At 43.0% G+C, this 113441-nt stretch overlaps 2 protein-coding genes and 1 long non-coding RNA gene across 5 annotated transcripts; 2 read left to right on the top strand and 1 right to left on the bottom strand.

Annotated features, from left to right (window-relative positions):
- The first annotated feature begins 2531 nt into the window (after nucleotides 1–2531).
- Nucleotides 2532–32466, top strand: LOC308677523 (PIH1 domain-containing protein 1-like). Of its 3 annotated transcripts, XR_014028510.1 has the most exons (12): nucleotides 2532–2676; nucleotides 5257–5399; nucleotides 6476–6585; nucleotides 11550–11616; nucleotides 12758–12943; nucleotides 16393–16454; nucleotides 20798–20882; nucleotides 21036–21132; nucleotides 26702–26792; nucleotides 26923–27066; nucleotides 27725–27883; nucleotides 32192–32466. XR_014028510.1 is itself a non-coding variant. In XM_081343998.1 (11 exons), the coding sequence occupies exons 3-11, from the start codon at nucleotides 6502–6504 to the stop codon at nucleotides 32237–32239; spliced, it is 864 nt and encodes a 287-aa protein (XP_081200124.1). In that variant the 5' UTR covers nucleotides 2533–2676; nucleotides 5348–5399; nucleotides 6476–6501; the 3' UTR covers nucleotides 32240–32466. The 3 variants fall into 3 exon arrangements, 2 of the variants coding, with proteins under 2 accessions (XP_081200124.1, XP_081200123.1); XM_081343998.1 differs by lacking the exon at nucleotides 27725–27883 and having other exon boundaries at nucleotides 2533–2676; nucleotides 5348–5399; XM_081343997.1 differs by lacking the exon at nucleotides 27725–27883 and having other exon boundaries at nucleotides 2534–2676.
- Nucleotides 32467–54149: 21683 nt separating this feature from the next.
- On the top strand, nucleotides 54150–112163 carry LOC308677518 (vesicular glutamate transporter 1; the record flags this gene model as incomplete). Its single annotated transcript, XM_081343990.1, has 12 exons — nucleotides 54150–54211; nucleotides 90691–90943; nucleotides 91765–91883; nucleotides 92616–92730; nucleotides 95607–95694; nucleotides 96679–96765; nucleotides 98287–98429; nucleotides 102383–102532; nucleotides 103596–103728; nucleotides 105683–105793; nucleotides 109085–109212; nucleotides 111816–112163. The coding sequence occupies 12 exons, from the start codon at nucleotides 54150–54152 to the stop codon at nucleotides 112161–112163; spliced, it is 1737 nt and encodes a 578-aa protein (XP_081200116.1).
- On the bottom strand, nucleotides 98559–103633 carry LOC308677527. Its single transcript, XR_014028511.1, has 3 exons — nucleotides 103547–103633; nucleotides 102074–102112; nucleotides 98559–99643 (listed from the first exon to the last, which is right to left on the bottom strand). It is a non-coding gene; the product is annotated as an uncharacterized lncRNA (long non-coding RNA).
- Nucleotides 112164–113441: the final 1278 nt, after the last annotated feature.

Raw genomic sequence — 113441 nt, 5'->3', positions numbered from 1 at the left:
ATAGAGTTCGGTTACTTGCAAAGAAGGGTCGAGACGTAAGGCTATAGACTGAGGGCGGAACATACCGACTATAGAGATAGAAAATAACTCTACAAATCATTGAGGTCCGTAGCATAGTGAAACAGCGCACGCATTCCTCTCCCAATTGATACTAGATGGCTTGGTAATTTTTCAAAATGATGTGCTCCGAATAAAAGCAAACATACGCCGTCGAAACCTGAAGGTCCAGTTTAGGGATCATGAATAAAATCCATCTATGTGGTCACTAAGGCGTCGACAGCGTCTTAATAATAATGATGATGATGATAATAAATTGGAAGGGACCTTGGAGGTCATCTAGTCCAACCCCCTGCTAAGGCAGGAAACCCTATACCATTTCAGACAAATGGCTGTCCAGTCTCTTCTTAAAAACTTCCAGTGTTGGAGCATTCACCACTTCTGGAGGCAGGTTGTTCCACTGGTTAGTTGTTCTAACTGTCAGGAAGTTTCTCCTTAGTTCTAGGTTGCTTCTCTCCTTGACTAGTTTCCATCCATTGCTTCTTGTCCTGCTTTCAGGTGCTTGGGAGAATAGCTTGGCTCCCTCTTCTTTGTGGCAGCCCCTGAGATATTGGAACACTGCTATCATGTCACCCCTCACCCTTCCCTTCGTTAAACTACACATACCCAATTCCAGCAACCGTTCCCTATATGTTTTAGCCTCCAGTCCCCCAATCATCTTTGTTGCTCTTCTCTGTACTCTTTCTAGAGTCTCGACATCTTTTTTACATCGTGGTGACCAAAACTGGATGCAGTATTCCAAGGCATTGTAAAGTGGTATTAGTACTTCACGTGATCTTGATTCTATCCCTCTGTTAATGCAGCCTAGCAGTGTGTTGGCTTTTTTGGCAGCTGCACCTTAATGGCACCTTAATGGCACCTAACCGATCAACCAAAAAACAAGAAGCAGAGAAAACAGTATTTTACAAATCTGCGACAGTGTGTACAAGCCAAGTATATTCTGCATCTTGAAACATCCATCCTCTTTCTAGTTAATCCTTTATACCAGTGTTTTTCAAAGTCGGAAGAATTTCCTGGTTTGTTTCCAGCTGGGGAAAGCCAACGATGAAGAAATTTGAGGACAGCAGCTAAGGCAAAAAAAAAAAAAAATGACAGAGAAGTGACTTCAGCGTTCCTGCCTTGCAAGGTGGTCTCCCAGTCCTGAGTTGTGATTTTTATATGCTTTTTCTGCCCTAGGGCTATGGGTTTGCTGGTTCCTTCTTTTGTGTTTTAATGGTTGTCCAATGTTCCCTTTCTTATCTTAAGTGATATTGTCAGGGAAAATAAATTAATACTTCCCTATCAGAGGGCGATGAACCGTGGTTCATTTGACGCATGGTAAACATCAGGTAAAAATAAACAAAACCGAGGCATATTCTACTGTATATAAAACTTTAATTGGAAAGCAAAAGAAAACTCCTAACTGACTACATCCTCTCATCAGACAGAATACAGAGAGAAGAGAAAAAGTAAAAAAGTAAAGTGAGAAAACTTTTGTAGACATGCGCACTTAATAGCAGTTCTAGGCATGAAACCATAACATGGCTGGACATGTGACAATCACCTTGGTTGCATTGATAAGATTACTATGCAGCTGGCAGAGAAACAGAGTGAGACGTGCACAGCTGACAAACAGAAAAGAAACGCAGTGACAGATATTTCTTTTGTCCAGTTTCTATTTTGGGAGTTAATCCCATCAGGGGCAGGGCAAGGAGTTCTTGGCTTTGCTATCTGATTTTCCCAATTGCTGGTTTGCCTCAGGCAAGCGTGGGTTTGGCAACATTTTATGAGGTGTCACAGAAGTTCAACAAAAGGCTTTTACAGAAAATAAAAGTGTGTCTGCATGTTTTTCTAATTTTTATTTTTATTTTATTTTAATTCCATTTATATCCCGCCCTTCTCCGAAGACTCAGGGCAGCTTACAAGCTTAGCAGTAGCCTTCATTCTATGTATATGCCTGCTTATTAGGGCTTTCACACACACCCCAAGTGGCATTATTACAAAGTCAGCTTAATTGCCCCCAACAATCTGGGTCCTCATTTTACCTACCTCGGAAGGATGGAAGGCTGAGTCAACCTTGATGAGAATATGGGAGTTTTGTCAGGGTGAATCTTCCAACATCAACATTGGCAACTTGAAGATATGTGCACTTCAGCTCCCAGAATTACCCAGCCAACAGAGTTGGAATCGCTGGGGAATTCGGTTAGCTGAAGTCTAGACTTCTTAAAGTTAAGACTTCTTAAATTTGCCAAGGTTAAAAACCACTGCTTTATATTATAATTAAGCCAATTCGTTTCCTAAACAAATAGCGCTTTAAAGTGCTACCCTGGTCAGGTAATACGGAGGCAAGGGCTATCAGATATTGAGATAAAATCCAAGGCCAAAGCAATGCCAGGTGAACATATAGACGTTGAAATATCGATCCTTTTCAAATCAAGGAGTTTTGTCTTGCCATTGTTTGTACAGGCTCACTTCTCTAAGTTTCTACGTCTATGCTCCTCTTGAAGTCTATAAAAACAACTCCCTGCTGCGCGCAACGTAACGAACGGGGAGTTTCTCCCAGTTGGGAGGTGCGTCTTTCCGTCCCGGCTCTCCGTGACCAGAGAGGGTGAAATTCGTTGGTCAGAGCCCCGTACCAAGGTGTGAGTGCGCGCGTTATAATTTAATAACCCCCCCAAAACCTCGAAAGCAGAGGAAATTTCTCTCCACGGCATATTTTTTGCTGTACAGCGTGTGAGTAAAAAAATGGAGCCCCGGCGCATTTTTTTAAAAAATGTTATTTTTGCTCTTCTCGATTGGGATTATTTTTCCTTATCCCATATCTGTAAAGGATACCGCAAAGATTAGAGAGTGGAGCCATGGCTTACTTCTCCATTAAATGTGGGCTGGAAAGCAATGTTGTCCTTAAGAGTTAACAATTTCAAAGTGATAAAATTACAAGGGTGTGTGTGTGTGTGTCAACTGTACAAGTAGCTCTTGGTTAGTGTGAGTTCCAATAGTGCAAAATTTGACCTAATAGTAATGTGATTTATATGTGGATAGCAGGTCACACTTTATAAAAGACTGGAAAACTTTCATGGACTTTTTGGGGAAAATGGACCAAAATGAACTGGTAATATATAATTTGGAAAGGCAAAAGTGGTGATAATTATGTTTGTAACCACCAAATTATGTTTGTAAAGAAAATCAGAAGTCACTTCTTTAGATATTTTTACTTCCCTGGTCTAGTTTTCTACTCTTTGTCACTTTTTCTTTGATCTTTTAAAATCTTTTTCTTTTTTCTGATTCCTTATGTAATTTTTTAATCCATATTTTTTTTTCCTTAATAAAGACTATATTTAAATAATTGATACCAGGTCCTGTTTGCTGTCTGCCAATATATTAACATTAACACAATATATGAATATGTTGGGGGTACTGTGAGTATAGTAGTAAAAAGGTAAAAATGTCCTAGAAAACCACTTGGGTGAGAGCTTATGAATGTAAATTTTTTGAATATTTTTCATTCTGCCTTTATATCTAATACTCCTCCTTCCCCTTATTTTCTCTATAACAACAATCCTGTGAGGGTTGGGCTGAGAGAGTGATTGGCTCACACAGGCAATTTTCATGCCTAAGAAAGATCTAGAACTCAATGAAATGAAATGAAATGAACCTTTATTGTCAAAGTACAACTATGTGTACATTGCGATTAGCTGAGCCTCCCTTTGTGCTCCCACCCCCCAACACACAGTGACAACAAACCATCTTACTACACCATGTGAACCAAGTACACAACCAATCTCCTCTAGGCCAACACTAACCACTCTAGACCAAAGACACTATATTTTCTTACCTGTTTTAACATTATTTGGGGATAAATGAGAATCTTAAGATTTCCTATTTTCCAGAGAAATATCATTCAAATAGTGCAAATTTGAACAATTCAGCCATTTTGTGGGATGAATTAAGTGCACTAATTGAGACTTGCCTATATTCATTTCCATAGGATGTCAGTTGCTCTAAGCCAGAGGGGTCAAATTGCCGACCCGTGGGCTGAATGCATCATGACAAAACCGTGCCCACCCCATTGCTGGCAATGAAAAAAAAAGTCACGATATGTCACAACACTTGACGTCGCAAGCTTGACACCCCTATTCTAAGCTCAATGAGGATTGTAAGATTTGACTGCTTTAGTCTCAGCACTCATTTGAGGTCAAAGGTGGGTTGGTAAAAGCCAAACTAAGAATGGAGTTGTAGTAAAAGGGGTAGTCGCAGCAAAAGGAAGAAATTTCAAATAGGAGTAATCTATTATAGCCAGATTATAATGTAGTTTTTCTTCTATTTATTTAGGTTGCTAGGCAATTATTGGCTAATTGTTTATTCTAGTCTACACTGCTTGGATATTATAAGACTGAAGAAAGAAAACAGATTTTTCTGATTTTCTTGGAGGGAAGGGGGAGGTTGATGCCATAAATAATGGACTTAAAAAACAAGGCCAATGGAATCAGAACAATTGTGGTGGTACAGTAGTTAGAATGGAGTATTGCAGGCTAATTCTGCCCACTCCCAGGAGTTCAATCCTGACTAGCTGAAGGTTGACTCATGAGGACCCAGATTGTTGGGGGCAATATGCTGACTCTGTAAACTGCTTAGAGAGGGCTGTAAAGCACTATGAAATGGTATATAATGCTATTGCTATTGCTATCAGTTGAAGCCTGGTTTGGGTGGTACAAGGAGTCTACCAGTTTAATATGCCGGGATCTTCTATGGCTTTCTTATATGGACTGCAATTGCAGTTATAATATTAATTTGGTAACTTTTCTATGAGGTGGCTGCATTGGTCTTCAGTAGCAGAAGTAAAAAAGGGCCTTGTACTATGTTAAAAACAAAAATATATCATTTATTCTTTTATTCTTCTTTAAGAGGCTCTAAACCTCTTTGTTATCTTCCATAAAGGTAAAGGTAAAGGTTCCCCCGCACATGCGTGCTAGTCGTTTCCGACTCTAGGGGCCAGTGCTCATCTCCGTTTCAAAGCTGAAGAGCCAGCGCTTGTCCGAGGACGTCTCCGTGGTCATGTGGCCGGCATGACTAGACGCCAAAGGCGCATGGAACGCTGTTGCCTTCCCACCGGAGTGGTCCCTATTTTTCTACTTGCATTTTTATGTGCTTTCGAAGTTATCTTCCATAGTGGTTATCAAAACTTTCAGCATTTCTGCCTTTTTTCCCCCCCCCTTTCAGTTTGTCCAGTTCTCGGAGACTGCCTGGACAAGTCCCTGGAGTTTTCTTGGCAAAGTTTTGCAAAAGTAGTTTGCCATTGCTTCTTTCGTAGGGCTGAGAGAAAGTGAGTGGCCCAACATCGCCCAGCTGGCTTCGTGCCCAAGGTAAGATTAGATCTCTCCGCCTTTGGGTTTCTAGCCTGATATCTTAATCATTCCACTAGACCAGGGGTCGGCAACCGGAAAAAGGAAAAGAGCCACTCGGAACCGGTTCCATTACACAAACAAAAAAGTGGGAGCCACAAAAAGTGCGCATGTGTGTGTCTACGCATGTGCATGCGCAAAAAACATTTTGTGCATGCGCAAAATGGCAGGCACCTGCGCGGCGACGGGTCTCCCCTTTGGAGAGGTGCGCACACACCTCCGCCCGAACGGGCAGTGGCGCCGCTCGTTTGGAAAGCTGCTGCAGCCCGTTTGCAGGCTGCCGCGCGGCAGCTTTCCAAATGGACGGCGCCACTGCCTGTTCGGGCGGAGGTGCACGTGCACCTCTCCAAAGGTTTGGAGAGCTGCGCGCGCACCTCTCGGTACGGGCGGTGGCGCCGTCCATTTGGAAAGCTGCCGCGGTAGCTTTGCAAACGGGCCGCGGCAGCTTTCCAAACGAGCGGCGCCACTGCCCGTTCGGTCGGAGGTGCGCGCGAACCTCTCCAAAGGTTTGGAGAGGTGCACGTGCACCACTGCCCGTTCGGAGAGGTGCGCGCGCACCGGGTGACTGGGAGCCGCAGGAGACGGCTCAAAGAGCCGCATGCGGCTCCGGAGCCGCGGGTTGCCGACCCGTGCACTAGACTGACTCTGCCTTGTTGTTCTGCTGCTATTCCATGGAAAAAACATGGCGGCTGTGTTCTAGACCTCTCAGTTCATGAGAAGGGAAGGATGGATAAGCAATGGCTTTTTCTTGGGAGTCCACCCTAATAGACTTGCCTCTGCTGCACCTTTCGAAGGTTTGAGCAACATGCATAAGCACCGTACATAATTGTCTTTCAGCCTAGGCCTCAATGCAGTTTTCCCCCCCAATCTGATACCGTTTGAGTGGCCTATTAAATTTGGATAGCAACACCACTAGTTTTGCACTGCTATGGTTATAATAGTCCAACACATCTTGAAAGATCCCAAATGGGAAAATCTGGTATAATCGGTCTCTTTTCTTCTCAATTTTGGTTCTTAACCCTTGCTTCATTTTGCAGACTCTATTGGACCCACCAGTTTCAGCATGACATCCGTTACAGATAAGTCCTTGTTATCGGCTGAGCTACAAGGAGAAGAGGAAGAGGAATTCAATCGCCTTCTACTTCAGGTGCGTTGAGGGCAGTTTCTCTCAAATTTAAGATACATGTTGGGTTGTTTTGGGTTTTTTTGCAACAGAAGCAGTACTCCTGCCATAAGATAGCAGAATGAGGTTATAGAAGGAGTGTCCGATCCAGAAGGGAGCAGGAACAAGGCAGAGTTCATGCTAGAACAAAAAAAGCCGCCCCCCCGTCTTGATTTAATAAAATATTTAATATTCCCGTAAACTAAATCCATCCAGTTTAATATGCTCCCTCCTTATGTATCCAGTTATTTCTCCCCTCTTGTCACATTAAATTGAAAGAGTGACTTCTTAATTTGATGTTTTTGGGCGGCTGAAGGCTGAAGAGTGGGTGTGGCTGGCATATTGTAGGAAGTTGAGGCTTTTTGGCTTTGACGTTCCTATTTTATAGTTCATCTGACATTTTTTAATTTTTTCCCCCTCTTCAAAAGAAGAGCATACCATCATTTTTTCAACAACCTAAGTCAGAGGAGATTAGGAGCTGCAAAAAGTGATTATGGAAGCCATAGGTGGTCTCCCGGGCCATAAATATTGCAACTATCCACTTCTTTTGACGGACAGCCAATGGGGGAGGGGCTGCCTCTGAACCATCTCTGCCGGTATATAGATAAGGCTGTGCGGCTCTGTCAGAAATAATTTTGGGAAAGATGTCTTTATTTCTTGTTCAAGGCTATTGCTTTCAGTGCTGTGCTGTCAGAAATTTGATAGAACTATGGTTTTAAATATTATACATCCATAGTTTTTTTTTTAAATCCCATTTATATCCCGCCCTTCTCCGAAGACTCAGGGCGGCTTACAATCTAAAGCACAAATCAATGTGCTTAGCAATAGCCTTCATTCTATGTATATGCCTGCTTATTAGGGCTTTCAGGCCCCCCCAAGCGACATTATTACAAAGTCAGCTTAATTGCCCCCAACAATCTGGGTCCTCATTTTACCTACCTCGGAAGGATGGAAGGCTGAGTCAACCTTGAGCCTGGTGGGATGCGAACCTGCACTAATTGCAGGCAGCTGGTGTTACTTAAGGAGGCATTAGCCCACTGCGCCACCAAGGCAGTGGAGCCAGACACATAGCAGTAAAGCCATCATGATCCTATAAATGTATGTTGTTACTCTGAGTTGGTTTTCATAAAAGCAATTTAAACTTGTTAGTTAATCAGAGATAATAGACAGATCTCTCTCATGAACAAGACACTGCATTTTTATGAAGGGGCTAAAATGTGCTTAAATGTCATTCCTAATTCTAGTTTTTATTAAGGTTACTTTTCTCAGTAGTAATCGCTGTACATTGTATTTATTACACTTTTTTTTGCCTATACCTAGGTGATGTTGATATCAATTTAGCATATGTATGCAGTTTTACAAATAGTTGGTAATGTTGGGAGGAAGCTGGAACTCCACTGTAATTGGTATCAGAGCCCTTGTGTGATGTCTAATGACACTGCTCATTTATTATGATGCACAATGATAGCTTTTCTACACATGGCACATACCAAAAGTGTTGATCTACACCAGGCACGTCAAACTCACGACGTCACATGACGTCGCGCGATGTATCAGGACTTTTTCCCCATTGCCAGCAATGGGGTGGGCACAGTTTCGATGTGATACATCTGGCCCGTGGGCCGGCAACTTGACATGCCTGATCTACACTTTCCAAAATTCCAGGTTAAAGTGGCTTTGTCCTCTTTTTGTCTTTTTTTCCACGTTGCCCTTGCAGGTGTGACTGAATTAGTCTGTCAGATCACTCCTAGAGAATGAGATGAATAATAACAACAACAACTACTATTATTATTATTATTATTATTGATCATCGCATAGTCAGCCAGATGTTCAGACTGGATTTGGCATTTTTGTCTACCTATCGAGTCCTTACCAAGGACCTGGGATAGGCAGATGTGGATGTTTGATGGTATTACAGATATTGTCGCAGGATGGAAGCAGTTCCTAGTAAGGCCGCCTTTTGCAATTGACTAATGGCGAATTTGTCAATGCCAATGGTGTTCAAGTGGTGCTCCAGTTGTTTTGGGATTGCACCCAAGGCGCCTATTACTATTGGTACTACCCTTGCTTGCCTTTGCCACAGTCTTTCTATTTGTAGGTCTTTGTATTTTGTTATCTTCTCTAGTTCTTTCTCGTCTATTCTGCTTTCTCCAGGCACTGCCACGTCGACTATCCAGACTTTTTTGACTTTCTTATCGACAATTGTTAAGACCGGGGTGTTATGTTGCAGGTGCTTGTCTGTTTGAATTCTGAAGTCCCAGAGCAGTTTAACTTTATCATTTTCTATGACTTTCTCTATTTTATGATCCCACCAGTTCTTGCTTGCAGGCAAATGATATTTCTTGCAGATCTTCCAATGCTGCATTGTTGCTACTTTGTCATGCCTCTGCTTGTAGTCAGTCTGTGCGATCTTCTTGCAGCAGCTTACCAGGTGGTCCACTGTTTCTTCAGCTTCTTTGCATCGGCGGCATTTACTGTCTGTTGCTGTCTTCTCAATTTTGACTTGGTATGCATTTGTCCTTAAGGCTTTGTCTTGTGCAGCCAGAATTAGTCCCTCGGTCTCTTTCTTCAATTTTCCTGCTCTTAACCATTGCCAGGTCTTGTTATTATCTGCTATCTCAGCTATTTTTTAATGTACCAGCCATGTAGTGCTTTGTCTTCCCATGCTTCTATTCTGTTCTAAATTTGGTCTTTTTTGTAGGCCAGTTTGGTCTCCAGTAGTCAGTAAGCCTTCCTGATATACTAATTTCAGTGCATCTTCATCATTGTCCTTCAGATATTCTTCCAAAGCCATTTTTTCTTCTTCAACCATCTGACGTACTTGCAGCATTCCACACCCACCTATTTGCCTTGGTGGATAGAGTCTGTCAATGTCACTGTGTGGCTGAAGGGCATGATTCATTGTCATTATTTTTCTGGTCTTCCTATCCATTGCTTTTAGTTCTGCTTGAGTCCAGTCCACTATTCCAGCTGTGCATCTAATAACTGGAATTGCCCAGGTGTTGATTGCCTTCATGGTATTTCCTCCATTGAGTTTGGACTTTAAAATCTTCTTCAATCTCTTGATGAAGATCTGCTTCCAGAACTGCACTGTTTCTTCCTTGTCAGCTACTGACTCATTGCAGTTTCTCCATTGATGGATTGGTAGAAACGTTTCTGATTGGATTGAAATTGGAGGTTCTGTCTAAAATTTGCAATTCGAGCTTTGTATCTACTGATTTTCCTGGCTATAGCTGTTATTTGCTGCTTTATTATTTCCAGTGCTTCCTTGATCTTCCTTGTTTCTAAGTGGTATTTCTTGATTAGGTATTCTTTGGTCTTCTTGTTCTTCAGCTTCTTTTCTTTCATCTGTTTTAGCTTGCTTGCATGTGATCTTAACTTGCTGGTCTTATTTTCTAGACTAACCTCCCATTTTTGTGGTGCACTGCTTGTTTGTTTTTCTTTGTCGATTTTGCTTCCCAGGTATTCAGTTATAACTGCAGCGGTGGTTTGTTGGTTTGTTTCTTGCAGTGAATTGATATTACAGTATTTGCATCTTTTAATGCTTGTGCTAGCTGTTTCTTTGGAACAAGCTTCAATGCAGCCTTATTCTGTTGTTTTTGGGCTGTTCTGGATGCTCAGTTATTCTTTGTTTCAATTCTTTTATTTCTTTAGTTAGAGGGTTTTGTTCTTCCTGAGGAAGAGGTGCCTGGTTTCCAAATGAGAACAGTTGTATATCTCTGCTGGATTCCTTCACTGCCAACTCCCTCTGGTTTGCCTCTACATTCTGAATTACTTCTGGCAAGGCTTTGATTTCTTTGCCCTGGGTAAACCTTTGCCGTTCGTCCAATTCTGTTTCTGTGAATGCTTTATTTTGTATTATAAATCGGCGTTGATCTGCTAGTCTCTGTTCTGTTATTTCTGATTCTGGATGTTGTTCTTTCCAGAACTGGTGCATTCGTTTTAGATATCCTCTTCTTGTTGGACTTGATCTGTAATAACAGATCATTATTTCTTTGTTTTCAATCACTGTGTATTTGCAACGGGTAAAAACCTTCCAGTAGTTCTGCAGCTGCTGGCCCTGGTTGCTCATCCAACAGTCCTGAGTCCTGTAACCCATTTTTCCACCAGATAATCCAGGAACTCCAATATCTAGAGCGGACCTTGTTAACCCAGGTGACATCCAAGCCACTATGGTTTTCTGAAATTTACATCTCATCATATTTTTCATGGGAAAGACACTCTTTGTCTGACTCCTCTGATGAGACCTGTCCAGTATGGTTGAACCTCTGGCATAGCTCTCATCTTCCTCAGAGTACACGAGCCCCACAACCACATCAAGATGGTGCCTCACTGGGCGATGATGATGGTGATGATTATCTCTCTATCTTGCAATGGGGCTACTCTAGGTGGCTCACAACTATAAATAAAAAGAAAGAAGGATGTTTAAACAAGAGCCTTGGTGGAGCAGTGGGCTAATGCCTCCTTAAGTAACACCAGCTGCCTGCAATTAGTGCAGGTTCGAGTCCCACCAGGCTCAAGGTTGACTCAGCCTTCCATCCTTCCGAGGTAGGTAAAATGAGGACCCAGATTGTTGGGGGCAATTAAGCTGACTTTGTAATAATGCTGCTTGGGGGGCCCCCCGAAAGCCCTAATAAGCAGGCATATACATAGAATGAAGGCTATTGCTAAGCACATTGATTTGTGCTTTATATTGTAAGCCGCCCTGAGTCTTCGGAGAAGGGCGGGATATAAATGGGATTTTTAAAAAAAACAACAATAGTAAATAATAGAACAATAAAACAAGGGAAAAGAACACAAAAAAATACATTGATATGACTAAAAAAAAAAAGATGGGCTAGTGGGGCACAGACGGGTGGTGGGGAGCTGGAGTGTGGTTGCTGAGTGTGGTTGCTGACAGATTGAGGTATGCAGGATTTATAAACACATCCCACCATTGTCTCCCCTAGGCAGCCCAGAATATCCAGGGTTCTGTGCCTTCTCCAGCAGAATCCAAGCCCATCCGCCCCCTTCCAGGTAAAAAAAAAAAATACTGCCGCAAAAGGTGACCTGCTTAATGAAACAAAAGGAATGTGAAAAAGGTCTAAGATATTGGAGAAGATTTCTCAGACCTAGATGGAAATGAGAAACTCTTCGCCTTTCTTATCTTATTGCACATGTTTCCTCATTTCCCCAACAATTTGCTTCTTTCTCTGCTTGTTTCTCCCATCCTTCCTTTATTGATTTCCAAGGGAGATGTGTGAGGTAATAGGGATGTTAGGACCTGAAAGAGAATAGGAAAAGCTTATGGATAAGGGAACGATCCAGTTAGGCCTTGACCTATGGCCATAATTAAGCCCAGAGTTCTGGTCATAATTTGAGGCATCATGTGACCTGATCTGATATTTTTTTTTGCAGTTTTGCAGCGATTGTTAAATGCTATATGGTCTTTATGTGAATGCATTTTTCCCAGTGGGGAAACAAAAACGCAACAAATTGCTGTCATGTGACTGGGACGCTCTAAAGGGCCATAAAAATGAGCTGATAGCCAAGTGCCCAAAATGCGATCATGTGTCTGTGGGGAGGGGATGCAACCATTGTAACTTTGAAAAGGGGCTGTCAGTAGCTCTGGAAAGGTCCATTGTAACTTCAAAGACAACCAGTCATAAACGTTTATATTTTACACTATTTCAAAAAGGGTAGACTATTACAAAAATAACTACATTATATTCCTGTCATGTAAAAAAAAATTAATATCAAAACGGAGAAGATTTTTAAACGCAACAAAAGAAGTTTTTGCAGGTGAATTTGGAAAGCTAGAAAAAAATGTCAGTTGCAGTTGCTATGCTGCTGTGGGTGGGACAGAGGTAGAGTAAAAAGGGTAGGGTAGGGTTGGGATTGTTCAAATAAGCCCGATCTAGCCTGATCTGCAAGATTTTATAGGGTTTACAGAGTTTTATTGATCCTGGACAACCTGGATTTGGACGTTGCTTTATTTCCGTAGAATTAATTAGCAGTGGATGGGCTCAATTTCCACTTGCATCCCACCACATTTGAATCCTACAATAAGACAGGAAGAAATTTGGTCTGCCAAATTGCAGGAAAGATATTATCACTTTTAGTTTTGGCTGTGTGTGTGAGACATCTTCATTTGGCACCTTTTTCCCCCCCCGCCTAGGATTCTGCCTTAAAACCCACACAAGTTCTGGTGAGAAGATTTTTGTCAATGTCTGCAGATCCCAGCACCTCCCTTCGCCACCCGACCTAACCAACGAAGAGCTGGCTTGCCTCATTGAGTCAGAGAATGCCTCTACCTTCCGGATCCCCATGAGTCTGGGAGAACCCCATGCAGAAGTGGACAAGAGTGAGTGGTCAACTCATTAGAAAATTGGTTGCTGCTGAGATGAATGGTACAAACTAGGAATTTTTTTTTATTATTAAACAAATTTATATACAGTAGCTGCCCAATTCACACATAGGTGACACCCGGTGTCTTGTAACATTTATAAGCTAGGAACTGTGGTGGCAACAGTGGTTAGAATGCAGTATTGTAGCTGACTCTGCACACTGCCAGGAGTTTGATCCCAACCAGCTCAAGGTCATCCGAGGTCCAAATGGGGACCCAGATTGTTGGGGGCAATTTGCTGACTTTGTAAACCACTTAGAGAGCGCGGTAAAGCACTATGAAGCAATATATAAGTCTAAGTGCTATTGCTAGTGCTATTTAAAAACCCACCAAATAATAAAAACACTATAAAAAAAGCACTCCCCATAGCAGCAACAACACCATCAAAACAGCCACTTGATCGGCTTCATCTCCATTAGTATTCTCCAGGTCCCCTGACAAAACCATGTTTTAGGGCCCTATCTTAGGGAGAATGTTGTTCTGTAGAGAAGGCGCCATCACCGAGAAGGTCCCTTTTCATGGTCCCACCAGATGTTCATCTCTAATCAATGGGGCCTATAATAAACTCTGCCTTCCCACACTGGTGTGCTAGGTGGATGTAAAATGAATCCATATTATAGTTGTTTCCCATCTACCTAATTGAATGCCCTATTGCTCCTCAGGTCGTATCATCTGGCTGGAGCAACAAAACCATCTTTGGCAATAGTGAGGATGGCACTAACAGGTAGCAAAAGTCACTCAGAATTACTTCTAAGTTGCTCCCAGACTTCTCAGTTCAGGCACTTCACAAGGGTGCAGTTGGAAATCGCAGAGAACGACAGCACCGTTGCCTAATTTTGATTGTTGTGTGGATTACTCTGCATCCTATACTCTGCAGAAAATCTGCTACAGAATACAAATACAATATTATACACGTTTCTAATCATCCTAACGGAAGAGGAAATAGTGTTTAAAAAACATAGATATACAGGTGAAACTCAAAAAATTAGAATATCGTGCAAAAGTTCATTTATTTCAGTAATGCAACTTAAAAGGGGAAACTAATATATGAGATAGACTCATTACATGCAAAGCAAGATAGTTCAAGCCGTGATTTGTCATAATGTGATGATTATGGCGTACAGCTCATAAAAACCCCAAATCCACAATCTCAGAAAATTAGAATATTACATGCAATCAATAAAACAAGGAGTGTACATAGAACAATATCGGACCTCTGAAAAGTATAAGCATGCATATGTACTCAGTACTTGGTTTGGGCCCCTTACTGCCTCAATGCGGCGTGGCATGGAAGCTATCAGCCTGTGGCACTGCTGAGGTGTTATGGAAGACCAGGATGCTTCAATAGCGGCCTTCAGCTCTTCTGCATTGTTCGGTCTCATGTCTTTCATCTTTCTCTTGGCAATGCCCCATAGATTCTCTATGGGGTTCAGGTCAGGCGAGTTTGCTGGCCAATCAAGCACAGTAATCCCACGGTCATTGAACCAGGTTTTGGTGCTTTTGGCAGTGTGGGCAGGTGCCATGTCCTGCTGGAAAATGAAGTCAGCATCCCCATAAAGCTCGTCTGCGGAAGGAAGCATGAAGTGCTCCAAAATCTCCTGGTAGATGGCTGCGTTGACCCTGGACTTAATGAAGCACAGTGGACCAACACCAGCAGATGACATGGCTCCCCAAATCAACACAGACTGTGGAAACTTCACACTGGACTTCAAGCATCTTGCAGTGTGTGCCTCTCCATTCTTCCTCCAGACTCTGGGTCCTTGGTTTCCAAATGAGATGCAAAAGTTGCTCTCATCAGAAAAGAGGACTTTGGACCACTGAGCAACAGACCAGGTCTGTTTTTCTTTAGCCCAGGTAAGACGCTTCTGACGTTGTTTGTTGTTCAGGAGCGGCTTGACAAGAGGAATACGACATTTGAAGCCCATGTCCAGGATCCGTCTGTGTGTGGTGGCTCTTGATGCACTGACTCCAGCCTCAATCCACTCCTTGTGAAAGTCCCCAACACTTTTGAATGGCCTTTTCCTGACAATCCTCTCCAGGCTGTGGTCATCCCTGCTGCTTGTGCACCTTTTTCTTCCACACACTTCTCTTCCACATAACTTTCTATTAATGTGCTTTGATACAGCACTTGGGGAACATCCAACTTCTTTTGCAATTACCTTTTGAGGCTTTCCCTCCTTATGGAGGGTGTCAGTGATGGTTTTCTACACAACTGTCAGGTCAGCAGTCTTCCCCATGATTGTGATTCCTACTGAAGCAGACTGAGAGACCATTTAAAGGCTCAGGAACCCTTTGCAGGTGTTATGGCTTAATTAGCTGATTAGAGTGGGACACTTTGAGCCTAGAATATTGCACCTTTTCACAATATTCTAATTTTCTGAGATTGTGGATTTGGGGTTTTCATGAGCTGTATGCCATAATCATCACAATTATGACAAATCACGGCTTGAACTATCTTGCTTTGCATGTAACGAGTCTATCTCATATATTAGTTTCCCCTTTTAAGTTGCATTACTGAAATAAATGAACTTTTGCACGATATTCTAATTTTTCGAGTTTCACCTGTACTTTTTTTCTGTTATTTCTGTTCTATTATTCTATTATATGTATTTGTATCTTCAAGAACAACTAGGAACACAGAGCCAGAATAATAATAATAATAATAATAATAATAATAATAATAATAATAATAATAATAATAATAATAATAATAATGAAGAAGAAGAAGAAGAAGAAGAAGAAGAAGAAGAAGAAGAAGAAGAAGAAGAAGAAGAAGAAGAAGAAGAAGAAGTTGGAAGGGACCTTGGAGGTCATCTAGTCCAACCCCCTGCTCAGGCAGGAAACCCTATACCATTTCAGGCAAATGGCTGTTCAGTCTCTTCTTAAAAACCTCCAGTGTTGGAGCATTCACCACCTCTGGAGGCAGGTTGTTCCACTGGTTAATTGTTCTAACTGTCAGGAAGTTTCTCCTTAGTTCTAGGTTGCTTCTCTCCTTGACTAGTTTCCATCCATTGCTTCTTGTCCTGCTTTCAGGTGCTTTGGAGAATAGCTTGACTCCCTCTTCTTTGTGGCAGCCCCTGAGATATTGGAACACTGCTATCATGTCACCCCTCACTCTTCTCTTCGTTAAACTACACATACCCAATTCCAGCAACCGTTCCCTATATGTTTTAGCCTCCAGTCCCCCAATCATCTTTGTTGCTCTTCTCTGTACTCTTTCTAGAGTCTCGACATCTTTTTTACGTTGTGGTCACCAAAACTGGATGCAGTATTCCAGGTGTGGCCTTACCAAAGCATTGTAAAGTGGTATTAGTACTTCACTTGATCTTGATTTTATATGCATTGTAGACCTAAGGAAGAATCGTTCTCCATTAGGAATCAGCTTAACGTTCCCTTTGTCCTTTCAGGTGGTAATGGTTGCACAGCCTACGATGTTACCATCAACACCAACTTTTTTAATAAAATAGAGGTGAGTCTTTCCTTTTTTTTAACGGGGGTTTGGGATCTGGAAACTCCAAAGTGAATGGAGTTTTCCCTTCCTGTGCTCATCTGGTTGCCTTTTTCAGCTCAACGGGAAGCTGAATGCATGACCTCCAATGGCATCAGAGATGGCATTTGCATTTTATACTCTTGATCCTTTTATATTATGCCTGATTTATCTCTTCTTTTTCTTCCCAATCTCTGAATCAAAAATAATCTAGGACTTTACTGCGATGTAATTTCATATACCACCACTGGAACATGTTTGTGAATTACATGCATTTGAGGGCCCTGAGTCTTTTCTATCCCTTTTTATTTTATTTTATTTTTTGCACCCACTCAGTATGGTGCATAATATGTATGCCTTGTTTACTATAAGTTGTTGTTGTTGTTAGTTGCGAACTCGTGTCCGACCCATTGCGACCCTATGGACAATGTTCCTCCAGGCTTTCCTGTCCTCTACCATCTTCTGGAGTCCATTTAAGCTCACGCCTACTGCTTCAGTGACTCCATTCAGCCACCTCATTCTCTGTCGTCCCCTTCTTCTATTGCCCTCAATCTTTCCCAGCATTAGGCTCTTCTCCAGTGAGTCCTTCCTCCTCATTAGGTGGCCAAAGTATTTGAGTTTTAGCTTCAGGATCTGGCCTTCTAAAGAGCAGTCAGGGTTGATCTCTAGGACTGACCGGTTTGATCGCCTTGCAGTCCAAGGGACTCGCAGGAGTCTTCTCCAGCACCAGAGTTCAAAGGCCTCAATTCTTTTGCGCTCAGCCTTTCTTATGGTCCAACTTTCACTGCCATACATTGCAACTGGGAAGACCATAGCCTTGACTATACGCACTTTTGTTGACAGGGTGATGTCTCTGCTTTTTAGTGTGCTGTCTAGATTTGCCATGGCTTTCCTCCCGAGGAGCAAGCGTCTTTTAATTTCTTGACTACAGTCCCCATCTGCAGTGATCTTGGAGCCCAGGAAAATAAAATCTGTCACTACCTCCATTTCTTCCCCATCTATTTGCCAGGAATTGAGAGGGCCGGATGCCATGATCTTGGTTTTCTTAATGTTTAGTTTCAACCCAACTTTTGCACTCTCCTTCTTCACTCACAACAAGAGACTCTTCAGTTCCTCTTCACTTTCTGCCATTAGAGTGGTATCATCTGCATATCTTAGGTTGTTGATATTTCTTCCAGCAATCTTAATTCCAACTTTTGACTCCTCTAGCCCTGCCTTTCTCATGATGTGCTCTGCATATAAGTTAAATAGGCAAGGCGACAGTATACAGCCTTGCCGGACACCTTTCCCAATTTGGAACCAATCAGTGGTTCCGTGTCCAGTTCTCACTGTTGCTTCTTGGCCTGCATATAGGTTTCTCAAAAGACAAATAAGATGTTCTGGTACTCCCATCTCCCACAGTTTGTTATGATCCACACAATCAAAGGCTTTAGCATAGTCAATGAAGCAGAAGTAGATGTTTTTCTGGAACTCTCTAGCTTTCTCCATGATCCAGCGTATGTTGGCTATTTGATCTCTAGTTCCTCTGCCTCTTCGAAATCCTCCCTGTACTTCTGGTAGTTCTCGATCCACATACTGCTGGAGTCTAGCTTGTAGGATTTTAAGCATAACTTTACTAGCATGAGAAATGAGTGCAATGGTGCGATAGTTTGAACATTCTTTGGCACTGCCTTTCTTTGGAATTGGAATGTAAATTGATCTTTTCCAATCCTGTGGCCACTGTTGAGTTTTCCAAATTTGCTGGCAAATTGAGTGTAGCACTTTTACTGCATCGTCTTTTAAGATTTTGAATAGCTCAGCTGGAATACTGTCACCTCCACTAGCTTTGTTGTTGCTCAGCTTTTCTAAGGCCCACTTCACTTCACATTCTAGGATGTCTGGCTCGAGGTCAGTTACCACCTCATTGTGATTATCAGGGACGTTAAGCTCATTCTTGTATAGTTCTTCTGTGTAATTTTGCCATCTCTTCTTAATCTCTTCTGCCTGTGTTAGGTCCCTGCCATTTTGGTCCTTTATCATGCCCATTTTTGCATTGAACGTTCCCTTCATCTCTCCAATTTTCTTGAAAAGATCTCTGGTCCTCCCTATTCTATTGTTTTCTTCTATTTCTTTGCACTGTTCATTTAAGAAGGCATTCTTATCTCTTCTAGCTATTCTCTGGAATTCTGCATTCAATTGGGCGTATCTTTCTTTTTCTCCCTTGCCTTTTGCTTCCCTCCTTTCCTCAGCTATTTGCAAAGCTTCCTCAGACAACCATTTTGCTTTCTTGCATTTCTTTTTCTTTGGGATGGTTTTGGTTGCTACCTCTTGTACAATGTTGCGAAACTCTGTCCATAGTTCTTCAGGCACCCTGTCTATCAGATCTAATTCCTTAAATCTATTTGTCACCTCTACTGTATATTCAATGGGGATATGATTTAATTCATACCTTACTGGCCTGGTGCTTTTCCCTACTTTCTTCAGTTTAAGCCTAAACTTTGCAACAAGAAGCTCATGGTCTGAGCCACAGTCAGCTCCTGGTCTTGTTTTTACTGACTGTATAGAGCTTCTCCATCTTTGGCTGCAGAGCATATAGTCAATCTGATTTCTGTGTTGACCGTCTGGTGATGTCCATGTGTAGAGCCGTCTCTTGGGTTGTTGGAAAAGAGTGTTTGCTATGACCATCGTATTCTCTTGACAAAATTCTATCAGCCTGTGCCCTGCTTCATTTTGTACTCCAAGGCCAAACTTGCCTGTTATTTCAGTTATCTTTTGGCTTCCTACTTTAGCATTCCAATCCCCCATGATGATAAGGACATCATTTTTTGGTGTTAGTTCTATAAGGTGCTGTAGGGCTTCATAGAACCGGTCAATTTCATCCTCTTCAGCACCGCTGGTTGGGGCATAGACTTGGACTACTGTGATATTGAATGGTTTGCCTTGGATTCGAACTGAGATCATTCTGTCATTTTGAGGATTGTATCCCAGTATTGCTTTTCCTACTCTTTTATTGACTATGAAGGCTACTCCATTTCTTCTGAGGGATTCTTGCCCGCAGTAGTATACCTGATGGTCATCTGAATTAAATTCACCCATTCCTGTCCATTTTAGTTCGCTGATACCTAAGATGTCGATGTTCAGTCTTGTCATCTCTTGTTTGACCACGTCCAGCTTGCCTTGATTCATGGATCTTACATTCCAGGTTCCTATAGAGAAAAAATCTTTACAGCATCGGACTTTCCTTTCACCACCAGACATATCCACAGCTGAGCGTCCTTTCGGCTTTGGCCCAGTCGCTTCATTCTTTCTGGCGCTACTAGTACTAGCCCTCTGCTCTTCCCCAGTAGCATATTGGACGCCTTCCGACCTGAGGGGCTCATCTTCCAGCGTCATATCGTTTTGCCTTTTGGTACTGTCCATAGGGTTTTCATGGCAAAGATACTGGAGTGGGTTGCCATTTCCTTCTCCAGTGGATCACGTTTTGTCAGAACTCTCTGCTATGACCTGTCCGTCTTGGGTGGCCCTGCACGGCATAGCTCATAGCTTCATTGAATTACGCAAGCCCCTTTGCCACGACAAGGCAGTAATCCATGAAGGGGTTACTATAAGTAGTTCAACTATAATTGAAGTCCACAAGCCTTCAAGGTGCTGGTGATGACCTATAAAGCCCTAAATGGCTTGGGTCCGGGATATTTGAGGGAACACCTGCTGCCAGCATCAAGTTCCCTTCGTCCAGTGCGCTCACACAGGGAGGGTCTTCTCAGGGTGCCGGCGGTAAAAGATTGCCGGCGGATAACACCCATGGGGAGGGCCTTCTCTGTGGGTGTGCCTGCCCTCTGGAACCAGCTGCCTGTGGAGCTTAGGACTGCCCCTGACCTGCGTTCATTCCGCCGGGACCTGAAGACCTGGCTCTTTGAGCTCTCCGGCCCAGGCTGAGAATTTTTAACTGGGGTTTTTATTTTTAGGGATAATTTAATCTTTTTAATTGTTTTTTAACTTTTGTATTTTGTATTGGTTTGGTTTTTAAATACCCTGTAAACCGCCCTGAGTCCTTCGGGAAAGGGCGGTATATAAATCTAATAATAAAATAAAATAAATAAATTCCCAGAATTAGTTAGTGAATTCTGGGAGTTGAAGTCCACAGGTCTTCGTATTACCAAGATTAGACGTCTCCGATGTAAATGCTGGTGGTTTGCACTGGCAGTATTCACATCTGAGCGTGCACCCCAGGCGCACAGTATTTTATTGCAGAAAGAAATTTTCAAGCCATTTTTTTTAAAACACAGTTATCAGAAAAAGGAGCCTAAGCTTTCTCAACTTTCTCTCTTATCTCTGCCAATGTCAAGAGCAACCAATTTCTCAAAGAATTCTTCCTTACCATAGCTATGGAAGGACTGTCAGAGAAATACAAGATGGACATCGGCAATCAAGGTACAGAAAATAATTGTAGCAAGGAGGGCCTTTGGCGGGTGGGGTGGTTCCCTGAATATAAGCAACGTTAATGGGACCCTGCAGCTTTGCCTTGCTCTTCCTTCCTTTGTACCTTTGCAACCAGCTGACATAGTTGTCTGTATTCCTTCCCAGACTGGCGGATTCTGAAGAACAGGAAATTTATGGGCTCCATATCGGAACAGAATATCCGCACTAAATCCAAGCCCATCATCCAGGAAATGCACAGCAGGTCTGCTATTTTTTTTTTTTTTTGGGTGGGGAAGGGTGGTCTCCTTTAAGCTAAACCACCTTCTTGTGCTGTTACGTTTTACACACACACACACACACACACACACACACACACACACACACCTACCTTTCCCCCCAAAAAAGTGCTCTCTAGCTGTTCTGGATGTCATCTCCAAACTAGCATATTTATTTATACATGGTGTTTATATGAATATATACATTCATTCATTCATCAAACAACAATTACAAATTCAGTGGAACAAAATGAAAGAACTAAAATGTGACAGAGATGATAGGCACATTATTGCACTTAAGCTGTAAAAGTTAGTAGCTGAGACAACTGACTCGGTTAAGATATTCCACATTTTGACAACTCTTGTTACCAAAATGGAACCTCTTACAATCAGGTTTAAAGTGGTTTACATTAAGTTTCTATGTGTTCAGGACTTAATATGACCTCCTGGAATAAGACTTTTGACCCTGAGGTCCATCCGTTCTGGTTAGACTTACTTTTGTCAATTCTGGATAATGGTGGAACTGGCACAGCACAACCTTGGCTTGCTTGCCCACGTATCAGGTAAGGGCAGGATAGATCTGTTATGATTAATGGATGTATTACCGTATTTTCCGGCGTATAAGACGACTTTTGAACCCCTGAAAATCACCTCAAAAGTTGGGGGGTCGTCTTATACGCCGGGTCGTGTTATACGCCGAAAAAAAAAACAAATCAGTCAAGCGTCCCCATTCTTGCAAAGCCGGGCCGCCGCGCGCAACCGAGCTATCTCCGGCGCGGCTCCAAAAAAAAAAAAAAATCCCAGGAGGAAAAAAACATTTTCTACCCGTCAAATAAACATATAATGGCTCTCTCCTCTTCCCTTCCCCCGTTTCACATACCATTAAGCAGAGCCGAAAACCCCGTGCCCCTCCTGTTTAAAAAGTTTTGATCTTTGCAAATGACCTTAGCAAAACTTCTGCGCAGCAGATGTGGGAACAGCGGGGGCGTCTCATCCTTCCTCCCGCTCCGGATTGATCCCCGTCCCGCCGCCCCTCTTTCTCCAATTTGAGGCCGAAGCCAGTTTCTGAACCAAGAAAGGGGAGTTCAGTGCAAGGCGCCCCAGGATCGAGCTAAATTGCCGGTTAATGCAGAACGGAGAAGACGGGAAAAGTTCCCCAAGAGTTAGAGCAGGAAAGGCGAGGCAACCACTGACAAAGGGGATGGAAATCGTCCGAATCCACGCAAGCGCTCCTCGCAACTGCTTCTTGCCCTGCTTCACCCTCCCCAAATGAAATTAAAACAACCTCTTACCGCCTCGCCCGAGACGCAGGTCGATAAGGCGACGGCGAGCACCATCCACACGTTCCACATTATTCCTGCGTTTGCAGCTCTCGCTGCGGCTGTTGCTGCGCGTGGGGCTGCTGGCCGTCCTGCAGGCGCTGGGCCGTCCTGCCGCTGCGCGGGAGCGTCGGGCGGCTCTCCCCACGCGAAGGCGGCGCTGCCCGTCGGCTCTTGTCCGTCGCAGAGGAGGCGAAGGCCCGACTGGCCCCGCCGGCCCTCCCGCTGCTCCCGCCGGCCCCCGAGGCGCAGCGTTTCCCAGGCGGCAGGCAGCGCCGGAGGGCAGCCGCCACCCTGCCACGGCCGGCGCCCCTCCTGCTTCCCCCCCCAGGCCTTGAACTTCTCCCATTCGGCGCAGGGCGGGGCAGCTCCGCCCACAGCCTCTTTTTCATGTGCCGCTTCCCTCTCACCGTTGGCCGAGGCGCGCTCGGCCCGGGCTCCCGATCCCTCTTCCCGGCCGGCTTCCCGCCCTGCCCCTCATGGAGCTGGACTGGGCGTGTAGCCTCTCGGTGTGGCTGCTTTTCCTGGGCAGCCTGGCGGTGCGGCTCCTGCGCTCGGACCTGTTGCTGAGCCGGCGGGTGCTGCTGCGCGTGGGGCTGCTGGCCGTCCTGCAGGCGCTGGGCCGTCCTGCCGCTGCCCCTCAGCGCCGCGCTCACGGTGGCTGCCTGCTGGCTCGTCTCGGCCAGCACCGCCCAGCGGAAGCGCATTCCCCGCGGGGGGGAGAGCGGTGCTGGTGACAGGTGAGTCCGGTGGGCGCGAGGCCCTCCCCTCGGGCAGCGGCAGGACGGCCCAGCGCCTGCAGGACGGCCAGCAGCCCCACGCGCAGCAGCAGCCGCAGCGAGAGCTGCAAACGCAGGAATAATGTGGAAAGTGTGGATGGTGCTCGCCGTCGCCTTATCGGCCTGCGTCTCGGGCGAGGTGGTAAGAGGTTGTTTTAATTTCATTTGGGGAGGGTGAAGCAGGGCAAGAAGCAGTTGCGAGGAGCGCTTGCGTGGATTCGGACGATTTCCATCCCCTTGGTCAGTGGTTGCCTCGCCTTTCCTGCTCTAACTCTTGGGGAACTTTTCCCGTCTTCTCCGTTCTGCATTAACCGGCAATTTAGCTCGATCCTGGGGCGCCTTGCACTGAACTCCCCTTTCTTGGTTCAGAAACTGGCTTCGGCCTCAAATTGGAGAAAGAGGGGCGGCGGGACGGGGATCAATCCGGAGCGGGAGGAAGGATGAGACGCCCCCGCTGTTCCCACATCTGCTGCGCAGAAGTTTTGCTAAGGTCATTTGCAAAGATCAAAACTTTTTAAACAGGAGGGGCACGGGGTTTTCGGCTCTGCTTAATGGTATGTGAAACGGGGGAAGGGAAGAGGAGAGAGCCATTATATTTTTATTTGACGGGTAGAAAATGTTTTTTTCCTCCTGGGATTTTTTTTTGTTTTGTTGGGGGGAGCAGACTTCTGAACTCGAGGGGCCTTAGTTTTTTGTAAAGACTATCGATAACTCTTATGTACAGACATAAGTTAAGTTGCAAGATACCATTGTGGGCAATTCCAAAACACGCAATAGAAAATATACATGCTGGCTTCAAACATGATTTGACTACGTACAAGGAGATTCTCAGTTTGGAAAGAAATGTTTGGTGTTTGAAATCATATAGCCTCTTGCGAGAAGAGAAGGTTGTTCAAAATTGGTTTCAATATACTCAGTTACGGGCCAGGTGGAAAGAAGACCAGAAAAATGGATTTACAATGACTGATGAAAATTTGATAAAGCAAATCAGGAATCAGGGACCAGCACATATCAAACGGATATATCTTGCATTGATAGAGATTGATTCAGAAACAGAGCTTGTTAAGGATTGTATGATAAAATGGGCCCAAAATATCCAGGAAGTTATCACAATGGACACGTGGGAAAAGATTTGGGTGAGGAACGTAAAATTTACACAAGCTCAAAATTTAAGAGAGAATTTTTACAAAATGTTTTATAGATGGCATTTAGATCCCAAAAAGCTTGCAAGTATGTATCCGAATTATCAGCCTAAATGTTGGAGGTGCGGTGATGAAGATGCAACATATTTTCACATATGGTGGACTTGTAAAAAGGTTAAGGCTTTTTGGATAAAAGTCTGGTGGAACATGCAGAAGATTTTTAAACAGAGGATAAAGTTTTGTCCGCAATTTTTTTTGTTGGGAATAATTACAGATGCCACAGTTGTGGACACCAAGTTGATGTTGAATTTAATTACGGCGGCAAGACTTTTGATAGGCCAATACTGGAAGAAAGAGGAACTGCCGACCATAGAGGAGTGGACTTTAAAGGTTTCCGACCTGGCAGAGATGGCGAAGATTTCGGCCTATTTGAAAGATCATTCGCAAGAACGCTATATTATGGAATGGAGAAAATGGATTGATTTTATCCAGAACAAGTATAGGGTTAAGAAGTTTTATGTAGCATTTGAATAAGTCTTCCTTCGTTTTTTTTTTTTTCTTTATGATCTTAGTTTTTTTTTTAATACATATTCAATATTATTATTATTTGTTTTATCTTATATAAGCTAGAGAGTGATGGATTTTAGAGTTTATAATTGTTAGTATATGATTGTTTATGATTGCTTTTTATATATATACCTTGTATTTAGCTCTGGGAAGTCGGGGGGGGGGAGGGGGGGAGGGGGGGAGGTAGGGAGGGGGGAGGAGGGAGGGGGAAGGGGGGATTCTTAAAGGAAAACTGTATTTTAAAACTTTTCAATAAAAAAAAAGACTATCGATAACTCTTGGGATACGTTTTTTATTTAAACAAAAAGCTGTCCGAAAATTGCAGATGGAAAGAGATGGGATAAGAACATCGAAAGACAGGACCATAAAAACAATCCTTTGAAAGGGGGGGGGCGTGAGTGTTAGAGTGGTGATTTAACACTCCAGTTAAAACTGTCTAGCTATTTTTCATTCAAACCTCTCCTTCATTACTTCAGTCTGTCGAATTCAATGGAGGACTCTAGGAGAACATGATACCATGGTGATTCTGAATGTGACAGTTTTGGATCTGTTTGCAAATCCAGTCTGGCATCACTGAGTTGTGTTTGATTGATCCAAACGGAATTTTGGATTATGACGGACAGGGAGGGCAGGGCATGTAAGTATTTTCCGGCGTATAAGACAAAAAACCTTGAAAAACTTCTTAAAAGTAGGGGGTCGTCTTATACGCCGGAAAATACGGTATGTGCCATCACATCAGCATAGATTCTTAGTGACCACATGGATAGATATTCTTCAGGAGATCTGTCTCTAACCAGATGCTTCAGGTGCTGCTGTAACTGTGTTCCTTCACCTTTCTGCTAGTCAGTCTCTTATCTTTTCCTTCCATTTTTCCCTGCCCTACAAACATCTTTGGAGACCTGTGTCTTTATATAATGTGTCTGGAAGAATAGATTCGCAAATAGGAAGAAAGTAGTGATAATGACCTTGACATTTCAGAAAACTGTTAGGTGGTATTTCAGGCCCCAGCATGGTTTGGCAAAAGGAGACTTTCATTTGTTAACCTCTTTGTAGCAACGTTGGTAGTCCTTGACTTGCAACCATTTGTTTAGCGACTGTTTGAAGTTACAGTGGCACTGAAAAAAAGCGTGACCAGTCCTTACGCTTTCAGTCACATGATCAAAATTTGGGTGCTTGGCAACTGGCAATTTACTCTAGTTGTAGCCTTCCGGGGTCTTGTGCTTGCAATTTGCACCCTTCCCAGCTAGCTTCTGACAAAGCAAAATCAGTGGGGGAAGCCTGATTCATTTTACATGATTCACTTACCGGTAACTCAGTGGTTCACTTAACAACCATGGCAAAGGAGGTTGTAAAATGGGCACGAGTCACTTAATCATGTTTCTCAACCTTGGCAGTTTGAAGATACGTGGATTCAACTCCCAGAATTCCCCAACTAGCCACGGGACTCAAAGTCCACACATCTTCAAGCTGCCGAGGTTGACAGACACTGAATTAAACTGTTGATATTGTAGCATGTGGGTTTTCTTTTTCCCTGATTGTACTTAGTACACAATGAGGGGACCAACACTAATATGTTGCGGTATGGAGTACAGAGATGCTGCTTACTATCTAACCTGTTCCATCTCTCGTCTTCCATCCAGTTTTGCCCCGTAAAAAGCCATCTGAATTCTGCACTCGCCAGTGGTCTTTTAATCTGCCTTGGACACAGCTCTCCTTATCCAATTTAAGTTCATTTTGCTCTTTTCTCAGCTCTGCTGCAGCTCCTGAATTCACCATAGTTGCAGAGCCCTCAACCAGTCACCCGGATCGTCTAGTGGCGAAGATCTCCCTCCCTGAAATGGTAATTCCATGGTGTGAGGTTTACCGGGAAGTACCTATCTGTTCCAACTCTAGCCCAGGTGCTGGGACTGGTTGCAATTTTTTGAGTGTGTTTTACTCTTTCTCCCCCCCCCGCCCCGCCACTACTACAGATCTCAGTGAGAAATCTTGAGCTGGACCTTGGAGAAGACCGTATTGTGCTACAGGGACATCCTGAGCTCTATCAATTGGACATTTTCATACCCTACAGCATTGTCCCTGAGGAAAGCCGGGCTCAATTCCACAAAGAAACAAAGGTGAGGAACTTAAGCATGGAAGAGACTTGGAGAAGTCCACCCCGATAAAAAACAACAACAAAAAACTAGCAAAAAACTTCACCTCCAGATTTTCAGTCCAGAAGAAGAGTTTGAATATTTACAACTTTTCTCCTTAAACTTCTCCTCCTATCTCAAAGTTATGTAATAACCCTATCACCTGTGAAGTACAGACAAGTAGTCCCCGACTTATGATCAGAGACTTAGAGACCATTCAAAGTTATGATAGACCCCCCCCCCAAAAGCTGCTTACAATCCAGTTCCAAAGTTTGGATGGTTACCCTCTCCCCATGGTCACACGATACATTTTGGGCACTCAGCAGCTGGCTTGTATTTTTGGCCATTTGCAGCATCCTGTGGTCACTTGACCACAATTTATGTTTTGAATAAAAACTAATATTTATCTCTTGTTTTCCTACAAAAAAACAAAACCCTGGTCCATTCCAAATAACGGGTTCACTTAAAAACCACTGCATTCGCTTTATGACCACCGTGTCAGTCACATGATGATATGCTTTATGATCTTTATGACTTACAAAGGATCATAAGTCAAGGATTGCCTGTAGTAATTTGGTCACACTAAAAGGCAAGTCTAGTTTAGGAGGTTTTCCAGTCTGAGTCCCATTCTCCTTCATTTCAGCTGCTAGGTGCTGGCCATACAGCAGTGAAATAGATGCAGATGCATAAGAGCTCTTCAAAATATGCCAAAGGGAGGTTGTTTTTTTCCTGTTTCAATTGAGATCATCGGCATGAACCTTCAAAAAGCTCTAAAAAAAGGAAGAGCTAATGTGCAGAGGGGGTATGTATGAAAGAGTCACCAGGTAACATTATATCAGTGTTTCTCAACCTTGGAAACCTGAAGGTATGTGGACTTCAAGTTCCATGATTTCTCAGTCATACTGGCTAGGGAATTCTTTTTTTTAATTGAAAAGTTTTAGAATACATTTTAAAAACATAAACTCCCTCCCCCTCCCCCCCACTTACCCTCCCTCACCCTCCCCCCCCCCCCGACTTCCCAGAGCTGAATACAGGGTATTAACTTTTACAAACTTAAGCTAAAATATGCTAACTAACTAAAAAAACAACACATTAAATTCTATCACGCTTTAACTCCCCTTAAACATAACTAAATAACTAACTAATAATGAATACCTAATAATACATCATATAAAACTAATACTTATTCATATGCTAAATGAAACTTTTTAGTCCCATATTTATTCTGAATATACTCGATCCATCTTCTCCATTCCACAATATATCTCTGTTGCGATTGTTCTTTCAAATATGCTGAAATCTTTGCCATTTCCGCCAGGTTTGAAACTTTCAAAGTCCACTCTTCTATAGTAGGCAGTTCCTCCTTCTTCCAATATTGCGCTACTAAAAGTCTTGCTGCCGTAATTAAATTCAACATCAATTTAGTATCTATAACAGTACAATCTGTAATAATACCCAACAGAAATAACTGTGGAGAAAACCTTATCTTTTTCTTAAATATCTTCTGCATGTTCCACCAAATTTTAATCCAAAAAGCTTTGACTTTTTTTACAAGTCCACCATATATGATAATACGTTGCATCATCACAACCACACCTCGAATTCTTGAAGTCCACATATCTTCCAGTTGCCAAGAGCAAGAAACATTGGCCTAGATCACGGGTATCAAACTTGCCACGTCACGTGATGTGTTGCGACCTATCGCGACTCTTTTTGCATTGCCGGAGCTGGGGGTGGGGCACGGCCTCCGTATGATGCAACCGGCTCACGGGCTGGCAGTTTGACACCCCTGGCCGAGATGATCAAGTTCATTGAATCTGCCTGAAAGTTATAGAACTTTCTTTCTGATTACTTGGCTAAAGGAATGTTGTAACTTTAGTGGTTCTATTTGTGTGAGACACTGAATCACAACCTAGCTGCAGATTTACCTAATGTACGCATCCAGTCCCCGACATTCATTGTGGTTCAGTTGCTGCTTGCTCTAATTAAGAAAATGACATCTAAGCTCTCATGGGTGAGTGTGCATGCAAACTTCATCTAATAGAGATTTATCCTCTCAGAAATCCTTTTTACTTTTTTTCTTAGCACTCAAATCTTTTGCCCTTGATTGAGTAACCTGGATCTGTAACTGTTGTTTGTGGCCAGCTTGTCTGCCAGAAGCTGAGTGGATTCCATAACAAATCGCCATGGTGCCAAAATGACACTTGTATACATGATGACATCATCATGAATATGCCATGATTTAGATACAAATGTTGGATGAACTGTAGCAATTGCATAATTATATCACACACACACACACACGCACTTTGCCATTTGTCCCTTCTTTGCCCTTCATGGAGATACTTTGCAGGAGCGACACCTATTTTTCCCCATTACTCAGCTGATGCTTCTGAAGATGAAGAATTAACAGCCACCATCACTAGCGGAGGAGAGATTTAGAGAAAGAGTACTCAAAGGACCCTTTTCCTCCTCAAGATCCTGTTGTACAGGTCAAGAAAGGTCATAATATGGGGCCAAATTCACTTAACAACTGTCTTGTTTAGGAACAGAAATGTTGGGCTCAGTTATGGTCGTAAATCAAGGACTACTTGTACCTTTTGCCCAAAATTTCTGTTCCTAAACAACATAGTTCTTAAGTGAAATTTGCCCCATTTTATGACCTTTCTTGACACAGTTAAGTGAATCATTGCAGTTGTTAATAACATGGTTGTTACTTGAATCTGGCTTCTCCATTGGGTTTGCATGTCAGAACAGTAGCCCCCAACCTTTTGGATACCAAGGACAGGTTCTGTGGGGAGAGGTTTTTCCACGGACTGGAGGAGGCGTGATTTTGTGTGCTGCTTCTGTGTGCGGCCCAGTTTCTGGCATGCTGTGGCCCGGTGCCAGTCCATGGACTTGGGGTTGGGGACACCTGTGTCAGAAGGTAAATCACATGACCTGGGGACACTGCAACTGTCATAAATACACACCAGTTGCCAAGTGTCCAAATTCTAATCACGTGACCACAGGGGTGCTGCAATGGTTGTAAATATGAAAAAACAGTCATAAGTCACTTTTTTCAGTGCCATTGTAACTTCAAATGGCTGTAAGTCAAGGACTACCTGTATAAAATCAGTTTCACCCCAGCCTATTTCCAGAGGTAGTCTGTGGGACATAAAAATTGCCCACTTCTTCTGTAGTGGAGGGTTGCTGCATGTAAATCCTTATTATGGGGAAAGTTTGATTCTCAAACATTCAGTTTCTTAGTTTGACTGCTTTCGTTGAGCTACAAGCTTTCTTGCAAGCTCTCCTGGTGAAGAATCAGGTGGAGAACATAAATAAGCTAATCTTTCTTTTTATCAAGAGGGGCATCTGCCAGAGGTGGGTGGGAGAGGTAAGAATAGTTGTTAAAAGGTAAAGGTTCCCCCGCACATGCGTGCTAGTTGTTTCCAACTCTAGGGGCCGGTGCTCGTCTCCGTTTCAAAGCCGAAGAGCCAGCGCTTGTCTGAGGACGTCTCCGTGGTCATGTGGGTGGCATGACTAGACGCCAAAGGCGCACGGAACGCTGTTACCTTCCCACCGTAGTGGTCCCTATTTTTCTACTTGTATTTTTACGTGCTTTCGAACTGCTAGGTTGGCAGAAGCTGGGACGAGTAACAGGCGCTCACTCTGTTACGCAGCACTCGGGATTCGACCCGCCAAACTGCCGACCTTCCGATCGACAAGCTCAGCGTCCTAACCCACTGAGCCACCACGTCCCTTAGAATAGTTGTTACAATTGTGCAATTGAAGCCACACCCCATGTTTACACATCAGATGCCTCCATGCCTGTAAAAGGGGCAAGGTTTCCATCAGGCAGCTGCCACCATCTTGACGTTTTAATCTCACCACAGTGGCCTCCCCTGTTTATGAAACCATTAGGAATTGGAGGTTTCGACTAAAATGTGCAGAATCAGCGATGTTTGCAGCAAAGGTTCCAGTTGCCAAAGGGCACCAAAAAAACAACAACACAATACAAGCCCAATACATTTATCTATCATAGTTTCCAGGACTGGATTACTTCCAGTTGGCAAGCTTTATCCTAGAAGCTATAATCCTCCATCAGGCTTTTTTTTTCTTTCTGAATCTCCTCAAGGATGCAGGTTTACTCAGAAACGGCACCTTAGTAGACCTTTACTCCAAAGGGAGCTTTTCTGTCAGGGAATTGCACAGCTGGTGTCCAAATGGAGTCAGAAGTGCTGACCAGCACTTGCGGTTTTTATATAAATAAATATAGTCAAAGTAAATAAGAGAGGCCAACGGGAGCATAGTCAGGTAAATCAACACAGCAGGAACATCATCAGGTAAATCACAGAGAGCCCACAGGGCAAAAAAGGCGGGAAATAAGGAAACACCCCTTTTTCACTCAAGGCAACCAATCACAGCTATAAATTCCCTCTGGCCATAGCCAGCGCTCTTCAATCAGTCAGCTATATAACTGTGTTTTGACTCATTACACAACCCCCACTGTTCCAGTTATAAATGTAAATATCTTGACATTTTCCTTTCAGCTGCCCTCTTGGTTTTTTTCACCTCTGCCCAACAATGCTGTCATTCTCTGTTTTGAGAGATGATTTGGAGTCTGGTCCCAAACCTACACCTCCCTGCCTGCAGCACTGTGCCTTCGTTGATTTCTGAAGCTTTGTCAAGACTCTTCCGTATCCTCAAAAGATGGGAGTTCCCTGGTTCTAACCACTAAAATAGGCAGCCAGCTGCCTGCAACCCAGAAACATCTTTTGGTGGCTGTTAAAATTCCCCCCCCCGTCATTGTGAAGTGGAACATATGAAGCCTCTTGTGTAAGCCATGAAACAGGCTTTATATAATTGATAGATTCATCCTCACACCACTCCTTATGGCCCCCAATTCTCCTCTCTCCCACCCACCCACCCCCCGCGCAAAAAAGAGTTTATTCCTAGGCACCCAAAGATTGCCATTCCTGGCCTGGAGCAATGCAAGTGTCGCTGTGGGTCTGCTCCTTGTTTGTGGCCTTGTTCCTTGGGCTCTTGAAAGATTACCTGTTTCAACAGATGCAGCAACAGGAAGAGCTTAAATCATCAATCACCCTCTACTTTCTCTTCCCTCTTCCAGATCCTTACTGTCTTAATGCCTGTCCAACGCCCATTGCTGTTGCCATGAGCTCTGAACAGACGGTCTGGAGGATTGATCACACTGTAGGCTGGGGATGTACATTACGGACATATGCCACAGCCCTGTACGACAAACTTCTGAGCGAAGGAACGGCTGTCTGGAGAAATAGGAATGACCTTCTTCTCCAAAGAATGATGCCGGAGTTTGGGAAGTGTCATCTCTAAGGCTCACAGGCTTTGAACCTAGAAACACACAGTAAAACATGTTGGATGTGATTCAGGATTTGTCTCCATTTTTTCCTCCTACGGTTTGTTTTCAGCTTCCTTTCCACCCACAACAGCTGTCACTTTTTCCCATTTAACTTTGCCTCCTTCTGTAACACATAATCCATGTACTCTCCCCCCCCTTTGCTCCTACAGTCGGCTCAACTGCAATCTGCGGCCATGATTTGTACTTGCCATCTTAATGCTAATGAAAGTTTGTTCTGCTTCAGCTGCGGAAGGAGAGAATTTTGAAGTGATTCCTGCAGGAAATCTCTTCCAGTGGGCTCCAAACATGCCGTCTTTTGAATGCGTTCCTTTCTAAAGATCATCTGGCTAGAAAAATCAGCCAAGGAGAGAATGCCCAAAGCTAGAACTTTTTTTTTCCTTGTGTGCTGTCATGCCTACTCAACCGGGCAAGATCAAGCAAGCAAGAACCACACCAATTTCAGTAAGGAATATTTAATAAAAGAGCCAGTTTGGTCTAGTGCAGGGGTAGGCAACCTTGGCTCTTTTATGACTCATGGACTTCAACTCCCAGAATTCCTGAGCCAGCATGGCTCAGCTTGGAAACCTCTCCCTTTCCCCTCAGCATAGCTGACTCAGGAATTCTGGGAGCTGAAGTCCATGAGTCATAAAAGAGCCGAGGTTGCCTACCCCTGGTCTAGTGGTTAAGGCACCAGATTAGAAACAAGGAGACTGTGAGTTCAATCCCAACCAATTTAGGCATGAAAGCCAACTGGGAGATTTGGGGCAACTGACACTCCGCCCAATCCACCTCACATGGTTGTTGTGGAGAAAACAAGAGGAGCAAAGAGTGTTAGGTGTGTTCACTATCTTGAGTTATTTATAAAAAGGAAGGAAGGAGAGAAAAAGAAAAAGATAGGTAGGCAGACAGATCGATCTAGGTTAAATACAGAATCTTGGAAACCCTTTGAGGAATCCCTCAGTTATAGTAAATTAATTAAGACAGAGTCTGAATATTTTGAGTTGCTGCCTTTTCCCCGATTTCTCTCTAACTGGGCTGAATTATTTCTAAGATAACAACTGACTCACTCCTCTGTTCCTTTCACACAGATACCCCACAATCATTCCCATCTGCTTCATTTGTATCTGGATTCAGGGAAAATATTCTAACAATACATCTGCATTGATGTATTCCAGTCCCTTGTCTCAAATGATACTCTGCCACCATATTTGGAAGTCCACTCAGCAGTCTTACTCTCTTTGTTTTACCAAACTCCAAGGTGGAGCTACTGCTGAAACTCTAGGCTTGCCTTCATCACCCTGATATTGTCCAGATGTTTTGGCCTTACAATTTCTCAAATTCCTCTGTTGGCTGAGAAATCTGCTCTTCTTTTTTGTTCTAAATTGAAACATTCTTCACAGTGTTTTTCAGCTTCAGCAATTTGAAGATGTGTGGACTTCAACTCCCAGAATTCCACACCCAGCATGGGTCATGAAATCATGGTGGGCTAGGGAATTCTGGGAGTTGTAGTCTACACATCTTAAATCTCATAATTGAGGATTTAATTGTGACAAAATGCCCACTTCATCCTCCTGTAACACTTTCTTCTGTAGCTATCCCTTGTCCTTGCAGGAATGAAGGTGTGTGTTTTCTCCTCCACCCCCCGTGTGAATATCTTTTTCACAGATGTGATATTTTCAGAACTGACTTTATAGGTTGCTGCCAAAATACTTCGCCACATTCATGGGTGCAATAATTTCTGAGCCAGTTGTGAAATCTGCATGATTGAAGCCCTTATGCAAGGTAACACTTTTCTGGCAAATTGACCAAAAGAAGAAGAAAGATTGTAGTCCTGGTTTTCAATAAAACCTGAAAGTTGATAGAGCTGTAGTGTGCTAAAGGGAGCTTTTAACAATAGGAAACTTCGATTTTTAAAAAAAATGTATACAGTAATAGCCATGAACTATATATATAGGCCTTGATCTAGTATTTGAAATCTTGTTTTCAAAAATTCTTCCCCTAATTAAAGGCAGGATAAAAATAAGTAAATAACTAAATAAATTGCAGGTTCCAAAGCAACCGTCTTAGAGGCAATGCATAGGGACATTGTGGGTGGGGCCAAAAAGGTCAAGATAACATGGATAGGTGCCCTTGACTTTTATGACTCCTCACACTGATGCTTCATGCAGATTTTTGTGAGTGATTTCTGCATTGCACTCTTCTGGCTTTGTGGGAAGGAGGAGGAAGGAAAAAAATTGAATTCCCATCCTGCTGAGAATTATGGCATCTTTGTTACCTGTTTTTTGAAACATTGGAGGCTCCCACGCTATGAACGCTTGTCTTAAAGAGTAAACTGGTATGTCTAGAGCAGGGATCTCAAACTGCCAGCGTGCAGGCCGGTTGCATCATGCAGAGGCCACGGCCACCCCTGCTCCGGCAATGCGAAAAAAGTCACGACATGTCACGTGATGCAGCGAGTTTGACACCCGTGGTCTAGAGGGCTGAGCTATATTAGAATCTATATGCTAATAAACGTCATCATGACCTTTAACTGTGTGAAATGATGCATTGCAGGGCAATTATTTTTGAACCAATATGGACTAACTTTCAGAATACATCCAAAATATGGGACCCATGACTTTCAAGAGAATGAAATTTGGGAAAGTCATGGCTGCTTCAGTGCTACTGGCTGATGCTGCACTGGTGAGTTTCTGCTATGGTCATGTGATCTTCATTTTCAACACTGACAGTTTCCCAGCCAGTCTTGCAATCCCTTTTTCCCTCCTGAACCCAGCAGCAGCCACTTGCAGGCAGGCAGGCAAGGAAGGAAGGAGGGAAGGAAGGAAGGAAGGAAGGAAGGAAGGAAGGAAGATTTCCAATGTTCCCAGCCAAATTTCCATAAGAAAACTCAATAGGGAAGCTGGCAGAAAATCAGAAGTCTCATATGCTACCACTGCAGTTGCTTGTTTGCCTGCCCTTGTTCCTTCTGTTTAGGTGAGGAAATACCTCTAAAATGATGACCCAACGTTTTATTCATCTATGCTGCTTGTTGCATGCATCTTTTTAACTGGATGTGCTGGGGCCTCAATCCTTAGCATTTGATATGTAATTTTTGCATATTAGTAGAGAACAAGAGTTTCCATCTAACTTTCTCTTCATTTACAACTACTATCTCTTCTTTCCAACTTAGAGACATACAAATACAAATCTCCTCCTGTTCTCATCTTTATCCATGCTCTTCCCCACTTTCCGTACAGCTTGTTCCATCAGCACATGTCCATCACCACCACCCCCGACTGCTCCCCTTCACACCGTCTGTCTCATTTTCCTTAAAACAACCTGTTTTCTCTTCCATCCCTGTTGCTCATGGGAACTGGAGGGAGATGGGACGGATTTAAATTTTACTACAGGTTGCTTTTCCTCTCAATGGTTTTGGCTGGAAGTCAAATGGGGACCTTAGCCATTTTGTTTACTAGCAAGAAGAGCAAGCCCAACTAATTTAACTCTGTAGAGGGTTTTTTCCGTTGCAATGGCTCTCTCTTTTATTAATTGGATTTAGAGACTGCCCATCTGGTGGTAGAATGCAGTATTGCAGGTTAACTCTGCCCACAGCCTCTGGTTCGATCCTGTCGGGGCTCGAGGTTGACTCAGCCTTCCATCCTTCCAAGGTCAGTGAAATGAGGACCCAAATTGTTGGGGGCAATATGCTGACATTTGTAAACCGCTCAGAGAGTGCTGTAAAGAACTATGAAGCAGTATATAAGTCTAGGTGCTGCTGCTATCTCTCTTAGTTACTCTGGGCAGTGTACAATTAAAAACATAAAGCCATATAAAATATAAATTTCAATAAAAGAAGGTGGTAAAACAAGGATAGAATAATTAAAATTTAACAGCAAGGAGAGCAAAGCACTAACCAACCTCAAGGCTGCTCCTCTGAACTCCCCCTGTGAGTTGGCAGAGCCAAGTTTGCATACTCTTCTGAAAAGCCTGCATCACCTCGGGGGGGGGGGGAAACATTATATTTAAGTGTAAAAATTTCAATATGGAATCCCTGCATAGCAACATCGATGTGGAAAGCTTAGATTAGGGTCTTCATAACACAGTAATATATAGTTCAGGAGCATTTCAAGCAGATTTGACTCCAGCTGAGATAAAAGAGGTATTAGGAATGCAGAGGACTGGAGAATCAAGGCCAATCCTAATTTTTATTTGCAGAATGGGATAGAAAAGCAACCTGGCATTACCTTTCAGATGTTTTGAACAATATCTCCTACAAGCTGTTATTGGTAGAGCTGATGGAAGCTGAAGTCCAAAATATTCGGAATTTTCCCAACTGGGATAGGATCATAGGTACTCCTTTCCTCTAGCCTTCACAAGGAGTTCCAGGATATAAATGCTTCTGCATTTAGGCGGCGGACAATTCTTCCCCTGGATGATAATTTTGTCATTTCATGACTGAGAAACAGATGTGGCTGAGTCCCTGTAGTAAGACAACATCTATATTATCTCCCAACACCAGAGCAATAAATACAGTAGAATCAAGTGAATGTCCACCTACAAATTAGACCCAAGAGCATAGATGTCTTGTACAGCAGATCTAGGGGTAAAAGGTAAAGGTTCCCCCGCACATGTGTGCTAGTCGTTTCCGACTCTAGGGGCCGGTGCTCATCTCCGTTTCAAAGCCGAAGAGCCAGCGCTTGTCCGAGGATGTCTCCATGGTCATGTGGCCGGCATGACTAGACACCAAAGGCGCACGGAACGCTGTTATCTTCCCACCGTAGTGGTCCCTATTTTTCTACTTTGCATTTTTATGTGCTTTCGAACTGCTAGGTTGGCAGAAGCTGGGACGAGTAACAGGCGCTCACTCTGTTACGCGGCACTCGGGATTCAACCCGCCAAACTGCCGACCTTCTGATCGACAAGCTCAGCATCCTAACCCAATGTTTAATCATTGGCAGGGACAGATTGGGAAGAAGAGGTCAGAAAAGATTTCTCCTTGGAAAGCCTTTGCTAAAACTAGATTGGATGCACATCTGACCTTGTCAAAGCAATACTGGACCAAACTGATAAATAATTGGATCTAAGAGAAGAATCTTCTAAAATTCCAAGAAGGCTCAGCTCTGTTTAAGCATTGTTTAAGCTAGCATTTCTCAGCCTTGACAAGATGTGGGACCTCAGTTCTCAGAATTCCCCAGCCAGCCATGTTGAAGGAGTTGAAAGTCCACACATCTTTGCCAAGATTGAGAAACACTGGTTTAAGCATCTAGTAGCGGTGGCTCTGGGTTGGGATGCTGAGCTTGTCGATCAGAAGGTTTGGCGGGTTGAATCCCGAGTGCCGCATAACAGAGTGAGCGCCTGTTACTCGTCCCAGCTTCTGCCAACCTAGCAGTTCGAAAGCACGTAAAAATGCAAAGTAGAAAAATAGGGACCACTATGGTGGGAAGGTAACAGCATTCCGTGTGCCTTTGGCGTCTAGTCATTCCAGCCACATGACCACGGAGACGTCCTCGGACAAGCGCTGGCTCTTCGGCTTTGAAACGGAGATGAGCACCAGCCCCTAGAGTTGGAAACGACTAGCATGCATGTGCGGGGGAACCTTTACCTTTACCTAGCATTAACTAAAGTTTGCAAAACCTCAGAAAATTGGATGAGTGTAACCCCTGTAGCTCGTAAATAATGGTTTATAGTTTACTGTAGCTTTTCCCAGATAATTTTCCCGGATAATAAGAAGCCCAAGAATTCTGACTATTCCTAGTATTCTGGAAGACAAGTTGGAGAAGATTGATCCTGTTGAGTATACCTACCCAGTTGAACCAGTGGAGGGTCAGCGCTTTGCAGTGCTTTTTTTGTAAAAAATAAAAAAAATGGTGGAACTCACACACGTCATACAACCCGCCTTACCTACCTACCCTACAAGTTTCCATCCAAAAAAAGGTGCCGGAACTCCGTTCTGGGCATTCTATGACAAAAAAAAGCCCTGGCACTTTGTATGAATGTATCCTAACATGAACCTGGCAAGCTACGAACATGGATAGATGCCTCATAGCTTTGCTCTCCCCACCCTGATACTTTCATCAAAGCAAACAGGATGGGAGTGGAAGAGTGACGTTGATCTAGCACCGCAGAAATGTCAAGGGATCTGCCTTCTCCCCTATGCTATCCTCTGCCAACACTACTTTCACTATGAATACATTTACATCTTATTAATGCATGTGCTGCATCTCACGTTGTGGGGCATTTCATTTACCCTGCTGAGTTACTTGCTAATTACTTGGAGAGGTGTCTGGGATCTTGAGAAGGAGCGAATAGCTGCCGTGGAGGTTCTCTGGTTCAGGAAATGGGGTTGGTTGGTTCAGATCCATTTTTTTTTTCTCTCTTCCGAAGAAACAAAAAATCATCTGTTCCTTGACTCCTGTGCACTGCATTTCCCAACCTGGGCCTCCAGATTTGAGCCGAACTTCCACTACTACAGTTCCCACACAGGCTTGTTTTCTTTTGGCTCTGATGTTCTTTCCCACATGCTGGCTCACAATACCAAATACCAGGTCGGAAAGGCCGTCTAAGTGTAATAGTGAAAAAGGAGAATTGTCAGACGTGAAAGACCAAGGCCATGGTTTAAGTTCCAATTACTGTGTTTCCCTGAAAATAAGACCTTTTTTGGTTTTTGGTTTTTTTGCCTCCAAAAGAGGCATTAGGTCTTATTTTCGGGGGAATGTCTTATTTTTTTTTACCCTGTCTCGCCTTGGGGTGGCGGCACCGACAGCCCCGTCCAGCAGGAGGCCATGTGGCCGCTGCTGGACCACTTCTTCAGGAAAGTCCTCTGCCAACGAAACAGAGGCCAGGAAGCAACACGTCCTGAGGTAAGTGGGTGCGGGGGGTGTGGGACAGCTCCCCCACCCCACTCCACCCCTGCCCTAGCTTGATTTTTACGCATACGCTTCTCCCCATCTCGTGCAACCAGATGGTGGGATGGAATGGGTGAGGTCTTAACTAGGGCTTATTTTGGGAATAGGGCTTAGGCGCACACAATAAACTCAAGCCAGAGCTTATTTTGGGGATACGTCTTATTTTCAGGGAAACATGGTAGCATTGATGATGTTACCTAGTTTGGGTAATAAAACATTTGCAAGAAAACAACCAAACTCAGAGAGTACCAAGGACCCGTCATGCCCCAATTAAATTGATCTATTGCTCATGCCTATGCACAAAAAGCTAGTCAACTAACAGTTACCTATCTGATTAGTGCTATGTTAGCATTAGATTAGGGTTAATTGAATGCTGATTCCTCTTTTGACTCCACCCCCAGGCTCTGCCATTATACAAAAATACAGCTGTTGATGCTCTGGTCATTACCATTGTGGGCATTAATGGAGAGAGGAGCCAATGCCAATCTTAATTCTGTCAATTTCTAATAATTTCAGTTCTCTATTGGAAGTTCTTGCTTAACGACTGGTCTCTTAGCAACTTAAATGATGTACTTATGACCCAATTTTGAAGTTCTGAAGGCCCTATAACTCCTACCTCATCCCCACCCCTGTGGTCAAGAGATTGCATTTTGGATGCTTGACAACTAGCTTGTGTTTATAGCCATTTGCCACATGCCAGGGTGAGGAGACCACAATTTCCACTGGTTTTTTTGCTGGTTTTCTGTGTTTACTTCTGGTTTCCATCAAAAAATGCCTATGGGGGTATAATGGATTCATTTAACAATTGCAGTGCTTGCTTAATGACCATGGTGTTCACTTAATGACAGCCACAAAGGACCTAAAATGGATGGGGTCACATGGTAACCCTCTGGACAACTGCCACGTTATGACCTTAATTCCGAGTCAGTTAAGGTCACATGTCAAGGACTGCCTGTTTTATTGTCTGTTCTACTTATTGCTATTATATTTTGCCCTAAAAAGTGAGCAGAATCTCCAAACAAAATATACTTCAATATATAAATATACAGAGAAACACCCATACACAGGTGTGCACATTTGAAACATGAAGTGTAGCAAGTCCCAAAGGTGCAAGAAAAGCAAAGTCCAGCTGCCTTTTGAAGAAGCATCTTTGGGACAACCATGACCTGGATGACTGAGAATCTCCGTAGAAGTGTAGCAAGTCTCATAGGGCAGGGCTTTTCGACCAGTGGCACGGGTACCACCTCTGGTACATTGGCACCTGGCAGGTGGTATGCGACCATCCTAGAAAAGTAGTGGAGGAGGGGAATGAGCTGAACCGATGGCAGCACCGCACCACACAACCGATGGCAGCACCGCACTGCACAACCGATGGCAGCACCTGAGCGAGAGATGGCTGGAGCTGCAGGGCTGTCAGGGCTCAGCGGAAGCGCCAGGATCAGCCCGGAAGAAGCGCTGATCAGCTGGAATGTTGCAGCATCTCCAGGGTCTTGTGATTTACATTCAAATGCTTGGCAACTGATTCATATTTATGATGGTCAGTGTCCCAGGGTCATGTGAAGTGACCAAAACCTGCTGCAACCACCCAGCAGATGGGGGGAATAAAAACCAAACACCCCCACCCCACCCCCACTGCTCACAACAACAAAAACCTCGGACAGGAGGAGGAACGCCGCTGGGCAGGCAGACAGGAGTCTTGCTCAGCTGTGGCTTGGGAGGCACTTTTTTCAGTGCCATTGTAACTTGGAACAGTCACTAAGCAAACTGTTGTAAGTTGAGGACTACCTGTATTTCACTTTTTTCCTTTTTTTGGGTCATCAAGTTTTTGACACCTTGCTAGGCGACTGGTGGTACTTGGATGTTGCCATATCCTAAAAGTGGCACAATGGGTGAAAAGGTGGAAAAACCCTGTCACATCTGGGAAGATGATTTGTGTTTGCAGCAATTCTATTGAGGTGCAGGTAAGAGAGTCTCTATTCTCAACTCACAGACATCTCTGCATCACCAAAAGTGCAGGGTGTTGTTGATTGGTTCAAGTACATTGTTACCTGTGCTTTGTCCAGCCAGTGGCATTTCCTCTCTCAGAAACTGCTCGTTTGCACCACTTCCACACTCATTCTATCCTTCCTGCTGATTTCTGAAGCAGGAGGGAGGGTGCAATGAGGATGGTGCTGGCTGTGGGACTTTGGTGCCCCTTTAAACATGTAAAGGTTCCCCCACACATGCGTGCTAGTCGTTTTCAACTCTAGGGGCTGGTGCTCATCTCCGTTTCAAAGCCGAAGAGCCAGCGCTTGTCCGAGGACGTCTCCGTGGTCATGTGGCCGGCCTGACTAGACGCCAAAGGCGCACGGAACGCTGTTACCTTCCCACCGTAGTGGTCCCTATTTTTCTACTTGCATTTTTACATGCTTTCGAACTGCTAGGTTGGCAGAACATGTATGGCCCCACAAAGCTACTCAGTACTGTTAGATGCTTAAGCACAGGAAACTAATCAACCTGGAGAAGCAAACTGGAATTAAGGAGAAACTTCCTAACAGTGAGAGCAATTAACCATAGAAACGACTTGCATCAGAATTTATGGGTGCTTCATCGCTGGAGGTTTTTAAGAGACTGGACAGCCACTTGTCTGAAATGGTATCGGGTCTCCTGCTTGAGCAGGGAGTTGGACTAGAAGACCTCCAAGGTCCCTTCCAGCTCTATTCTGATTGATTGATAGGATTCTTAGCTGATTCAAGGAGAATAAGTTAAGCTATACAGGCGATCCTCGATTTATGTTCACAATTCAAATTTCTGTTGCTAAGTCTTGCCCCATTTTATGACTTTTTTTGTCACAGAGGCTAAGTGAATTCCTGAAGTGGTTAAATCAGTAACATGATTGTTAAGTGAATCTGGCTTCCCCATTGACTTTGCTTGTCAAAAAGTTGCAAAAGGGACTTCCGGTTTGCCGTTGTGGTGTAATGGGCGCAGGAAGACGGGGCTCCGTCTTCCATGTTTCATTTTGCCCCGCTGGGACCCTAAAAAGGGTTGAAAGTCACCACGGAGAAGGAGGGGACCCTTGTTGATCGCGGGAGGGTGGTGGTCCTTCCATTTGATCTGAGGAAGCTCTCTAAACCAGCGGGGGAAAGACTGGCTACATTCGTGTGTCCAGTCAGAAGCTGCTGACAACCAAAGAAAATAAGCATTAACCAGCAATATTCGAGCAATGTGGGTAGAACTGGGTGAGACCCTATATCCTCTCTTTATGCCTAAGACTTTTTCCTGGGGAAAAACCGCCCAAAGCAAAGAATCCTTCCTGATAAGAGAGGGAAGGGGAATTTCCACTCCGTTCCCTCAGGAAAAGAAAAGTGGTGAATTAATTGCTTGGGCCTTGGGGGAAAATAGAGAAAATTACAAGATTAATTTGAAGCAATACACATATTTGGAGACTAGATACACTTTTGAGATTTCTTTTTTTTTTAAGAATAAACTTAAAAAGCTTGTAATATAAGTTTGGATGTAAAAATCTGGAAGACCATGTCAACAACATTTAGTGGTGAACTACAACACTACAATTTATTATGCCTAAAGGAAACTTGGCTGGAAGCCCAGACTCAGATAAGACTCTTGTTTTTTTCAGAAACTTTCACTTTTGAAGACTGCAGCTGGGAAAAGTGGGGGGGGACAAACCTTGTCTGCTTATCTGTGTGGCAGAGACAATAAACTATTTTGAAACTGGCCTGCCTGGACTATGAATATAAATACTAACTGACTTTTAGAGCTGTGTCATGGAGCTATTTCCCTATAGAAGAAACATGCATTATTGATTGAGATGATGGAATACTTTGGACTGTAAACCTTTGATTGATGAACAATTTTTAATTGCTCTTCTGTCTCTGAACAGAAAAGATGTGTTTTTCATTGGACAAAAAAGTTGAAAAAATCAAACTTTACTTATATTTGCTGAGGGGAGACTTAAGGACACACTGATAGGCCAGCTGGATAATTAGGAGTTCAAATGACAATTTATTGAAACTTTTTAAATGCCTAAATAGATTGGACTATAAAGACTACATACAAAAACAAAATGGATGTTCCATACTTAGCTTCATATGGTAAAAAACCATCCCTAACACCTGTCCCCAAAGTCCCCAGCTTGACATACCAACAAGAAAATGTTGATGAATTTTAGAAAGAAATTCTATGTTAAAATCAATACAAGAGACAATTGCCTTAACTCATGATGAGACTAAAAATAATACAAAGGAGATAAAAGAACAATTCTTTAATCTAAACCTACAAACTCAGAAAATGACTACAAAGAAGGAACTAGCAACCCAGAAAATGGAAGGAAAATCAGAGGAAGCAGATCCAAAGATGAAGGGTCTAAAGAAAGGAACCAACAGACAGATTCAGACAAATGAAGAATTAGAAGACGTAGCAATAATATCGGAAATGGAAAACATACCTTATCTGTCAAGATCTTAGAACACACTTGAGGAAAGAAGAAAAGCTCATTGAATGGAAGATAAAGCTGTTAGGAGAATTGTGGGAAATTGGAGAAGGAGGGAAGCTGTTTAATGAATATCAATGGGTTGAATGTCCTTCTAAAAATACTTTAATCAGATTTGTCTTTCTTATTCCAAACAATATACACAAAAATAGAGGAAGAATTACTTGATGATTCAAATGCATTGACTTGGAAAGTTAGTTGGCAAAGGAAGAAAGCTAGAGTAAAAGTGAAGAAAATAGAGGTTTTGACCCATTCGATGGGATATTATACTATTAATCAGATGTTTGAATGTGAATGAGAATAGATAATTGTTAGAAATAGAAGTATTATTATAACTAGAAAGACAGAATATTATATTTTGGTGTGAGAAGGGAAATAAGAAAACGCTAAGAGGATTTGAATAAGGGAAGCTTTTGGTTACCCAAATATAACTTATTATGAGAAATTATAAGCGATAGAGACATTTTGAACACTGATGGGAATTTTTTTTTAAAAGCGGGAAAAACAGGATATTAATTGAACAAACAGATATTAAGTGCAAATGCGATTGAGATATATTTTGATTAGAAAAGATATTTTAAACCAACATTATTGATATTATTAGGAAAATGTAACAAGGATGTTGATATTCAATTGTATATGTGTTAACAACAATAAGAATTGTATTTGCCTAATGTGAGAAAATGTGTACTACTGGAAGAAGAGAGGAGGCATTGGATGGTGTAATATTGGGCCTAGATTGAAGATGTTAATATGTACCATTGAATTACTAATGGACATAGGACAACATGTTGTTTATTAAGTATTTATGATTGTAAAACTAGAAAAATAATAAAATATTTTTTTAAAAGTCGCAAAAGGTGATCACGTGACCCCAGGACATTGTGACCATTATAAATACAAGCCAGTTGCCAAGTGTCCACATTTTTATCATGTGACATGATCATGTGATCATTTTTCAATGCTAATGTGAAAAAACTGTCATAAGTGACTTTTTTCAGTGCTATTGTAACTTCAAATGGTCACTAAACAAATGATTGTAAGTAATTCTTTTCTAGGATACAGGTAATCCTTTACTTACAACCATTTGTTTAGCAACGGTTCAAATTACAAGACATTTGTAATTTGAGCAGTCTTGCTGTTATGACAGTTGCAGCATAACAGGTTCACGTGACTGCCATTTGTAACCTTCCCAGCTGACTTCCAACAAGCAAAGTCAATGGGGAGAGGCAAATTCACTTAATGGTTGTGTGGTTCATTTAACAACTGCAATGATTCACTCAACAATCATGGCCAAAAAAGGCAATAAAATCAAACGCAACTTCCTTAATAACTCTTCCTTAGCAATGGTCCCAAATGTGGCTATAAGTCAAGACTACCTGTAGTGTTTCTCAACTTCAGCAACTTTTAGATGTGTGGACTTCAACTCCCAGAATTCCTCAGCCAGGCATGTTGGCTGAGGAATTCTGGGAGTTGAAGGCCATATGTCTTAGAGCAGGGGTAGGCAACCTTGGCTTTTTTATGACTCGTGGACTTCAACTCCCAGAATTCCTGAGCCAGCATGGCTCAGCATGGAAACCTCTCCCTTCCCCTCAGCATGGTTAGCTCAGGAATTCTGGGAGTTGAAGTCCACGAGTCATAAAAGAGCCAAGGTTGCCTACCGTTGACTTAGCGTTACTGAAGCTGCAAAAGCAGCGATCTAGGATACAAGATAGCAGTAGGAGTCCATTCAAACACCATTGCTTTTTGGAGAAGCCAAAGACTCCGGCTCCTACTAAGGGGTCACAATATGGTATAATGGTGGAACGGAAGCTCTGCATGTCACCGGTCACTGGGATGGTCACTGAAAAGGCTCAAGTAGTAGCCAATGGGCAACATATTTGGGTGACGAGCTGTTGCTAGACAGAGCCACTTACGCAGAGCTTGAGGAATAAATACGCTGGGGATTTGGCATCTCTTCAAATTCACATTTGACAGTTTCCCAGGGTTCGTTCACATTCCACAGTTCATTCACATTTCATGTTGGCTGATTGCCTGTGTGCTCTCTATGATTCAGTGCAAGGGTTCTCAAATGTTGGGGTATCATGACACCTTGTCATTAAAAATGAATTCGTGCAAATGTCGCCTCCAACCGGGATAAAGTCAATCTTTTCTTTTGAGGTTCAGGCAAGCAGTAAATATCCCCTTTTAATAAATAAATTATAATCTCTCCAGGTAGTCCTGGATAGGTAGTCCTATCCAGGTAGTCCTTATGACCACAATTCAACCTAAAATTCCTGAGGCTAAACAAGACATTTGTTAGGTGAATTTTGCCCCATTTTACGACCCCTCTTGCCACGGTGGTTAAGTGAATCACTGCAATTGTTGCTTTAGTAATAGAGTTGTTAAGTGAATCTGGCTCTCCCATTGGCTTTGCTTGTCAGAAGGCCACAAAAGGTGATCACGTGACCTGGGACATGGTATCTGTCATAAATATAAGTCGGTTTTAAATTTTGATCATGTGACTGTGGGGATGCGGCAATGGTTGTATGAAAAATAGCCACAAGTCCCTTTTTTCAGTGCTGTTGTAACTTTGAATGGTCACCAAGTGAACTGTTGTAAGTCGAGGACTACCTTATAGCACAAACGATCACACATTGTGATACCAAAGGGCAAGTTTTACACAGGCCCCCCCACAAGGAGCAAAGGCTATAATGTTAATTCTTTCTTTTCTTTCTTGTACCCAGCACAAAATAACCAATTGGGGTTTAAAAAAAGAAATAGAGCATGATCGGAGAATCACCCCTCTGGCGATAACAGAAAATGTAGTCTAACACAGGGCTTTTCAACCAGTGGTACGGGTACCACCTGTGGTACATTGGCACCTGGCAGGTGGTACGCGACCATCCAAGAAAAGTAGCGGAGGAGGGGAATCAGCTGAACTGGGGGCAGCACCGCACAAGCCTGAGCCAGAGATGGCTGGAGCTGCAGGGCTGTCAGGGCTCAGCGGAAGCGCCAGGATCAGTGCCACTTTCCAGCTGATCAGCGCTTCTTCGGGACTGTCAGCTGGAGCTTGGTGCTGATCCTGGCACTTCTGCTGAGCCCTGAAGAAGCGCCAATCAGCTGGAATGTTGCAGCATCTCCAGGGTCTTGTGATTTACATTCAGATGTTTGGCAACTGACTCATATTTATGATGGTCAAAGTGTCCCAGGGTTATGTGAAGTGACCAAAACGTGCTGCAACCACCCAGCAGACGGGGGGGGGGAATAAAAACCACCCCATCCCCGCTGCCAATCCTCAACAGAAATGCTCACAACAATGAAAACCTCGGACAGGAGGAAGTGAGCTGCTGGGTGGGCAGGCAGGTGTCTTGCTTGGCTGTGGCTTGGGGGGCACTTTTTCAGTGACATTGTAACTTCGAACAGTCCTTTTTTTTGTCATCAAGTTTTTGACACCTTGCTAGGCGACTGGGGGTACTCGGATGTTGTCATATCCAAAAGTGGTACAATGGGTGAAAAGGTTGAAAAGCCCTGGTCTAACACAACTAGTTTTGTCCAAAATGAAGGGAATCTTCTCTGAATAATAGAATAAACAGAATCAGTCTCACCTAGGTTGAAGTGGTTTTTTTTCCCCTCTTCACTTGTTCCCAAAACTGCTTTGTCCCTCGGCCTTTGCTTTGCTCCCACCCAGCACCATCTGTGTCCTGTTGGATTTCTCTTCCCTTCCAAAATCCCATTTCACCTTCACTACTGCCAACTCCCTGACTGCTCGCGACTCAGCTGACAGCTGGTGTGTCCCCTGAGTCTGAAAAGAGGAAGAAATGAGCCAGCCTCGCACAAACCCGGACACCTTCCTGCCACCTCGGCCTGACTCTTTGCCTCCTGTTTCACAGCTAAAACGAGGCTTTCGGCTCCGGTGCGTGGACCTGAATTATGCTTAGCGCTTTGTTTGAGTCTCAGGTTCCAAGGGATCAGATTGCTAGCCTCAGAAGTGAAGCTATCGGCGGATTTTTAAAATAGTCTCTGGTATATGGGGATGTTTGCTGCATCGATTGGGTAAGTTTCTTAAAAAAGATGGATGGATGGATGGATGGATGGATGGATGGATGGATGGATGGATGGACATCTGCCACAGGAATGGCTATGGGGCAATTGATAAAAGCAGCATTGCACCAGTGCAATACAGGCTCCACCCATTTTGTACATGGATCATGACACTGCATACCTGTATGAAAGGGGAGGAGTTTTGAGGGCCTAGCCTAGAACAATGCTCCTCCTGATCTGGATCTACAAAATGGATGGAGCTTGTATTGCACTGGTATAATGCTGCTTTTATCGATTACTCCATGCCCATTTCTGTGGCAGATGTCCATCCATCCATCCTTCCATCCATCCATTTTGATTTCAGTGAAAGGACTGGATCCAACAGAGGCCAATAGATGATTGACTGATTGGTTGAAAACACACATATTTGCACAGACTGCCCTTGTCAGGCTCCAAAAAGCAAGAAAGACACACTGAATTACTGCTAAGAAGTTTCCTTTATTGTTTTTCACCTATAGGACAGGAATCTTGCCAAAGTAGCACAAATTGCTTGCATCACCGAAGAAATACTCTTAAGAATTCCTAGCAGGCAGCTGTCTTGACCCTTTTTCTCCCAACAAATTATCTAAACATTGCTGTCTCTTGCTCCTCTGGAATATGGCCCCTCCCTCTTGGGAATCTGGACTACACTCCACCAATCCCTGAAGACACCTATTTTAGGCTTACAAATTCAGATTGCCAGTTAAGGCATTATCTATTTATTAGATTTGTTAAGGTCACTCAGCTCCAAAAAACCCCTTAATTTAACACTGATTTATTTAATAAATCACAATTTATTAAAGCTCTGGCTAAAAAAAATCCCACTGCCATAAACTACAATTTAAAACTAATATTTCTGAGTTTATTCCATATACCAAATCAAGCAAGCAAATAGTATTTTGACCTACTTGGGTGAGTCTATATAAAAAGATAAAGATAAGCTAAAGTTGAGTTCAACTTCTGATAACTTTTCCATATAATTTTCTTGGCAGCAATAGTGAAGTGGGTTGCTAATTTTGTTTCCACGATGTTTTTGTGACTTCCCTGTCTATTGCATCTCATTCCCCTACTGTGCTGATATCTATACAATCCAATTACCAACAAATAATGTGTGGTCTCCCCAGCATATTAGTTCTCTTCCGTCGGAGAAAAAAACTAAAACTCCTATAAGTATCTTATGAGTATCACTTGTTGGTTATATCTTATGGTTTATGATTTATCACTTTGTTGCTTGTATGTATACTGAGAGCTTATGCACCGAAGACAAATTCCTTATGTGTCCAGTCACACTTGGCCAATAAAAAACATTCTATTCTACATTTACAATTTGGGATTTCTGGTTTAACCAAACCAAAAAATGAGGAAGGACATGATCAAAGTGTATAAAATCATGGAGAAGGTGGACAGAGAGAAGAGCTTGTCCATCCTTACTGTGTCTCAACCTTAGCAGCATCAAGATGTGTGGGCCTCAACCCACACTAGCTGCAGAATTCTGGAAGTTCAGGTCCACACATCTTAATATTGCTAAGGTTGATAAACACTGATTTTAAAACATGGTTACTTCATTCAGTCAAGCTAATTGAAGTAACTAGCCTGTGGAATTCATCCCTTACTTGCCATAGTGATCTGTGCTGGTTTGGATGGTTTTAAGGGGAATTGAATAACATTTTCAAAAAACAGATCTACTGTGTTTCCCTGAAAATAAGACCAGGTCTTATATTAAATTTTTCTCCGAAACACACATTATGGTTTATTTTCTGGTTAGAACTTATATTCGGGAAAATACTGTACTAAATGCGTCAGTCTGGCTGATAATCTTAACTGGGGCTTATTTTGGGGGTGGGGCTTATATTACGAGCATCCTGAAAAATCATGCTTGGGTTTGTCTTCCGGTTGGGTCTTATTTTCAGGGAAAGACAGTATTCATTTTGAACATTTCCTGCCACTGTTGGAATGGAGTCAGTATCCCTTCCAGGATATGAGGAATGATTATGGGAGGTTGCTACTTCTCCACCTCCAGCTTGCAAGTACTTTGGAAGCATCTGGTTGGCCACTGTGAGAAAGAATAAAATGGCCTTGCCCTGATCCAGAAGAACTGTTGTCATGTTCACATATATTTAAAAAGAGATTGGCAATCTGTTTTTCAGAAACAGTGAGAGAACTTCAGCGGTGCAAGGAAACCCACATATGCCTCCTGTTTGCATTTCTAAATGTACAGATTCAAACTCCATCTGTAAATTCTCTAAGTATGGCTGGAAAGGGCTGGATTGATTGATACTTCTTTCTTCATTACTAGAAAAAAGTTAAGGAAAGTGGAAGTTCTGATTGGGGTCTTATCAAATGACTGGTGACTTTAAGGTTCCTCAGCTGACTGTTAAGGATGAGACAGTCAATGAAAAGAGGGCATGTCCTAAAAATGGCCATCAAACCATGTTTGCATTGCAGACAGGAGCACAAACTGTAAGCAAGAATTAAGCAATGGCATTTACTTCCAAGTAAGCAGCCATAGGTCACAATTAGTACAATGTAAATAATTAAGCAAAATCCTTATTATCACCCATTACTCTTATTCCATTATTCTTCAGCTTGGGTCTCAAAGATGTTTTTTTTTACAGATATTTTTTGCCTTTAACAAAAAATATGTAGGAAAAATAATCCACATATTAATTCTGAAAGGTTTGTAACTAGGAGACATAAAAGCAGAAAACTTCTCAATGTGACTATTGCGGTTTATTTTTCTGGTAAAAGTTTGCATGTCTGCATTCATTTACATAGGTTGCATATATCCAGCCAGGCAGATTTAAAAAAAACTTGATTTCTTTTGTTCTCTGTATAATGCAGAAAGCCAAATCAATGCTCTTTAATAATATTATATATTTTGGGAAGAATGCCACTACATTCAAAAAGAGCCATTTTTCATTTGATATTTTTATTTTATTAACAAGATTTTTGTGGAACTGAATCAATTCATCAAGCAAAGTTGTAGCATTGACCAATTTCTCATTTCTGGAATTGTTTGAACATTTACTAAATATAAGATGGTACAGAAACTAGCAAATTAAAATGCTTATAATTGCAATTCTTCTCCCCCCTAACTTTATGTGGAATAAATATATTTAAACTAACTGAACATTGGTATAAAATGAGATAAGCCTACAGATGCCATAACAACACAACTAACACAATTCTTGTAGAAGATGAGTCAAGGCAGCCTTTTCCAAATTCTCCAGATGTTTTTACTGTAGCTCTCACCAGTCTGAAGCTGTGTCTGAATAATGGATGTTCAACACAACTGGAGGACACCAGGTTGGGCCTTTGGGAAATACAGATAACTATGTCTTTCCACCCCGAACCAACCCAGTGATGCACCCGACGTGATGTCCCGTTGCCTGGAAGCGGTCCGGGTTTGGATGGGGAGAAACAGGCTTCGACTCAATCCTGCCAAGACTGAGTGGCTGTGCATATCGGCATCTTGGATAAACCAGGTTGTTCCACCACTAATGATGGGGGGTGAGGTGTTACCCCCTGTCGATAGGGCTCGCAACTTGGGCGTCCTCTTGGATTCACGGCTCAATTTTGAAGATCATATAGGAGCCGTGACCAGGGGGGCTTTTGCCCAGCTTCATCTGGTGCGCCAGTTGCGGCCCTATCTGGACCAAGATGCCCTACGCACAGTCACCCATGCGCTTGTGACCTCCCGGCTAGACTACTGCAATGCTCTCTACATGGGGCTGCCCTTGAGGACCACTCGGAGGCTTCAGCTGGTGCAGAATGCAGCTGCGCGAGTTGTTATGGGAGTTTCCCGATACTCCCATGTAACACCTCTTCTCCGTGAGCTGCATTGGCTTCCGATTGCCCTCTGGGTGAGATTCAAGGTGCTGGTAATGACCTATAAAGCTCTAAATGGCTTGGGTCCGGATTATCTAAGGGAACACCTGCTGCCGGCATCAACTTCCCATCGTCCTGTGCGCTCCCACAGGGAGGGCCTTCTTAGGGTACCGCCGGTTAAGGAATGCCGGCGGGTTATCCCCAGTGGAAGGGCATTCTCTGTGGGTGCGCCAGCCCTTTGGAACCAGCTTCCCACGGAGCTTAGGACCGCCCCCGACCTCCGCTCATTTTGTAGGGACTTGAAAACTTGGTTTTTTGAGTTGTCTGGCCCAGACTGAGGGGTTTTAATTTTTAATTAACGGGATTTTAGTTAAGTTCAGGGATCAATTTAATCTTAATTTTAATTGTTTTAATTGTATATGATGTATTTTTAACTTTTAATTTTCCCTGTAAACCGCCCTGAGTCCTACAGGAATAGTGCGGTATATAAATTTAAATATGAAAATAAAAAAATAAAAAAATGTGCACCAATCAAACACGTTTTTCATAGAATGTAAGAATGTAAAATTGAAAAGAATGGGTCTTCCTTTTGAATTGGAGCCATAGGATTTTGCTATTAAGACAGATCATCTGCATCTCTTTTGACTCTACAGCAGTGTTTCTCAACTTTGGCAACATAAAAGAAGTCTGGACTTCAACTCCCAGAATACCCCACCCAGCATAGAGAATTCTGGGAGATGAAGTCCACAGAACATAAAAGTTCACAAGATTGAACTGCATCGGAGCATTTTGTTTCTCATGGCTAATGTGATATGACAGCCTATCAAAAGGACAAGAAAAGCATCATCCCAAGCGAGTGGGGTCTCCTGCACGTTATTCCACTCTCCAGCCCTGATCTCAAATGGGTGCTGATGCCTCATGGGAATGCCCCCTCCCCCGTTTCATCCCTTTCTTGAGGGCTTTGCTTACGTTTGGATGTGGGAGAGAGAACACACTGCCATCAACCTGCTCCCAATCTCCAGAGACTGGAGACTGCGAGATACAAAATTTTGCCTCCACCACCTCTCCCCCTTTTCTTCTTCCTTTACTCCTTCTTCCTTTACTCCTGCCTTGCACACACACACCCCAGTGCCGCGACTGTGCTCCAACTCAATCCCAGCTTCTTCCTGTCTCGGCTTAGTTCAGTACTTTTGAAAGATTAATGATTCTGAGCTGCTTACTCGGCCTTCTCTTGGGACGCAGCCGCAACTTGCAAGGAAGTCTTGCGTCCTGCCCAAGCTTCTCTTCTCTTCTCTTCTCTTCTCTTCTCTTCTCTTCTCTTCTCTTCTCTTCTCTTCTCTTCTCTTCTCTCTCTCTTCTCTTCTCTCTCTCTTCTCTTCTCTCTCTTCTCTCCTCTCCTCTCCTTTCTCTTCCCTCTTCATCTTTTCAGCAGACCCTAATCCAGACTATCGAAATAAAAGTTGTCACTTCTATTCGCTATATTAGTTTTTCTTCTTTCCAACAGCTCTTACTTTCTGCTCTCCGCCTTCCCTTCCCTTTCTCTTCTTTTGGTACCCTTTCCCTACCCAGAATCTCTTGCCCCAACCCCCCCACTTTCGGAACCTCAGTTTTTCTACTAACAACCCTCCCTCCCCATTCGCTGCCTTTCGTCTTCCCATCCATGGTCCACTCCCCTGTAATCTCTTCTATCCGCCCGTTCCCCCCCCCCCTTCCTCCTCCTCCCGACTCTCAGCTCACAGGTTCGCGATTCCCTTAATCTCACGCCGGGCGCTGTAGCGCACTCTCGCGTCGCTCTCCGTGGTGCTGAAACCCCAACCTTGGGCGGCCTCCGGGTTTTCGGGACAGGGAAAAGTTCGCGCCGACCACCTAAGCCAGCCCCGCCGCTCCGCGGATGCCTTGCCAGAGGCTGAACCCCCTAGTGGTTAGGTGCCTGCGGAAGCGCGGGGAGAGAGCGGGACCCTCCGCAGCGTCCCACGCAGGGCGCGGGCACTAGTGCGCGGCGGCAGAGCTGCCCCCATGACGCTTCAGGCCGTGTTGGTGGATCGGGCAGGGCGCCAGGCGGCAGCGCCGTTGATGGTCGCATCCCCACGCACCGCTCCTCAAGTTGAGAGATCTCGAGGGTCCTAGAGAAAACCCGGAGACCGGTGGCGAGAAGAAGAGCTAGGAAGGAAAGAGGAGGGAAGAAAAGAACGGGGAAATCGAGGCAAGAGGGAAAGAAGCCCACGAAACGAGAAAAATAAATAAATAAATAAATAAATAAAGGCGTCGGGCGAGAGGAACGGGTTGAGATCGCTGTGCAACCCCGTCCTCTCCCCCCAAGAAGCCTTCCTGATGTTGCGGCGGAGTCTGTGACTGTTCACCTCCGTGTCTCCAAAGGTGACAGTGGGAAAGGAGAGGGGCAGAGGCGTCCCAGCGCTTCTGACTTTTACCAAGGAAGCAAAACGTCATGGAGTTTCGAAAAGAGGAGTTTAAGAAGTTGGCTGGAAGGACCTTGGGGCAGATAAACAGGTAAGAATTTGACACTGCCTGCTTGCTTGCTTTCCTTTCTCTCTTTGAAAATGCAAACAGATTTTTTTGGGGGGAGGGGGAAAGGGGGGGTTAAAACAAAGTTTACTGCCATCTAGGCAAAAGAGAAATAACAGGTTTTGAATTGTGAACTGTAACTATTTAAAACAGTACATGTAAATGCTCTACGTTTTCATTGAATTGTAGGGTAAACTGGAATTGAAAATGGGGTGTGTGTGTGTGTGTGTGTGTGTGTGTGTGTTGCAAGACGTTATAACTGTCATAGGCAATGCCCACACTTTACAGATACTCGTATCCTCAATTACTCACTTATAGCTTATACACATTTTCCAGCTCTGAGGTTGCACTTAAACAGATACACATGCACACAGCAAGGTCTTTAAAGTAATGCCATCCCATTCAGTATTTCTTGTATGTTCTCACAATAATCACCAAGCTTGCCTCATCCGAACACTTCAGATCTGAAAAATACCGGTCTCTTGTTAATGAACTCATTCCCAGTACACAGTTTGTGGAGGGGGAAGGATGGAGGTTGAATTCAGGTCAGTTCCCTACCTCGCTAGGGTGTTGTGTGCAAGTCAAATGGGGATTGTGGGAATTATATATGATCTCCTGATTTAATTAGGTGGAATTAAAATATACAAACCATATTTAATTGCATACTTATCTGAGTGCTCAGCTACTGGAGGTCAACCATGATTAACTAGCATTCTCACACAGCATAATATATATTTTCTAGTAGCTTTTCATACAGGCACCGAAGACCACAAACTGCTTTTCCTTCTCTTTCCATTTTTGCTTTATTTTTTTTCATGTGTGCCCCTGCTTACAGAATCCACTTTCTATCTAAGTTATATTTTTTTAAAAAAAAAATCTCTCCTTTGCTCTATAGCCAGATGGAATCTCTTGGCTACAAACCTGAATGCTTCAATTTATTTTGTATCACTGTGTTTGCATGCTTCAAATATATAGGGAAATCATTTTTCTAGTTCTACAAATCACATTTAAACTCTTTCATATCTCCCTTTGCTCCTATCTCCAGTATTTTAGCATTTACCAAACACTATATATTTGGTCACCAGAATGTGATGATGAGAGAAGTCACCATGATTGAAAAGAACAAGAAAGAGAAATGTTTCTATTTTTAACCTTCATCTATCCATTTCTCCACCCCACCCCATCACCCCATACAATAATGTTGCCACCACTCAGCATTACTATTTCTGCCACCACCACCTTAATACATCCATAGATTTCCCATTATACCTAAATCTTTTTCTGGGCTGAATATTATATTTTCATTTATTTTATTACATTTGCTCAGCCTTGTATCAGTCCGGAGAATAATTTTGCTAGTAGAGGATGGACTTTAAAATAGCAAGGGGCGATATGAGCTTGTCAAATTCATCTTAGTTTCTTCAATTTGCAGGACAAGGAATTCGAAATGTTGTCAATTCCTGAATTGAAAGACAATGCACAAGAAATCAAATCGGGAAAGGAATGTTTGAATATTAAGCCCACTGAGATCAAATTCTCAACAATTTAAGTCTTGAGCAAAAAGAGGTTTTGGATAGTCACGATCCAAAATGGCCCAATTCCCGTTAAAGCAAACCCAACGTAAGATGATACATTCCTTTAGGAATGGCTCATCATCCAAATCTCCCCACATCCACTCCACTTCCTTCCAAGCAAGGCCTTCTAAAGTACTAGGAGATCAAACAAGGCTACAGTCGGTGCAGCTGAGAAGATCATTGCTATTTAAAAATAAACAAAGCCAAGCAAAGAAAAAATAAAATAAAATCCCAGCCCACCATAAAGATACAGAGGGAGGAGTCTGACTGCCACAGCAAAATTGCTTTACGTAATTGGCATGGATTCCAGTTTGAAATATGCACCGTCATAGTGGAACATAAAATATTCACCGAGTTATAAGTGGCTAGAGAGCGCTCGCTGTGTCTCTCTCCCCCCGCTCCTATTTCTATAAGTATATTTAAACTCACAAGGACGTATACGTCTTCCATAACTATTCTGACTAAAATGGATAGTTGTGCAGACAACAAAATATCCCTTCCGCAAATACGGTTCCCTGGGGACAACATGAAGATTTGTAAGGCATCTCTATGAATGCATAAGAATTTGGAGTACCCAGTTCAATGAAATTAATCAGGCTTACCCTCAGCATATAGAATAACCCTTGCTGTTAAAAAAAAGACAAGAAATCAAAGCCAAGTTTCTAAGCTAAATTTGAAAAACAAAGAGATAGAACTTTGGAATGCCAGGCAAAGATTGAATAAGGCAGGTAGAGGAATGGAACACTTCCTAGTAGCAGAAACAGATTAAATTATAGAAGAGATATGCAAATGTGCTTCTTTTGCATAATTTATTGAGGTGCAGAATCTGTTTTTCTTCAGGCTGGATTTGGATTGTCCCAGGATGGTACCAAGTCCTGAATACATGCATCTGTGCATATCATCTCTTTTGAACTTCAGGACCGATCAATGATCTACTACTTAAAAAACAAAACAGGGCATAGTTTGGAGCCCAGAGTCACAGCTTATGATGTCTTCCGCACAAGATGTGTGTCACTCTGACTCAGCAACAGCTGCGACAAAGACAGGATGGAGCATCCAAAGGAATGATGGGGACCCAATCCTAAGAGAATTTTTGCACCTTTGCTTAAAACTGGGGAATGGGGATGGAGGGATGACAGTAAATTCCTCATCAATATTCAAGAGTATGCCAGCTGTCATGCCAAGCAGGGTCATCAATTCCAATATTAAAACCTGTATTCAGATACTTCCTTACAGCAGACCCTAACGGGCATAATAGAGCTAGGTAAGTAATTTTACTGCAAACAGGATAGAAGACACCAATGCGCTGAAACCATGCAGTTTTACCTGTGTATTTGAGAATCACCGGTTCTCACCTCACAGCTTCAGCCCTTAGAAATTGGGAAGAAATTTTGAAAGTCAGTTCCACTAAGCTGGTCTCCAGAAGAAGAAATTAGATGATGTAGCAGCTGAAACTTGTTGAAGAAAAAATGTATGACCTTCCCGTACTGGCAGTCACTGTATATTTTAAGAAGTTTGTCAGAATGAGGCTATGTAGTTACAAGTCTATGTTTCCTATCTTGGAAATGTCCAGATGCGTGGACTTCAGTTCCCAGAATTCCTCAACTAGCACAACCTTCATTGGAGATGCTGGGAATTAAAGTTTACTCTTTGGAAGAGGCTAAAGTTAGATACTAACAAAAAGAGCAGGAGACTGGGTTTGGGGATGGGGAAACATGAGAATGGTAGCTACAAATTTCTACTAGGAAAGGCTATGGAAGACAGAGGAGCAAGCTGTGCCCATAAAACATATTTGGCCAGAGGTGACTCAACCAGACCTATAATAAAACCTGGCAAAATAAACCATTTCCCTCAATTTTACAGGTAATGTAACAAAGCAGCAAGTGGCTAGTTGACACAGCACTCTTAGTCAAAATGGGGGTGGGTAGATTGTCATTTGGAATATTGTAGGTCACCCAGTTGCGTGTTAGCGTTTCGTGTGAACTAGACATGCTAAGCCACAAAGTTCAGCTCTCTGGGCCTAAGCATGTTACACAAACGGAGCAATTGCATTTTTGTTAAGCTGGATTTAAGGTTTACTGTGTGACTCCATCCTCAGTATCCTCTGTATCAGGGGTGTCAAACTCAATTTCACTGAGGGCCGCATCAGCATCAAGGTTGCCCTCAGGGGGCCGGGTGGGTGTGGCCTGGGTGAGCATGGCCTACTGGGTGGGCGTGGCTAGAGTGCGTATGGCCTACTGGGTGGGCGTGGCCAGCTCTACATCGTTCGCATCAAGGGTGCCTATGGGGTCCCGGGCAGGAGTGGGACAGATCTGAGGGTCTATGGCAGAAGGAGGGTCTCTGGGCCAGGGCCAAGGCAGTGGGGGCCGTTCCCTCACTGTTTCCAGGATGGCTTCGCGGGCCACATGAAACCACGTTGCGGGCCAGATCCGGCCCCCGGGCCTTGTGTTTGACATGTCTGCTCTGTATCCTGCAAGTACGTTTTGTCTTATTGCTGTCTCTTGGCCATTTCTTAAATATGTTCCTCAGAGAGACAGGCTAAAAGAAAGCCAGTTAAGACTGAGGAAAAAAAACAACCTTCAGTCCTCATCACTCCCCTTACTAGCCAAGGACTTTATATTATCTAGACACGTGGGCCCCCTGCTCCATGAGTCTTGAAGGACAAGTTTTCTTTCACCAGGGATTGACTGAGGTCCCCACGCTAAGAGGGGAAATCCCAGTTTTGCTTCCCTTTCTTACCCTTCCCCTTGTTCACCACCCTCTGCAAGTGTGCAACCAGGGTGGCGTTTGGGTGGTGTGCAAGCGACGTGGTGAAGAGGAGGGAGAAATTCAGAAAGAGGGGTGGGGGAAAGATTCATTTGAAGGACTCTTCTCCAACATTGTAACAGTGGAGTTAGATAATAAGACAACAATCGCTTAGTAGGATTGTCTTTGCAAACCAGTCGCCATAAGTTGGGTGAGTAGAGAAAAAAAATCTTTCTCTGCAGTATGGCTGTCTATCATTTTCTGCTCTATATTTTATAATAATAATAATAATAATAATAATAATAATAATAATAATAATAATAATAATAATAATAATAATAATAATAATAATAATGAGGAGGAGGAGGAGGAGGAGGAGGAGGAGGAGGAGGAGGAGGAGGAGGAGGAGGAGGAGGAGGAAAGGACTTTGGAGGCCATCTAGTCCAACCCCCTACTCAGGCAGGAAACCCTATACCATTTCAGACAAATGGCTGTCCAGTCTCTTCTTAAAAACTTCCAGTGTTGGAGCATTCACCACTTCTGGAGGCAGGTTGTTCCACTGGTTAGTTGTTCTAACTGTCAGGAAGTTTCTCCTTAGTTCTAGGTTGCTTCTCTCCTTGATTAGTTTCCATCTATTGCTTCTTGTCCTGCTTTCAGGTGCTTTGGAGAATAGCTTGACTCCCTCTTCTTTGTGGCAGCCCCTGAGATATTGGAACACTGCTATCATGTCACCCCTCACCCTTCTCTTCGTTAAACTAAACATACCCAATTCCAGCAACCGTTCCCTATATGCTTTAGCCTCCAGTCCCCCAATCATCTTTGTTGCTCTTCTCTGTACTCTTTCTAGAGTCTCAACATCTTTTTTACATCGTGGTGACCAAAACTGGATGCAGTATTCCAGGTGTGGCCTTACCAAGGCATTCTAAAGTGGTATTAGTACTTCACGTGATCTTGATTCTATCCCTCTGTTAATGCAGCCTAGCACTGTGTTGGCTTTTTTGGCAGCTGCAGCACACTGCTGGCTCATATTTAAGTGATTGTCCACTAGGACTCCAAGATCTCTCTCACAGTTACTACTAGATCATAGTCGTCCAGGTTAACCTAGACCACAGAGTGAAGAAGGCCACATATAAAATATACAGTACACTTGATGTATATAAATAACAAACTTCCTTTATTTTTTAATGTTCTATTATCTTGTGGGGGCCACATTACTCACTATACAGGGCCAGATGTGACCCATGGGCTGCAGGCTAGGCATACCTGATTTAAATAATAAATACAAAAGAACTTTGTACAGGAGGCTTTTGATTTCATGATATCACCTCTCCTTCAATCAAACATTTCCATTGTGTTTACAGAATTGTGTCTCTCTCTAGTTGTACTTGAGGACTTGAGTATATTTATTTTTTTTGTTTTAAAAAAAGTAAATTAAATAAGGTGTTCTGATTTATGCCAGATTTGGACAGCCAGAGAGCCAAATTGTTCCAGCCCCTTTCAATTATTGTCTGAACCTGTGCCTTCTTTGACATTGCACCTTCTGTATGTGCTGGACTTTTCCCCACAAATTTTCACTCACGTGATTTTCTAAGGGTAATGAGGGCTACAGTTCAAATCATCTGGGAGATGCCAAGTTGGTTTTGAGTACACAGTGCTCTGAGTAACAGAAAAGATGGCCAACTCAATAGGTTGGTGCCTTCTTCAGAAGATCCAGAGAATCAAAGGTACATTCGTGTGATTGTTTGTCAGGAGATGAATCTCAGGTCCTTCCTGGTTCTATTATTTCATCATTTAGGAGGTAAGCAAGCTGAACTGGAAGGTGGGGATAAATGTGTCATCAGTTTGGAATCCTTGCGCTCCCACAAGAGACCTATCAGTGTATTCCCTTGACCCTTATCTAGCGCCTATTTAGCTTTGCCCATTAGTTGATTGGATTCTTGTGTATAGATCTCAGTGATAAATTTTTCAGTGCTTTGAACTCAGTGAGTGTTTGGTTGTTTACACCTGGGAATCTATATTACATACAAACATCCTTGTTATGCCTGATCTTTAAGAATTCAAGATTACCCAAAGAATTCCATGAAAACCAGTTTGGTGGTTAGAATTGTTTCTTTTGGCATACCCTCATCTTAACAAGGCAAAAAACCTTTTTTTAAATACTAATTTTAATGAGCATTACAATTAAAGGAACTATTGCAAACTAAAAAAATATAGGAATAAAAAGAAAAAAATAGAAAGTTCAGAAAATGTAGAGTGAAATAATATGTTTGTGTGTGTGTGTGTGTGTGTGTGTAATTTTTTTTGATTGCTAACAAAGAATTAAAGGGAGACTAATATGGCCATTTCAAACTCATTTGTTCTCATCAGTCAGCCATACCCTTCTGAGATTCGAACCTGGGCCAATTGCACATTAGGCAATTGTTCTAACCTCTAGGCCACAGGCTCTTTCTCGCTTTGTTAGCTGAGAAGCAAGGGAGATATGTGTTAAGTGTTTGTTAAGTATTTTAGAATACCTTGCTAGGCTGAAACAGGCAATAAGATTTGTCCCGTGTTTCAGATATAGATAGATAGATAGATAGATAGATAGATAGATAGATAGATAGATAGATAGATAGATAGATAGATAGATAGATAGATATAGATAGATATAGATATAGATATAGATATAGATATAGATATAGATATAGATATAGATATAGATATAGATATAGATATAGATATAGATATATAGATATAGATATAGATATAGATATAGATATAGATATAGATATAGATGTAGATCTTTGGTCATTCGGGTTTATATATATATATATGTTATATAAATCTGTAAATCTTTTCGTCTTGATCAAATAAACCAACCTCATATTCTTTCCCTTTATGTTTAACAATCTTAATCCTTAATCTTCTCAAATAAAGTCATGGAACTTGATTTATTATGACTTCCTTCCCCCCCCCCTCACAAAATTCTTTACAACTTTAACAGGTCTCTTTTGTAAATCCAATCTAAGAAAATTATCCAAATCCCTCATTTGGTTTGGTAAAATATTAACTAGTTTCATTTATGTATCCAGTGCAGCAGCTCCTTCCACATCATTCTCATGGACTGTAACCAAGATTTAAGCACAAACAAAATCATTGTAAAGCAGAAGGCCACTTCTTTCATCAAAATCTTTTATAATTCTCCTCAAAGCATCACAATTTCGTATTCTATATTCTACAATCATTTCTGTTAGAGTTGGTGTGATGTAGAAAGTGAGGCATTGGATCCAGTGGGTGATTGGGGGTGGGGGGAGGGGGCAGTCATTTTGTTTCCTAACTTACAGTGTTGTTCTTATGGAGGGAAATAAGCCTAGGTACTGTGCACTATGCATTTATATTTATATATTTATATTTATTAAATTTTTATACCGCCCTTCTCCCGAAGGACTCAGGGAGGTGTACAGGGCAATAAACATTAAAAAACAAAGTACAAAAGTTAAAAACAATTAAATGATTCATGCCCGATATATACAATAGTTAAAACCATATTAAAACCCAACCCCAAACCCATAAGACCAGGCCGGCTTGCTCAAATAAATAGGTTTTTAGATCCCGCCGGAAGGAGCGAAGGTTGGGGGCAATCCGGAGCTCAACCAGCAAGCGGTTCCACAGGTCTGGCGCGCCCACAGAGAACGTATGTCTTAGATATAAGACATACCAAATAAAAGTACTAATGCTATTAAATATGAGAGCTGGTCTGGTGAGTGGTTAAAGCATCAGGCCAGAAACCAGGAGATGGTGAATTCTAGTCCCACCTTAGGCACATAGTCAGCTGGGTGATCTTGGGCCAGCCCCTCCCTCTCAGCTCTAGGAAGAAAGCAATGGAAGGCCATTTCTGAAATCTTGCCAGGAAAACTGCAGGGCCTAATCCATGCAGTCACCAGGAGTCAAAACTAATTTGAAGGCGTGTGTGTGCCTACACACACACACACACACACACGGAATAAATAATAAGCTCTGAACCAAATTTTAAAACCAGCACTCCCTAAAGTAGTAAACACACAAAACTGTAACACCTAAAATAGATTTAACCCTTTTTGAGGGGAAAAAGGAAAACCATTTTGGTCCTACATTTATGTATGATACTGGCCCCACATATTATGTGAAGCTTTCAGGTGTCCATTGCTCTCCTGAAGGATCCTGGGAAACGGAGGTTAGTTAGGGATCTGAAAAAAATCTTTGCTATCATTTGTGCCCTGTGATTCTCTGCCCTTCTTGCCTTCAATTAATGCAGACTGCAGACCTGGCTCAGACACACAGAGTTTCAAAGTGATTTCAATCATTAGTAAATATATTTCTGAGCCTTCAGCAGTTGGAACAAAAGGTTTGGCAGTATAGCTCTCCTCTGCCAGCTACGATTTCGGACTGGTGCTTGTAGCATTTTGTACACACGAGCAGAGAATAAGACAGCTGGCCCCAGTGCTAATCCCCTGTCTAGCATCCGGCATAAAATCTTTTCATAGATGTTGTTTGGCTTTCCTGCCCCCAATAGCCTAACCCTTATATAATGTCTTCCTGGATGTGTGCATTTTGGATGTCTGTGTCTGAGACTGACTGACGGTGTGTTTAGAGATACACTAAAATTTGGCAACACTGGATCTGGACGTGGGGGCAGGAACTGGATTTGAAAAGTAAATCCTCAGAAGGGGAAATTAAGTGGGAATTCATCCTGTCTGGTTCTAATACAAAAGAAAGATTATTACGTGGGGAAGTTGTGTGTTTTCAGTTATGCAGGGCCATGCAGCTAAGAACGAATGGACTTACAGTATGACGTTAAGCAAAGTTGGCTCTACTGTAGAAGTTGTGGTAGCCCTATTTCTCACCGCATTTGATGGTGATTATCACTTACCAAAAGGTGGAAAATGGTTTTTCCTCTGTGGCTTACTGTGGCATTTACCTGTCTGACAAGGTGAGGTTGCAATCCCACGATTCAGAAAATGGGCCTAATGTATTATGTTGTGTTGTGTATGTTTTGTTTGTTTGTTTGTTTCCTATTACTTTATAAGCAATAATAAGTACTGGGTGGCAGACATACATAACATTCTTTCTTCCTCCTATTAGTCTTGCTGACACAGTGATTAAGGTGGAGGACAACCACACTGAGCTTCTATTCTGGGGGGGAGAAAGGTTGGAGTAACCTCGTCAGTGCTTTTTTTGTAAAAGAAAAAGGTGCCGGAACTCACACATATCATACAACCCGCCTTGCCTACCCTACAAGGTTCCATCCAAAAAAGGTGCCGGAACTCCATTCTGAGCGTTCTATGAGGAAAAAAGCCCTGAACCTCGTTATCCTTGTGGGATCATTCAGACAAGAATCTCAAAGGTGCTTTTTCAAGAGGCAACTGGACTTTCTTTTTTTTTTCTTTGAAGGCGTTTGGCTTCTCATCCAAGAAGCTGAAGAAGCTTCCTGGATGAGAAGCGAAATGCCTTCAAAGAAAAACAAGAAAGTCCAGTTGTCTCTTGAAAAAGCACCTTTGGGACAACCATAACCTGGATGACATTCAGACAAGAAGCACAACCAGGAGTGCTTGCTCTGTTTTTATTGTAAGGGCTAGATTAACAGAGAAACTCAAATACTTTGGCCACCTAATGAGAAGGAAGGACTCACTGGAGAAGAGCCTAATGCTGGGAAAGGTTGAGGGCAAGAGAAGAACGAGATGACAGAGAATGAGGTGGCTGGATGGAGTCACTGAAGCAGTAGGCGTGAGATTAAATGGACTCCAGAAGATGGTAGAGGACAGGAAGGCCTGGAGGAACGTTGTCCATAGGGTTGCAATGGGTCGGATACGACTTCGCAAATAACAACATTAACAGAATCTGTTAGGCATATGGTGATAGCCTACATAGTTGGGTTGAAAATATATAAACTATGATGTTGTGACTTTAAGATGTTAATTGGCCAATGGGTGTGTAAGTGTTCTCTTGGCCATAAGAGGGTGCTAGGAATGTAGCTTCTCTCTCTCTGAATTCTCTGTCTCTACTATTACTGTTTTGCTGTACTGTTGGTTTACTACTGGTTTACTACTGTGATAAACATGAACTGTGTATTTGACCTCTGGACCGGTAAGAAGACTTTGTATTTGGAATACTCCTTGGACTGTTACTATTGTGTATGACCTGGACTGTTTTTCTTTTTGACCGTGCATTTTTGTTTTTACACCACCTCAAAAGTAAAGTACTTTTTGCTTTCTCAAATCAGTGTACTCTTGGGGTTACTATGTGACTCTTACTGCTCTCAGTACCCTTCCTTGTCTGTGCAACTCCTTGGTAGCACAAGGAGACCTCTGCACAACAATTCCTAACAGAATCTTGCAAGGCCGAGAGTATTTCTCCCTAGTTCTTGTGGGCAGAGACATCTGTACCTGCCCATTGTCCCGTCTGCAGCTCTTCTTCCTGTCTCCCAAGGCCATTCCCACATACCATTCCACACCCTGACCTTCACAGAGATGGTCGAATAATCGAATGATCAGTTGCACTGGCACAGTTTTGGTTTTTCTTTTGATTTGTAATGGCTCAATTGGTTGCATAAACAGCCCCTTTGGGTAGTTTATGATAGAACATATCATGCGAATCCAGAAACCAGTTTGAATTAAACTTTCAAGATGTGATGAATTCAGGCATTAAGGAGTAAAACACTAGGGCTGTGCATATTTCTTAAGAAAAAACGTTCCAAATTTCACAGGTGTAAAGCAGCTCTATTTATTTCAGCAGTTCCTTTTTCATATTAGTGGGGGAAAAAGGATGACTGCTTTAAGAGTTGTAATACTTTTTTTTTTCTTTAACTTGCATAGAATAAAAAAGTTCCAAGGCATTGGTTGTTCTTTGATCCCTTGACAAACCTATTAATTTTTATGGACAAGGCAGCAACATCATAAATTAGAGGGGAAAAACCCCATTATTTTACTCCCCAACTTTAGCAAAATTTAGAAATAAACACATCCTCCTAATAAGCAGAATTATTAGTATGGTGAATGATTGGGAATAATTATTGAGAACAAATGTTACATCACCTAGATTATTTCATAATAGTTAATCCTAAATTAATTTGTGCTTAATGTAAAAGAGGCCTGTTTCTAAAAGCAAAAGTTTTAGATAAATAGAAATACAATTTCCTTTCCTCAGAACTGTATTGTTTCAATATATAAATGTGCAGTTTACTCTATTTTCAGTATCTTATTCTGTCTGTCTGTCTATATCTATCTATCTATCTATCTATCTATCTATCTATCTATCTATCTATCTATCTATTGAAACTGATGTATCTTTTACTAATCTTGATTATTTTGATTTATTTCCTTGATGTTTGTTTGTTTGTTTATTCTGTTATCTAAAATGATGGATGGTTTTACTTAATTTAAAAGTACAAAAGGAAAAAAAAGGAAAGGAACTGGATAATGACTGGATTTGCACAAATAGGCTAAGCCATAATCTGGTTTATTGGGTTTCAGCTTAGGATGCCCTGTGAGACAAGTCATTTGTGGTTAGTGAGCATAGTACGTAGCTACACATTTTATTCCCCTAGGTCTCCCTGCATGCTCTTTTCTCTGTATCTTTCAACTTCATTCAATCCTAAAGTCAAGTGCAGCATTTTAATATTAGCACGTCCCATTCCTAAAGGTGCACGCACACACACATATACACACAAAGCCAAATCATTAGCACACCATATTGCCCATCTGTTGATGCCACCCACAAACGAAGGCTTTGTTTGTTTCTGTTCGTGAGCTTTTATTTGAAGTGACATGTCATTGGCTCCTGGCCAACCTTCCCTTGCTTCATTTCACATGCAGAGGAACTCTTGGAAGAATTGTCAGCGGATTCTTGTTGCAGATCAGCTCCTGTCTTATCAACAGTTGCTTAATAGCCGACCTTTCAAGGCTAGCTTGTTGACGAGCCTTTGGCAAAGATTGGCTATGGGAACTGTGAGGTTCATTCTTATCTTACTCAACTTATTGTGGTAGTCTTGCAGAAGCGTCTCGGCAAAGAGTATTGATCTGCTTTGAAACTTGGCTTTTGCAAATCTTAATCAGTATTATGTCATTTCAGAAACCTCAAGGAGGAAAGACACCACGAGTTGAATCCACAGTTAGTTTGTAGTTCTCAGCTCTCAGATTCATTGAAATCTTTCTGCACAGCTCCTTCAGCTATGATTCAACCCAACCTCAACATATCACAGAACAGGCAGTGGCGTAGCGTGGGGGGTGCAGGGGGGGCCGGCTGCACCGGGCGCAACATCTGGGGGGGCGCGCTCGCACTCGCAGCTCTCTACCCCTGCCTGGCTCACTCACTCTCTCTCACTGCAGTGCTGGCTGTGCGAATCCGATCCGAGCCGCCGGGTCATCGCCCACTGTGGAGGGGGGGTGCCAGGTGTGCGGTGCAGTTAGGGAGCACAAATTACTTGCCTTGCCCTGGGTGCTGACAACCCACGCTACGCCACTGAGAACAGGGCTTAAAGGTGCCCTTATTAATTTGGTACAACTGATTTCAACTAGCTTGTTCTGTGACTGGGTTTCAGATTTCATGCTAAATTTTACTGTAAAAGCTACAAGTAGAAGGATTGATGAAGCATCAACAAAACAAGGAAACTACTTAATAAGATTCAGTGGGATGTGGGTGGTGCATCCATGCTGGCTGTTTTTGGTTTCTCGGTGGCGTTTGATACCTTCATCATGTTATACTTCTGAGCCGGCTTCGGGGATTGGGAGTGGCTGACATTGTGTTGCCCTGATTTTTTTTTCCTTCCTCTGGTCTGGCTCCAGCTGGGTGTTGATTTAGAGCAGGGGTAGGCAACCTTGGCTCTTTTATGACTCGTGGACTTCAACTCTCAGAATTCCTGAGCCAGCTGGCTCAAGAATTCTGGGAGTTGAAGTCCACGAGTCATAAAAGAGCCGAGGTTGCCTACCCCTGATTTAGAGGAAGGGAGGCCTAATCCACAGTGTTGTGTAGTGGGTTCTGGAGAGCAGGAATGACGCCGAGACGATGAGTACAGCATGGCCGATCTTTATTCGGTGGAAGTTACTGTACTGGGGAATAGGGGTTACCTGCCCTCCTTTTATACCTGGCCAGGTGAGCAGCCGGCCAATCGGTTTGAACCTCTGTTTCCCGCCGAAACTGGGTTCCCGCTAAAACAGTTACAGTTCAATGCCCCCTGGTGGTGACTGCTATGTAAGTGTGTATGTGTTCTCTTCACCTGGATACATAACACACAGCTCCGGCTTTCTGGAGTGTTTCACAAGGCTCAACAAGTTCCCCACTCCTGTCCGGACTATCTAAGGGAACATCTGTTGCCGGCATCATCTTCCCATCGTCCTGTGTGCCCCCACAGGGAGGGCCTTCTCAGGGTAGCGCCGGTACTGCCGGTGGGTTATTCCCAGGGGAAGGGCGTTCTCTGTGGGTACGCCTGCCCTATGGAACCAACTACCCACGGAACTTAGGACTGCCCCCGACCTTCGCTCATTTCGCCGGGACCTGAAAACCTGGCTCTTTGATCTGTTTGGTCCAGACTGTGGGGTTGTTAATTTAACTGGGTTTTAGATTTACTCTTGGGGCTTGAATTTAATTTAATTGTTTTAATTGATTTTAATTTTTGTATTTCATGGTTTTAACTGCCCTGTAAACCGCCCTGAGTCCTACAGGAATAGGGCGGTATACAAATTCAATAAAATAAATAAAATAAATATATCAAGCCAATGATGATGATGTTATCCATTCAGTTGAGTCTGACTCTTGACGTTTCTATGGGCCAGGTCTCTCTCTCTCCACATCTTCCAATCTTGCGTTACTTCTTTGAGATTTCTTATGCTCTGCCTGGTGTCAGCTTTGATAGTGTCCAGCCACCGTGTTGATGGCCTGGTTACCTTTTACTGCTAACTCTTCCAAACAGAATTGTTTTCTCCAGTGAATTCCCCACACAACATGGCCAAAGGGAGATGCAATTTCCTTTTCACAAATCCACTTTGGGCTGACCATCGTGATGCCACAGAGGCTCCGTGTGTGGAAACTGTGGGGATTTGGCTAGGGAAGAAAAAGGCCTCAACCCAATTAAGGCAAGGCCTAGGGTCTTTGAGTTTTAGGGCCCTTGGTTCTGAGGACAGTCTCTCTCTTTTTCTGGTTGGGGCTACAGTATCCAAAACAAAACCGGTGCCTGACATGGGATCTCTCATTCAAAAAGGAAATCCAGGAAGATTTTTACACAACTCTTGTGTTGTTTGCCAAGGCTGACTTTCCCTGATTGAGAGGCTCTGCTTATAGCCACACATGCCTTAGTTGTCTCCCATGTAAACTATTGCAATGCAGTCTACAAGGAGCTGCCCCTGAAGAGCATCCAAAAGCTGCAGCCAATTCAAACGACAGTGACACAGACAGTTGAAAGCGCTCCTTGGGATGTTCAAAGGTAGTCCTTAATTTATAACTATTTCTTTAGCAATTGTTCAAAGTTATGGCACTGAAAAAAAGTGATTTACGACTGGTCCTTGCACTTACAACATCCCCATAGTCACACGATCAAAATTCCGGCACTTGACTACTGGCACGTATTTATGACGGTTGCAGCAGCCCAGAGTTATGTGATGGCCATTTGCAATCTTCCCAGCCATCTTCCAATAAGCAAAGTTAATGGGAGAAGCTGGATTCATTTGACAACCATGCAGAAAAGGTCATAAAATGAGGCATGACTCACTTAACGACTGCCTTTTTAGCAGTGCAGATTCTGCTCCCAATTTTGGTCATAAGTCAGGGACTACCTGCATGTTTCTAGGTGCAATTAAAGGTGCTAGTGATCACCCATAAAGCTCTTTGTAGGATGGGGCTGGGTTATTTGTGGGACTGCCTCTCTCAGTCACTTCTTCCTGTTCCATTGTAACTAGCAGGAAAGCCATGATATGTTCCCATTAATTAAGCATTGCCATTTGGTGGGACCCTGGAAACAGCTTTTTCTGTCATTTTCCCTGCCCTTTGGAACGTCATTCGCCCAGACTCATCTGCCAGCCTTTTGCAAGGCCTTGAAAACATGGCTGTGTACCCAGGTTGTGAGAATCAGATGGTCAAGTAAAATCCATGATATGGTTATGTTACTTGTTATTGATTAGTTTTTACGATGGCTACCAGCTAGGTATTGCATGTTGTGATCAACTTAACACTGTTGTGAGCTGTCCCAAGTTATTATCTGAGTTGGGTGGTCACATACATTGAATTCTGTGAATTTAGCCATTGTGGTTTGTAACTGAGGATTTATTGCCTAACCCAACATTCCCAACCTATGGCCTGGGGAGCGCTGATGGTCAGTGAAGATGACACCAATTGTCCCTGTTGTGGGCACCTATATAGCTAAATCTATCTAAATCTCGATATCTCTCTCTCTGCTCATAGCAGGGACAACTGATAGATGATAGATAGAGAGAGAGAGAGAGAGAGAGAGAGAGAGAGAGAGAGAGAGAGAGAGAGAGAGAGAGAGAGAGAGAGAGAGAGATATGTTGTTGTTAGTTGCGAAGTCATATCCGACCCATCGCGACCCCATGGACAACTTTCCTCCAGGCCTTCCTGTCCTCTACCATCTTCTGGAGTCCATTTAGGCTCACGCCTACTGCTTCAGTGACTCCATCCAGCCACCTCATTCTCTGTCGTCCCCTTCTTTTCTTGCCCTCAACCTTTCCCAGCATTAGGCTCTTCTCCAGTGAGTCCTTCCTTCTCATTAGGTGGCCAAAGTATTTGAGTTTCAACTTCAGGATCTGGCCTTCTAAAGAGCAGTCAGGATTGATCTCCTCTACGACTGATTGGTTTGAACGACTTGCAGTCCAAGGGACTCACAGAGGTCTTCTCCAGCACCATAATTCAAAGGCCTCAATTCTTTGGCGCTCAGCCTTTCTTATGGTCCAACTTTCACAGCCATACATTGCAACTGGGAAAACCATGGCCTTGACTATACACACTTTTGTTGGCAGGATGATGTCTCTGCTTTTTAGTATGCTGTCTAGATTTGCCATAGCTTTCCTCCTCAGGAGGATAGATAGATAGATAGATAGATAGATAGATAGATAGATAGATAGATAGATAGATAGATAGATAGATAGATAGATAGATAGATAGATAGATAGATAGATAGATAGATAGATAGATAGATAGATGATAGATAGATAATCTTATTCATTTCATTCATTCATCCAACCAACCAACCCTACTATTAAACCTTTTGGAATAAGCAATATTTTGCATAGTGCAGAAAAAGAGTAAGAAATAGCAAGCAACATAAAAATACGTTAAAAGAGAATCTAAACTGAATTTATGTAATAATATTTGCTATATCTCTCTGTACCTTTATATCCTTCCCAACTGTTTTTGTGGCTTCTGCCACAGCCAACACCTACTTGCCTTTTGACCTTAAAGGTCTCACCGCTTTCTTTTCGAGGATCTAATTAGCTCATCAAACTATTTTTTATTTAATGTCAACATCTCAGAGACATCCTCCCGCACAGTCAAACACGCCAAGTGTTCACAGGTGCCAGGCATATGGCTACCAAGATTTGCAGTGGGTAACCTGAGATGGCAGCAAAAAGATACAGAAAACATTTTTGTTACCATCTAATGGTTATCCAGAGTTTTGCAATCAAAAGCTGTTGGTGTAGAGCGGAAGGAAGGAAGGTGATCTTGACAGAAATATGAAGAGATCGTTGTTCAGAGAAAGGGTGTGGAAACATTTTTTTAGCCAGGAGTAACAAGATAAGATTTTGAAGTGGCTTAGGCAGATGCCTCCTCAATTCACTGGGGTATAAGAATGGGGCCAGGGGAAGTGAAGGATAACTAGACTTGCAAGATTGTGTTATTAATAATCTCACTAAAAGTAGTTGTAGCTTTTCTGCAAAATTGATTTCCTCACCTGGTCTACCTAGCAGGGCTGATAGACCGTGTTCAAAGAACTTCATAGTTTTTGGTATCAGAGGTGGAAAAATGCAGAAGTATAATTTCTCTAAAGAGACAGTAATATTGTAGTAAACAAATAATAGTTGGCTACATTCTTTTAGCTAATAGGTCCTGTTTGTTCATTTTTGATGGCTGCATTTTATAAAGAAAAAGAGTTCAGAATCCAACTGGTTTTCCCAAGGGACAATCAGATGTTCTGGGAATTGCCCAAAGAAGCTATGAATATAATAAACTTTTCCAGCAGTTCTTATTAAGAGAATACAGTCTGTAAATAAGGAAATTCCTTTATACCAGTTTAGCTATTTGTTGGTCGATACGCCCAAATTTCACTTAATCCTCTTTAAAGCCAAGAAGCTTTTAATCTTAGTATATTTTTCAAGAATTCATATTGCCTCTAAAAATATTTTTCTCAAGTTGCTTCATACACAAAAACATACCTTTAAAAATAGTTATATACTCTCTCTCTCTCTCTCTCTCTCTCTCTCTCACACACACACACACACACACACACACACACACACACACACACACACCACCCAGGCGGTTGATTACTGTTCCCATTCTTCACTGGAGAGGCTTCACTGTGCAATGAATTGATTCAGGCTGATCAATTCAATATAAGTGAGGGAATACCATTAAAAATCCAAGTCACGTTTCAATTAAAAGCATTTGCAAATTAAAAAAAGATCAAAACTCACTAGAAAGAAACCAGACAGAAGCCAAATATCTTTTCCTTGGGAGCGATAGCACTTATTTCACACGTAGAGTAGATACTGCTCTCCAGTTGTAGATTGTTTGCAGCTTATTGTCATAGAAATAACGCTATGAAATCATAGACACATCAAATATAAGACTAAAAACTTAATATATAAAAATAGAACAATCAGATTAACCTAACAGTCACACAACCCCACCTTGGGTCTAAAGACTCTGCAGTATTTACCTTTTTTCAAAGGATAAGGGGGCGGGGGGGGGTGCAATCCTAGCCTTGAGAGGAAAGCTATTTCAGGGCTTTTCAATTTTTTCACCCATTGTACCACTTTTAGGATATGGCAACATCCGAGTACCACCAGTCGCCTAGCAAGGTGTCAAAAACTTGATGACCCAAAAAAAAAAAGGAAAAAAGTGATGAAGTACAGTTAGTCCTCGACTTATAACAGTTCGCTTAGTGACTGAAGTTACAATGGCACTGAAAAAAGTGCCCCTCAAGCCACCGGCGAGCAAGACACCTGCCTGCCCGCCCAGCGGCGCTCTTCCTCCTGTCCGAGGTTTTCATTGTTGTGAGCATTTCTGTTGAGGATTGGCAGTGGGGGTGGGGTGGGGAGTGTTTGGTTTTTATTCCCCCCGTCTGCTGGGTGGTTGCAGCAGGTTTTGGTCACTTCACATGACCCTGGGAAACTGACCGTCATAAATATGAATCAGTTGCCAAGCATCTGAATGTAAATCACAAGACCCTGGAGATGCTGCAACATTCCAGCTGATCGGTGCTTCTTCTGGGCTCAGCAGAAGCGCCAGGATCAGCACCGAGCTCCAGCTGGAGCCTGGTGCTGATCCTGACGCTTCCGCTGAGCCCTGACAGCCCTGAAGAAGCGCTGATCCTGGCACTTCCGCTGAGCCCTGACAGCCCTGCAGCTCCAGCCATCTCTCGCACAGGCTTGTGCGGTGCTGCCACCAGTTCAGCTCATTCCCCTCCCCTGCTACCACTTTTCTAGGATGGCCGCGTACCACCTGCCAGGTGCCAATGTACCACAGGTGGTACCCATACCACTGGTTGAAAAGCCCTGAGCTATTTGACCAAGATAGGTTAGCTACCAGGAAGATCAGCCTCTGAACCCCCAACTTCCTGGTTTCCCAAAGGAAGGGAATCAAAACACGTCCTTGTGAACATCTTTCAGGTCTGAGAAGGTGATCTTCATTGATGAGCAAGAATCAGATCAATGCCAATTCAATCCAATTGATTTAGTCAGTCCAAGGATATTTAACCTCGGCAACTTGAAGACTTGTGACCTTCAACTCCCAGAATTCCCCATGCTGGCTGGACATCCCTGGATCAGTCAGTCAATTGCTGTGTTCCCACAACTGTAACAAGATTGCCAGGTTTTAGCATGTTGCATGACCTCTATCACTGTGGTCTGTCAACCATGATTTAGTGTGAAGTGCAAATCCAATTTATTGTGAATAAACTGAAACAGTGTAAATTGCAAACCATGTCCAAGATTGTAAGCTTCCGCCTTCTCCTCCTCCTCCTCCTCCTCCTCCTCCTCCTCCTCCTCCTCCTCCTCCTCTTTCTTCTAGGACAGATCCGAGCAAATCTCCAAATAATATATAAAAGATCTCCAATGATAGCTGAAGACAATGCCCTTACTCATCTATAAAAAGGGTCTGAGGAGTCGTATTTCTTCATATTTCACTTACTGCAAGTTTCCAAGAAACTTGTCCCCGTGTCTAAAGAATTTAGGAGAATTAAACACATCATGATTTTAAAAAAAAAAAAAGAAGAAAAAGTGAGGAGTGTTTAGTTCCATGAAATATAGATGAAGAAGGAAGCATTTAGTACCAGAATGAGATGAATTATTCACCTAGGCCTGGAGCAAGTTTAAAAGGCATCCTGCAGTTCTCAGCTACCTCTGTTACCCAGCATGACAGGGAAGCCTGCAGGACAAAGCAGAGGAACCCCGGGTGCTTAGACAGGAGACTTGGACTGGCATTTCATGGGATCCTTTTGCACAACATGCTTAGCAGTGGCTAACCGAACCAGGGTTTGTTTTTTCCCAATTAACTCAATTTTCAGAACTCGAATAAGGTACAGAATCATACCTCGCATCATACAGATCCCAGGCTATATGGTACGCTAATATACTTCGTACTTTGGCTAGTTCGTAGTTCAGTGTGTTATGAACACACAGCATTTTGGCTCCGATGCTACCTGCTGTCTTGCCAAAACAAACTACAGATAGTCCTCAACTTACAACAGTTCATTCAGTGCTGAAGTTACAATGGCACTGGAAAAAGTGACTGATGACCACTTTCCACACTTATGACTATTGCAGCATCCCCCATAGTCATGTGACTTACATTCGGATGCTTGACAACTGACTTATATTTACAACGGTTGCCGGGTCCCGAGGTCACCTGCTCGTCTTTTACAACCTTCTGGCAAGCAAAGTCAAGGGGGAAGCCAGATCCACTTAACTGTTTTACCAATTTAACAACCGCAGAGATTCTCTTAGTACCTGAAAGCAGGACAAGAAGCAACGGATGGAAACTAGTCAAGGAGAGAAGCAACCTAGAATTAAGGAGAAACTTCCTGACAGTTAGAACAATTAACCAGTGGAACAACCTGCCTCCAGAGGTGGTGAATGCTCCAACACTGGAGGTTTTTAAGAAGAGACTGGACAGCCATTTGCCTGAAATGGTATAGGGTTTCCTGCCTGAGCAGGGGGTTGGACTAGATGACCTCCAAGGTCCCTTCCAAATTCTTCTTCTTCTTCTTCTTCTTCTTCTTCTTCTTCTTCTTCTTATTATTATTATTATTATTATTATTATTATTATTATTATTATTATTATTATTATTATTATTATTATTATTATTATTATTATTATTACCTGCAGCAAGAAAAGTCGTAAAATGGGGCAAAACCCACTTAACAAATGATTCACTTAGCAACAGAAATTTTGGGCTCAACTGTTGCCGTAAGTCGAGGACCACCTATATTCACAGCAACTCATATCATGGTAGGTTTTTCAAACTGATATCTTTTGACTCATCAAAAAAAACTTAAAAAGGTTAAAATTTGAATGGGAAATCACTAGGAAATCCTAAAATTGGGAAATGGAAAAACTTTCCAGTACAAGATGATCACAAGGCACTTCCAGGTTTTCAAGATAATGAATGCATGGATGTATTCATTAGTCATCAGGAATCGAGCTTGACTTGAGGGAAATTTTACCTTTTGGCGTAAAATAATTACAAGAGCTTCAGTTGGGGGGAGGGGGCGGTTTAATCATGCTGCTACTTAGAATCTTTTCTTCACCACATTTGATAATGAACAGATCAAATATATCAGCAGCAGGAAATTAAGGAGCAGACACAGGAAGTTTTGAATTATACAGGTCGAATGGAAGACACTTGAACAAAAACCTTAAGATAATTAGAATGGTATCCCAAAAGTGCTTTTTCAAATGGCAACTGTTTTTTCTTGAAGACGTTTTGCTTCTCATCCGAGAAGCTTCTTCAGTTCTGTCATCAGAACTGAAGAAGCTTCTTAGATAAGAACCAAAACATCTTCAAGGAAAAACAAAAAAGTCCAGCTGCCTTTGGAAAATGCACCTTTGGGACAACCATGACCTGGATGACTGAGAATCTCCGTAGACATTAGTGTGGTATATTTCACACTACATGACAGAATATGTATTTTTCCACTATTTTATATGTGCAAGCAAAAATACCAGAAAGTTGAAACAAAATTAACTTCTTGTTGCCTGGTACATTTCTGGTGAAAATGCTAGGCTTCGGTCTGAAAGATCTCTGAGAAAATTCAGTGCCTGCTGAACTCTTGTAATCTATGAAGGAGCGGAAGACAAGATGGCTCAGCTTTTTCACTCTTAAGAACACAAAAAGAATCAACGTGAAAGAGCAATCTTAATAGCGGAGAAGAACGGAGTCTCATGAACCAGTTCCAGCATTCTGGAATGGCTGCATCCCCCCATTTCTGAAAGGCCACTTCGTCAAAGACGATTGGTGGGGTTTCCTTTGGTGCACCTCCACTTTTATTCTCCATGTTCACTTGTCACCTTCTCTTTTTGTGTCACGCCCAGCAGAATGCAGACGACAAAAGTTCACCCACAATGTCTGCCAGTGACAGCTTCTTAGCAAAATACTTCTGGGAAGGAGGGGAACTAAACACGATTGCATGCATACGTTATGCATCCTGTGTTATTCTCAGGTGTTTTTTTTACTGCATATTCGCTAGACAAGATGTATGAGGGTAGGGTGGGAAATGGGAGCGACGGAGGCTTTGGCCACAGTGATGATATGCTGAGGTTTAACACTACTTCCATATGTTCCCACCCGCAGTCTTGTACACACACTCAACCTACATACACATTCATAGTCTGCTAGGATCAGAATTGCCTGACATTTTGGCGTTTGAAGGCACCATCTTGCAAAAAAACAGGATACAGCAGAAGGTACTCAGCTGTAAGAAAGAAAGAAAAAAAATGGAAGAAAGATTTGCCTTATTTAATTTGCATCCCTCTTTATCTCTCTGTTCTATTTTAGAAGTTTTATGTGTGAAATGTGACAAAGTGCCATTTTTGGCACCTGTTCCACTAGCGCTGCGAAAGGAAAAGAGGGAGGATGAAAATAACATTGATAAAACAACCACACGCCCTAAATTGTTACCTTTGGCCATTTTGCAAAAGATTAAAAAAAACCTCTTTAATTCACCCAGCCCCAAAATGTTTATTCAATCTTCCAAAAGATCAGAAATATAATGAACAACAGCACCAACGTGGAAGAAGAAGGCAAAGGTGGAGAAGGATTCCCAGAATTCTGGTCCCACAGCACTTACGCTAGCATATCCGGCTGTATAGATAATCACGTTGGGGAACATTTGGGACTTGGAAATCTGAAGCTAAACCAAATGCCATGGGGTGAAATAATATTCAAGTTTTTCCCCCCAAAATAAAATACAGATGGATTTGTAAGCCTCACTAGTTATCCCAGATCGGGGAGACTTGAAAACGTGCAATTAATGAAGATAGGTACTGACAAAACAGGAACGAAAGGAAGTGGTGTGAAAATGGTATAACAGAATAACAGAGTTGGAAGGGATCTTGAATGTCTTCAAGCCCAATCCCCCTGCTCAGGCAGGAGACCCTATTCCGTTTCAGACAAATGGTTGTCCAATCTCTTCTTAAAATTCTCCAGTGTTGGAGCACCCACAATTTTTGGAGGCAGGTTGTCCCACTGGTAAATTGTTCTAACCGTCAGGAAATTTCTCCTTAGCTCTAGGTTGCTTCTCTCCTTGATTAGTTTCCATCCGTTGCTTCTTCTCCTGCCTTCAGATGCTTTGGAGAATAGCTTGACTGCCTCTTCTTTGTGGCAACCCCTGAGATATTGGAACACTGCTATCATGTCAACCCTAGTCCTTTTCTTCATTAAATTAAAGGTAAAGGTAAAGGTTCCCCCGCACATGTGTGCTAGTCGTTTCCAACTCTAGGGGCCGGTGCTCATCTCCGTTTCAAAGCCGAAGAGCCAGCGCTTGTCCGAGGACGTCTCCGTGGTCATGTGGCCGGCATGACTAGACGCCAAAGGCGCACGGAACGCTGTTACCTTCCCACCGTAGTGGTCCCTATTTTTCTACTTGCATTTTTACGTGCTTTCGAACTGCTAGGTGGGCAGAAGCTGGGACGAGTAACAGGCGCTCACTCTGCTACGCGGCACTCGGGATTCGACCCGCCAAACTGCCGATCTTCTGATCGACAAGCTCAGCGTCCTAACCCACTGAGCCACCGCGTCCCTTAATGGTCTTTTAGAAAGTTCAAATGCTGGTGAAAAACATAATCTTCTGATCAGTTTACAGAATTTAAAGAGCAATTGGAGAAATATGAAATGCTTGGGTTATGCATTGGTGATAGTTAGAATTTCCAACTCAAGTTAACTTGCATATTTGCAAAAAATATATATGATAAACCTAGGAAGTTTAATGCCTATCAGTTTGGAAGTCAAACAAATCCAGCCAAAAGTAAGATAATTTCTTTATATTCAGGATAATGTTTAGGTATCCAGAAACATATATATTGGTAAGAACAAGTATCAAAGAATTTGAAAACTGATCCCCAAAAGGTTTGTATGTAAGCTGAGAATGTCCCAAAAATTATTGATTATATGTGCCATCAAGTTGGTGATTCCTTGGGAGTATATAGACAGATCTCCAGTTATTGCCAAACTAATTTTTCAGGTGACAGATAGGGAGAATTATTAAATGCATGGCTGGAGAGCAATCATGTCAGAACTATTTAATTAAATCAAATTAAAAGGAAATGAAACAAAATCCAATATAGGTTTTGTTGTAGCCCAACTATTTTTTTTGACAAGTATTCTCTCTGAATTACACTAATTTTCTTATTTCTACTGAAACCTTGATATAGAATAAAACAAATCTTCCAAGTTGAAGGATAAGCACTGATAGAAGTTTTTAAGTAACACCCAATATGACATTATCATGCAAATGATGTAAATACTGTCATTTGCATCTGTCCCAGAACTGGGACTGGGAATTCTGGGAGTTGAAGTCCATAAATCTTTGAATTGCCAAGGTTGAGAAACACCATCTTAGATTGAGAAGTAAGAAAACATCCCCAACAAAAGTATCTCTAGACCAGGGGTAGGCAACCTTGGCTCTTTTATGACTCGTGGACTTCAACACCCAGAATTCCTGAGCCAACATAGCCAGCTCAGGAATTCAGGGAGTTGAAGTCCACAAGTCATAAAAGAACCAAGATTGCCTACCCCTGCTAGACCATTTCCAAAAATATTGGCAGGAAAGCTGCATGGATTTGTTTATGATATCCCTAGGAACCAAGTTTGACTTGGAGGACCATAACAATAACAGATTTTTCTCCTATACAGGTAGTCCTCGACTTACAACAGTTTGTTTAGTGACCATTCGAAGTTACACTGAAAAAAGTGATTTATGACCATTTTTCACACTTAAGACTGTTGCGTAGTGGGTTCTGGAGAGCAGGAAGGATGCCGAGATGATGAATACTGCATGGCAGATCTTTATTAGGTGGAAGTGACTGTACTGGGGAATAGGGGTTACCTGCCCTCCTTTTATACCTGGCCAGGTGAACAGCCGGCCAATGGGTTTGAACGTCTGTTTCCCGCCGAAACTGGGTTCCCGCCAAAACAGTTACAGTTCAACGCCCCCTGGTGGTGACTGCTTTGTAAGTATGTATGTGTTCTCTTCACCTGGATACATAACAAAGACCATTGCAGCATCCCCACGGTATGTGATTTACATTTGGATGCTTGGCAACTAGTTCATATTTATGACGGTCACAGTGTCCCGGGGTCATGGTCATGTGACCATCTTTGGCGATCTTCTGACAAGCAAAGTCAATGGGGAAGCCAGATTCACTTAATAACCCTGTTACTAATTTAACAACTGCAGTGACAACTGCCACTTAACAAATGTGGCAAGAAAGGTCGTAAAATGGGACAAAACTCACTTACAAAAATTCTCACTTAGCAACATAAATTCTGAGCTCAGTTTTGGTTGTAAGTCAAGGACTACCTGTGTTCATTCTACTTTCAGTCCAATTTCTTTCAATCCACTTCCCTCCCAAGAGCCAGCCTTGAGACTCCCAAATACTGCCTCTCCCACATTCTTCATCCCTTGTAACTTCTTCACAAATTGTGTTGGTAGTTCATATCCTTTCTGATGTCCTCTGCCATGTGCACAAATGAATAGACTTCAGCATTAAAGTGCATATTAAAAAGTCACACATCTTTTGCTAAGCAGTTTCTCACCAGTCATCATTCTTGCTTATTTTTGAGTCTACAAATGTCTTGAGAGCAATTTTTTCTATGTACTCTCATCTCATTCTCACCCATCACTTATGTCATCTAGCAGAATTATTATCCCCAAGGATTACACTCATTCAAAAAGTTGCACAAGTTGTACCCAAATTCATCTCCCCCCCAACATTATTTGCCTTCATTGGAAAGTAATGTACAACTGCTACAAAACTACGGATTCCTACTGTCATATGCATCCATAATAACCTCCTGGGTGATATCAATTCCTAATTTCTGACATAGGTTTAAGCACTTTCTTTCATATTGAAACCTACATCTTCACTTCTCTGCATTTATTAATCAGTTTCTTTCCACAAGGATTCACACCCTGAATTTAGTTCTATTAGATCCTTCTCCTTTCTCTTTCTTTTAGATGCACAAAGATGCTTTTTTCCATTCCTGCCCTTTGTTAATTCATATCCTTTACTATTTATTCTATGCTATGGCAAATCTAGACAGCATACTAAAAAGCAGAGACATCTCACTGCCAACAAAAGTGCGTATAGTCAAGGCCATGGTCTTCCCTGTTGCAATGTATGGCAGTGAAAGTTGGACCATAAGAAAGGCTGAGCACCAAAGAATTGAGGCCTTTCAACTATGGTGCTGGAGAAGACTCCTGCGAGTCCCTTGGACTGCAAGGCTATCAAACCGGTCAGTCCTAGAGGAGATCAACCCTGACTACTCTTTAGAAGGCCAGATCCTGAAGTTGAAACTCAAATACTTTGGCCACCTAATGAGAAGGAAGGACTCACTGGAGAAGGGGCCTAATGCTGGGAAAGGTTGAGGGCAAGAGAAGAAGGGAACGACAGAGAATGAGGTGGCTGGATGGAGTCACTGAAGCAGTAGGCATGAGCCTAAATGGACTCCAGAAGATGGTAGAGGACAGGAAGGCCTGGAGGAACATAGTCCATGGGGTCATGATGGGTCGGACACAACTTCGCAACTAACAACGACAACAACTATTTATTCCTCTTATTGTACAAGCTACAGCATCTGTATCCTGAAGTCATCACTAGATGGGACCGTAGATGTTGACTTTCACACCTATTGTTCCTTCGGTCAATAGAGGTTTTCAAATATAGGTAGTCCTTGTCTTACAGGCACATTTGAGCCCCAGATTTCTGTTGCTAAGCAAGCCGGTTGTTAAGGAAATTTTGCCCCCATTTTATGACCTTTCTTGCCATAGTTGTTAACTGAATCAATGCAGTGGTTAAGTTGGTAACAATGCGGTTGAGAGCAGGCAACTAAATTTCATTTTTGATGTGTGCCATTGTGCCCACAGTAAAAAATGACAATAAAGACTATCTTACTCTTACTCTCCAGTTGCAACCATTCATTTAGTATTCATAGTCATTCAAAACTACAACAGCATTGGGGAGGGAAAAGAGAATTACAGCCAGCCCTCACATTTATGACTGACACAGCATCCCACAGTTATGTGGTCAACATTTGGATGCCCCTATTCAGACAGAACTGAAGAAGCTTCTTGGGTGAGAAGTGAAAAGTCTTCAAGGAAAAACAAAGACCAGTTGCCTCTTGAAAAAAACACCTTTGGGACAACCATGACCTGGATGACTGAGACTCTTCATAGACATGGCAAAAAGGGTCATAAAAATCAGGCACAACTCAGTAGCTGCCTTGCTTAACCATGTAAATTCTGGTCCCAATTGTGGTTGTGAGTTGAGGACTCCCTGTCGTGCTAGCTTCTTTGGTTGGGCATGCCGACTTTATAGGAAGATGAAGTTTTTGTACATAGCAGAATAGGAAATGCTTGTATCTCAACCCTCTCTAGACCCACTAGAAGCAAATTAGCACTTTGGAGAACATTCAATAAGATACCAACTTACAGCATTGCCTTGAAGTTCAAAACCACAGACTAATATCCCACCTTTCCTGTGTGAAACGTTAGCGACGAACGTTTTGAGTTATTTCTTTGAGGGTCTTTTGATTGTTAGACATAAAGACGTCAGTTAAATGGACAAACATGGATGTGTTTTTCCCAGCCTGGTGCATCTGGGATACATTTGGATCCTTAGGTCCAGAACTTCTGGAGGTCACTAGATAAGAAAAGATTTGATGAGTTCATAAAAGGCCTGAGCAGCATCAAAGCTATTGTGGCTGAAGCTGTAGTAGGAATTCTGACTCTGGAGGACAATCCGTCAAAATTCATAAGATTTACTTTCGAGGAAACCACCCTGAAAATCAAGTATTGCCAGTCTGTGCTGGATCTTCTGGATGATTATAGAAATACTCAGCCTCTGTGATTGTTTCTGCTCTCCCCTGTGGTTAGTATCTAGTGCCTAGAGTGGATATTATAAGGCGGAAGAGAAGCAAGATCCTACAGTCTGAGAAGCTTATGGTACTATTCAAGGTCACGGCAAAGCTGCTGGCAGAGGACAGCACAGCCAGGGATATTTAAAACCGTTCCTCCTAAGCTGCCAGCCGGCTCCACCACCTAGAGCTGACGTCAGCACAAGGGATCATATCCAGAGTTGTGCAAAATCCGGAGGTAGGCAACATGCTCTTTTGCAAAGGGCAGAGAATAGAGCCCAGCCAGCAGAAGTAAATCTTCCTCGGGACAGGCAGAAAGAAATATGGAGGAAAATACTGGAATCCTGGAATATGTCCATTTTAAAAGTTCACTTGAGTCCAGCGCCAGGGATCAGCATCTGAAGGACCTGCCAGGGTCCGCCACAACCAACCTGGATGTCCGTGGAGATTCTCAGTCATCCAGGTTGTGGTTATCTGAAAGGTGTTTTTTCAAGAGGCGACTGGACTTCCTTGTTTTTCATTGAAGAGGTTTCGCTTCTCACCAATAGCCCTCTCTCAACAGATACGACATCATCTATCTCCAGTCTACAACACCGTCCTTTCATCAGCTCCAAGAGGGCTCCACGCCCATTTGCGTCACTCAGGCAGCCTTGAGGACATAGATAAATCTCCAAGTGGCCTCAGTGACTCTCCAGAAGAATGCAAACGACCAGCTGTCTGCAAGGAGTATAAATCCTTCCATTTCCCCACCATCCAATCAGAGCTGGAGAAGCTTCTTGGATGAGAAGCGAAATGTCTTCAGAGAAAAACAAGGAAGTCCAGTTGCCTCTTGAAAAAGCAGCTTTGGGACAACCAACCTGTCCATGCAGTAAATGTCCACAACTCTTCTTGGTTAAAATCCTGTATACCCACCTCTGAAATGACTGAGAATATCCCAGCGTGAGACTTGTTCTGTCTACTGCCAGCCTCTACCCTACCTGTCTTACCTATGTTCTGACTCACTGCCAATTGGTGCTGTCCTGATTTGTCTGGGGAAGTATGTGGATAAGTGAAGGGACTGGTTGAGCCTTCCAGTTTGGCTGCCCTCCCTCTTGGGTGACAGCCAATAATCCTGTGGCAGTGCAAAAACAAATGGGGTGAATCTGTCTACCAGGCTTTATCCACCATCTTCATGGGCTCTTCCTCCTTTACCCCGATCTGTTGAAACGCAGGCTAAACAAAGTTTTTTAGAGAACAGCTCTCAGGGCATTTGTACACGGCTGAATTGAAGCACTTTCTACCCATCCTTGAGTGGGTGAACCACTCATTCAATTGAAAACTCTTGCCTCCTCCTCCTGTCTCTGTTGCCTCCATAGCTGTATGTAAGCAGTGGTCAAAAAAGTCAAGATGGTGGCAATTAAAAGTCTTCTCCCTCTCTCTCTCTCTCTCTCTCTCTCTTTTTGCACGTGGTTTGTGCAATGCTCATAAAAAAACAGGCACAACTTTGATTGTACTGTCAGAGCCATCATCTTGATCTTTTGGACCAGATCTGTGGTCACTCCTGATGGCCTCCGTATCGAGGTTCTGCAGTAACTCAGTTTCCCTCAAGGTAATAGTTGTCAAAAACCAAATAGATTTTATAGGCAGGCCTCGAGTTACAACTACAATTGGGACAGGAACTTCCATTGCCAAGTGATGCAATTGTTAAGGGAGCTGCACCTGATTTTACGATCCTTCTTTTTTTTTTTTGGTCATGGTTGCTAAGCTAATCTGGCTTCCGACATTAACTTTGCTTGTCAGAGGGACCCTAAGAAGGTTTTGAATGGCCATCAAGTGACCTCAGGATGCTGCAACCATTGTAAGTACAGGTCAGTTGCCAAATGCCTGGATTTCGATCACATGGCCCTGGGGGAGTCTTGCGAAAGGAATAACCAATAACCAATCAGAATAGAGCTGGAAGGGACCTTGGAGGTCATCTAGTCCAACCCCCTGCTCAAGCAGGAGACCCTATACCATTTCAGACAAGTGACTGTCCAGTCTCTTCTTAAAAAACCCCAGTGATGAAGCAACCACGACTTCTGAAGGCAAGCACCCACAAATTGTGACAGTCACAACTTCAAGGGTTGGTCATAAATCACTTTTTTCAGTGCCGTCGTATCTATGAATGGTTGTTAAACAAATGGTTGTAATTAGAGGGCTACCTGTACTGTGCACAGCTTGCGGTTGCTCTTGGGTGGCATCGGAATAAGGGAGAAAATAATATGTTTTTTTTCCCTCAGTTCCACTTAATTATGGTACAAATATTTTTTTTCTTCACCGCATCTTTGCCTTTCTCTCACATCTAGTTCATTTTTTTTAAATTTTAATTCCATTTATATCCCGCCCTTCTCCAAAGACTCAGGGCGGCTTACAAGCTTAGCAGTAGCCTTCATTCTATGTATATGCCTGCTTATTAGGGCTTTCACACCCCCCCCCCCAAGCAGCATTATTACAAAGTCAGCTTAATTGCCCCCAACAATCTGGGTCCTCATTTTACCTACCTCGGAAGGATGGAAGGCTGAGTCAACCTTGAGCCTGGTGGGATGTGAACCTGCACTAATTGCAGGCAGCTGGTGTTACTTAAGGAGGCATTAGCCCACTGCTCCACCAAGGCTCTGAGACAGCCTTAAGTTTTTGCTAGCTGTGTCAGCATTAAAGTAGTATTTTCCTCGTTATTCCACCAAGAGAGAGACTTTTTGAACAGGGCTCCTTCCTAAGAATTTTAATGCAAAATTTGCCTTTGTTACACTTTGTTCAAGGTTAGGTCCTTTCTACCTAAGACAGATTGATTAAAGGGGAAGTAAGAGTGACAATTTGTTGGCAACTTGTCCTTAGGAGGAAAGGAGAGGATAGCAGCTATTCCCAAAAAAAGAAAATCTTCAGATTTAGCAACAGCAATAGCATTTAAACTTATATACCGCTTCACAGTTCTTTGCAGCACTCTCAAAGCATTTTACAGAGTCAGCATATTAGCCACAACAATCTGCGTCCTCATTTTACCGACCTCGGAAGGATGGAAGGCTGAGTCAACCTTGAGCCGGTCAGATTCGCAGTCCAATCTCTATAAAGGTCTCCATTTTTTTTTATTGAAAAGTTTTACAGTACATTTTAACTCTCCATTTTTTATATATATATAGGTGGTCCTCGATTTAAACAGTTCACTTAGTGACCAAAGTTACAACGGTACTGGAAAAAGTGATTTATGGCTGTTTTTACACAAACAACCATTGCAGAATCCCAGAATCCCATGTGATCAAATTTCAGACCCTTGGCAATTGACTCAATATTTATGAAAATTGCAGTATCTTGGAATTGTGTGCTCCTTGGTGGAGCAGTGGGCTAATGCCTCCTTAAGTAACACCAGCTGCCTGCAATTAGCGCAGGTTCGAGTCCCACCAGGCTCAAGGTTGACTCAGCCTTCCATCCTTCCGAGGTAGGTAAAATGAGGACCCAGATTGTTGGGGGCAATTAAGCTGACTTTGTAATAATGCCGCTTGGGGTGTGTGTGAAAGCCCTAATAAGCAGGCATATACATAGAATGAAGGCTACTGCTAAGCTTGTAAGCCGCCCTGAGTCTTCGGAGAAGGGCGGGATATAAATGGAATTAAAATAAATAAAATAAATAAATAAATCCCCTTTTGCGACCTTCTAACAAGCAAAGTCAATGGGGAAGCCAGATTCACTCAACCATGTTACTAATTTAACACCTGCAGTGATTCGTGTAACAAGTGTGGCAAGAAAGGTTGTAAAATGGAGCAAAATTCACTTTAGAACTGCCTCGCTTAGCAACAGAAATTTTGGGATCCGTTGCTGTCGTATGCTGAGGACCACCTGTATTGATGGCAAGTGTACTTATACCCACTGCATGTACCTGGAAATTTCAACTAAGAGTTCAGAGTTAAAAATCTGGAAAGGCAAAGGGGTGTTTTATAAATCCACAAACCCCATGTCCCATTTCTTTTGCACTAGTATTTGATGCATCTCAACTAGTTTCACAGGTTTAATAAATAATTCAGCAACTAATGAAAGGAACAGAGAATGATAGAAATAGAGGCCAGAAGTAGAAACGGAGGTGGAATTTTACTAAACGTACCAAATTAGCACTTCCGGAGTGAGACAAAAATACAGTTGTTCTTTGATATTCACACCTCTCTGAATTCTGCAATAGTGTTCTTACTTTTTTAAGGCATACAGAATGTGCCTTAAATGTAGGGAAACGATGCATATATTTGCAAACACGGCATTAAAATGCATTTGTATTCAACCACATAGTATATGACCATACCAAGAAAATTGGTAGGCAGGATACAAAAATACAATAATGAGAAAAAGTCACAGGGAAATATGTACGATTTGGGGGGGAGGGGCAGCCCAAAGGAAAAGGATAGGGGGAAAAAACAGACAGAAATGGAATGCAATGAATTTAAGGTTGAGAAAATGAATGCGGGCCATTCTGTCCATCTGGTCTCATAAGCACTGGGGAGTTTCAGATAGATGTAGAAAATTTCCTTGGCGCCAGGACCGGAAACGTTACCGTTGCATTCCTGCGAGGCAGACGAAGGCTGGAAAGGTACGGAAGACTTAGAAGAAGGGCAGGGAGGATTTGGGGATGAGGGAAGAGAAGGTCAGAAAAAGCAGGATTGGGAATAAGGACTGTGTTCCTTGGTTGCTAAGCAAGAGAAAGAATTCTTGGGCCTGGAGCCGAGACGGAGCTCGCAGCCCATCTGCATCGGCTCTGCTCAGAACAGCTTCTGCGTGGGTTGCACCCGCCTCTCCACCAGGCTGACAAGACGGTATGGAAGAGCAGGAAGAGGCTGGTGACGGACAAGGACTTGGGAGGGCTCCAAGCTTCTCTACAATCCTTGGCAGGAGAGAAGAACTTTTGCAATTCCTTCTCGCAGCCGCCTAGTTACAGGTCACTCTGCTTTCAAGTGAAGCAGAGTCCATTAATTCTTCAGTACAGGTTGGGAAGTAGGCCAAAAACCCCTTTCCATTCATTAGACCAGGATGGGCCTGTAAGGCAGTCCCAGGGCCACCAGAAGACCACCACCCCCAAACTTGGTAGTACCCCTAGTACTGCCAAAAATTGATAACAGAGTTGGAAGGGACCTTGGAGGCCTTCTAGCCCAACTCCCAGTTCAGGCAGGAAGCCCCCTACACCATTTCAGACAAAATGGCTGTCTAATCTTTTCTTAAAAACCTTCAGTGTCGGAGCACCCACAACTTCTGGAGGCAAGTCGTTCCACAGATTAAATTGTTCTAATTGTCAGGAGATTTCTCCTCAGTTCGAGGTTGCTTCTCTCCTGGATTAGTTCCTTGATGAGAGGCTTTCTTGCCCATTGGAGATAAGACGTACATGAAAGTTGCCAAGACCAAAAATAGATTTAGTTTAGGTTTTTTGTTTTTCTAAAATAACTGTACCACATTTTCCCTAGGAAAGGAAATATACTGACCTGCCCGTGTATATCCCCTTCCCTATAGTTACGAGACAGTCCAAACTTCCTGGCATCATTAGCCTGCCTCCTGTGGTAGGACCTCTTCCCATGCTAAGTGCATCTGCCAGTCACGAAACAGCGCTCTTCCCTACATTATTGATTTCGTTTTATTGATTTTATGTCTGGTATTGTCCAAGATAAATCTCTTATTTTGCATATATGGAAGCAATGGAGTTTTTCTCTATTTTTTTGCTCACCGACTCACAAGAGTCAGTGAATTCTGATGAGCACCAGGAAGGCATAAATTGAATCCCTGCCTTCCCTTGTATTTGCAAGGGAAGAAGGTCAAAATATAATTCCTTACTTGGTTAAAAAAAAAGAAGCTTGTAAAACACATAGCTATATTGCGGGAAGTTTGCAGAGAGAGAGAGAGATCAAATGACAAGAAGAAGATGGAGGCCACACCTGCATGATGGAAGCCCTCCATGTTTTTACGTGTGTTGCAATGCACAATGTGTGTTTAAAAAAAAAGACAGGACTTTGATTGTGCAGTTGCATCCAGCTGTATGCCTTAGAATCAGTTAATGAAGTGATTTTTCAATAAATACATAAAATAAAAAGATTAAGGCCAGAAAAATACAGAACTCCTTTGCTGCCATCTAACAGTCATGTGGGTCTCTGCAGCCCAGAGATGGAGGCTTTAATGAAGACTGCCTGGGCAACCTTATTATATGTTAAATATGAGCCTTCTGCTATAATACCTGTATTTTTATATCATCCCTGACAAGAAATTCATCTTTAACACTGAATCTGAAGAAGAGTACTGTCATACTGGCACCACATCCACAGGGAGAAAATTAAGCAGTGGGGTACCACAAGGTTCTGTCTCAGGCCCAGTGTTCTTCAATATTTTCATAAATGACTTAGATGTGGGAATTGAAGGGGAGCTCCTCAAATTTGCAGATGACACTAAACTGCCAACACCCCAGAAGACAAACTCAGGATCCAAAAAGATCTTGACAAACTTGAACAATGGGCCCTATCCAACAAAATGAGTTTCAACGTGCAGAAAAGCAAAGTTTTGCATTTAGGTAAGAAAAATCAGGGGATGCGGTGGCTCAGTGGGTTAGGACGCTGAGCTTGTCGATCAGAAGGTCGGCAGTTTGGCGGGTCAAATCCCGAGTGCCGCATAACAGAGTGAGCACCTGTTACTCGTCCCAGCTTCTGCCAACCTAGCAGTTCGAAAGCACGTAAAAATGCAAGGAGAAAAATAGGGACCACTACGGTGGGAAGGTAACAGCGTTCCATGCGCCTTTGGCGTCTAGTTATGCCGGCCACATGACCACGGACATGTCCTTGGACAAGTGCTAGCTCTTTGGCTTTGAAACAGAGATGAGCACCGGCCCCTAGAGTCGGAAACGACTAGCACGCATGTGCGGGGGAACCTTTACCTTTACCTTTTTAATAAAAATCAAAGATACAAGTACAGACTGGGCAAGACCTGGCTTAAAAACAGTAACTGTGAGAGGGACCTTGGGAGTCCTAGTGGACGATCACTTAACCATGAGCCAGCAGTTTTCAGCAGCAGCCAAAAAAGCTAATACAATCCTGGGTTGTATAAACAGAGGCATAGAATCAAGACCACACAAAGTATTAGTACCGCTTTATAAAAACCCTAGTAAGACCACACCTGGAATACTGCAGCCAATTTTGGTCACAAAAAAGATGTTGGGAGTCTGGAAAAAGTTCAGAGAAGACCAATTAGGATGATTAAAGGCCTGGAGACTAAAACATACAAAGAACAGCTGCTGAACTTGGATTTGGCTATGTTAAGTCGTGGGCTCTGGAGAGCAGGAATCATGACACGAGGCTGAGTACAGAATAACTCATACTTTTATTCTTGCTGGAACTGTACTGAAGCTTGGGCCGCAACCAGCCATAATATATAGTTTAACCCCTAGGCGGAAGCCAATAGGTTTGAACCCATGCTTGCCACCTTGGGTTGACCAATTGCAGGACCGGAGACAGCCTGTCTGGGTTGCTGGAGAGCTGTTAGCTCCTCCAGCAACGCACGTGGTGTAACAGCACAAGCCCAATACATAACAGGCTAGTCTAAAGAAAAGAAGAAATATGGGAGACATGATAGTAGTATTCCAGTATTTGACAGGCTGCCACAAAGAAGAGCACGTTACTCTCCAAAGCACCAAAGGGCAGGACAAGAAACAATGGTTGGAAACTGATCAAAGAGAGAGAAGCAATCTGGAATTGAGGAGAAACTTCCTAACAGTGAGGACAATTAACCAGTAGAACAGCTTGCCTCCAGAAATTGTGGGCGCTCCATCACTGGAGAGGCTAGACAGTCACTTGTCTGAGATGGTATAGGTCAGGGGTAGGCAACTTTGGCTCTTTTATGACTCATGGACTTCAACTCCCAGAATTCCTGAGTCAGCATAGCTGACTCAGGAATTCTGGGAGTTGAAGTCCATGAGTCATAAAAGAGCCGAGGTTGCCTACCCCTGGTATAGGTCCTCCTGCTTGAGCAAGAGGGGGCTGGACTAGAAGACCTCCAAGGTCCTATCCAGCTCTATGCTATTCTAATCGAATCAAATTTGTCTAGATTTTCCATTGGAAATAATACAGGTAAGTCCTTGACTTAGGACCACAATTGGGAGCAAAATTTTGGTTGCTAGGGCAAGGTGGTTGTTAAGTGAATCACTGCCACTGGCCCAAAAGCAGTCACCAGCCTTCAGGCTTAAGTGAAGACTAGAAGTCCTGATTTCCTGGGGTTCAGCCCATCACCTTTACCGCTACATCAAACGGCTAATTCTATCACATACACCCATTTTTTGTTCCCACCCTGCCTGCCGTCTCCACCCCCAGAATTCTAGAACGGAAGCAGCCCGGCGGGGAGATCATCGAGCTGACAGAAGAGGGGCGGCCTGTTGGAGTGACCGAGAAGACCCAGCCCGTCATAGACTGCACCTGCTTTGGCCTGCCTCGCCGTTACATCATTGCCATCCTCTGCGGTCTGGGCTTCTGCATCAGCTTTGGCATCCGATGCAACCTGGGCGTGGCCATTGTCAGCATGGTTAATAATAACACCGTCTACGAAGGGGATAAAGTCATTGTGAAGGTGAGGCTGTTTCCATCCTCCGTTAATGGAAAGTAACTTGTGTTTTGGTTCAGGGTTTTTGTTGTTGTTGTTGTTTCTTGTTTTTTGTAGGGAGGCATTCATCTCAAACAGACATTCTGCACCTTTTTTAGAATTCTGCAGGATGCATCGGCTCAACAGACGAAGACGAAGCTCTAGAAGTCCGAGAAGCCTGAGTTTATAAAAATACAAGCCACCACTCACATAGGAAACAAAATGTACACACTTCTTAACAGATGCTTCATTTCTAAAAATAAACATCAGGAAGAGAGGAAAAAAGCCTGCCAATCAGTGGTGGGATTCAGCCAGTTCGCACCACTTTGGCAGAACCGGTAGCTAATTTTTTGTTGTCCAGGCCCAGAATGGACTTCCGGAAGCGGCATCCACGCAGAGAACCGGTGGTTCACATATTTGAATCCCACCACTGCTGACAATCACTTATGGGTTTTCCCTAAGCCTGGGCGTTCTGGTGTCAGGTCTCAGAGGAAAGCACTCTTCACATTCTCAAAAACACTCTTTTCAGCCTCCATTCAGGTTAATATGTGCTGCCAGCTGTGCACGTACTGTAAATAAGTTGAACTGCTGGACTTAAAATGGTCCACGTACAATTTCATTTACCTGAAATGATTTTCTGCAAGTCTTTCTCTTCCTTTTTTCTTTTCTGCAGAATGCGATAAACTGTCTCAGTTGCATTTCTCCAAGTTGCTCCAAGTCCTATCTAGGAGGTATTATAGGTGCTTCCAATCAGGAAATGCCTACTCATGTGTCCCCCTGTCTTTTGTTTCTTATCCTTTCCTGCTTAGAAAGCTGAGTTCAACTGGGATCCAGAGACAGTAGGCATGATCCACGGGTCATTCTTCTGGGGTTACATCGTCACTCAGATCCCAGGGGGGTTCATAGCACAGAAATTTGCAGCTAACAGGTAAATGTTTTGAGGGGGGAAGTGGAATATATGTTTGTGTGTAGATCAGGTAGGGCAGAGGTCTCCAACCTTTTGGGCACCAGGGACCAGTTCCGTGGAGAGAGGTTTTTCCGCAGACCGGAGGGCGCGTGGTTTTGTGTGCTGCCTGCATCCTGTGGATGGGACTTTGCTTTTTTGTGCACCCCAGTTGCTGGCATGCCATGGCCCAGTACTGGTCCACGGACCGGAGGTTGGGGACCCCTGAGCTAGGGAATCTTCGGCCATCAAAATGTTGGTGTCTTGGTCTTCTGCTACTCATCACCATTGGCCATCCTGTCTGGGCTAATGAAAGTTAAGAGACCAGCAACTCTTGAAAATGCCATTAAATTGGGTCTCAGTTGATCTGAGCGTATAGACCCAGTCCAAGATTATAGTTATACAGTTATGATTCAAGCTGCATGTTCTTTTCTAAAGATGCCAATTTGAATCATACAGGTGGTTGACTGCTTTGATTAAAGAAAAAATATATATAAGTACGTTTGTTTCTACTTGGAAATCGCTTCTGGACTTTGTGCTTGGAGTGGAAAAAAATGAAACTTTGATTTTGCGTTTTACTGATTAGATGATTAGTGAAAAGAGCCACTCTAAACTAGAACACTTTCATAGAAGAACGATGCAATAGAAATTCCATGCACCAAGTAAACAATGCTGTTAGCTACTACTTCTGCTAACACCCTCTTCTACTGGTTGTAGGGTTTTTGGCTTTGCCATTGTGGCAACCTCTACTTTGAACATGCTGATTCCCTCAGCTGCTCGGGTCCATTTTGGCTGTGTGATGTTTGTGAGGATCCTACAAGGGCTTGTTGAGGTAAGGCTGATCGCTTCACATGTTTGCTTTTGTAGCCACAAAGTTGACACGGGAATGGATAGGAGTTGCAGAAGATAAGCTTTCCCAATATCCCTAAGTGTTCCTCTTCACAGGGGTGTAAAACTGCCGGCCCGCGGGCCGGATGCATCATGTGGAAGCCGCACCCACCCCATTGCCGGCAATGGCAAAACCGTCCCAATATGTTGCATGACGTCACGTGACATCGCGAGTTTGACATATCTGGATTAAAAGATGACCCTTGTTCTTTCTTTCAACTCCACAATTCTATGATTCTGTGAGCTTCTTCCACTTTACAGTAAATAAAGCCTGGCTGAATCTCCAGGGTATTGCAAGAATCCAATAAAAAATAAACATTGGTCGTGAGCACTTTTATTGCTAACAGTAATAAACACTGAGAGATATTCAATTGGCTAAAAGTATCATACAGCTAGAAGATGAACATCTAAACAGTATCTACAGGTGTAAGAAAAACATCAAATCATGCCGTGCTATTGCCCTCAATGGGATAAATCCTGTTTTGCCCTACAAAGAGGTTCTTGATCTGCCTAACAATAATATTTCCTTACAGCAGCTCCATACAAGGTGCTTGCTTCTTGTATTTACATCAGTTTTCCTCAGCCTGATGTGTTGGGCTTTTAGCCTGCCACCATGACAAAAGTCCATGCCAAGCAAGCGCTATGGAAAGTGAAGATCAAGACTACCAAGGGGCAACAAACTGGAGAAGGCTGATTGATATCTCAGCTGTAGGATCAGCCCAATCATCAGATTGTCTAGAGGTGACAGATAGAGGGGAGAGAAGAGTGAAGTTGGAAGACACAGCTCTGAATGCTAAATGGCCTGTCATAAGCCCCTGAATTGGTTGGCTGCTTGTAGGCATACTTTAGATTCTGTTCTCACATCTAATATATTCTCAACTCAGAATTGAAAAGAGATTCACTTCAGAGAGATCCATACTTGGAATGGGAGAAAGATTCCATTGTTCTTTATATATTGTTGTTGTTTTTGTTGTTAGCTGCGAAGTCGTGTCCGACCCATCGCAACCCTATGGACAACGTTCCTCCAGGCCTTCCTGTCCTCTACCATCTTCTGGAGTTCATTTAAGCTCACGCCTAGTGTTTCAGTGACTCCATCCAGCCACCTCATTCTCTGTCATCCCCTTCTTCTCTTGCCCTCAATCTTTCCCAGCATGAGGCTCTTCTCCAGTGAGTCCTTCCTTCTCATTAGGTGGCCAAAGTATTTTAGTTTTAGCTTCAGGATCTGGCCTTATAAAGAGCAGTCAGGGTTGATCTCCTCTAGGACTGACCGGTTTGATCGCCTTGCAGTCCAAGGGACTCACAGGAGTCTTCTCCAGCACCATAGTTCAAAGGCCTCAATTCTTTGGCGCTCAGCCTTTCTTATGGTCCAACTTTCACTGCCATACATTGCAACTGGGAAGACCATAGCATTGACTATATGCACTTTTGTTGACAGGGCGATGTCTCTGCATTTTAGTGTGCTATCTAGATTTATATATAGAATTTATTAACTTTTATAGGGTTAGGGTATAAGGTGGGGTCGGGATTAGAGTTGGAGTTGGGGTTAGGGTTAGGGTTGGGGTTTTTCCAAATAACATTTTCAATATTTAGCAAACAGCATAATGTCTGGGTACATGTATTTAACTAACAATAATAGATATAGTTAATTATCATAAACAATATGCTAATTAATCACTCAATAGCCTTCTTCTTGCTAATATATATTCAAAATTACATACCACGTTCCTTTCTCTCTGACTCATTTTTCTAGCCATTGATAGAAATTATCCCATGTTCTAAAGTACACTGAGTCTTTTTTCTCTTTAATCTTTAAAGCCAATCTATCCATTTCTGCACACTCTAGAATTTTCTTAATTAGTACTTGTTCTTCATCTTAGCAAGCAGAGTTGGGCTTGCCCTATTCAGTCATTTTATTATTTTATTTCATTTTATTTTATTTCATTTCATTTCATTATTATTTTATTATTTTGTTTTATTTTATTTTTCTATAGCTGTCTAATTAGAAACTCAGGGCAACTTTAAGAAAAATAAAAAAATAAGCCATCTCACATAGGAGCCAACTTCTCACAGTCCCACAACCAGAATAATTAAAACGACCCCACAAGGCTCCTGAGAGAAAAGCCAAATCTTTAGAGCCTTTCAAAAGACAGGCTGGTCGTCCGAACAATCCCAGACTTGGGGGAAGTACCGTAACTCTCCCAATAACCTAAGCCAATTCAGAAGGATGCAATTTATTGATGCTATCAAAGGCCACTCAGAGATCAGGGAGGTCCAGAATGGATCCTTCCCCCACCTCCCATCCCAGTCTTTTCCTAGATTATCATGAGAGATCAGTGCCAATTTGGTACTCTGCCTTGATTCAGAAGCAGATCCAGATTTCCACTTCCTCCAGAGTTTTCTGAAGCCTCAGAATGGCCACCTTCTCAACAATCTTCCCCAAGGCAAGTGGGAGACAGGTCAGAAATTATCCAATATGGTACAGTCTTCTTGGAAGGTCTTCTCGAGAAGAGGACAGCCAGCCAGCCATCTCTCTCAAGGATGAATTTACCACTGCTTGGACCCTCCAACTCATGATTTCCTGGGGAGACATTGACCAACTAAAGGACATGGATCTAATGCACAGGTGATCACACTGACCGCTCTCAGGATCCTATCTACTTTCTCAGGATCGACAGGCTTAATTCTTCTATGAAATTTTGTCCCGTCTCCATGTATCTTATCACTTTCTTACAGAACAGTCTGAATGGGAAAGAGCTAAGAAACTAATGAATCTAATTTCTGGCCTTCCTCTTTATATTATTCTCTGCCCTTCACCTCCAGGGAGTCACCTACCCAGCATGCCATGGTATTTGGAGCAAATGGGCGCCCCCTCTGGAACGTAGCCGCCTGGCCACAACAGCTTTCTGTGGTAAGATAACCTTGTTTCTTAAAGCTGACAGTTGTTGACTTCTGGAAAGTTGAATCTTTGATCGAGACCCAATATTTTACAAGCTTAGCAACTTTAAGATATATAGGGACTTCAACTCCCAGAATTCCTCAGGCAGCATGATGGCTGAGGAATTCTGGGAGTTGGAGTCCACTTACAGAGGTGGAGTCCTGCCTCCAGAGGTGGTGAATGCTCCAACACTGGAGGTTTTTAAGAAGAGACTGGACAGCCATTTGCCTGATATGGTATAGGGTTTCCTGCCTGAGCAGGGGGTTGGACTAGATGACCTCCAAGGTCCCTTCCAACTTTATATTATATTATATTATTATATTACAACTTACATTTGCCAAGTTGGAAAAACACTGATCTAGCCTTTGTGCAAAACTCTAGATCAAAACACTTCACTAGAGTTTTCCCTCTCATCCCATGGGTCGAATCATCACAGGACTGGTTTATGAACTCACTAAAAATGGCTGCTAAGTTGCTTTCACATTTTTGACTTATTGTTGCTGAGGCATTGTTTTCCATAATAATCTAGTAATAAAATTAAAATAGTGGTTGCTCCAAGCATTCAGTACAGTATCATGATATCCATCAGCGCTCATATTCGTAGGCAACGTATTTCTATAAGGTTTACTTGGAAACAATATAGTCTCACGCAGCTGTAAATATTATTAGTAGTTTTATTTTGGAGCTTCTGCCCTTCTTGTTTCCTTTCCAGTTCAATTAGCGTTGCTGGTAAATTATTCAGGAATTACACCTTAATTTCACCATTATTTATTAGCTCCTGTTCCTCTTGCGGGTAGGGTTTTATTGTCTGTTTTTCTCTCTCGTGTAAAAATCACGACCACGACTAAGAATGGCATTTTCAAATCAAAGAGAAACTGTGGCATCAGTTCAAAGGCTGATGGGAATGAGGAATCCTGGCTTGTATATTTAGCTAATGTTTCCTACGTAACTTTCCAGGTTCTTATGCAGGGGCGGTGGTGGCCATGCCTCTTGCTGGGATTCTAGTTCAATATTCAGGATGGAGCTCTGTGTTCTACGTGTATGGTAAGTGAACTGGCACAAAAGCGATGGCTGCCATATTGGGCCGTTCTTCACTGGGACTTAACCAGAGCCCAAATATGCTTTAGCAGATTTTTTTTATCCTCCACGTCTCTGTGCCATTGCTTTCAGCTCCTTCCCAGCCCAATAAGATCGCCGTAAGCCATCTCCTTCTGTGCTATCCAGATGTTAAAGTACAGGTGGTCCTTGACTTATGACTAATTGCTTAGCAGCCAGTTACGACAGACACCCCCAAAAGGAACTTACAACCTGGATTTCAAGTTCTGATGGCCAGCTTCGAAACCTCCCCCCCCAAGGTGATGTGACCACATTTTGGGCAATCAGCAACCAGCCTGCATTTATGGCCGTTTGCAGAGTTCCGGAGTCACGTGACCGTGGTTTAAAACATTTTTGCAGGAAAAGGGCTTTAATTTCCAGTTTCTGGCAAAAAATAAAAATAAAAAAATCCCATAGTGAACAACGGGTTGGCTTAGTGAATATGGCACTTGCTTAACAGCCACCACAAAAGAGGTTGTAAAATCGGGCACGGTCACATAATGACCTGCTTAACAACTGGGCTTAATTGTGGTTGTAAGTTGAGGACTATCTGTTGTAAATGTTTCCACTTATTCCACCACCGTCTGCAGAAAGCATCCAGGTCTGTTACATTTTGCCACCACCCATCAAATTGGCAAGAAGTCAGATAAATGGAATGATGGGAAACATAAGCAATTGAAGCCAAATAAGGATCGGCGATCAGAGTCACAAATTTCATGCTGAGTTAGTTATCCCCTGACTTAAAAGCGGTGACGAGCACGTGCACCCAAGAGTGGGGAAAATCATAGATTGGTCACCATACTACAAAAAAGATGTTGAGAGACTTTGGCAAAAGTTCAGAGAAGAGCAACTAAGATGATCAAAGGCCTGGAGACTAAAACATACGAAGAATGGCTGCAGGACTTGGGTTTGGCTAGTCTAGATGAAAGAAGAAATAGGGGTGACAAGAGCAGTACTCCAGTATTTGAGGGGCTGCCACAAAGAAGAGGGGGGCTCACGTTATTCTCCAAAGCACGAGAGGGCAGGACGAGAAACAATGGTTGGAAACCATTTGTCTGAAATGGTATAGGGTTTTCTGCCTGAGCAGGGGGTTGGACTAGATGACCTCCAAGGTCCCTTCCAACTTATTATTATTATTATTATTATTATTATTATTATTATTATTATTATTATTATTATTATTATTATTATTATTATTATTATTATTATTATTCTGAGAGAGAGAGCAACCTGGAATTAAGGAGACAATTCCTAACAGTGAGGACAATTAACCAGTGGAACAGCTTGAGGTTTTTAAGGAGACTGGACAGTCACTTGTCTGAAATGGTATATGTTCTCCTGCTTGAGCAGGGGGCTGGACTAGAAGACCTCCAAGGTCCCTTCCAGATTCAATTCTATTGTATTCTATTCTATTCTGTTCTGTTCTATTTCTATCCTCTCACTGGTTATTCTGCACTTCTGTCTTTGCAGGGAGCTTTGGTATTTTCTGGTATTTATTCTGGCTGATGGTTTCCTATGAGAGTCCGGCCAAGCATCCCACCATCACGGAGGAAGAGAGGAAGTACATAGAGGAAACCATTGGAGAGAGCTCCACCCTGATGAATCCCCTGATAGTCAGTATTTGTATATATCTATAAGTTAGCTCAGGGCTTTTCAACCAGTGGTACGGGTACCACGTGTGGTACGTTGGCACCTGGCAGGTGGTATGTGACCATCCTAGAAAAGTGGTAGCAGGGGGGGGGAATGAGCTGAACCGGTGGCAGCACCGCACAAGCCTGAGCAAGAGACGGCTAGAGCTGCAGGGCTGTCAGGGCTCAGCGGAAGCGCCAGGATCAGCGCTTCTTCAGGGCTGCTAGGGCTCAGTGGAAGCACCAGGATCAGCACTGGGCTCCAACTGGAGCTCAGCACTGATCCTGGCGCTTTTGTTGAGCCCAGAAGAAGCACCGATCAGCTGGAATGTTGCAGCATCTCCAGGGTCTTGTGATTTACATTCAGATGCTTGGCGACTGATTCATATTTATGACGGTCACAGTGTCCTAGGGTCACGTGAAGTGACCAAAACCTGCTGCAACCACCCAGCAGAGGGGGGGGGAATAAAAACCAAACACCCCCCAACCCCACCCCCGCTGCCAATCCTCAACAGAAATGTCACAAACAATGAAAACTTCGGACAGGAGGAAGAGCGCCGCCGGGCAGGCAGGCAGGTGTCTTGCTCGGCTGTGGCTTGGGGGGGGGGACTTTTTTCTTTTTTTTTTTTTTATTGAAAAGTTTTAAAATACAGTTTTCCCTTAAGAAACCCCCCTTCCCCCTCCCTGCTCCCCCCCTACCTCCCCCCAACCTCCCTCCCTCCCCCCCTCCCTCCACCCTCCCCCTCCCCCCCCCGACTTCCCAGAGCTAAATACAAGGTATATATATAAAAAGCAATCATAAACAATCATATACTAACAACTATAAGTTCTAAAATCCATCACTCTCTAGCTTATATAGGATAAGACACACCTTAACAATATTAAATATATATAAAAAACTAGAATAAAAAAAAAGAAAAAAAAAAAACCAAAGAAGACTTATTCAAATGCTACGTAAAACTTCTTAACCCTATACTTGTTCTGGATAAACTCAATCCATTTTCTCCATTCCATAATATAGCGTTCTTGCGAATGATCTTTCAAATAAGCCGAAATCTTCGCCATCTCTGCCAGGTCGGAAACCTTTAAAGTCCACTCTTCTATGGTCGGCAATTCCTCTTTCTTCCAATATTGGCCTATCAAAAGTCTTGCCGCCGTAATTAAGTTCAACATCAGCTTAGTGTCCACAACTGTAGCGTCTGCAATTATTCCCAACAAAAAAAGTTGCGGACAAAACTTTATCCTCTGTTTAAAAATCTTCTGCATATTCCACCAGACTTTTATCCAAAAAGCCTTAACCTTTTTACAAGTCCACCATATGTGGAAATACGTTGCATCTTCATCACCACACCTCCAACACTTAGGCTGATAATTCGGATACATACTTGCAAGCTTTTTAGGATCTAGATGCCATCTATAAAACATTTTGTAAAAGTTCTCTCTTAAATTTTGAGCTTGTGTAAATTTTACGTTCCTCACCCAAATCTTTTCCCACATGTCCATTGTAATAACTTCCTGGATATTTTGGGCCCATTTTATCATACAGTCCTTAACAAGCTCTGTTTCCGAGTCAATCTCTATCAATGCAAGGTATATCCGTTTAATATGTGCTGACCCCTGATTTCTAATCTGCTTTATCAAATTTCCATCAGTCATTGTGAATCCATTTTTCTGGTCTTCTTTCCACCTGGCCTGTAATTGAATATATTGAAACCAAGATTGAACAACCTTCTCTTCTCGCAAGAGGCTATATGATTTCAAACACCAAACATTCCTTTCCAAGCTTAAAATTTCCTTGTACGTAGTCACATCATGTTTGAAACCAGCATGTATATTTTCTATTGCGTGTTTTGGAATTGCCCACAATGGTATCTTGCTGCTTAGCTTATGTCTATACTTCTTCCAGACTCTCAGCAATGCCTGTCTTAAAATATGCATCCTAAACACAGTATCTACCTTCTTATCATACAACAAATATGCATGCCAGCCAAACAACAAATCATGGCCCTCAAGATTTAATAACCTCAATTGCGTCAAATTAATCCAATCACTTATTCCTACTAATGCAGCAGCTTCATAATATAATTTAAGATTAGGCAATTTAAGGCCACCTCTCTCACGAGTATCCTGCATAATCTTAAGTTTAACTCGTGGCTTTTTCCCTGCCCACACAAATTTATTGATACCTCGCTGCCATTCCTCCAGATTAGAATCTTTCTTAAGAATCGGTATCATTTGAAACAAAAATAAAAATTTGGGCAGGACATTCATTTTCACTGCTGCAATCCGTCCCAGCAAAGACAATTGCAATTTTTGCCAACTCTCCAATTCCTTTTGAATTTTCCCCCATAGTTTTTCATAATTATTTTTATATAGCTTTGTATTAGAGGGCGACAAAATCACCCCCAGATATTTAACCCTTTTAACAATCTCAAATCCAGTTAATCCTTCTAAGAGAGCCTTCTGTGAAACTGTCATATTTCTAGCCAAAATTTTAGTTTTCTGTATATTTACTTTAAATCCAGAAACCTTCCCATATTGTGTTATTATCTCCATCAGGTCCACAACAGAGTTCTCTGGCTGGGTCACTGTAACAACCAGATCATCTGCAAATGCTCTCAATCTATAGTCCTGATCCCCAACTTGTATCCCTTTAATTTTTTCCGAGTTCCGAATCTTAACATATAGTATCTCTAATGTTAACACAAATAACAAGGGCGATAACGGACACCCTTGCCTTGTGCCCTTCTCAATATTACATGCTACTGTCAGGCTATTGTTAACTATAATTCGGGCAGTTTGTTTTTGATATAATGCCCTAATCGGCTGTAAAAAATTTTCCCCAAAATCCATTTTATCTAAAACTTTCAACAAAAATTGCCAATTCAATTGATCAAAGGCCTTTTCAGCATCTAAAAAAATTAGCGCTGCAGAGATCTGGTTGTGCCTTTCCAAAAACTCTAACACATCAACTATATGTCTCACATTATTTTTCATTTGCCTACCACTAATAAACCCCGTTTGATCCCCATGAATCACCTGTTGCAGAACCCTCATCAGTCTATTAGCCAAAACCTTAGCAAATATCTTATAATCTGTATTTAAAAGCGATATCGGTCTGTAATTTTTAACTAAAGTAGCATCCTGGTCTTCCTTCGGAATCAAAGAGATAAAAGCTGTTCTCCAAGACGGAGGCACCTTTCCCCCCCTCTGGATTGTCTGGAACAGTTCCTTTAACGGTTTTATCATCTCTAATTGTAAGTTTTTATAATAGGCCGCAGTCAAGCCATCCGTGCCTGGTGCTTTATCCACCTTCAGTTCCTTAATAGCTATAAAAATTTCTTCTTCTGTAATCAGTTGATTAATCCCCTCTTTTTGTACTTGCGTAAGAACCGGGATGCTAGCCTTCTCCAAATACTTATCAATATCTTTTGCATTAATGTCCTCTTTAGTATATAATTTCGAGTAAAAATCCACAAAGGCATCCTTAATAAGATTCAAAGGGGGGGACTTTTTTCCAGTGCCATTGTAACTTCGAACAGTCACTAAGCAAACTGTTGTAAGTCGAGGACTACCTGTACTTCATCATTTTTTTTTCCTTTTTTTCTTGGTCATCAAGTTTTTGATACCTTGCTAGGCGACTGGTGGTACTCAGATGTCGGCATATCCTAAAAGTGGTACAATGGGTGAAAAGGTTGAAAAGCCCTGAGTTAGCCAGCTCCTCTGTGGCGCTTCAAAATGCTCCAGGCAATTTTACCTTCATTTATTAAATTGCTTGCTTAATATAGTGTGTCCTACAGCTCTTGGCTTTCCACCCTGGGTGGATGTATTCCCAGCTAGCACGTCTGTTGACTGTCCCATCTGGAACGTATAGAAATCATAAAACAGCCCATCTAGAAGGTATCAGATAACAAGAGGTCTTTGCTCCTTCTCTGCAGAAATTCAAAGCTCCCTGGCGCCGGTTCTTCACATCCATGCCGGTGTATGCCATAATTGTAGCCAATTTTTGCAGAAGCTGGACATTTTATTTGCTCTTAATCAGCCAGCCAGCCTATTTTGAAGAAGTCTTTGGCTTTGAAATCAGTAAGGTAAGAAAAGGCTTTTTTTTCCTGGTTTGTGTTATGTGTGTGCACAGGGATACACTAATAGCTTTACTGCAGGCATTACCAGCACCTGGGCATATTCTGCAAGGGAGATGCTTATCCTCATTGGCTGTAGAAACTGGGAGCCTCTCTAAATTTTAGAACTGGCCCATTTTGGTTTACACTTTGATTAAAGACCGTGGATAATGCCTTTTAGGCGTGTAGTGTATAAACCATATCAATCAATATCCACTATTAGGAAAATTTAGATAGAGCAAGATTTGGGAAAGTGCCAAATTGTTATTATTTCTTAAAACGTGTTTTCGCGGCTGGAAAGTGGGATTGGAGTTATTTTTTTAAAAAAAATAATAATAATTGCATAATGTCAGAAATCTATTTCTGAAAAAGAAATGGGAGTTAGATACTGTCTCCCTCCAGGCCTTTCATCTTCTAAGGCAGGGGTCCCCAACCCCTGGGCTGTGGCCCACTACTGAGCCGTGGCCTATTCGCAACCGGGCCGTGCAACAGGTGGGCCGGTAAACGCGCGCAGCTGCACTTGTGTGAGCGGCCCAGCCGGGTGGTAAACCGATGCTCTGAAGCTCCAAAAGTGGAGCAGTGAGAGCAGAGGCTGAGTGAGGCGAGCACACCCTGCTGAGCTTCGCCGACTGACCCAAGGCTACCTGCGCAAGACTCCGGATCTGCGTTTGGAGCGTCAGGCAGCCTCAGTGTGTCTGAAGGAGCATGAGACTGCGCCCCCCCCAACCAGGGGTTTCTCTTCTCCGGGACAAAAGCTTTGGTAAATGGATGAAAGGCTTCGGGGGAGCGATCTCTTCGGGCCTTCCATCCCTTTGCAAAAGCTTTTGGCACAGAGAAGCCTGAAGGAGCGCGAAAGGCTCGCCCCTAAGGCTTCTCTTCTCTCTTTGTGTGAGGAGTTCCCCAGCCGGGCCGCCCAGCCTCCAAGGTTGGGGAACGCTGTTCTAAGGGATACCTGGATTTATTCAGCTGTCTTTTAATTAGTACCTTCTGGTCTCTGGGATGCTGATTGTTTCTCTTCACTTTTGACACACAGGTGGGGATGCTTTCTGCTTTGCCCCACTTGGTTATGACCATCATTGTACCCATTGGAGGCCAAATTGCCGACTTCTTGCGCTCGCGAAGACTTATGACTACCACCAATGTCCGCAAGATGATGAACTGTGGGGGTGAGTGAGAAAGGCATCACTGTCATACAACAAGTGGTGGAGACAAGGGTTAGGATTGAGCAGCTACCTCTAGAGCCAGGGGTAGGCCACCTTGGCTCTTTGATGACTCGTGGACTTCAACTCCCAGAATTCCTGAGCCAGCACGGCTCAACTTGGCAACCTCTCTTTTCCCTCAGCATGGCTGGCTCAGGAATTCTGGGAGTTGAAGTCCACGAGTCATAAAAGAGCCAAGGTTGCCTACCCCTGGCTCTAGAGAGTATCTTTCTCTTTTCTTTTCTTTCCTTTTTTTTTAAGAAAAATGAGATCGATAGATACCCAGATCGAAAGGATGAGTACTGAGAGTCATTTGGCAATCAACAAAAGGCACTTGAATTCTTTAAAGCAGGGGTCTCCAAAATTGGCAACTTTAAGATCTGGGGACTTCCTCAGTCCTGGGAGTTGAAGTCCACAAGTCTTAAAAGCTGCCAAGTTTGGAGACCCCTGCTTTAGAGGAAGGAATGCTGTAGGACAGGGATAGGCAACCTCGGCTCTTTTATGACTCATGGACTTCAACTCCCAGAATTCCTGAGTCACTTGACTCAGGAATTCTGGGAGTTGAAGTCCATGAGTCATAAAAGAGCCGAGGTTGCCTACCCCTGCTGTAGGATCACATTGTATTTCTTAAAATACAAAGGGGCAGCCTATGGAGTCAAGGTGATGCTATGTATCTGATCCCATCATCCCTAGCTGATATCAACCGCGGTCAGCAGTTATGAGTTTTAATTCATAACTTAGTTTTAATTCATAACACAGGTCCTCCAAACCCAAAAACTTTGCAGACAATTCAGAGAAATCCTGTTTTCCTCTTTAATGAGGAAGAAAGATAGGTTTCCAGCACTCACAGAATAAAATCTCTGTTAAATTTTTGCATCTGGCTTTAACGAAGTCCACGCTGGGTTTCCAACAGCCTGAGCTTAACCAGAGTGAAAGGCCTTGTACATCTTGTCTGTTCTTTCCTGAGGGGGATTTTCTCCGACAACTTGCCAGAAACCTCCAAACTCCCGTATGTGTGAAAGAACAGCTTTCTTTAAAAAAAAAAAAAGCACACCAAGACTTGGTACATCCTCCTCCAGGTGGGTTGGAATTACAATGCCTCAAATCCTCAGCCAACATAGTTATGGCCCTCCCGATGAGAACACTGGGAACTGTAGTCCACCTCATCTGAAGAGCACTGTTACAGGGAAGCTTCAGAAAACCTCCTTCCAGAATGGTCTGAAATGATCTCAGAATCTCAAAGTATTAAAATGACTGGCATAGTGCAGAATTTATCATTGGGTTTATTGATTATGTGCCATCAGGTCAACGTCAGCTCTTAAGAGACCACCCAGATAGATTTTCTCCACGATGATCTCACCTGTCTCTCACCTGGTCTTATGCCAATGATGATTATTGGTTTTAAACTGGGTTCTTATATTGCATACTAAGCCATTGTCAATGCTGCAAACATTGGATGTTTTTGCTCTGACAATATAAGAGGCAGCCTTTTCCTTTAAAACTGTTTTGCTTTGAATTAAATGAAGCTGGCCGGGTGGGGAGGGAGGAGAATGCTAAGCCGGTTGTTTTAATAAGATAAGGAATGGCACGCTATAGAAAGGAAGTGAAGCTTTGCATGTTAAACTAATTGGAGAATGTGATTTATGACGTTTAAACTAAGGGAGGGAATTGTGTTTGATACGATGTGTTCAGGGGAGGAGAATTCAGATTCTGGCATCCATCCATGAGTGCCGATGCTTCATTCTCATTACTATAGACTTTTTAGAATAAACAATGCCTGAATGTTCTTTGATCTGTCTTATTAGTCAGAACCATGACATCCATAACACGATTTCTTTAGTTTTAGTCTCATGAGATGTTTGAATACAGCTAACATTATTTGTAACCCATAGTTACATGTGTGGTTCTCATTTCTCGTCAGGGTTTGGCATGGAAGCCACATTGCTCTTAGTAGTTGGTTATTCCCACAGCAGAGGGGTGGCGATTTCCTTTCTCGTCCTGGCTGTGGGTTTCAGTGGCTTTGCTATCTCAGGTAAGCTCTTGGACAGTTGGGCTGACTTTGAGGCATGGTTAGGTTCTACGGTAAATTATCCACTCCTTTCCTATGTTTACCCGGATAGGAGCCCAATATGAGTGGGCCAAAAGCTTTGCCCAGACTTCTTCAACCTGACTTGGGATGATTTCAAGGATGGAAAAGATGCCAAAGCACTACAAGTAGTGCTTGACGTACAACCATTTCTTTAGCAAGTGTTCGAAGTTACAACAGCACCAAAGAAAGTAACTTATGACTAGTCCTCACGCTTACAACCATTGCAACATCCCCAGAGTCACATGGTCGAATTCAGGCACTTGGCAACCAGCATGTATGTACAACAATTGCAGTATTCCCTGGGTCACGTGACTGCCACTTGTGACCTTTCAAGCCACTTCTCTGACAAGCAAAGTCAACGAGGAAAGGCAGATTTGATTAACCTCGGCGTGACTCACTTAACAACTGCAGAGATTCACTTAAATGGCAAAAAAGGTCATAGAATCAGGCATGACTCACTTAGGAGCCGCTTTGCTTAGTAACAGAAAATCTGGTCCCATTTGTGGTTGTAAGTGAAGGACTATCTGTATACGGTAAAGTATAAGTGTTGTTATCCCACCCTATATGTTTTGGGATGAACAAGATAAGATAACCTTTATTGTCATTTTTTTTACTGTGGACACAAAGGCACACATCAAAAATGAAATTTAGTTGCCCACTCTCAAGGTGGAACACATACATGACACACACCTAACCATACTATATACAACATACGTATAGACCCACACCCCTACATATATATAACAAATAAATGTTAAATACTGTCCATCTTGAATATATAACGGAAGGAGGAAACTTGAGAGTTCACAAGGTTAATGCTGTATGGAATGAAACTATGGCTGAACCTGGATGTTCTGCTACGGATACCACGAAGCCCCCTCCTCCCAGAAGGTAACAAGGAAAACAGGTCGTGAAGAGGATGTGGTGTGTCCCAGATAATCTTACGGACCCTGTTCAAGCAACGCTTCTGTGCTATGTCCTGGATGGGAGGGAGGGAACTGCCAATGATCTTTTCGGCCATCCTCACCACTCTCTGCACCGCCTTCCTGTCTGAAGCAGTGATGCTTCCAAACCAGACTTGATGCTGTATGACAGGAAGCTCTCAATCGTCCCCCTGTAGAAAGTGGTCAGGACAGGGGAAGGAAGATGAGCTTTTCTCAGGCGACGCAGAAAATGCAGGCGCTGCTGTGCCCGCTTCACCAGTGTTTCACTGTTGAGCGACCAAGCCAGCCTACTCATTAGCTGCACACCCAGGAATTTGATGCTGGTAACCATCTCCACAGGTGAATCATTTATGCACAGAGAAGTGTGGCTGTGTCTGCCTTTTCTGAACGACAATGACCTCTTTGGTTTTTCCGGTATTTAAAACTAGGCTGTTTTCCTTACACCAGTTCACCAACCCCTCCACCTCCTTGTGATAAGCTTCCACCTTGTCATCATGTCACAATAGCCCCCTCCTTCCTCAACTTCCTGTATCATCACTAGCGCCACTTTGCCACCATCCCTTTCCTCATTTTTGCTCTCCCCTTGCCAGTTTCCAACTGTCTCTTACTCTGCTGTATTGCCTCGAAATAACGCAAGGAGAGAAATGGAGTTCGCTCTGCTCTGTCCCTCAGACCCATAAGTCGTTTCTCATGGGCCTACTTCCCGGGAAACATTTTGTGTTGCCTCATTCTGTAAAAAAACAAACAAAAAACACCATTGTTCATTGGCTTAGATCAGGGGTAGGCAACCTTGGCTCTTTTATGACTCGTGGACTTCAACTCCCAGAATTCCTGAGTCAGCTGACTCAGGAATTCTGGGAGTTGAAGTCCACGAGTCATAAAAGAGCCAAGGTTGCCTACTCTTGGCTTGGCTCATGCTGGCTGTAGAATTCAGAGAACTGAAGTCCACGTATCTTAAAGTTGCCCAGGTTGAAAAACTCTCTTAGCCACTAGCTAAAAACAAGAAAGCACAAAAGGGGGGAAACAAACCAAAAAGAATATGAGGACGTAACTGGAAAAGGCTAATCCTAGTAAATTCCTGAAGGTTAACTTAACTCAAGTCTAGCATAGGCAGGTGTGCGTGATGCATCAAAAGAACAGGTTTCCTGTACCATAATCTGAAGTGAATCCACTTCCACTTTTCATTGTACACGTGCAACTTATTATCTATTGGTGGAAGGTTTCATACCTCAAGGTGCCACAGCTTTCAGTGTGCTTCAAAGTGCATTTATAGAGAGAGATGCGGAGCATCATAATATGAGGATTTGCAGTATTAAGATGCAAACCACGTCTTTCCTCCCATCAGATGTCTAGGGAAATTCACTGCATCCTTAAATGTTATGTTTATTTTTTTGAAGAAAGTAGAGAGAGCCTTCTGGTTTGGTTTGGTTTTCTGTTCCAAAACAGAAGGTTTTCCTGCTTAGCCCCATGAAGCTTTTTCAGTTGGTTGGGAGTTGAGTCTTGGGCCACTGTGATGTAGTCATGGCTATCAACTGCCCTCTGTCAAGCCTTAAGAGGCATTTCCTACACAAACCCACCCAAACTAAGTTATGCTGAGGACATCTTAGACCTCAGAATTACGGAGCTGGAAATGATACACTTTGGCTAGTCTTCATCCCTTGTCAATCACATAAAATGTCCTCTTGCATTGTTCCACTATCACCATCTAGTAGCTGAACCACGTTCTGCTTGTGTTAAAATGAACTAATTATTTAATGGCTCCCATAATTAGTTTGCATAACATGCTTGTCCTAGCATAGAGGTAGGCAACCTTGGCTCTTTTATGACTCATAGACTTCAACTCCCAGAGTTCCTGAGTCAGCATAGCTGACTCAGGAATTCTGGGAGTTGAAGTCCATGAGTCATAAAAGAGCCAAGGTTGCCTACCCCTGTCGTAGCAGATCAATAGAAATGCAATGAATTTTGCAGATTTGATTATGCATCTTAAAATGCTTTCCTTTCCCCCCCACCCCCCACCCCTTTAAATCCTCCCTGTCCCTTCATCCATCCTGGTCCAATCAGCTGAAGCTAGATGGTGCTATGGATGTCTTTTCCAATCTGATTACGGAAACTGAAGTGCAACTCCTCTAGATGGCTGATTGTATTATTAGACTGAAGAAGACCATAGTAACATTAACAGTTCTCTTATTAAACTGCAATTTAATGCAGTCTAATTATATAAATTTATAAATTATATAACTTTTCAGGGAGTGTATCGTACGCATTTCACTTTTATCTCCTCCACTTCCAGGATTCAATGTCAACCATTTAGATATTGCCCCCCGATATGCCAGTATCTTGATGGGCATCTCCAATGGCGTGGGGACCCTGTCAGGCATGGTGTGCCCAATCATTGTTGGAGCAATGACTAAACATAAGGTAAGAAATGGTTTCTAGAAAGTGGAAAGTTTTTATTCTGTGTACTTCTTATCCTCACAATTCTTATTTTTGTGTAAAATGTATGTAGGGCTTTTTGTACATACGGCCTTTCCCCACTTCCATTTAAGTATGACCTAAAATGTGCAGGTAACATCTTTGGACATTGCTTTCATTCCATCTTCATCTATTGAGTCAGATAAGATTAAGTTGCCCTTAAGCGTAAAGGCATGTCCTACATCAGGCGTTGTTACCCATTGTTTTTGGATGGACATCAGGTGACTGGCAGTATCTGTCGGATAAGGAATGACAGATTTCATGCTCATTTAATTTTCTGCGGAATGGATGCAGAGAACTTTAATTTGCCATAGGAAAAGAGCCTTAGAGCGAGAGGTTATGATGGTCATGCATAAAGTTAAGTCACAAGATAGCTTTCTTGGCTTTGGTCTACAAGTAGTCCTCGACTTACAACTACCCATTTAGCCACCATTCAAAGGTACAACAGCACTGAAAAAACATGACATGACCATTTTTCACACTTACGACTGTTTCTGACAAGCAAAGCAGGCAGGGGAAGCCAGATCCACTGAACAACTGCCCCATTCACCTAACTGCAGTGATTCGCTTAACTAACAACTGTGGCTAAAATGGTCATAAAATGAGGTGCAACTGACTTAACAACTGCCTCACTTAGCAATGGAAGTTTTAGGGTCAACTGTGATTGCAAGTCAAGTATTACCTGTATTATGTTAGTAAAAGGAACCTTTACTGCTCCTTTTAGTTCTTTGCATTTTATAACTTTTGTTATGGAGCTGCACAAAATATTGGTCCTCCACTCTGACTGGTTCTAGAAACAATGAAGGGGTGCTTTATGTAACCTTAAGTTTTTACTTTCTGAATATTTACATCTAGATAAGTGTAGATCCTATAAATTATCAGTTCTACTTAGTTGTAACTAACCTGATCCTTTTCTCCTTCAAAGCTGCACTGTATGCTATGATGACTTAATTATTAGTAAGAAAAGGGGATTTTCAGAGGGAGGGTGTCCACTGTGGGTTGAAAAATGCAGGTAATCCCCAAGTTGTGAGCGTTCCCTTAGCAAACGTTCGAAGTTACGCGATAAAGCGCCCCCTAGTGCTTACGAGCAAATCTCGAAATTACGAATATTGCGGCATCATGGCAGGCGTTCACCCTTACAAGCGACCATAGTGGCACTGCAATATTCACCCTGGTTATTCCTTCCCTCCCCACCCCCGCCCCGGGTCTCCCTAGGCGCTAGGCCTTCAATACTCACCCTGCGAAGATCGAGATCCTTCGCTTTCCTGGCTGCCCCAGGCCTTTGGGGCGTTCACAGAGAATGGAGGCCTAAGGTAATGCAAGATCACACGAATTTAGGGAGGCGAGATCTCACGTTACTGATCTCGCGTGATCTCATAGTGCTTTAGGCCTCTGTTCTCTGCGGCAGAGAACGGAACCGAAGCCAGGCGATGCTTCCGCGTGCCTCCGGAGGTTTGATCCGGGCACCGGAGCCCTTTTCCAAGCTGCCGCCGCCCGTGCCTAAAGCCAGGGATTGCTTCTGTGGTCCTCTGGAGGCCCGATCCAGCTACCCGAGGCCTTTTCCAGGCCGCTGCCGCCTGGATCTGAGGCTGGGGCATGCCTCAGATCCAGGCGGCAGCAGCCTGGAAAAGGCCTCTGGCACTCGGACTGGGCATCCGGAGGGCCACGGAAGCATCTCCCAGCCTCAGTTCCAGGTAGCAGCAGCCTGGAAAAGGCCTCCGACACCCAGAGGCACACAGAAGCATCTGCCAGGCCCGGGGTACTTGCGAGACCACCTGCTGCCATTGTCAACCTCCCATCGCCCGGTTCGCTCCCACAGGGTCAGCCTCCTCAGGGTGCCGTTGGCCAGGCAATGCCGGCAGGCGACCCCCAGGGGGAGAGCCTTCTCTGTGGGCACGCCGACCCTCTGGAATGAACTGCCCCCGGAGCTGCGGACGGCCCCTGACCTTCGGTCCTTCTGCCGTGACCTGAAAACCTGGTTGTTCCAACAAGCGGGCCTGGACTGACTACGGTTTTAATTAGGCTTTTTACTGGGTTAAATTGTCTTGTATTTATTGCATCTGTTGTTTAATTCTTTTTTTAAATTTTTTACTTTATGTTTTTGTAAAAAAATTTATGGTTGTGAGCCGCCCTGAGTCCTCAGGGAGAAGGGCGGCATATAAATTTAATAAAATCAAATCAATCAAATCAGATACAGGGGGCAGCAGGAACCAGATCTTTTCAAGATCTTTTCAAGGTGAATCCGGCGGGGCATGAAGAGAGTGGGAAGCATGAAGTATCTTAGTTGGCCAGGGAGGCCTTGGGGGCCTGTTACATCACTAGGCCCTCCGTGGCCTTCCCCACCCTGAGATACCTCATCTTCACTTAATGAGCCGTTTTAACGAGCAGGGAACAATCTCGTGTGAGGTACGAGATTCACTCCTCCTAGTTTTCCAGTTACAAATGGAATGGGCAGGCTCCATTACATTCGTAACATGAGAACTACCTGTACGGGCACGGGATATCCCTCAAATAAGCTCTGAATGATGGGATGTTTATATTTTCCACAGACACGAGAAGAATGGCAGTATGTTTTCCTCATTGCCTCTCTCGTCCATTACGGTGGTGTCATCTTCTATGGGATTTTTGCTTCTGGGGAGAAGCAACCCTGGGCTGAGCCAGAAGAATTGACTGAAGAGAAATGTGGCTTCATCAACGAGGATGAACTGGCTGATGAGGAAGATGAAGCTGCCCGCGTGGGAGCAGGAGCAGGCGGCAGCGGTTATGGGGCCACTAAAAGTACCAGTTTCGCCAATGGAGGTTGGACGGCTGACTGGGACAAAAAGGAGGAATATATACAAGAGCCTGGGAAAGATTCCTATATGTATGGCGTGCCAGAACAACGGGACTTGTCGTAGAGAATCCCATCCTCCACCCTGATGTGATGATGGGGCCTTAGTTACAATCCACTGGAGTGAGGAGAAGGCTTCTTCTCTATCTTCCATTATTTTACCATCCCGTCCTACAACCTCCATCCCATTTCTGATATGTTGGCAATCAATGTCTGGACCCACTGAAAATTGCCCTTCCCAGCGGTCTACTACACCTCGGTAATGATCCATAAGCACTTACTTTCAAACCTTTACTCTTCCTTGGGTACAGGCCACTGTACCTCCACATTGTCCATTCCTGCTCTAGGCTGATGCTCTTTCAACCAAGGGGTTGAGTTAAATTCCACACACCCATTGCTCCTGAGTCTACCCCACAGTCCTGGACTGAAAAGCTTTGGGATCACAGCAAAGACACTGTAACATCATCTACTGAGTATGAAATGAAAATATAGCTTATGAATAGTCCCCTCCCTTCACGTGCAAAAGACCCCAGTTTTAATCCCTAGACCAAGTGGACCATAGGAAACAAGTTGACATTTTGGTTTCCCCTCTGGACTTCTACTAATTAGGAAGTGGGCTGGCACTAACTCCAGCTGTTTAGTCTCTAACTTGGGTAGCCTTGTGCATCTCAGCCTTTCAGTATCTTAAACTTTGCCTTAGACCCTTCTGATTCTTAGAAATAAATTAGACCATGTTATCCTGGGGACTTTAATACTTTAGGGATATTCCATCTCCCTCAACATCTTATGCCTTTAGCACCTATGCACCAGCCATCATCCTGAACTGAAGACAAGGGAACTTGTTCACAGTATTAGGATAATAGCTTGTTCCCATATTTTAAAAAAAAATAGTCCACTTTTCTGCTGTAATCTATAGGCCTCCAACCTGCACCCAGGCATTTCCAAATACTGTATTATGCATTTCAGCATTTTTTTTTCCTGAGCTGTAAATGATTTTTATGCTTAATGGGTTGATATTTTCTTGGTGTATGCTGTAAATCACTTTCTGTGTAACAATATCAAATTATCTCTCTCCCCCTCCCCCACCTTTCTTCTCTTGGTAGCTTTAAAAATATCCTGTACTTGTTGGCTATATTCTCTCTTTGCCCAATCCACCTCTTGGAATTTCCTCATATTGTTTTGTTGCAGGGTTTTTTTTAATGTATAGCACTTCAAACTTATTTAATGCACTTTATATTCAAACAAGGATAAAAATCTAGGCTTTCTTCAACACCGAAAATTTCAGATGGCAATATTATACTATTCTTTAATAATAATTTTATTAAAAATTGCAACTTTGACAATA

Source organism: Vipera berus (genome assembly GCF_964194415.1).
Source record: "Vipera berus genome assembly, chromosome: Z".
NCBI lineage: Eukaryota > Metazoa > Chordata > Lepidosauria > Squamata > Viperidae > Vipera > Vipera berus.
The sequence above is the reverse complement of the archived record's forward strand: the minus strand, read 5'-3'. Positions and strand labels throughout refer to the sequence as shown.

What these genes read in the sequence shown, in the direction of transcription:
- LOC308677523 (XM_081343998.1), top strand. Translation starts at nt 6,502, where the DNA reads ATGACATCCGTTACAGATAAGTCCTTGTTATCGGCTGAGCTACAAGGA. An exon ending in TCAATCGCCTTCTACTTCAG is followed by an intron (nt 6,586 to 11,549) that starts GTGCGTTGAGGG and finishes TGTCTCCCCTAG; the next exon opens with GCAGCCCAGAATATCCAGGG. An exon ending in AATTCCACAAAGAAACAAAG is followed by an intron (nt 27,067 to 32,191) that starts GTGAGGAACTTA and finishes TCCCTCTTCCAG; the next exon opens with ATCCTTACTGTCTTAATGCC.